The sequence below is a fragment of the Scyliorhinus torazame genome, chromosome 2 (genome assembly GCF_047496885.1).
Source record: "Scyliorhinus torazame isolate Kashiwa2021f chromosome 2, sScyTor2.1, whole genome shotgun sequence".
Taxonomy (NCBI): Eukaryota; Metazoa; Chordata; class Chondrichthyes; order Carcharhiniformes; family Scyliorhinidae; genus Scyliorhinus; species Scyliorhinus torazame.
Genome location: NC_092708.1, coordinates 93171905 through 93316083, shown reverse-complemented (window position 1 = coordinate 93316083; position 144179 = coordinate 93171905).

The window sequence follows — 144179 nt, the reverse complement described above, 5'->3', positions numbered from 1 at the left end:
GGGTATTCATCCTTCAACACTTCAGTTGTCTGATTTTCCACTGGTTTATCAACCACCGTAGGCATCACTCCCACCTGCGATCCAGGTATATCATTACCCAAGATAATCTGCATTCCTGGACAAGATAGTTTGTCGATTACTCCAACTACCACTTCACCACTCTTCTCTGGACTTTCCAACCTTACCTTATATAATTGAACACTACTCCGCTCACCCTGAATTCCACATATTACCACCTTTTCTGGCAACATTCTTCCCAAACTACATAACTCCTCATCTCTTATCATTAAAGATTGACTAGCTCCCGTATCTCTTAAAATTGTGACTTCTTTACCTGCTCCTCCTGATACACATGAGTAAACTTTACCCACACAAGTAAATTCTTTAAAGAGATCAGGCACCTTCTTATCACCTCTTGATCAGGCTGTACAATCTTTTGCACCTCCTTCGCTTCACTTGGGCTTTCCTTTACCACTTTAACAAACCCCACTGTCTTATCCTGTTTTACCATATCAGCCTTCCCAGTGCTTTTCTTCAACCACCAACACTGTGACTTTACATGGCCTAGTTTATTACAGTGAAAACATTTGAAACTTTTCATGTCTCTTCCAGCCGCCTGGATTTCTTTTTAAATCTGAGGTACATTCTCCTTATTATCTCCCATCAGATCACCTTTACCTTTACCACTTGAGTATTTCTCATGTCCCCAGTTTCTATCCCCCACAGGCTGAAACTGATGTCAGAAACCAAGCTTTGATTTATGAACTAATTCATAATCATCTGCCATTTCTGCTACCAATCTCGCAGTTTTAACCCTCTGCTCTTCCACATGAGTTCTCACTACATCAGGAATTGAATTTTTAAACTCCTCCAAAAGTATAATTTCTCTGAGCGCTTCATACATTTTGTCTATTTTCAAAACCCTTATCCTCCTATCAAAATTACTCTGTTTGATCCTTTCAAACTCCATGTATGTTTGACCAAATTCTTTCCTTACATTTCTAAACCTTTGTCTGTCGGCTTCAGGCACTAGTTCATATGCACCTAAGATGGATTTTTTCACCTCCTCATATGTCCCAGATACCGACTCCTGTCGTGATGCAAACACTTCACTAGCCCTACCTATCAGCTTTGTTTGAATCAGTAATACTCACATCTTCTGTGGCCATTTCATTTGTTTAGCCACCTTCTCAAATGAAATGAAAAAGGCTTCTACCTCCTTCTCGTCAAATCTTGACAATGCTTGGACATATTTAAATAGATTCCCACCAAGCCTTCGACTTTGACGCTCTTTCTCACTATCCTCATCACTATCATCCAACTGTACATTTCCCTTTACGTCTGCCAATGTTAACTGACTGTCATGTTTCATGGCCATTTTCTGAAGTTCAATCTCTCTCTCTTTATCTTTTTCCCTGAGCTGTATCTCCCTTTCTCTTTCTCTTTGTTCTGCCAGGGCTATTTTTTCTTTTCTCCTTTCTTCTCTCTCTCTTCCATTTTCCTCTCTCTCTCTTTCTTTTTCCTCTCTATCTCTTTCTCATGGTCCATTTGTTTAATTTGCAACTGAATTTTTGCCATTTCTAATGAGTCAAACTGTATCTCAGGCAACTTTAAATGCTTAGCCACCGCCATAATTACCTCATCTTTTCACATTTTGTCAGGTAATGTTAACTGCAATGTTTTTGCCAAATCTAACAGTCTGCTTTTAGTATCTGTCCATAAGTTACTGCGTGTGACCGTCTCCACCCCCAAAAACTTCAGAGCCTCTGAAAGAGCCATTGTCCACAACACCCCCCCCACTTAAACTAGAATACCACACCTGAAAAGCAACCACAATATGTTCACCCTTCACTGTCTTTAAGTTCACTAAGCCAATTCAACAGATAGACTTTTATCCCCCTCGAGCCCACAATTCGTTATGGGCCAGGATTTAGAGAACCCCAAAGTGTATCATGGAGTTCACATGACCCACAACTTTTAATAGATTGTGGAATGGGGAGCACACGGCCCACTCTACAAGTGTGGTACAGCAGAAATGGAAAAGTATTTTTTAAAGCAAAACAATGTTTATTCTATGAACTCAAGTTAACCTTTTTAAAACATACAGTGAACATCCTAGCAACCATTAATTCAAATACAATCCCCAAAGAATACAACATCCAGAAGTAATGCTTAATAACTTCTCAAACAACATCCAGAAGACAGAAGATACACCTTTCCATAGAAGCACATTAGGTTTACATTAGGTTCACTACTGAGAACATTTATAATTCTGAATTCACCAAATGATCAAGAGATAGTCTTTTGATGGCAGAGAGAACAGCAGTACACCTTCTTGGTCTGTCTTCAACTCCAACACTGAAAATGAAACTAAAACACACCCTGTAGCCTGCTCAAAAACAAAAGTAAAAAGCTGACAGACAGCCCAGCTCCACCCACTCTCTGACATCACTGCAGTAATAAAAACCCATTCCTTAAAGGTACTCTCACTACAGACACTTATATACACACCCATTTATAAACACCCATTTCTTAAAGGTACTCTCACATGACATTATTGAAACTTCCAGGATACTGCGTGGCCTGGATAGAGTGGATGCGGAGAGGATATTTCCACGTGTAGGAACAACTAGAAGCAGAGGACACAATCTCAGACTAAAGGGACGATCCTTTAAAACAAAGATGAGGAGGAATTTCTTCAGCCAGAGGGTGGTGAATCTGTGGAACTGTTTGCCGCAGAAGGCTGTGGAGGCCAAATCACTGAGTGTCTTTAAGAGAGAGATAGATAGGTTTTTGATCAATAAGGGGATCAGGGGTTATGGGGAGAAGGCAGGAGAATGGGGATGAGAAAAATATCGGCCATGATTGAATGGAGGTCCCGGGCCCTCGAGAGGCCATATTCGGGGTGTCGGACCAGCCAGGGTTGGAAACGGGTGCGTAGGCAGATGTTGTAGCCTTCACCTCGTTGATCGCCCGAAGGTGGATCCTGATGGGGTGGAGAGCAACCTCTCCACCCTGTGCCCTGGTGGGGGACCTGTTGGAATTCTTGACTCTTGAGTAGGTTAAGTTTGATGGGCAATATTCATTATGCAATTCATGGGCAATATTCATTATGCACTTTCAAGAACTGGATAACATCGAACATTAGTTGGGGGTGGGGTGGGTGGGAGGGTTGGGGGGAGGGGAACTGTGTGTGTTAATGGTGACTAATGGTGGAGCAGACTCGATGAGCCGAGTGGCCTAATTCTGCTCCTATGTCTTTTGGTCTTATGGTCTAACATTAAATTACAGCTGATAGTTCTCCATAAGAGCCAGCACAAACATAATGGTCAGAATGACCTCCTTCTGCACTGCATCACTCTATAATGAAATTTAAGCATTTGCAAATGGACAATTCTTCATCAACGAAACAGCCTGAAAAACCATAAACCTGCTCTAGGGACAACTAGTGGTCTGTGCCAAAATCTAGTACAGCAGTGTATCTTAGGAAAGTGGCTGCACTCCATCTGACAGAATTAAAGTACAGTGTTTCACCCAGTAGAACGTATTATTTAGTGATTGAATTTAAATGAAACATAATGTCGCAATCATGGCATCTGCTCGCCTCTCTGTAACAACCTCTCTCTGCTCAGTTCCTGTTTTGTGGAGTAGCTTGTTTCATTTCAATAGTCATTTGGGTATCATAATTTAACTTTTTATAAACATAGAACTTGATTTTATTATCACAATTAGCATAAAAATAACCTTAATGCTGAATGAAAGTTGGCAATGTGTCACAGAACTAAATATTAACTTCATTCTCTGGCTTATAATGGAGTTATTCCACAACATTTTAATACAGCCAAGTATACAACACATTAGTATATGTAAAAATAAATGATAAGACAATGGCGCAGAATTTGTGGTCAGTGGTGAAGTACCTGACCTCAAATAAAGCTGCACGCTATCAGTGTTTGTTGTGCAGTTTCCCCTCTGTTGACAGTCGTTTCAATCCGTTCTAAGTCAAGTGAATGCTTCATGTTGCAGTAAGTTTGGGTTAGGGTAAACAGCAAGCAGGTGAGGAAGCAACCACATGGAAGTACTTGGACAGAGTAAATCAAGAAATTAAAGCACTTAATATTATTTACTTTTAATATTTAAATTTCTTCGGCAGTGAAATAAATTATTGTTATTGAATTTAGATTGAAACAAAAATAAAGATGAATAAACTTTGAAACGTTTTTTAAAAAATCATTACAGAGAAATTTGACACTCCACAAATATAACGTGGGTTTCTCAGGGCCAGTGTGGGTGTTTATCAGTCATTGTGAAGTTAGCACACTATTGAAAACCCAGGTGTACCTCATGCAACAAGGTCTAACCTTTTCAAGGGTTTTTTACAGTGAGACAAGCGATGTAGAAATGGACGTTTTCACCAAACTATGGTTCGAATTTTTATGGCAACCAACATGCTCTGTGCATAGCTGAGATGCTGCTGGAGTCCCAAATCCAGTAGCTCCGCCCCCAATTTGGAGCCATCGGTGTTTTGCAGACAGCTGCAAATGTAAAAGTGTAACTTCCTTCAAGCAGATCAATTATTTGTTACTGGGATTTCCAAAACATGACTCCATGGCTTTAAACTATTGAAGAACAGATCCAAACTGCTGGAGTTATTTGGATAGATAAACTACCCTTTTGGACAGGTGCGCTGCCTTTTGGGAGAGGTCAAGTGTCCTGTGGGAGAGGTCTTGCGTTCTTTAGGATTGTTAAAAGTAGATATGAATACACATAAAGTGGAAGAGCTTTGTAAAACTGTCAAGCTATCATGTCATTTAAATCCCCAAACATTTTAAAAATTTAGAAAAAAGCGTTCAGCCTACATTTGAAAAAAATGGGTGCTGCTATTTTGCTATATAGGGCTTTGGTGAGGCCGTACCTGGAGTACTGTGTGCAATTTTGGTACCCTTATCTGAGGATGAATGCTCTTCCTATGGAGGGAGTACAACAAAGGTTTACTAGGCTCATTCCTGGGATGGCGGGACTGTCATATGTGAAGAGATTAAATCGGTTAGGATTATTTTCATTGGAGTTTAGAAGAGTGAGAATGGATCTCATAGAAACTTATAAAATTCTAACAGGATTAGAAAGGGTAGATTCAGAAATAATCTTCCCGATGGTGGGGTGTCCAGAACTAGAGGTCATAGTTTGAGGACTGAGGTGAGGAGAAATTTATTTACCCAGAGAGTGGTGAATCTGTGGAATTCGCTACCACAGAAAGTAGTTGAGGCCAAAACGTTGTGTAATTTCAAAAAGGAATTAGATATAGCTCTTGGGGCAAAAGTGATCAAGGGATATGGGGGAAGGCGGGATCAGGGTATTGAACTTGATGATCAGACATGGTCATAATGAATGATGGAGCAAATTTGAAGGGTCAAATGGCCTCCTCCTGCTTCGATTTTCTATGTTTGTTGACATAAGATTAGTGCTCCTTGACTTCTTCCATAACTTATCGCTATCACAGTAGAAGCCTATAAGTTCAGTTTGATTGCCAACTCCAAGTGATTATGAAGAGATTAGCTGTGATTTGAAGTGAGACTATCAAAGATGGGTTTTCATATTGAATGAAGTACTTGAAGAAAATGTCTGGTTTTATAGTAGATTAAGTACTTGAAGGGAATTAAATGTTATTAATTAGTGTGTTTGTTTAACTGTTGTCAAGTACAGATACATGGAACCTTATTTTATTTTATCTCATTATGGATATTGAGGTCTGCCCATAGTGGATACTCGGTGAGTTGTTTTGAGGATATAAGGGAAAGGGATTGTGTGAGTTGGCATGAAAGTGGTATTGGGGCTATAAAAGACTATGGAGTTTCAAGGGGGAATGATTTGGAATTAAATTAGTATTGGGCTACAAAGATCCAAGGGATGAGTGGGAGAGAGGCATGGGTAGGCTCGAACGATATGAGGGGATGTTGGGTGGATTGCATGAGGTAGAATGAGTTTCATGGATGGGGCATGGGGAATAGGTGCAGTGTAAGGGGATGTGGGAAGTATGGGCTGGAGGGTTTTCTTTGTTTTTCTTTACTGTAACTGGGACAAGCTCCCAAAGCCCACTTCGCATGTAACTGCTTCTGAACTCTTTCCGGGGTCAGCGGGCCCGACGTCTGTTAGGGACTGCACCCCTCTCCCACCGCCCTCCCTCACCCCGCTCCCCACAACAATGAATGAAGATTCAAAGATTCGGGGCAATTTTTCCCAAGTTGAGTCTGTGGAGTTGGACAAATTCCCAACTTGTGCTCCTCATTTGGCAGTGAAAATCCAGCCCAGTGATTGCAATAGAGATAGTTGCCTGTGGAAACAATACAACACAATCATAGAACCATAGAATCCCTACAATACAGAAGGAGGCCATTTGACCCACTGAGTCTGCACCAATCCAGAGCGGCACAGTGGTTAGCACTGCTGCCTCACAGCATCGAAGTCCCAGGTTCGATCCCGGCTCTGGGTCACTGTCCGTGTGGCGTTTGCTCATTCTCACCGTGTTTGAGTGGCTTTCGCCCCCACAACCTAAAGATGTGCAGGGTAGGTGGATTTGCCATCCTAAATTGCCCCTTAATTGGAAAAAATGAATTGGGCACTTTACATTTATTTTTAAAAAAGAATCTGCACCGTCCCTTTGAAAGAGCACCCTACCTAAGCCCAATCCCCCACTCTATCTCCGTAACCTCACCTAGGGACAATTTATAATCATAGAATCCCTACAGTGAAGAAGGAAGCCATTTGGCCCATCGAGTCTGCACAGGCCTTTGGAAAGAAAACCCTACACCTTCACCTTTTCCCCGTAGCCCAGTAACACCACCCTCAGTAAGGGGCAATTTAGCATGGCCATCCACCTAACTTGCACACCTTTGGACTGCAGGAGAAAACGGGAGCACCTGGAGGAAACCCATGCAGAGACGGGGAGAATGTACAAACTCTGCACAGACAGTGGCCTGAGGTCAGAATTGAACCTGCCGCATTCTGTGGAGAAGTTGCGACTCACTGAGAGCAACATCTGGATTTCTGCTTATTTCTGTACACGCCCAGGCTCCAGAGATTTCTGTCAGTTTCAGTGGAATAAGGATAATGAATGCAGACACTTTTGTTGCAATTGCCGCAGAAAATTCTGAGTCAATCCATGGGATTTTCTGCGCAAACCACCACATGGTTTACGGTGGCGTAGGCAGCCATCATTGGCTGCCGGTGGGATCTTCTCATTCTGCTGTTGTCACCGAGGTTTCCCAATGAATGTACCCTTCAGAGCTGGAAACCCACGGTGGTGGTGCCCCATTGGCGGGACAAGAAGATCTCACCGACGTGAACAACCAGAAAGTTCCCGCCAATATTTGAGATGCACCTATATTCACAATGATTTTGCAATTCTTAGGACTCAAGGACTGACATCAGCCATTGAGCTTCAAATTTAATACTAATATCTCCGAAATAAAGCATGACAATATTGAATACGATTATGTTAATATCTGGCATCATTATTCACTCATACTTAAAATAATTTCATCAAAAAATTATAAAAGGCAACTATTCTAGTGCAAAGTTTGAATATGTCTGTGTGGAGTTTGCATGTTCTCCCCGTGTCTGCATGGGTTTCCTCTGGGTGCTCTAGCTTCCTCCCACAGTCCAAAGATGTGCAGGTTAGGTTGATTGGCCATGCTAAGTTGACCCTTAGTGTTCAAAATGTTAGGTGGGGTGACTGGATTATGCTGATAGAGTGGGGAGCATGTGCCTAAGTGGGGTGCTCTTTCAGAGGGTCAATGCAGACTCGATAGACCGAATGGCCTTCTTCTGTACTGTACCGATTTTATGATTCTCCTATGATTCTATGTTTGGTGCTTGTCTCAGTTCCTGTGGCACTTTTTTCTGGTATTTTTAGATGTAATGTGGCACCGCATTAATACATTATTTGCTCTTACCCCTTCTAAACGAGTGTTTAAACTCCATAATCAATGATGGACAGAGAGTTGACCAAGGCCTCAATTATTAAAATTCTTCTCCCTTTTGCCCAACTTCCCCCTCTGCCCACACCTCCGGCACCCCCAGTTGCTTCAACCTCTTTCATTCTGACATCGCTTTCAGAATTCTGTCTTCCTCCAACACTGGCCTCTTCAAATCCCATCCCTCTCTTCTTTACCCCACATGGTGACTTTCTTGAGCTATCATCATTGAATCATAGAATCCCTACAGGTAGAAGGAGGCCATTCAGCCCACCGAGTCTACACCAACCCTCCAAAAGAGCAGCCTACCTACGCCCACTCTCCCACCCTGTCGCTGTAACCCTATGACCACACCTAACCTTTGGACAATAAGGGACAATTCAGAATGGCCAATCCATCTAACCTGCACATCTTTGGACTGTGGTAGGAAACCGGAGCACCCGGACGGGGACACGGGGAGAATGTGCAAACTCCACACAGACAGTCAACCAAGGTTGGAATTGAACCCGGTTCTCTGGCTCTGTGAAGCAGCAGTGCTAACCACTGAGCAACCATGCCGCCTGTCCATTAAGGTAGATATAGCTATCTATCCTAGCTTTGGAATTCCCTTCCCTGTTGCGCTCTTCATCTCTCTTCTCATGTTTAAGGCACTCCTTATATCTGACCTCTGATCCAGTTTTTGTCACCTGTTCTAACGTCCCCTTCCTCAGTTTAGTGTAAGTATTTATCACTCCTGGTGCTTTGGGGTGTTTAGCAAATTTGAAAGGATTACGTGAATGTAAGTTGTTATACTAATGTGATGTTAAAAATCAACATGATGTTAAATATTAATATTTAGTGTCGCGACTGAAATCAGCTGGATACATACCAAGTGATAATGTGAGTCGTTGATTTCTGTAACATGATTGATCTGAACTGTCTCTCAGTAAGAAGTCTTACAACACCAGGTTAAAGTCCAACATGTTTGTTTCAAACACTAGCTTTCAGAGCACTGCTCCTTCCTCAGGTGAATGAAGAGGTATGTTCCAGAAACATATATATAGACGGATTCAAAGATGCCAGACAATGCTTAGAATGTGAGCATTAGCAGGTGATTAAATCTTTACAGATCCAGAGATGGGGTAACTCCAGGTTAAAGAGTTGTGAATTGTGTCAAGCCAGGACAGTTAGTAGGATTTCGCAAGCACAGGCCAGATAGTTGGGGATGAATGTAATGGGACATGAATCCAAGGTCCCGGTTGAGGCCGCACTCATGTGTGTGGAACTTGGCTATAAGTTTCTGCTCAGCGATTCTGCGTTGTCGCGCGTCCTGAAGGCCGCTTGGAGAACACTTACCCGGAGATCAGAGGCTGAATGCCCTTGACCGCTGAAGAGTTCCCCGACTGGAAGGAAACATTCCTGCCTGGTGATTGTCACGCGATGTCCGTTCATTCGTTGTCGCAGCGTCTGCATGGTCTCGCCAATGTACCACGCTTCGGGACATCCTTTCCTGCAGCGTATGAGGTAGACAACGTTGGCCGAGTCGCACGAGTATGTACCGCATACCTGGTGGGTGGTGTTCTCATGTGTAATGGTGGTATCCATGTCGATGATCTGGAATGTCTTGCAGAGATTGCCATGGCAGGGTTGTGTGGTGTCGTGGTCGCTGTTCTGAAGGCTGGGTAGTTTGCTGCAAACAATGGTTTGTTTGAGGTTGCGCGGTTGTTTGAAGGCAAGTAGTGGCATACAGACCACTAGAGGGTGTGTGCACCACTGCTTTGTATTTTATTGTATTGTATGTCCCTGACCTCTGGTTCAAAGGTCACTAAAATTGTCATTTCAAACAAATCCATTGACAATTATTGTCTATGTAGAACACCAGATCAAAGACTGCAACTTGTACTCTTCTTACAAATAATTTTGCTCTTAAAAATAATGCAGTTCCCAAAAAGGACTAGCTAATTGGAATCCAGAGAATGGTCACATGCAGAGGACCAGATTGCTAATTATTAAGTCATGGTTGAGACTGAAATATAAGTAAATATTTTTCAGAATTAGAAATACCTACAGACATAGTTGGAATATTTTCTTTCATCCTGACCATCCCAAATAAGTATTTATGTGACGGGACCTCTGAGGTAAGAAAATGTGGTTTATTATTAAAGGCCGATTCCCCATTCTGATGCACTCAGTGGGAAATATAGCTTACAGCAAGCGCATCTTGGAACTCAGAGGTATGAGCCCATGACTTTCAGCCATTCATTTAAATGGACTGCAAGTCAGTGACCGCTCACCCACAGTTCCCCACAGTGCACTTACTAGGATTGTCGGATCATGGAATCATCCCTGCAGTGCTAACAGACCTTTGTGAATATGCAAAATAACGAATTGCACTAAATTGAATCACATAAAGCAGAAGTTTCCATTAATTGTGTGCAACCATATAAAAGTCACATATCAGTGATTTCAATTACACTTTCAAAATCTGACTTTAGCCTAACTGAAATGGACAAGATGTGAAACGGTGTGAAGGCTCTGAACGACATATGTGTTGTAGACCAGACAAACCAAATGAACCTCCACGATATTAATGGATGTTCTTCTTGACTCCACAATAAAACTGCGAGCCACTGCCAGCCACCACTCCCTGGGCGAGATTCTCCACTCCCGCGCCGGTTGGGAGAATCGCCTGGGCCGCCAAAATTTCCCGGGACGCCGGTCCGACGCCCTCCCGCGATTCTCCCAAGCGGCGGGAACGGCCCCGTCGAGTTCCGCGGGACGCAGGCCGGAGACACCCAAAATGGCGATTCTCCAGCACCCCCACTATTCTCAGGCCCGGATGGGCCGAGCGGCCAGGCCAAAACGGTGGGTGCCCCCTGGTGCCGTCCACACCTGGTCGCTGCCATCGTGAACGGTGCGTGAACGCTGGGGGGGGCAGCCTGCGGGGTGGGGGGGGATCCTGCACCGGGGGGTACCTTAAATGTGGCATGGCCCGCGATCGGTGCCCACCGATCGTCGGGCCGTCCTCTCTGAAGGAGGACCTCCTTCCTTCCACGGCCCCGCAAGATCCGTCCGCCATCTTCTTGCGGGGCGGACTTAGAGAGGACGGCAACCACGCATGCACGGGTTGGCGCCGGCCAACCTGCGCATGCGTGGGTGACGCCAGTTATGCGGCGCCGGCCGCGTCATCTATGCGGCGCCGCCTTTACGCGGGTGACAAGGCCTGACGCGTGTAGATGACGCGGCCCCGATCCTAGCCCATTGTCAGGGCCTGAATCGGTCGTGATCGGGGCCGTTTCGCGCCGTCGTGAACCTCGACGGCGCGGCCACTTCGGCGCGTGAGTGGAGAATCCCGCCCCCTATTCCCCGATTTCTCTCCGAAGCTCTCGCCTCGTGTCGCTAACTCTAGTCTCATATTGTGGGGCTCATTCCCATTGAAGTGGCCTAACAAGTCACGCGCTCGTATAAAATTGCTGGTGCAGTTGTTCATTTTGATTGTGTTGCCAGTATTGGTGGGGGTTCTGATATTGACTTTGGCCCTTGAGACCTCGTCAGTGAATAATTGGACCGGAATGATGCTTTCTAACCTCTTGTTCTTGAATTGTTTCACGGTGATTTCTTAATCATGGTTTGTTTACACTTGCATACTTTGATATTCCGAATATTTAACATTTATTTATTTATTTTTTGATAAATTTAGAATACTCAATTATTATTTTTACAATTAAGGGGCAATTTAGCGTGTCCAATCCAACGACCCTGCACATCTTTTGGGTTGTGGAGGTGAAACCCACGCAAACACTGGGAGACTGTGCAAACTAGACACGGACTGCGACCCAGGGCCACGATTCGAACCCGGGTCCTCTGTGCCGCAGTCCCAGTGCTAACCATATTTAACATTTATGGGGCGAAATTCTCCGACCCGGCGGGGGGTCGGAGAATCGCCGGGGGCTGGCGCGAATCCCACCCCCGCCGGTTGCCGAAGTCTCCGGCACCGGATATTCGGCGGGGGTGGGAATCACCTCGCGCCGGTTGGCGGGCCCCCCCCCCGCTCGATTCTCCGGCCCGGATGGGCCGAAGTCCCACAGCTAAAATGCCTGTCCCGCCGGCGTAAATTAAACCACCTACCTTACCGGCGGGACAAGGCGGCGCGGGCGGGCTCCGGGGTCCTGGGGGGGGCGTGGAGCGATCTGGCCCCGGGGGGTGCCACAACGGTGGCCTGGCCCACATTCGGGGCCCACCGATCCGCGGGCGGGCCTGTGCCGTGGGGGCACTCTTTCCCTTCCGCCTCCGCCACGCTCTCCACCATGGCGGAAGCGGAAGAGACTCCCTCCACTGCGCATGCGCGGGAATGCCGCCAGCGGCCGCTGACGCTCCCGCGCATGCGTCGCCCGGAGATGTCATTTCCGCGCCAGCTGGCGGAGCACCAAAGGCCTTTTCCGCCAGCTGGCGGGGCGGAAATTCGTCCGGCGCCGACCTAGCCCCTCAATGTTGGGGCTCGGCCCCCAAAGATGCGCAGCATTCCACACCTTTGGGGCGGTGCGATGCCCGTCTGATTTGCGCCGTTTTGGGCGCCAGTCGGCAGACATCGCGCCGTTTCCGGAGAATTTCGCCCATGACATTTCTGTTATATAATTATATTTTAAACACTGAACAAAATGTTGCAAAACAGAAATGCTGCAGGAAAATAAAATCTGCGCAGAATCCATAGGGTTTGCATTCATTTTATCATTCATAGGTTAAAAGAAATTGCCTATTTTTAAACCATTGAAGGAATGAAAGCTGACATTTGAAAGTTTTATCCACACTTTAGTTCATTTATAATTGATATACAATCTGCATTTCACTCTTGATTCAGAGCTTTTGACAATTTGATAGATGGAACGAAGTGTAAACTGGCATTTAGCAACTAGTGCAAAATATCACCCAGAAGATAAGGGGTCATGCCAGCTGATGTACAGGTTGCATTATTCCTTCATGACTTCCAGGTAATTGTTGTAGAGAAAGTATGGGCTGGATTCACCGTTCCTGCATCGAAGTGCTGATGCTGATGGGGGATCCATGGTGTTTCATACAGAAAAATTGATATGAAACCCACACCGATTCTGCTACCGGTGAGGGGCTAGCACCGTCGCCATGTGAAAAACCCGTGGAATGTGCGGAAAATGGTTGGAGAATCGCTGGGTCCGTGCTGGACATACACAGGGCTGACAAGCTGCAGTCGCGCGTAAGCCTACACCCCCCATACATGCACCTATCATGCCAGAAAAGATGGCACCGGCTGTGCTGGACTGTGTACCCGCCCACTCTGATCCCACAGCCCACCTCCTGGCCACCCTCCACTACACCCCCCAGCCCTGGCAGAAGCCCCCCAGCCAGCAGCGTGGATTTTGGCCATGTGTGGCGGTGCTGGACAATGTCCGCACACCCTCTTTCCCTCTCCGCAGCCGCCACACCAGACTCCCGACAGCTGAGGCCACAGGTGGCCCGCGTCATCGGGAAGGCGGGCCATTGGAGGCGCAGCATCGCTGGTGGGCCCGCTAACGATATTCCAACAGGGTTGTGACTGCGTGTGGAGCATGTCTCAATAACGCCAATTTGGAGAGGGCGGAGAATTACGACTCGGCGTCAAAACAGCACCTGCCGCGATTCCGGCGTCGGAAGCAATTCTCCATCCAATCGCTAATATGGTTGGCTCTTGCTCTGGTATTTAATTTTACATTGATGTTGGTTCCATTTATCATCAAAGGATTTGTCCATTCATCTGTATTCTGAACGATGGAAATTTGTTTTAAAGTTTTCCCAATTGGTAATTTTTCGATGTGCTTTTTCTATGCTTTCCACTATTTCAACAAAGAAGGAATCCTCTAAGTCAAATTCATCTTCTTTTGAGTCAAGTTTGATCCCTTGTTTTAAATTGTTTTCAATGCTTACTTCTTGCACAGCTCGTCCTTTGTTTACTGTACTAAGCTTTTTAAACTGCGCAAATTTGTTCCCGATCTACATTGAGATGTGTAATGGTTTAGTTTGTGACATTTAGCACAGGTATTTCCATATGCAGGGTATTTTAAAATCTGATGAATGTTGCCACACCTTTTACACGTAATGCCGTTCGTGAATTCATTTGTTAAATGCTGCTGCCATTTTTAAAATGGCTGCCGTCTGGAGCACTACAAAAGTAGTCAAGATATGCCAACTTCCAGGCAGAATTCCTGGTGTAGATTGGGACCTCCCACTAACAGAAGGGCAGAAACCTCCATTTTGAGACTAAGTGCAATGACAGGTGGCTCTGGTGGCACCGTTCCTGCTGGCCAGAACAGCTGGATCCCGCATCAGATTCTGTGCTTGGAAACTTATTAAATATACACAAGTGAGTTCCCCTCTGAGTCACCTGGCTGGCCGGCAGCTGATTCATCCAGCCGCCATCATATCACTCTCTACAGATTACCGGTTGTTTCCAGCTGCCATGGAACTCCAACGAGTTCCATCGAATCAGTTAGTCATCGAGGATCAATATGCTGCGACATCTTCCACAGTCAAATATCCGGTTTGAATTTTCTTCGCTTTTTGCTAACCTAATCTAACTAGTTCTTTTAAAGCCACCACCCCTGGTAGCATCTTTTATTACGCTCCTGTATTATCTTTTATTACACTTCTCTGCGTGTTTTGGTATACTACGGAGTGTTACTCAAACCTTGGTTACTGATGAGGTCTTCTGAATCTCGATGAAGAAGACTCAAATTATCCAGTAGTAACAAAAGGTTTATTGAGTAACTATAACAATAATTGTGTGAGTTCTTTACTTTAACATTGATACAAGTGATAAGGTTAACAAGATCTAACTACAGTAACTATGCATGACTACACTAACCATGTGAGCCAATCTGATACTCCTATCCTGGTCACAGTACATCCAAAAGAGAGGGAGAGAGACCCAATGTGGTTTCTTTTATACTCCTGTTGGTCTGGCCCTCTAGTGATCATCTGGTGCTACTGATTACACATTAACTCCTCATGTACATGCACATACAGAGATCACTACAGGACCCAGAGGCAAATGACTAGCAGACTCCAGAAGGAGTCTGTTCCTCGATTCAAGCACCCTACCCGCAAGCCCGTCACATGCCCATTCCCACATTTTCCTCTACCCATCACATCTGTATTCTTTGTTTATTCCCTTCCAGTAAACAATGTAGTATCCCTTTGACCCCCTGGTTTGTGAGGTTTTCAAACAGCTTTGTTGGGGTCCAGGGTGTGGGGCTGAATATAACCCGTGAGTGGTGAGAGACATTGCTCCTTGGCACTGCAGCCTGCACTGCCAGAGTGCCAGGGCACAGTGTCATGTTGGCATTGTCAGGGGCGGGCCCTCTGGGTAGTCGCATTTGGGGGTTTGTCTTATGTGTGTGGGGAGGACAATGGTTGTTGGGGGGGAGGGGAGTGGTTGTGCATGCATTGGAGTGAAGGAAGCCAGATATGGCGGGGGATGGGCAGTGCCAGTGATGGGGAGGGGGGGGGGGGCAGTACCAATGAGGGGGGGGGTCATAATATGCACCCATGCACATCATGAGGTAAAAGCAGGCAGTGACAGACACCCAGGTGAGCCAATCAACAAACAGAACAGAACACGGCCAATCACCAGACAGAACACCAGAGGGGGGGCTTCCAACTATAAAACACACAAGGCATCAGCACTCTGCCTCTTTCCACTGGTGACAACTGTAGTGACAGTCAGGGTGTACAAATCATTCAACACCTTCTACACGTGGATCAGAGCTAGCCTGGTCTAGATAGTTAATGTTAGTTTACTTAGAGTAGTAGAGAGTCAACCCACAGGCAGCTGTGTGCTTCGTTACTGAAGTTCAATAAATCTTATTGAACCACGCCTACGTTTGGTATATGCTTGATCATTTAACTGCATCGTGTTGCTGTCCGTGTTACCCAGGGTGAACAACACAACAGGGGGATGCCCCGATGCTGGCAGGGCAGAGTGTGTTGGGTCACCCCTTTGTTTGTGTGGGAGTGTGTTGTGGGGTCCTGATCATTGCATGGTTGGGGGGGGGGGGGGGGGGGGCACGGGTGGTGGGGTTGGGGTGGCTGCTCTTCTGCATGTGGGGCTTTAGAAGTGTTCCCCTTGTCTGCCGAGGATCTTGATTTCTGTGGGGCAGAATCATGACGGAACCAGTAGACTGCCCAGCAATGTGCTGTGTTTCTACTCAAGTTTGGATTTGAAGTTTAGACCCCAAGGGCAAAAAGGGTCAAATTAAAGAACTAAAGGAAAGGTGGTCTCTTGAGAAATTACAAAGAATTTTGATTCAAATTCATCAGCTATTTAAAAGCAGTCAAATAGATTGTGTAAAATGGTTATAGTGAAGGGATCCCTTATTTACTTTAATAACCCATACAAAGTAGTCACGTTCATGGAATAAATCTGAAATCATTCAGTTTAATTCAGTAAAACCAGGGGAGGAACTTTTCCCTTTTCACAAAAGGAGAATCCCTCATGTATACAAAACCACTCAAATGGTTTCAAATGGTAATTATCAACTGGAGCATTAACAGAGGCTTTGTACAGCTTCTAATCCTCGTACAGATAAGCCCTTCAGTGTCACTCTCCGGTGAAATTATCTTTGGGGGCTATTTCTGTCAGAAATCAGTACAGAGTCTCATGGTGTGAGCATGTGCAGAGTGAGATAGCAAAGCTTGTCATGACCAGATAGCCTGAATTCTGGTGTATACTGATAGCTTTGCTCTTTATTGCCGTCAAAAGCAACATAACAAGCTGCAACTTCACTACTCATCGCAGTGACAACCTGACTAGGATGGTTTTTATCATTTGCATTAATAGATCTTGTTGTTCAGAGCTGGATCGAAATGCAGGCTCGGGCTAAGTAAAATAACGAAACGTCTGCACAGTGAATAATTCTACCGATTGACCACTAAGTTTCACAGTTTATATTGGGCCGTTCAAAATACACATTTAAAATTTGGTAGAATCTAACAAACCATTAAATGGATGGCAATACTGAGAGTAATGGATTTTATTCCAGTTGCAGATAGTGTGTGATTTAAGAAAAAAAGGATCTCATGTTAATTTGATTATAAGTATTAAGTGACTAATGGCATTCTTCGATCTTTCCTGTCTGAAAAGCAGATACGGCAATGCAGGCAGCAAGGGGCATGCAGGAGCTTAAACAGGAGACTTTACATTGTCTCCAAAAGTGGCTTTTAATTTTCAACACTGCAGATGGTCTGGTCTGGCAGATACATAGGTTCAGGTTTAAGGAAATTATACAAAGTCAGAGTTGAAGATCACGCGATAAACATGATTCTTAGACCGCTAAATAACACAGATTAATCTCTCGCCATACTCTGGGGAATACCATCACATAGTCACCACTGCATCAACAACAATCAGATTCAGATGACACTGACATCATTAGACAGATTGTATGGTTCATTCAGCCCACTAACAACATAAAAATCTCCTCGCCCATTAAGCTGTCAAAGAAAAGGATGACATGGAGAACACTGTCAGACAGGGTATAGGGGGTGGTGATGATGAAAGGCATATATCAGCAAATTTTTAAAGAAAAAATTGCTGGCAGTTAGGTGAGTAAGTAGTACGCGTTGTCGTGTGTGTCAGGGTTACCAAGCCGAGTGCCAGTTGCAGCAGGTAGATGGTATAATTGAATTGATTACTGGTTAGGCTACAAAACTAGGTGGATCCACTTAGAGTCATAGAGGTTTCCAGCATGAAAACTGTCCCTTGGGTCCAACCTGTCTATGCTGACCAGTTTGTACAACTAAGCTCTTGGCCCATATCCCTCTATACCCATTTTTACCATAAAACTGTCGAAATGTTTTTTAAAAGAAAATTGTACCCGCCTCTACTAGTGCCGCTGACAGCTCGTTCCAGACACTCACCACCCTCTGTGTGAAAACAATTTCCCCTCTGGATCCTTTTGTATCTCTCCCCCCTCACCTTAAACCATTGCCCTCTAGTTTTAGATTCCCCTACCTTTGGGAAAAGATGTTGACTATCTACCTTATCTATGCTCCTCATTATTTTATAGACCTCTATAAGTTCACCCCTAAGCCTCCTACGCTCCAGGGAAAAAAGTCCCACTCTATCCAGCCTCTCCTGGAAACGGGAAACTCCCCAGTCTGGAAACCTATTGTTGGGGAACACCAGTTGCCCTGAAATGTTTTGAGCAGACCCCAAGCATTCTCTTGACATCATCAGCATAATTTTAGTACAGTACTTTGACAGTAGAAACATGGAAAATGCAATAAAAACATCAAGTGCTGGAAAATCTCAGCAGGTCTGGCAGCATCTGTGGAGAGAGAAACAGAGTTATTGGTTGGGATTTTCCGGTCGCTCCTGCCCCAAGGCCGGAAATTCTCACCCGAGGTCAATGGACCTTTGAATAGTCCGTCAAATCTTCCGTCCCGCCTGTGACTGTAGCACTGACAATCGTCCCACTATTCAATGGTACTTTGCCATTTCTTTCAGCCTCAGGGAGGTTCTCCCCCTCGAGGCCGCACTTGGAGAGATTTTGCTCGCTACCCGGAATGGCTGCTCGCATATTGGGGCACCATTTTGATTAGCAGCCTGAACTTCACCCCCCTTTCAGCCCCCACCCTATGCTTTCTGGACACCCCCTCCTCACCCCCAATCTTTCCGAGGCCCCTGGGAAGACCCCCTCCCATGGACAAGCAGGTCCGACTACTGGCAGTGCCAACCTGGCACCCAGGCACGCTGGCAGTGCCCCTCACACCCTGGCAGTACAAATGTAGCGAGGATGAGATCCAAGTCGTGCCAGGCACAGTGAGTTGGGTGACTCACAATAGGACCGTTGCCCATCACTCGGCTAGGAGCTCGATTTGGGGCTCTCCCGGGATTCACCTGTTGCACCCAGATTTGTGCTGAGTGCAACGGGTTCGCTGAATCATGCCCATTAACTCTGTTTCTCACTCCACAGATGCTACCAGACCTGCTGAGCTGTTCCATCACTTTCAGTTTGTTTCAAATTTTCAGCATCTGCTTTATTTTGCTTTTATTATTGTGGAAGTGGCAATATTTTGAGGGTAAAACAACTGTCATTACTATTTTCTAATGTTTTATCACTGTTTTATGTTTCAGATCAATATTTATAATTACCATGTTTTCGGATTCAGATGTTTCTAGATAGGCAATCTAATGTCATTATATAATCCAGAAAATTCCACAATCCAGAAATGACTTGGTCAAAGAATCCCTACAGTTCAGAAGGAGGCCATTCGGCCCATTGAGTCTGCACTGACCCTTGGAAAGAACATATTACCTAGGCCCATGCCCCACCTTATCCCCTTAACCCTAGCTAACCTTTTGGATTCTAAGGGGCAATTTAGCGTGGCCAATCCACCCAACCTGCACATCTTTGGGAGGAAACCGAAGGACCAGAGGAATCCCTGAGCATTTGGGACAGGAGAGGATACAGCATACCTTTAAGTTTAACAAATTCATTCCTCTTTGCCTCCCTCGTTACTTCTGCCTGCTTTTCAATAATGGTGAAAAAGACTTGCCTTCATATATTGCCGTTAATATTTTAAAATATTCCGGAGTGTTTCACGGAATAGGTGGTGGAGTAATGAAACAATGAACAGAAGTTACAATGGACCAGATTTTCCGTTCTCCAGAGCTCTTCATTTCCCCTGACACTCCTACCTATACTACGCCAAAGGAGCAGCGAGGCTTCACATTTCTCAGCAGGCCCTGGTCGAAGTCAACGCTTGAGACGTGGAGCTCGGGTCTAAGATAGAAATATTTGACGGTAATTTCCACTTCATGGAAAATTTAGCCCAATGTTAAGTTTAATATTTTCCATTCTATCAAGAGTGTTGAAAAACCCATATGATTCATAAGGCCTCATCTCCCGGTAATTCTGAAAAGTGCTTTACTTTATCAAAAATAAGACGGGACTAGGTGAAATTTTGCCTCTGCCTTCATCAATTGCAACTGAGTATTAGTAATCAATTTACTTCAAAAGTAATTACGTTGAATCCATCCATTTCCTGTTTTTGATAGTTAGTCCAGTACATCGTCAGAAGCCAAAAGGAAGGTATTGCAAACAAAGTGCAAATATCTTTGAGGCTCACTTCAGAAGAAAAGAACAAATTTAATAATAAACCTACATTGGTATTTTTATAACAGCTTAACACATCAAAGTATCTCATGCAAAGTATCTTAATGTAATGAATTAGTTTTGGGAAAGTGGCTTTTGTCACACAGGCAGATGCGGCAGCTATTGTGTGTCAGCAAGGTCCCATACATAGCAATGAGATAAAGTGATCTGTTCATCTGTTTTTGGTGGTATTTGTTGGCCAGGGTAGTAGTTCTTCAAATAGTACCGGGAGATCGTTAATATATATCTGAAAAGATTGGCTTGGTCTTGGTTTAAAGCCAGATCTAAAGTATAGAATGCATCAATTCCTCAGCAGAGCATTGAAGTGTCAGCCGAGATTATGTGTGCATGTCCTATTCTTGTGTTGAAGCTGTTCGGACTGCCATATCCGACTAGTGAAGAAGTTACTACTTTGGTTTTCACTGAATCTATATAAAGGCTGATTACATTTGCGATCTTTTCTATCAGTGCTTATTGATTTTCTACTGCCAGATACTCCTTGCTTGTTGTAGGATTTATCTGCTTTTGTTTACCTGTGAAAGTTATTCAGTATTTACAGCATTTCTTGAACCGGGTAGGGGAGGCTTGAGAATTAATTGTTTACAAATCCTGTTCAATCTTATTCTGCACTTCCATTCATCTTTCCATATAATCCTTTTTCTGGAACACTTCTCCAAACAGTTCCTCGCTCTCAGACGAGGCAATTTGCCTTTTTGAGACCCTGGGCGTCATTCTCCGACCCCCCGCCGGGTCGGAGAATGGCCGTTGGCCGCCGTGAATCCCGCCCCCGCCCCCGCCGAAGTCTCCGAAGGGAGAAAAGTCGGCGGGGCGTTAATGGCGCCGCTGCCGCGGAGAATGTCACGGGTCTGCGCAAGGCAGCCGATTTTCGGCCTGCCGATATTCTCCCTTCCGGATGGGCCGAAGTCCCGTCGACGTGATGACCGTTCACGTCGACGTGAATCAAACCTCCTTTTCATCGGCGTGACCCGGTGCTCCAGGCTCACGCCGACCAGCGAGGAGGTGAGTGACGGCCTGGGGGGTTGGCTCTGGGCAGGAAATGGCGTGGCCGCAGACTGATTGCGTGAGGAGAGGTGTGTCTCGGCTTGTGTGTGTGTGTGTGCGGCCGGGGGGGGGGGGGGGGGGGGGGGGGGGAGGGGGGGGGTGGTTAGAGTAGGTTGGGCTCCGGGGGAGTGCCGGGAGGGGGACCGTGCCGGGGTGGAGGTTGGGGGGGGGGGGGGTCCGTGCCGGGGTGGAGGTTGGGGAGGGGGTCCGTGCCGGGATGGAGGTTGGGGGTTGGGGGGGGGTCCGTGCTGGGGTGGAGGTTGGGGAGGGGGTCCGTGCCGGGGTGGAGGTTGGGGAGGGGGGGTCCGTGCCGGGGTGGAGGTTGGGGGGGGGGTTCCGTGCCGGGGTGGAGGTTGGGGGTTGGGGAGGGGGTCCGTGCTGGGGTGGAGGTTGGGGAGGGGGTCCGTGCCGGGGTGGAGGTTGGGGAGGGGGGGTCCGTGCCGGGGTGGAGGTTGGGGGGGGGGGGGTCCGTGCCGGGGTGGAGGTTGGGGGTTGGGGAGAGGGTCCGTGCCGGGGTGGAGGTTGGGGGGGGGGGGTCCGTGCCGGGGTGGAGGTTGGTGGTTGGGGGGGGGTCCGTGCTGGGGTGGAGGTTGGGGAGGGGGTCCGTGCCGGGGTGGGGGTTGGGGAGGGGGTCCGTGCCGGGGTGGAGGTTGGGGAGGGGGTCCGTGCCGGGATGGAGGTTGGGGGTTGGGGGGGGGGTCCGTGCTGGGGTGGAGGTTGGGGAGGGGGTCCGTGCCGGGGTGGAGGTTGGGGAGGGGGTCCGTGCCGGGGTGGAGGTTGGGGAGAGGGTCCGTGCCGGGGTGGAGGTTGGGGAGGGGGTCCGTGCCGGGGTGGAGGTTGGGGGGGGGGGTCCGTGCCGGGGTGGAGGTTGGGGGGGGGGTCCGTGCCGGGGTGGAGGTTGGGGGGGGGGGTCCGTGCCGGGGTGGAGTTTGGGGGTTGGGGGGGGGTCCGTGCTGGGGTGGAGGTTGGGGAGGGGGTCCGTGCCGGGGTGGAGGTTGGGGAGGGGGGGTCCGTGCCGGGGTGGAGGTTGGGGGGGGGGTCCGTGCCGGGGTGGAGGTTGGGGGTTGGGGAGGGGGTCCGTGCCGGGGTGGAGGTTGGGGGGGGGGGTCCGTGCTGGGGTGGAGGTTGGGGAGGGGGTCCGTGCCGGGGTGGAGGTTGGGGAGGGGGTCCGTGCCGGGGTGGAGGTTGGGGAGGGGGTCCGTGCCGGGGTGGAGGTTGGGGAGGGGGTCCGTGCCGGGGTGGAGGTTGGGGAGGGGGTCCGTGCCGGGGTGGAGGTTGGGGGGGGGTCCGTGCCGGGGTGGAGGTTGGGGGGGGGGTCCGTGCCGGGGTGGAGGTTGGGGGGGGGGGTCCGTGCCGGGGTGGAGGTTGGGGGTTGGGGGGGGGTCCGTGCTGGGGTGGAGGTTGGAGAGGGGGTCCGTGCCGGGGTGGAGGTTGGGGAGGGGGGGTCCGTGCCGGGGTGGAGGTTGGGGGGGGGGGTCCGTGCCGGGGTGGAGGTTGGGGGTTGGGGAGGGGGTCCGTGCCGGGGTGGAGGTTGGGGGGGGGGTCCGTGCGGGGGTGGAGGTTGGGGAGGGGGTCCGTGCCGGGGTGGAGGTTGGGGGTTGGGGGGGGTCCGTGCTGGGGTGGGTGATGGGAGGGCAAATGAGTTGGTCCACCTGGCCAGGTGCCAGCCTCCAACAGTTGGACCCATGCGGTCCATGCCACCTGGCTGGGGGGAGGAGGGGATATGGGCAATGATGACATGTCGTCGTTCCCCTCCCCCCCCACCAGGCCGTCATGTTTTCAGACCATCCAGCGATGTTGGCCGCCGTGGTGGCAGCCGCTCATGTCTATGTTGCCCTGGATGAGGAGGAGGAGGAGGAGGAGCGTGCCAGAGAGGCGGCGCAGGCTGCCGCAGAGGGGCAGGCGGCAGCCGCCCAGGCTGGAGGGACACCTGACCGACAGGACGAGGAGGGGGAGGAGGACGTCGCGGCCCCACGGCAACGGAGGCACCCGAGGGCGCCCCGTGTGTACCGGCCCCGGCAGTCATACCAGGACCTCACGGACCGGGAATGCAGGAGGAGACTCCGGATGAGCCGGGAAACCGTGTCACACATCTGCCACCTGCTGGCACACCTGTCACCGCGTGGCACTGGCGGGGGACACCCTCTCCCCGTGTCCGTCAAGGTTACGGTGGTCCTGAACTTTTATGCAACGGGGTCATTCCAGGCACCGAGTGGGGACCTGTCCGGCATTTCGCAGACATCGGTGCACCGGTGCATCCGGGCAGTGACAGATGCCCTTTATGCCATGGCGCACCGCTACATCCGCTTCCCCGTGGACCGGGCCAGCCAAGATGCCCGGGCCGTGGGCTTCTCTGCCGTTGCCGGGTTCCCCATGGTCCAGGGCGCGATTGATGGGATGCACGTCGCCGTGCGGCCACCTGCAGATAACAGGGCCGTGTTCACTAATAGGAAGGGGACCTATTCAATGAACGTACAGGTGGTCTGCGACCACCGCATGATGATCCTGCACGTCTGCGCCCGTCACCCAGGCAGTGTACACGACTCATTCGTGTTGTTGCGGTCATCCATCCCCGGCATGTACGAGGGACGCCAGCCCCGGCTGAGGGGCTGGTTGCTGGGCGACAGGGGCTACCCATTGTGATCGTGGCTGATGACGCCTATACGGAGGCCACGCAATGAGGCGGAGAACCGCTACAATGATGCCCATGTAGCGACAAGGGAAGTGATCGAGAGGTGCTTTGGCGTGCTGAAGATGCGTTTCAGGTGCCTGGACCTCTCTGGGGGTGCCCTCCAGTATCGGTCAGATAGGGTCGGCCGCATCATTGTGGTGTGCTGCGTCCTGCACAACATAGCCCAGCAGAGGGGCGATGTGCCGCAGGCAGAGGAGGGCGGAGTGGAGGAGCAGCAGGAAGAGGCCCAGTCCTCCCCAGATGAGGGGGATGGGGGCAATGGTCAGGGCAGACGGGGTAGACACAGATGGGTGGCTGTCCACCGTTACCGGCTGGCCCAGCGGGCACGGGACAGACTGATAGACGCCCGCTTCACTGACTAGATGGGCGTGGGAATCGGGTACTATGGCCACAGACCGCACACCATGACAACAGCCGACCACCCACACCCCCCACCCATCCACCCAGCACCCTCACCCCCCTCCCTAACCCCACACACCCCACCCGCATGCACACCACCCCCCCACCCCCAATTGCCGATCCACCGGCGGCACAACGGGCCGGGCTCACCCAGTTGCGGGTGGACGCGTGTCTATCGCAGGCCATGGAGAATGATGACAACCCGCCCTGCGATGAGCTCCTGGCTCTACATCGTTGGACTATGTCTGACCCATGGCCACAGTACCACCATCCACCCGGACCATCCCTGCATGCGGCTGTGACACTGCAGCGCACGGTCCCGTCCTCTGCCCGGGGGATGTTGATGGCGGCCCAGGGGGAAGGGGGCAGACTCACCTGGGGCTGAGGTAAGACCACCCCTCACACACACACTTGCGCTCAACGTACATGACACCCCCGCACACTTTGGACAGAGCACAAAGGCAGCTTCGGTAGGTGTAACATTGACTTTAATAACCAAAGGAGTTCATGCACGTGCCCTAGCGCCTAAAGCTCATCTGTGCCCTGCACCCGTGCCAACTTACTCAGTGTCTAATTGTTTGGCCTCACGGGCCCTTTGACTACGTCTACGTGGTTCCCCAGACGGTACAGCAGAACTGGAGGTGGACTCCTGTGATTCCTGCCCTCTGACACTGGATCCCTTTGGCGGCCGTTTCCTGGGGCGTCCTGGCCTAGATGGACCAGGCTGCGGCCCGGGCGACTGGGATGGCGAGCTGCCAGCCTGTCCTGCCCGTTGCCCACCCGATGCACCTGGGACGGAAGGGGGGGAGTCCGAAGTGTCGCGGTGTACCGGGACCTCCCCTACAGAGGGAGCCGGGACGGACCACACCACCTCCTCCTCCCTCGGGGTGCCCGATGGCCCCCAGGCCTCTACATGGGTGGGGGATGCGAACGGACTGGCCATCCGACGCGCCCCCGACATCTGGCGCTGCCAGTCCTGGAGGCCCGTGCTGGTATCGACAGGGGTCTGCAGGTTTGCAGCCATGGAGCCCAGGGGGTTGTCGAACCCTGTCTGCGACAGTGCGACGCCAGCTCGCACATGGCCACTGGCGCCGATGCCCTCAGCGATGGCCTGCTGAGACTGGGCCATGGCCTGCAGAGACTGGGCCATGGCCTGCAGAGACTGGGCTATGGCCTGCTGAGACTGGGCCATGGCCTGCTGAGACTGGGCCATGGCCTGCTGAGACTGGGCTATGGCGTGCTGAGACTGGGCTATGGCGTTGAGCGCCTCTGCCATCTGGCGCTGGCACTGGCTCATGGCCTCCTGTGAGAGGGCAGCCATTTCCTGGGCCACAGACGCCGCCTGCACGGAAGGCCCCAGGCCTCGCAAACCGTTCCCCATGTCTGACACCGTCGCACCCATTGCCTCCACCGCGGACGCCACCCGTGCGGTGTCAGCCTGGGTGGCACGCATGACCGGGACCACTCCCAGCTCCTGGACGCGGGTGGACTCCTCCACCTGCGACCGCAGCCGCCGCAAGCCACCCGTCACCCTATTCGCTCGTCTCCGTGTCAGTGGTTCCATCGGATCTATGTGTGGGTGTGGTAACTGCAGGAACCCGGGATCCATCTGGGCGGCAGATGTTCGCTTGGCCTGGGCGGCCCTCCGACCGCCCGGTCCCTCTGCTGCTCCTACCTCCACCTGCTGTACCGGGACGGCTGTGTTGTGCGCACCAGTGAGTGTACCAGACGCCTCATCACTAAAGTGCCCAACCGTGGTGAGTGTTTCTGCGATGGTGGAGGGTGTTGGTGACAGCAGTGGCGTTGGTCGTGCTCTTCGTCCCACTCTGAGTCCATGGCACTTTGGGGTGGGGGTTCGTCTCCACCCATCCACTCTGAGTCACTGTCCGGTATTTCGTCTTCCCGGGTAGGGGTGTCCTGGGTAGTGTTGTCCCGGGTAGTGCTGTCCCGGGTAGTGCTGTCCCGGGTAGTGCTGTCCCGGGTAGGGGTATCCTGGGTAGTGGTGTCCCGGGTAGGGGTGTCCTGGCTCGGATGTGACCGGGGCCTGTGGCTGCCCCCCTCATCGCTGGGTGGTCGCTCCCGCACGTGACGGGGGTGTCGTCTCCCTGTTGCTCCAGGTCTCTCCGTCTCCCGTGGTGTGCGAGGGGCATCCTGCGGGCGTCGCATGCTGGAGGGTCCGGGTCTCTCCGTCTCCCGTGGTCTCCGAGGGGCATCCTGCGGGCGTCGCATGCTGGAGGGTTCGGGTCTCTCCGTCTCCTGTGGTCTCCGAGGGGCATCCTGCGGGCGTCGCATGCTGGAGGGTTCGGGTCTCTCCGTCTCCTGTGGTCTCCGAGGGGCATCCTGCGGGCGGTCTGCATCTGCGGGGATGGGTGCCTGGACGTTTGGTCCTGCGATACACAATGAAGCATGCATGGTTAGACATCAGGCAGTGACCAGGTGATACGGGGAGGGGGATATAGGGGAGGGGGGATATGGGGACGGGCTGTTGGTGGCTCACTTGCTCGTGGGGCCCCGACCTCTGCATCAGCAACCTCCTGGTCCTCAGGTCCGCCAGCCAGTTCCAGGGCCCTTTCCTCGTGTACGGTCAGTGGCCTCTCATCAGCGGGCCCTCCTCCAGTCCTCACATGCTCCCTATTGTTGTGTGCGCGCTTCTCCTGGGGGGGGGGGTGGTGGCAGGGGTAAAAGGCAGCAGTGTTAGGCAGGTATATGAATGCACGCCATCGGTTGCGCGTGCATTGCAGAGGTTAAGGTTAGGGCTGGATTCACTTGGGGATATGGGGGATATGGGGGAGGGGGGATATGGGGGAGGGGGGGATATGGGGGATATGGGGGAGGGGGGATATGGGGGAGGGGGGAATATGGGGGATATGGGGGATGGGGGGGATATGGGGGAGGGGGGGATATGGGGGAGGGGGGAATATGGGGGATATGGGGGAGGGGGGATATGGGGGATATGGGGGGGATATGGGGGAGGGGGGATATGGGGGAGGGGGGATATGGGGGAATATGGGGGATATGGGGGAGGGGGGAATATGGGGGAGGGGGGGATATGGGGGAGGGGGATATGGGGGAGGGGGGATATGGGGGAGGGGGGAATATGGGGGATATGGGGAGGGGGGATATGGGGGATATGGGGGAGGGGGGAATACGGGGGCTATGGGGGAGGGGGGATATGGGGGATATGGGGGAGGGGGGATATGGGGGATATGGGGGAGGGGGGGATATGGGGGATATGGGGGAGGGGGGATATGGGGGAGGGGGGATATGGGGGAGGGGGGAATATGGGGGATATGGGGGAGGGGGGATATGGGGGATATGTGGGGGGGATATGGGGGAGGGGGGATATGGGGGAGGGGGGATATGGGGGATATGGGGGAGGGGGGAATATGGGGGTATGGGGGAGGGGGGAATATGGGGGATATGGGGGAGGGGGGGATATGGGGGAGGGGGGATATGGGGGAGGGGGGATATGGGGGATATGGGGGAGGGGGGAATATGGGGGATATGGGGGAGGGGGGATATGGGGAGGGGGGAATACGGGGGATATGGGGGAGGGGGGATATGGGGGAGGGGGAATATGGGGGATATGGGGGAGGGGGGATATGGGGGATATGGGGAGGGGGGGATATGGGGGAGGGGGGATATGGGGGAGGGGGGATATGGGGAGGGGGGATATGGGGGATATGGGGAGGGGGGAATATGGGGGATATGGGGGAGGGGGGATATGGGGGAGGGGGGGATATGGGGGAGGGGGGGGATATGGGGGATATGGGGGAGGGGGGAATATGGGGGATATGGGGGGGGATATGGGGGATATGGGGGAGGGGGGATATGGGGGTGGGGGGAATATGGGGGATATGGGGGAGGGGGGATATGGGGGAGGGGGGTATTTGGGGGAGGGGGGATATGGGGGATATGGGGGAGGCTCACCCTGCCTGCTCTGACGAGGTCGTTCACCTTCTTGTGGCACTGGGTGCCTGTCCGTGGTGTTAGGGCCACAACGGTGACGGCCTCTGCCACCTCCCTCCACAGACGCCGGCTGTGGCGTGGGGCAACTCTGCGGCCGTGCCCGGGATACAGGGCGTCCCTCCTCTGCTCCACCGCATCCAGGAGCGCCTCCACATCGCGTGACTTGAACCTCGGGGCTGAGCGACGGCCAGCCATCAAGTCGGGTGTTGCGGTCGGCTGTTCCGGTCGGGTGGGGGGGAGCTGCGCGGCCTTATGAGCCGTCACGCCGTGCAGCGCGTATGACGCTGCACGGCGTGAACCACTGCGCAAGCGCGGATCCCGTTACGTCGCTGCTAGCCCATTTCGGGCCGCAGAATATCGGCCCATTTTTATGACGTGACGCAAGTGGGATTTGCGCCGTTTTTTGCGCCGATCGGCGGACTTTCCGCCGATAATGGAGAATTTCGCCCCCTATATTCAAAATGTTAACCCTAAAATTTCAGTTCTAATCCCAACGTGTATTTATTTAATTTCAGATTTCCAATATGCATGGTTTTCTTTCTAAGACTGCTTTGCACGGTCCCAAAGTTATCTCTAATCCAGTCTGTGGGGCGGAACGGTGGCTCAGTGGTTAGCATTGCTGCCTCACAGCACCAGGGACCCGGGGTCAATTACAGCCTTGGGTAACTGTCTGAGTGGAGTTTGCACCTTCTCCCCGTGCTTGCATGGGTTTGCTCCAGATGCTCCAATTTCTTCCCACAGTCCAAAGGTGTACAGGTTAGGTGGATTGGCCATGCTAAATTGTCCCTTAGTATCCAAAATGTTAGGTGGGGTTACTGGGTTATTGGGATTGGGTGGGGGCGTGGACCAAGATAGGATGCTCTTTTGGAGGGCCGGTACAGATCCGATGGGCCAAATGGCCTTCTTCTGCACTATAATTCTATGATGGACAAGAACCTTGAGGATGTCACACAAAGCTCTATCCTATTGCTGTCTGCCTGAGAATCTGAGCATTAAGCTGCTGCAAGAATGGTGTGAAGATGACCTGCCACTTGGATTGATTTCATGTCAGGAGGACCTTTAATTAGGTCATTTTTATTTTGGAACATATCTGCCTGCATGCAGAATTATAGGAAATGGTTTTACCCTTTGTCTGTTAGCTACGTATGGAATTATATTGGCATGGATCTGCACCACTAAATTGCCCCTAGTTTGCAGTCGCATTCAGAGGCAACATGATGGCAGGTGTATGACATGAAAAAATGTCATCCTTGTAGTGATTTGTATATCTGCTGGTATGTAGGGGGTTAACACCTGTATTATAGTGCTAGACAACCATCAGATGGCAGCGCCAGATCCATGTATATAAACTGCACTCAGAGGAGATTCCCGCCTCTTCATATCAGGAGTGACTAGTGAGCAGTGTTAGATATATAGCGTAGTTGGCACGTGTAGTTAAACATTATTTATACTTCTTCTTATTTACTTCATCATCAGTTATAGTTGTAGAAGAGTGAACAAACTCATAGATATTTATATTCGTTATTCAATAAATGTTATTTATTATTTCAAATGTTATTTGAAGACTGATCATTTTACTGAACTACAAACATCAGCCCATTCTGGAAGGAAGCAAAAGAGTAACGACGTATTACAATCATGTAATATAACAGTCCTGGCACTCTTGGAGGTGCTCTACTGAGGCAGGTTATTGGAGAGAATTGGAAGGAAATTTCCACTGCATGTAGCTGTGGTAAATCTGATCTAAGAGTGGCTAAAATACAAAAAGTTAAATTCTACAGAAGAAATATATTCTTACTTAAATAGTCCAGACAAAAAAAAACTTCAAACAAGGAAATGGGGCATGCCATCAACTTATTCAATACAGTAAAATGCAAAATCATTTCTCACCATCCTTTTTTTCACTTCCTGATGTACCTGTAACTTATTCAACAAGCTATGCCTTTGATTCCGAAAATTAATAATCTCCAATCATGAAAATCTTCTGACACTTTCCTTGGAGATTTACAGACTTGCCAATATCTTGGAAAAGTTAACCTTTAATCATTTTCATATGCTAACCAGCATTCTGTGCACTTCCAACTTTAAAAAAAAATTCTGTTTCAGCAATCTTTCCCAGATTTTGTTTATATTTTTCAGCCTTATCCAGGGGTAACTGTTCTCCATGAAAATGACACACAACAATCCAATGTTTTACCTTGGCTCCCAGCTCCACTCTGGTTGCTATATTGGGTTTGAACTTTTGTTGACAGGATGATGGATCCTTAATTCTGGTATTGTTCCAGACTACATTATTAAATGATGCCCTTAATTCTGAATTTGGCGATTTTACTGTCATTATAATTCAAGCTGCTCAGTCATTTGTGTGCCAATACATGGATAAAAGTTATTTCTCAAACCACGATTACGATACCTCCTTTATGATTGTTAACGCATGGATTTCCACGTTTACTATTATTCTTAGTGAGTGATTTTTGTATTGAGCAGACAATTTCCATACACAGTACCTGAAGGGAATAAACGTTTACATTTACTTTCAAAAATATTTTTTCACTATTTGGAAAGAAATAGCCAATTTTAATACTGTACTATCTTCATTAACATTATCAAAAACGTTTCTAAAAATATATATTTTTATCAGAATTTTATAATCTTTACAGATAACAAAACAAATATCAACACAAACTGGCACAGTACAGAACAATTGTTTCTGAAAATATAAGAACAGAGAAAGACAGGACAATTTCAGAACTATGGTCCTCAAGAACTAGTGCCTCTAAATGCACAATGGATCAGAGAGTGGAGGGGAAGTGGATAAAGCCATACAATTGTGGTAGAATGACATAACAAGGTGCACACCTTTATGTATAGTGAAATCAAGACTTGCAATATGGCACACGGAAAACCTTCCAGGAGCATGTCAGACAGAGCAGAACCCAGAAAGTTGGGATGGGGGTCCCACACTTCACTGAATGTATCTGACTTAGAACAAAATACAGGAGTTAGGAATTTCATATGAATACAATCCATAACTATTTGATGTCAATTTTGAATCAAAGGATACGTGTCACTAATCCAGGAGTAGAAGATATTTTCCCGAACTGCAAAAGTTAGGATGGGTTATACAGCCTGTTTTTCTCAATAATTCTCCCATCTGGAAGGCCCGGAATTAGGAATAAAGGAACAAATTCCAAGGCCGTGCCAAATAGCCTCTCAAGCTCCTTTTCGACACCAGACCAATAATATTGAATCTTGCCGCAGGATCATGCTCAATGTGTGTAATCACCCTTAACTTCCATGCACTTTAGGCACATCGGGGAAGTAGTAAGATCAAACCTGTGTCTCAAACTCAGTGTAATGTGTAAATGGTGCAGTATCTTGAACTGAGTCTCCTTCATTCTGTTACATAGCAAAATATTATTGACAGAATTCCATATACTACCCCATGACTCCTCATCGATGTTGGTTGCCAAGTCACTTTCCCAAAACTGAAAAGTACCCAATATATTCACACAGGATCTAGAATACAAGGAATCATATAACCTGCTAATTAACTGTTTAGTCGCCACAGAAGTCAGGATTTTTCCACCGGGGATGATACGTAGAATATCATTTGTGTTTAATTTAATAACCGAACTGTGAGTAAAGATAGATGCCAAATGCATAGCCTGAGATTCCAGCATCCAACCACAGGTGGCGTGGTGACAGGAGTAGGTCACTGGAAGAAAGGCCGCATGGAGATAGGTGATAATCTCCTGGACAGCACACAGAGATAGGGGGCAGGATTCTCCCCTACCCTGGCGGGATGGAGTGGCATGAACCACGCCAGCATTGGGCCACCCCAAAGGTGTGGATTTCTCAGCACCTTTAGGGGCCAAGCCCTCACCTTTAGGGGATAGGCCCACGCCGGAGTGGATGCCGTCCTGCCGACTGGCGTGGAAGGCCTTTGGTGCCACGCCAGCCGGGGCAGAAGAGACTCCGCCGGTAGGCGGAAGTCCGCGCATGCGCGGGAGCATCAGTGGCTGCTGATGTCATCCCCGTGCATGCGCAGGGGGGTCACCTCCGCGTCGGCCATCGCAGAGACCTACACGGCCGACGCATAGTAAAAGAGTGCCCCCACAGCCCAGGCCCGCCGGTGGATCGGTGGGCCCCGATCGCGGGCCAGGCCACCGTGGGGGCACCCCCTGGGTCTAGATCGCCCCACGCACCCCCCCAGGACCCTTGAGCCCGCTCACGCCGCCTGGTCCCGCCAGTAAGGGAGGTGGTATAATTCACGCCGGCGGGACCGGCATTGCATCAGCGGGACTTCGGCCCATCGTGGGCCGAAGAATCGGCGGGGGTTGCCCACTGTCCGGCGTGACGCGATTCCCGCCCCCGCCGAATCTCCGGTGCCGGAGAATTCGGCGGCCAGCGGGGTCGGGATTCACGCTGCCCCCGGCGATTCTCCGACCCAGCGGGGGAGAAACAGAGCCGGATTCGCCAGTTTTGTGATTGACACTCAGGAGGCTGACAAGCTGCAGCCACATATACACACTTCACTCCCCACACACACCATCCCAGCCAACAAGATGGCAGCAAGACATGCTGCCCCTCGCTTCATGGATGCTGAGTTGGAGGCCCTCCTGGATGCGGTGGGGAAGAGGTAGATGACCCTGTACCCTGGCCCGGGAAGGAGGCTGCCAGCCGCGCCATTCGCCATACCTGAGCACAGGTGGCAGAGGCGATGAGCATCATGGGCAACAAAGTCCGAACCTTTCAGCAGTGCCAGAAAAAAACTGCACAACCTCCTCAAGGCGGCCAGGGTGAGCAGGCAACAATGTGCCCCTGGCAGAAACCCCAATCCTACACACCCATAACCCTAAACACCCAACCCAAAGGGCGGCAGAACCCCTACCCTGCACCACATTCCGGAACCCATACCGGCCTCCATGGCCGGGAGCCCTGGCCACTGAGGCCACAAGCTATCCACCCGCTGAAGTGCATGCATCAGACTGTCTAACACTGTCGTTTTCTGTTTGCTACCATCCCCCAACAACCGCTGGGAGCGGGAGAAGACTGGAGGTGGACCGCCAGACTTGTGGCCCATCACCATGGCCAAGCAGAGGGCCCTGGACATGGCCTGCGGCCCAAGGAAAGGGAGATCACTGGGGTGGAGTTCATGTATGTGAGATCCTGCTGAGCTGTCAACACTCCCCAACATCACCCTCCACCACCCTCAGCCCCACACCAACCTCACCATAATCCCCACCCTCACGCCCACACCACCCTCACCCCCACCACTCATACTCCCCCCCCGGCCAGCGGTCTAATGTTGTTTCACAGCGCCAGGGTCCCGGGTTCGATTCCCGGCTTGAGTCACTGTCTGTGCAAAGTCTGCACGTTCTCCCCGTGTCTGCGTGGGTTTCCTCCGGGTGCTCCGGTTTCCTCCCACAAGTCCCGAAAGAAATGCTTGTTAGGTGAATTAGACATTCTGAATTCTCCCTCTGTGAAGCCGAACAGGCGCCGGAGTGTGCCGACTAGGGGCTTTCCACAGTCCCTTCATTTCGGTGTTAATGTAAGCCTACTTGTGACAATAAAGATTATTATTATTATAATCATGCGTAGTGTCTTGTGTCTTGCAGGACCTGCTGGGGATGGGGCGGGCCCATCTGCTGTCCCCCATCCCCAGCCAGTGCCACAGCCTGAACCCCACCATAAGCCGAGCACCGACGCCGAGAGCAGCTTGGACACCGGCCCTCCACCCAAGACGGAGGACACCCTGGAGCTTGAGTTTGAGGATGACACTGACTTCTCGTCACAGCCGTCTCCAACACCCTCCACCTTCCGAGAGGCATTCACCTCGGCACTTTAGTGAAGAGGCTCCTGGGAGGCTACCTGGTGCGCACACCACAGTTGATCCGGTACAGCAGGTGGAGGTAGGAGTATCCGAGGGGATGGACAGTGGGACAGCAGGCTAACCCCAGGGACTAGTTGTTCAGATGGGTTTTGGACTTCTGGAACGGACCATCCCATCGATTGTGGAGATGCAGATGGAGAGCCAGGGACTATATGAGGGGTTGTTGGCGAGTATCTAGTACCTGCAGGTGCAGTTGGAGGAGTCCAACCGCCTGTAGGAGCAGGAGGTAGTGCTAAGTGTGCCACCCAGACCAACACCACATGGGTGGTGTCCACAGTGGAGGCATTGGGAGTGACGGTTTTGGCTATGGATCAGCATGTCCAAGGCCTGCGGCATTCTGTGCAGGTGCTGACTGAGGCCCAGGACAGGATTGCCGTCTCACAGGCAGCCATGTGCCAGAGCCACCTAGAAATTGCAGCGACGCTCCTTAGCATGGCCCTGTCACAGCAGGCCATGGCTGGGAACGTCAGCGGCTTTGCCCAGGCGCTGGCCAACGTGGCGCAGACACAGAGGGAGGTGGCTCAAACCAGAGGGAGATGGCATAAATGTGGCGACGAGGGGCTTTTCACAGTAACTTCATTGCAGTGTTAATGTAAGCCGACTTGTGAAAATAAAGATTATTATTGTTATTAGTCTGGCTGCTGTGAAATAAACCCAGAAGGTGGTGGCACAGTCGCAGCGTAATGCGGTGCAGTCCCAGATGGAGATGGTCCATTCCCTGTGCTCCATGGCCATGAGCATGGGGACCCAGATCGAGACCAGAGCGGGCCTCCAGGACCTGATCAACCAGGATGCGGATAGCTCCGCTCGCATCCCTGTCCCATGGAGTAGCCCGGGGGCCATCAGCACCCCGAGGGAGGAGTAGGTGATGGGGCCCATGCCGGCCATTCTCGCAGAGGAGTTACTGGAACACCGCAACACCTTGAACCTATTCCCTCGGACCTACCCCTGTTGCATCTGTTGGGCAGTGGGCAGAACAGGGCAACACAACGCCACCTGGGATGGCTGAGCATCCAGGCACAGGCACCCCAGAAGACGGGCACCAATAGGGACCAGGTCACAGGATGGAAATCACAACAGGCCCGCCGCCACTCCTGCTGGGGATCTGTCTGGGGATCCACCACGATGTAGCATTGGGGTCCGTAAGGACAGAAAGTTAGACACTAGTTAAATTGGCATGGGTACAAGGCACAGTTTAATTTTAGGGGCTAAGGCACAAATATGTATATACGCTGTCACATGGGCCAGCTCACAGGCAGAGAGCACCCAGGTGGAAGGTGAAAATTGCTACCATGGACAGGAGTCAGATGTTGTCAAATGATGTGGAGCACCAGAGCTCTTCGCAGAGCAGGTTGTCATCACCCTCCATCCCACCAACCAGACCCGGTTGTCATGTTCTGTAGACTGGCCGAAGTAAATGATAAATTTACAGAACATCTAATTTAAATAATTTATTATTTAACAACTATTTGATTAAAATAGCTCTGACAACTAAACTACTGAACAATTAACTAATGTAGAGCTACTGTCATTAACTAATGTAGAGCTACTGTCATTAACTAATGTAGAGCTACTGTCATTAACTAATGTAGAGCTACTGTCAAACACGGCTGTCTCCTAGCACAATCTACTCCCAGCCCCACAGAACCAGAGCCCCGTGGTGTGTTAACACTGCCACCCAGTGGTTGGAGGTTGTGCATTAAAATTATGCACATAACTGCATTATACGTATCATCACACCGGTATTACTGCCAACCCAGGGCCCACACCCCATAGTGTGGTGGGTATTTCACAGAGATGGTTGCAGGTGAGGGGGTTGCCAGGAGGGGGGCGCATGGTTTGTGGGTGTGGGATGCAGTGACAATGCCCCTGCTGAGTTTCCTCGCACCCCCTCCCAGTTGGTGAACCTGGAGGTGAGCAGAGCATCCTTTGCCTGCCTGGGCTCCATGCCTGCCCATCCTCATCCTCCCCCACATCCTCCTTGTCAGACGAGGCCTGGCGTTCCTCCTCCTCCTCGAGAACATCGGCCCTCTGCTGCGCGATGTTGTTGAGGACGCAGCAGGCCACCACGAGGCGGGGCAACCCTCTAAGCGTCAATCTGGAGGGCCCCTCCAAAGTGGACCACGCACCTGAACTGCACCTTCAGTAGGCTGAAGCACCGCTCGCTCATGGATCTGGTCGCTGTAGTGGTTCTTCTCGTCGGTCTGTGGCCTCCGGATAGATGTCATCAGCCATGACCGCAGAGGATAGCCCCTGTCGCCCAGAAGCCAACCACCAGCTGGCGGGGGCGTCTCGAACACGTCAGCAATCGTCGAGTGTGCCAGGATGAAGGTATCATGCACACTGCCCAGGTATCGGGCATAGACGTGTATGATGCGCATCTGATGGTCACATATTAGCTGCACGTTCATCGTGTGGAACCCCTTTCGGTTTGTGTAGAGCAGCATGTGCTCGTTGGGCAGTCCATCAATCACCCCCTGGCCCGGGGCATGTTGGCATTAGCGGCAAACCCTGCTGCCCAGGCATCCTGGTCCACGTTGAAATGAGCGTAATTTTACCGACTGGGCATATAGGGCCTCCGTGACAGCGAGGATGCACCTGTGCACCGAGTGAAACCCCTTTCGGTTCGTGTAGAGTGGCCTGTCATCTGCTTTTGCTTGTAGGGGGACATGCAACACGTCGATCACCTCCTGGACCCAGGGCACCCCGTCAATGGCGGCGAACCCCACTGCTTGGGCATCCTGGGGGGCTCGGTCCACGTCGTGATGGGCGTATTGACTCGCCTGGGCATATACGGCCTCCGTGATGGCACGGATACACCTGTGCACCGAGGTGTGTGAGATCTCAGGCATGTACCCACTCAGTTCCTGGAAGGAGCCCATGGCGTAGATGTTCAGGGCGACAATCACCTTGGCGGCCACCAGGAGCAGGTGTCGTCCTCCATAACCCACAGTTCCAGGTGCACCATGATCTGGCAGATATGTCGCACTGTCTCCATGCTCAGCCAGAGTCTTCAATGGCATGCTCAGTCTGGCAGGTCCTCGAATGACAGACGCTGCCAATACACACAAAACCTCATGCAGTGCCTCATTGACTCCTCCTCCTCCTCCTCGGCCTGTTGAGCGGCTCCCTCTCCATCCTGGGCGGCTGCCCCCTGTTCCTCTGTGGTAGGCTCCACAGCTGCATGTTCCGGTGCTGCAGCCTCCTTCTCGAGCAGCTCCAGCTTGTACAGCCACAGGGCATCCCCAAATGCTGCAGTGACAAGCAGGAAGGCTACAATTGCTGGTTGAATTCCAATATCCATTGTCTTCAGGAGGTGTATGACCGACATGTTAGCATGGGGTGTAGCCCCCGTGGCTAACCAAGACCAATGGGCTACATGGGGGCCCTGGTTGGCACTGCGGGCTTTGCCTCTGCATGTCCTCCCTTCCCAAACTCCGCACCCCTGGCCCCGTCATTGCCCAGCACCGTGGGAGTCTCTGGTCCTGGCACCTGCCAATGATGCCAGAGGTACCAGTGGCTAGCACTGCCCTTGCCAGCAGTATGCTCCGTGGCCCCCCATCCGGCGCCCCCATAGGGGCTACAGCGGGCGTAGCCCTGGTAGGGACACCGGTGGGTGGTAGGGATGAGGTGGGTGGGGGCACCCATATGGCCGGTGTTATTCTGCAGAACTGAGGGACAAGGTGGGTGGTCAGTGGAATGCGCAGCAAGGTGGCTGCCTTGCAGATCGCGGCAATGACAATCCATGACTGGACACTGCTCCAGTCCCGTGGGGGTCACACCAGACACTCAGCCTGTTCCCCCATCAGCCCACTCCCCTCCTCTAGGCCCTGGCAGCCCCCCCCCACTCCACACCATAGCCAGCCGAGACAGTGTCCAGCCCGGCAGCCCACTGACACACCTCTCCATGTCCTACCTCCTCTCTCTCCCTGATGAGCCAGAACACCGGTTTCATGATTTTTAAAAGCACAAGTGAACCACGCTGTCGGGAACTTGGCCCATCAGAGGCGGAGAATTGCGGCGATCCCGGAGAATACCGGGTCGGGCCTGCTAATGACATGCAAACAGCGTTTACTGTACATGTGTTCCGTTAGACATTGATGCCGCTGTCAAGATGACAGAGAATTGTGATTTGGCGTCAAATCGTCGCCCGCTGTGATTTTGGTGTCTGAACCTATTCTCTGCCCAATCACGTTTTGCGATTTTGACATTAGCCAATGGAGAATCTTGCTCTGTGTCTCAAATGTAACTTCCATGGTGCTTAAGCCTTTCATGTGCTAACCACCATGATGTACACTTGCAACTTATAAAACTATTTTGACGTGGTTCTATAGTCTCCCTTTGGCGTGTTTCTTGGTGGTGGGAGGTGGTCACCCATTGTCCAGTGGTTGGACCAGAAGATTCCCCCGCTGTCAATGGGATATCCCATCGAATCCACCCCAAGACGCCAGGAAGCCCGTGCCGGGAGTGCACCGCCGGCAGGACCAGAAGATCCCGCCGCATGAATAGCCGGAAGATAACTTGCCATTATTTCATGCCCCAGCAACTTTTTACCTTGGCTCCGGGGTAGAAACAGTAGAAACTGGTTGATAGCTTGCTGACATGAAAATGGGAAGCCCTGCAGTGATAACACTTTGGCGGGCGGCCTTAACAAGCTGATGGGCACTGGACACCCCTAAAGGAGGATCCCCTTTGCCTTCTGTCTGAGATGGCAAACCTTGTACGCTGACCTCCTTTGTTCCACCTTCCCAGCAGACATGTTACTGAAGAGGAGGAGGAAGTTCTTAACTGGCTGTTAATTGGCCATTTAAGGGGCTTGATAGACCTAAAGGCAAGCAAGTTGCTTGATGCCTTACCCACCCACCATAATATGAAGAAAGCGGAGGAGTGGGCTGGAAGATGGTGAGTTGTGAGTCTTTTATTTTACGTGACCCCTGCCTTCAAATAGGGGAAGCTATAAATTCCACCCCTTACAATGTTGAATAATTGACAGCCATATGAGAGGTGCCTGTAGATTGGAGGGTAGCAAATGTTGTACCCTTGTTTAAGAAGGGCTGACTGGATATGCCTGGGAACTACAGACTGGTTAGCCTTACTTCTGTGGTGGATAAATTGTTAGAAAGTATTCTGAGGGACAGGATCTACAGGCATTTAGACAGAGAAGGGCTAATTAGAGAAAGTCAGCATGGCTTTGAAAGGGGAAAGTCATGCCTCACGAATTTGATTGAATTTTTGAAGGGGTAACCAAGAAGGTAGATAAGGGCAATGCGGTCGACATTGTCTACATGGACTTTAGCAAGGCCTTTGACATGGTACCGCATGGTAGGTTGTTGCAAAAGGTTAAATCTCACGGAATCCAGTGTGAGGTAGTCAATTGGATTCAAAATTAGCTTGGCGACCCAAGCCAAAGGGTGATTGTGGAGGATCGTTTCTCAAACTGGAGGCCTGTGACCAGCTGTGTGCCTCAGGGATGGGTGCTGGGTCCACTGTTACTTGTTATATATATTAATGATTTGGATGAGAATATAGGAGGCATGGTTAGTAAGTTTGCAGATGACACCAAGATTGGCGGCACAGTGGATAGTGAAGTAGGTTATATAAGATTGAAACAGGATCCTGACCAATTGGGCCAGTGGGCTGATGAATGGCAGATACAGTTCAATTTGGATAAATATGAGGTGATACATTTTGGTCGATCAAATCAGGGCAGGATCTACTCAGTTAATGTTAGGGAGTTGGGGAATGTTACAGAACAAAGAGATCTAGGGCTACAGGTTCATAGCTCCTTGAAGGTGGAGTTGCAGGTGGACAGGGTGGTGAAGAAGGCATTCAGCATGCTAGGTTTTATTGGTCAGAGTATTGAATACACGAGTTGGGACATCTTGCTGATGTTGTACAAGATATTGGTAAGACCACACATGGAATACTGTGTTCAGTTCTGGTCACCCTATTATAGGAAGGATATTGTTAAACTAGAAAGAATGCAGAAGAGATTTAGGAGGATGCTACCAAGTCTTGATGGTCTGCGTCATAAGGAGAGACTGGATAGAGTGGAATTTTTTTCCCTGGAGCGTAGAAGGCTTAGGGGTGAACTTAAAGAGATCTATAAAATAATGAGGTGCATAGATAAGGCAGATAGTCAACATACTTTCCCAAAGATGGAGGAGTCTAGAACTGGGGGGCATGGTGAGAGGGGAGAGATACAAAAGAGACCAGAGGGGAAATTTTTCTCACAGAGTGTGGTGAGCATCTGGAATGAACTGTCAAAGGCAGTGGTAGAGGCGGGTACAATGTGTTCCTTTAAGAAACAGTTAGACAGTTACATGGGCAAGGTGGCTATAGAGGGATATGGGCCAAAAGCAGGCAGGTGGGACTAGCTTAGTGATAGAAACTGTGCGGCATGGACAAACTGGGCCGATGGGCCTGTTTCCATGCTGTAAACATCTATGACTCTATGGATCTCAGGAAGGTCTTGGTGCTTGAGCTAATGCCAATGTCAGTAACGTTAAGATAAAATAGAGGCAAGACATGCACAAAAATGGACCTGCCCAGGATTTTTAATAAATTCTCTCAAATGATGACAAATCCTTTCAATTAAAAATTTGCAAATGATGAATTAATATTGGAACATAAATCTATTTTAGATGGACACAGTGGGGCAGATTTCCGATTAAATGTCTCATAATTGAACATTATTGTTTTAGCTACAATACAATGTGCTGTCCCACTTGTTTAGAGGAGGTCAGCTTCATTACATAGAATTGGTAAGCTTGCCAGTGTTGCATTTGAGAATAAAAATGCTGGTGTGCTTTTGTTACGGTCACCAGAGAGAACAATAACTTTAAAAAATGAAATGATTTCCCAGTGACCAACTTAAAGGAATCAAACAACAAGATTTCAAGACTTAAGACTTTAACTGCAAAGAATAAACTAAAATCAACATTGACTAAACATTACTTCGCAGGCAACTAATGCTGTGATTTGTAGAACAGATAACCCTTATTAGTTTCTTAACATGACTGACAACCCCATGCTGCATATACATGTTACAGCATGCTCTCTGTCTCTCCTGACAAACACAAATTTCTGCCTCAGAGTCTCTAAATCATGACAAAGCCAGATGCTCTGACCTTTGATTACATGTGTTAAAGCTGGCACGTCGATTTCAGTAACATTTGACCTCCAACTTCTCTCCATGGTAACCGGATTACATTGGCATATTGCCAAGCAGAACTAGGAGAAAGTCACATGTCCCTTTTCATTACGTCATTACACCATGAAATAAATAGGCAGGCCACAACATGCACTTGTGACACTTTACAAAATCTGCTTTTATTAATGGTAAAAGGTTTCAGGGCCCTTAATTATTAGAACAGGTTTAGGATACCTGGGTTCCTCATAAAATGATGGGGAAAATGATTTGAGACTTTAAATTAGCTCTGGCCCAAGTGAAAAGTTATTTGAGTTTGCTGGGTTGCAGGGAGATAGGAGCCTCAGTATGAAGTTGCATCTGTGAGTTAGGTTAGACCTTTGCCTTTGTAAAGGCTGCTTGAATAACATAAATGGCGTAAAACTCAGTGGTTGCAGTTTAAAAAAATGTAGAGGCAGAAGTCATGGCTATGGCCGACTGATGAGGGTGCAGAATTTTCCCCAACTTCCTATTTGGCTGTTATTGAGGTAGAGCTGGTATAGAACAATGTGACTGTGAGGAGACTGGCCCTGCTTTCCATACTGTCACCCCAGGATATCATTGCAAAATTCCTTGGAGAAAGCAGGGAAAAGGGACTTGAAGGTGTAACTAACTGTTACTGCCAGTTGTAGTGTCAAACTTAAAGTAGTTAACTATAAATGTCCATGAAACAGATGGCTAACTGCTGAACTGAAGCCTCATTAGCTAATCCTGTACAACTATTGCCAGGTCAGTGTATCACTGCTGGTTACCGTGGATGCGTGGATGGATAGGTGGATGGAAGGTTGGTTGGGTGGATGGATGGGTGGATAGATGGGTGGATGGATGGGTGGATGGGCAGACAGACGGAGTTACAGTGTGATCTGCTTTGTATCCTCCATTGCTCTTTCTCTTCCAAAAAAAACGGTGAAGGGAAATTCCTATTATGAAACAAAATGCTCCAATATTGTGGTCATATCAACCTGGTAGTGCCAACATACATGGCATAAAGGCTCTTGGAGACTAAGCAGAAATCAATAAAGAACAATCACAAATTTCAGAAGTAACCTCAAAATACTACATTTATTTAAATATCTGAGACACAGTCCGAGTGCCTTTTTTATATGGGTGGGTGAATGACTTTAGTGTTATACTGGTGTAAATGTCATAAATATTATCAATATTATGAACTGAAAATTCACAGGCAGTACTGGTGCCAATAAAAACACTTGACCTGCAAATTGTATTGTTAAATGGGCGGAAATTTGATGTAATTGATTTCTGCTAATTTTTCCATTTAGTCACATCTATTAATCAGCTGTAACTAATTTGGAAAAACTGCACTATCAAGTCTGACAAATGTCTCCAATAGCAGAGTAAGCTTTATGCAAAAATAGATAGAAAATTATAGCCTGGTATTGACTATGAGTGATGTTGTTTAACGGACATTTAACTAACTCATACCAAATCCTTTTCTCTACTATTGTCACAAATGGATTACTTAATTTACATTAAATCGATTGATGTTTCCATTAAACTGTCAGAGAGAGGAATTTACAAACATATGGAAAAGAGTGGTGGGAAAAGATTACCTGGTCCATTATGCCTGCCTCACTCCAATGTAACAGAATCTATGGACGCAATTCAGTGTCAAAGGTTTAAGTCCACTTTTAGGTGTGCTTGGCGGGGGTGTCTCAGCTACTGCACCACTGAGAATCACCCTGCTATTCAACAGCACTTGCCAGGTTATTTTGGCCTTGTGGACTTTCTCACAGAGAATCTGTGAGAGATTCATGGCTGTTCGTAGATTGGGCAGCATTTTGAATGGAAGTCCCAATCTCTCCCTCCTGCTTTCTGGACATCCCTCAACCATGTTAAGGTCCCTGGAACCCCCCTTCATCCCCCCTCCAATGGGCAAGGCTCCACAAACCCGCCCCATAGTAGTGCCAACCTAGTACCCAGGCACCCTGGCACTACTAACCTGGCATCCTGGCAGTGCCCTGGGCACTCTAACACTTCCACTTGGGTGCTGCCAGGGTTCCCAGGTGGCACTGCCAAAGTGCCCTGGTGCCAGGGGGAGTGCTGGGGTATCACCCTGCCATGTCCCTGACCACCTGGGTATCTCGACTGCCTTTTGAGACCCTCCAAAGGTCCAGATTTGGGGCTCTCCCAGGATTCACCCAGCGCCGGGTGCAACACGATCACTGAATTGTGCCCTGTATCCATCACCAATCACCACCCTCACCCAGTGATGGAATCTCATTGAAGAGGGAAAAATAGAGGGGGGAAACAAATTTCAGCTAATTTAAAGAAAATAATCTGGGAAGGCAGTGACATAGTGTTTTAGTCGCTGGACTGGAAATCCAGAGACCCATGGTGAAACCCACCATGGGAGATGGTGAAATTTGAATTCAATAAAAATTTGGAATTAAAAGACTAATGATGAAACCATTGTCGATTATCGTAAAAACCCAAAATGTTCACTAACGTCCTTTATGAAAACAAATCTGCCATCCTTACATAGTCTACATGTAACTCCAGACCCACAGCAATGTGGTTGACCCTTCACTGCCCTCAGGGATGGGCAGTAAATGCTCGCCCAGCCAGCGATGCCTACATCCTGTGAATGAATGAAAAAAATTCTTCCTCCTCTCCCAAGACAATGAAATAAGCTTCAAGCCAGCATGATGCATGATACCACTCGCCATAATTAGCACCACCTACCATAACTCAAGATGTATTACAGTCACAGGGACTTTGAAGGCCTACAGTGAATTCATAACCATGCTACTCATTCCAAAGGGCAACAATTCTACATAAAAAGAAATATTTAATAGCATCTAAATTAACTCTATGCAATGCTAACTCACTTTGAATCTTGTCTTGTCCCAGCTGAGCAAGCTCAAACAATTAATCACTTGGACAAAATTTAATTAAAAAGTCTCAAACATGTTTTCTTGAAGTCAATCCTTTTCCAGAATAAAAATCCCAGTTCCCTAAACTTAATCTGAGAATTATGGGCCTTTAAAAGAGGTGCAAATGGATGAACCATAGAACAACAGAACTCCTACAGTGCAGAAGGAGGCCATTCGGCCCATCGGGTCTGGACCGACCCTCTGAAACAGCACACTACCTAGGCCCAGTCCCCCACCCTACCCCCATAACCGCTCCTAACCTGCACATTCTTGGATACTAAGGGTCAATTTAGCATGGCTCCTGGAGCACCCGAAGGAAACCCACGCAGGCACGAGGGGAAAGTGCAAACGCCACACAGACAATTACCCAAGGCCAGAATTGAACCTGGGTCCCTGACGCTATGAGGCAGCAGTGCTAAACCCTGTGCCAGAGTGCCACCCTCTCTCGCTCTTTTCTAAGGTCTAAAGTTGATGTGTTGGGTGCTCTGCTACACAGACGAACCAACACGGTTGCGGATGGTACAACTCAGTTTTATTACTAACATATAGTTACAGTGGTAAACTGGTTACTGTGGTTCGATCATAACCCTTGAATCTGTGGACCTATTCCTAACACTATCTTGGAGTGGCACTCAGCACATGGTGGATGTCTGAGTGGCTTGCTGTGAGCTCTGTGACCTGAGCCGTCTCCTGCTGGAATGCGCGAGAAGTGTCGTGTTCCCCGTTTTATAGTGTGTATGCTCTTGCCTGTGATTGGCTGTGGTGTTGTGTATGTATTGATTGGTCCGTTGATCTGTCCATCAGTATGTATGTATGTTTGCACCATGATGTTTACCTGAATATCATGACATCCCCCCCTTTTTTACAAGAACATGTGCCTATGTGGTTATAAATAGAGATGTGTACTGAGTGCAGCTGAATGTGTGTGTGTGCAATATCTACATCATGTATGCTAGATTCAGCTGCGTTATAATTATTGTTAAGAACGGATAATAATTGTGTTTCATGTTTTAATTATTGCTGGTCTACAACAACCTGAAGGAGCTGTCCATGGGTTTACAACGTTTCCCCTACTCAGCAACCTTAAAGAAATAACCCTGCGTGATGTTAATGTGTTTACTACTATTTTGACTCAAATGTGCAATACTGCATTTTGCCTACATCTAAAGACATTTGCCACACATGTGCTCATCCTCCTACAGGCAATGAAGTCCTAATGCCTGCACATATTGCAAATGCAAAGCATTCACACAATAATATCATACAGTAATTTCTAGACTTAGAACTGAGCACCTTTCAATCTCTGTTCAGAATAATCTGATTCCTGCGTTTCTGGGTGAACAAAGCCTATATAACAGAACCTATTGCAGAGTTCATCTAAGGAAATGAAAGGAAGGCTATAAAATAAATCTGTTGGAAAATGAATACGTTTGTGACTATTTTTAACTGATCAAAATGCTGAATATAAAAATGAGAACAAATGTGAATCAGTCAGTGCCAAGTAAACCATCCAATAATTATATGTAGAACAAAATCAAAATAAGTAGAAGGTATATTGAATTGGAGTATTGTTCCCTGACCCAGGACCTGGTTTGAATCCAAAGATAAGTGTTCTTTTTTCTCCAACATCTGTTGAGTGCCTTCAAGTGAAATGTACACAAGCAGTGGTTGTCTACTTTCCAGTAGACATGAGTTAACAACACAAAATAGCCTGAAAATGAACACTAATTAGCACTAATTTAACAATCATTCTCAGATAATCCATGAGGTTACCCAGTGTAGAAAATAGAAGTGATACCACTTGTAGAGCAGAAGTACTTTTCACAAATTGGAGTTTAGTCAGAAAAATAAGGGAAATATTTCAGGAGAGAAGGACTTTATATAAATGGGGATGAACATGTCTACCAGCATTATCGTCACTGTTTAATGAAAATATACACAGACAATTTTGCTTCTGCACACATTTTAAGCCTTTCTATTATATATTTGTGACGAGTATAAGGTACCATGGCTCATGTCTGACCCATTTCTTACACCTGCCCTCACCCTTTCCCCTCCCTCCCAAAAACACAACGCTTGTCCCACCTTTCACCCCACTAGCCTTTGGGTTCAACAAGTCATCCTCTGTCATTTTAACCACCTCAAGGTGATGCCACTACTTCACATCATCCTTTCCCTACCCCTTTCAGCATTCCAAAGGGACTGTTCCCTCCACAACACCCTGGCCCACACCTCTATCATCCCCCCCAAAATCTCGTCCCCTTCCCATTGAATCTTTCTCTTCAAACGCAGGAGATGTGAAACTTGCCATTTTACCTCCTCTCTCCTCACTGTCCAAGGCCTCAAACAACTTACCAGGTGAAACAGCAATTTATATGTACTTCTTTCCGTTTAGTGTATCATATTCGCTGCTCATGATGAGGTCTTCTCTCTGCTGGGGAGAGCAAATACATATTGGGTAACTGCTTTGAGGAACACCTCCATTTAGTCTGCAAGTGTGACCCCAAGCTTCCAGTGGCCTACTATTAAATTCTCCACCTTCCCCTCAGACTGACATGTCTTCAGCCTGCTGCCATATTCCAGTGGCTCAATGCAAGCTCAAGGAATGTTCCTCATGATTCGGCACTTGACAGCCTTCTGGACTTTGAGCTCCATAATTTCAGACCATAGTCTCTGCTCTTCCATTTTGTCCCATTTGCGCCCATCTTTTGTTTCTTTACTCGCCCCATTGTTACTCCCTTTGGCTCTGTTCCACTGATGCCCTTGTTATTTAATTCCTCTCATCTTTCACCTTCCCTATTTCACCTCACTAAAAACACTTTTCCCATTTCACATGAAAGATCATGAAGTGTTAACTATGTTTTATTCTCGTAGACGGCACCGTGACACAATGGTTAGCACTGCTGCCTCACGGCGCCGGGGACCTAAGTCCGATCCCAGCCCTAGGTCACTGTTCGTGTGGAATTTGCACGTTCTCCCATGTCTGCATGGGTCTCAGCCCCACAACACAAGCTGTGCAGAATAGATGGATTGGCCACCTTAAATTGCCCCTTAATTGGAAAAAAAATTGGGTACTTTAAACAAAATTTTTAAAAACTATGTTTCATTCTGCAGAGGTACTGCCATGCCTTCTGAGTATTTCCATTATTTTCTATTTTTCTTAAACGTAACCACTCTTCATTATTTATAGCATGTGGAATGTACATAATTTTCACTTCACTATAAATCGTGGGCAGTGAAAATATTCATCTCAGTCATTATATTATTGAAAATTAAGAACGGTGTTGTTCCTGAGTTAAGTGTATTTTGTAAGAAATTATCATTTCTGATGGACTTGTGATCTGCAAAATGATGCTTTCTAATATCTGTGGTGTACTGGGTGCAATTTTCATCCCAGCTTTTGCCCCAGGTTTACAGTGAGAAGTTGAGGAGCAAAAGGAGGGAAAGTTAAAGGAGGAGCAGGAGGAAGTGAGGAGACAGCCTTCTAAATTATTTGTCCATAATCATCTAATTTAACACAGTTCCATAAGACTATAAGACCATAAGACATAGGAGCAGAATTAGGCCACTCGGCCCATCAAGTCTGCTCCGCCATTCAATCATGGCTGATATTTTCTCATCCCCATTCTCCTGCCTTCTCCCCATAACCCCGATCACAACCTGAGATCCACATTCTACAACAATCACAAACCTCAGTTACTCTCTGTTTCTGACCTTGACAGTGTGCTCTTGACCACAATGTTGAAACATGAAAACCACTTCACATGTCCACATCAGTGCAAGTGACCATTTTTAAATTTCTATATTTCTTTGAGAACTGAGAAACTCTCAGACTGTTGATTTAGAACATAAAACATAGAACATACAGTGCAGAAGGAGGCCATTTGGCTCATCGAGTCTGCACTGACCCATTTAAGCCCTCACTTCTACCCTACCCTCTCAACCCAATAACCCCTCCTAACCTTTTTGACACAAAGGGCTATTTTAGCATGTCCAATCCACCTAACCTGCATGTCTTTGGACTGTGGGAGGAAACCGGAGAACCCGGCGGAACCCCACGCAGACACGGGGAGAACGTGCAGACTCTGCACAGACAGTGACCCAGCGTGGAATCAAACCTGGGACCCTGGCGCTGTGAAGCCACAGTGCTAACCTACTGTGCTACCGTGCTGCCCCAACTGATAAGAACTCCAGCAAGCTAGTGATACCAAGCACCATCTCTTTTGTAAAAAATTTTTTAGAGTACCCAATTCATTTTTTCCAATTAATGGCAATTTAGCGTGGTCAATCCATCTACCTTGCACATCTTTGGGTTGTGGGGGCAGGGAATCTTTTATAGCCTCGACCTTTTCATCCATGGGGTGCGACTGTCAGATTAATGCAAAGTCCTAGGCACGCCATTTTTAAGGCCTGGGAAGTACATTTTTTGCATTTTAGGTGGACCTCTGCCTCCTGAAATGTCTTTAATACTTCCTCTAGGCTGGCCAGGTGTTCTTCTGGTGTAGAGCCAGTGACTGCCACGTCATCAAGGTAGACCATCATCCTTGAGAATTCCCTGAAGGAGAATTTCCATCATGCACTGGAAAATAGCGTAGTCAAAAGTGATGTTGAATGGTAATCTAGTTAGACTCATAGTCTAACTCGAGTTGCAGGTAGCATGACAAAGTTCCAGTTTTGAAGAGGTAAGGCCCCCCCACCAGCATTGTGTAGCGGTCCTCGATTCGGGGAATCGGATACCGATCGACCTAATTTATGGTCACCTTATCGTCTCCACAAATCTTTATTGAATGATCAAGTTTAATGACAGGGATATTAGCACTGCCCACTGAGAAAACTGAACCAGTTTGATTATGCCCAGCTCTTCCAATCTCTTTTGCTCTGCTTCAACCTTCCGATGCTGTGCATATGGCACTGGTTTAGCTCTGAAGAACTTGGGTGTTGAATCCAGATTGACTTTGGCTTTGACGCCCTTAATTCACCCCAGTTCCTTGTGGAAAACATCTTAATACCTTCTTCGGACATCTTGGAGGATGCCGTTGAATATTTTGAAGATTTCCAGCCAAATGAGCCTAATCTTCCATAACTATTCTCTCCCCATCAGATTGCACCTCTGCCCTTCCACAATCAAAGGCATACTGATTTCCTGCTCTTTGTAGGCCATTGGTGTATTGGTGGTTCCAAGGATCTTAAAAGTTTTGCCTGTGTATGTGGAAACCTTAGCTGTTATCGTCTTCACGTTTAAAAACTGAGTTCCTGCACAAAGCTATTAGAATGTTTGCTCCCCCACTATGGCCACTGAAGCCCCAGTGTCAACTTCTGTTCATGCCCTTTGTGGGCGTGAATCGCTTAACACTGCTGGTGAGGGTTGGGGAAAATCGGGAAACGCAATCTCTCCGGTGAAAATGTCCGCCCATATTGCTGATCTCATAGCCAGTGTGGGCGTCCTCAAGATTAAAATAAATAAAATAAATAAATATTCTGCCCAGATTCTGCCCAGTATCATTGTTCCTTCACTGTCATTGGGTCAAAATCCTGGAAGCCCCTTCCTAACAGCCCTATGGATGTAACCACAGCTGTTCAAGAGGAAGCTCACTACTATTTCCTCAAGAGCAATTAGAAATAAAGTTTAACATGGATAAGTGTGAGGTCATGCATTTTGGTAGAAAAAATGGAAAGGCAACTTATTATCTCAATGAGGAGAGACTTTGGGTGCTCCGATGCAGGGATCTGCGTGTCTTCATGCATGAGTCACAGAAAACGATCATGCAGCAGATAATGAGGCCAATGGAATGTTGGCATTGATAGCAAAAATAATTGAGTATAAAGGTAAGGAAGTGTTGTTGCAACTCTACAAGGCATCGGTAAGAATGCACCTGGAGTATTGTGCACAGTTTTGGTCCCCTTATTTGAGGAGAGATGTCGTGGCATTGGAGGCAGTTCAGAGGAGGTTCACTAGATTGATTCCAGAGATGAGGGGTTTGTCGTATGAGGAGAGATTGAACAGTTTTGGCCTATACTCTCAAGAGTTTAGAAGAATGAGGGGAGATCTAATTGAGGTATGCAGGATGCTAAAAGGTATGGATAAAGTACAAGTGGAGCTGATGCTTCCTCTTGTGGGGCATTCTAAAATGAGACGTCATAATCTTAGAATAAGAGGTGGCAAATTTAAATCAGATTTAAGGAAAAACTACTTCTCCCAAAGTGTTGTGAATCTGTGGAATTCACTACTCCAGATTGCCGTGGACAGTGAGTAAGTTTAAGGAGGAGTTAGACAGATTTTTAATTGGTAATGGGTTGAAGGGTTATGGAGAATTGGCAGGACGGTGGAATTGAGGCCAGGATGGGATCAGCCATGATTGCATTGAGGGTGATGGCTCGGGAGGCTAAATTGCCTACTTCCATTCCTCGGTCATGTATTCTAGAGAAGAGATGCTCACGCTGATTTCACAATCCAGCTCTTGGTCCGTAACATTGTAGGTAGCAGATGAGGAACATATCAGTCATGATAGAATGGTGGAGCAGACTCGATGGGCCGAATGACCTAATTTTGCTCCTCTATCCTATGAATTTATAAACTTATAAATGGGCACTAGATGTTGGCTTGACCAGTTTTGTCTAGAATAATAATCTTTACTGTTACAAGTAGGCTTACATTAACACTGCAATGAAGTTATTCTGAAAAGTCTCTAGTCGCCACATTCCGGCACCTGTTCGGGTACACAGAGGGAGAATTCAGAATGTCCAAATTACCTAACAGCATGTCTTTCTGAACTGAGGAAACTGGAGCACCCGGAGGAAACCCGCGCAGACACGGGGAGATCATGCAGGCTCTACACAGACAGTGACCCAAGGCAGGAATCAAACCTGGGACCCTGGCGCTGTGAAGCAACAGTGTACCCACTGTGCTATCGTGCCACATCCTGTGAACAAATTTTTTTAAATGTAGGTGCTCGTAGCATTGTCCTTGAATACCTTTGCATATTTTTATCAAATTACAAACTCATATTTCTTGTCCACGACATATTTTAATATTTATCAACTTCCAAAACCATTGATTTGTATTTTACAGAGCAATATGTATCAAGCATAAATTTCAATGTATTTCATGCTCTGGACAAGGTAACCCCCAATGATGCGTTTGAATGCAAATATGACCCCCTTATAATTTATGAGTGCAGCCAGATTTTTTATGAGTACAAAAATACAATTGATAATCCAAACAGGATTGCTCCTCTACTTCAAACAATGGACTGGACATGGAACGATTAGATACCAGAACAGTTCCTACTACAGGTGAACAACAAATGCAAACAGGACTTCCGGTTGCGGCTTTGCTTAGGTAGGTCGCACGTTCGGCAGCTCCCGCCGGGAACGGACTTTTGGGTTCTCCAGAGGGGCCCCAGTGTGGGAAGGTGACAGCAAGGTCACCCCGACATTATATGGATTGGACCAGGAGTGGAGCGGTGGAAAAAGTGATCTTGGAGCAGCGAAAAGTGAGAGGGAGAAAAAACAAGATGGCATGGGCGCAGTGGTTGCAGGAGCAGCAGGGGTTTCTTAAACACTGCTTTGAGGAGCTGAAAACCGAAATGCTGGCGCCAATGAAGGCAGCGATTGAGAAGCTAGTGGAGACCCAGAAGGCCCAAGGGGCGGCGATCCAGGAGGTGCGGCAAAACGCCTTGGAGAACGAGGACGAGATCTTGGGCCTGGCGGTGAAGGTGGAGGCGTACGAGGCGCTGCACAAGAGGTGGGTGGAAAGATTTGAAGACCTGGAGAATAGGTCGAGGAGGAAGAATCTTCGGATTCTGGGTCTCCCTGAAGGAGTGGAGGGGCCTGATGCCGTGGCATATGTGAGCACGATGCACAATTCGCTGATGGGCGCGGGATCCTACCCGAGGCCCCTGGAGCTAGATGGGGCTCACCGGGTCCTAGCAAAGAGACCCAAGGCCAACGAGCCACCAAGGGCTGTAGTGGTGAGGTTTCACCGCTTTATGGACAGAGAGTGTGTCCTGAGATGGGCCAAGAAAGAGCGGAGCAGCAGGTGGGAGAACACGGAGATCCAAATCTACCAGGACTGGAGTGCAGAGGTGGCTAAGAAGAGAGCTGGTTTCAATCGGGCTAAGGCGGTGCTCCATCGGAAGGGGGTGAAGTTCGATATGCTGCAGCCAGCGCGATTGTGGGTCACGTTCCAGGATAGGCACCACTATTGCGAAACGCCTGATGAGGCATGGAGCTTTATACGGACAGAAAAGTTGGACTCAAATTGAGGGTTTGTTGTGGGGGGATGTTTACTGTGTACATGGTGTTTATTACGTTTCGGGAATGTTCCTTTGGTTGGGTGCTGGATGGGGATGGGTGAAGGGATTCGATGGGGAGAGTGTGGGCGTCGGTGTTGGAGGGGCAGACCCCCACGAAGGAAGAGGGGGAGTGGAGGTCCGGGGATGGGGAATTGGGGTAAGGCCGCAAAAGGAGCTGCGCCAGAGGGTGCGGGCCGGCTCAGGAAAGCGTGGGCTTTTTCAAGCGCCAGGGAAGGACGGGGGTGGGGACCGGGGGGGATGGGCGGTGCTGGAGAGGAGCGCACACTGACTGCCAGGGAGGGGGAGGGGGGATTCTCACACTGGGGGGGGGGTCGATGGAATGGCGGGAAAGGCCGGGGTCAGCAGGAGTCAGCTGACTTACAGGAGTGTTATGGGGGAAGCAAAAGGGCTAGATGTGGATCTAGCGGGTGAGGGGGGGAAGAGAGAGGGGGGGGTACAGGGTTGCTGCTGCATTGGCCAAAGGGGAGCTGGAAGTAGGAGAGCTGGTCGAGCCGGGGGTCCGCCGTCTGGGGGACTGGAGGGTGCGGGAGGCGTGGGCACGTGGCTGGCCTAGAAAAGGAGATGGCTAGTCGGCAGGGGATGGGGGAGTGAGCAGCCCCCCAATCCGGCTGATAACCTGGAATGTGAGGGGCCTGAACGGGCCGGTCAAGAGGGCCCGGGTGTTCGCACACTTAAAGGCACTGAAGGCAGATGCGGTTATGCTCCGGGAGACACATTTGAAGGTGGCAGATCAGGTTAGGCTGAGAAAGGGATGGGTAGGACAGGTATTCCATTCAGGGCTGGATGCAGAGAACAGAGGGGTTGCAATACTGGTGGGGAAGCGGGTGTCGTTTGAAGCAATGAATATTGTAGTGGATAATGGAGGTTGATATGTGATGGTGAGCGGTAGGTTGCAGGGGGTGCGGGTGGTACTGGTAAACGTATATGCCCCGAACTGGGATGATGCCGGATTTATGAAACGTGTGCTGGGTCGGATTCTGGACCTGGAGGTAGGAAGCTTGATAATGGGGGGGGGGGGATTTCAACACGAAATGAAATGAAAATGAAAATCGCTTATTGTCACAAGTAGGCTTCAAATGAAGTTACTGTGAAAAGCCCCTAGTCGCCACATTCCGGTGCCTGTTCGGGGAGGCTGGTACGGGAATCGAACCGTGCTGCTGGCTTGCTTTGGTCTGCTTTCAAAGCCAGCGATTTAGCCCTGTGCTAAACAGCCCACGGTGCTGGACCCAGCACTGGATCGCTCTAGGTCCAAGACGGGTAAGAGGCCGGCTGCGGCCAAGGTGCTTAGGGGGTTTATGGACCAGATGGGGGGAGTGGATCCATGGAGGTTTGCCAGGCCGCTGGCCAGGGAATTTTCCTTCTTTTCTCACGTCCACAGAGCCTACTCCCGAATAGATTTTTTCATTTTGAGTAGGGCGCTAATCCCGAAAGTGGAGGGAACGGAGTATTCGGCCATAGCCATCTCAGACCACGCCCCGCACTGGGTGGAGCTGGGGTTAGGAGAGGAGAAGGACCAGCGCCCGCTGTGGCGTCTTGATGTGGGACTGTTGGCGGATGAGGAGGTGTGCGGGCGGGTGCGGGAGTGCATTGAAAGATATTTGGAGGCCAATGACAACGGGGAGGTGCAGGTGGGGGTAGTGAGGGCTTACCCCCACTGAAGGCGGTGGTCAGGGGAGAGTTAATCTCCATCAGGGCCCACAGGGAAAAGAGAGAGGGCAGGGAGAGGGAGAGGTTGGGGGGGGGGGAGATCTTAAGGGTGGACAGGAGATATGCAGAGGCCCCCGAGGAGGGACTACTCAGGGAGCGGCGGAACCTCCAGATGGAGTTCGACATGTTGACCACAGGGAAAGCAGAGGCACAGTGGAGGAAAGCGCAGGGGGCGACGTATGAGTATGGGGAGAAGGCGAGTCGGATGCTGGCACACCAGCTTCGTAAGAGGGAGGCAGCAAGGGAGATAGGTGGAGTTAAGGATAGCGGGGGGAATACGGTGCGGTGTGTGGTGAGAATAAACAAGGTATTTAGGGACTTCTATGGGGATCTGTACAGATCTGAGCCCCCAGCGGGGGAAGAGGGGATGTGACAATTTTTGGATCAGCTGAGATTCCCGAGGGTGGGGGAGCAGGAGGTGGCCGGTTTAGGGGCGCCAATTGGGCTGGAGGAGCTGGTTAAAGGATTGGGGAGCATGCAGGCGGGGAAGGCCCCGGGGCCAGATGGGTTCCCGGTCGAGTTTTACAGGAAATACGTGGACCTGCTAGGCCCGTTGCTAGTGAGGACTTTCAATAAGGCAAGGGAGGGGGGGACCTTGCCCCCGACAATGTCCGGGGTGCTGACCTCTCTGATCCTGAAGCGGGACAAGGACCCACTGCAATGTGGGTCGTAAAGACCGATCTCGCTCCTCAATGTGGATGCTAAGTTGCTGGCAAAAGTGCTGGCTATGAGAATTGAGGACTGTGTCCCGGGGGTGATTCATGAAGACCAGACGGGATTTGTAAAGGGCAGGCAGCTAAACACCAATGTGCGGAGGCTCCTCAATGTGATTATGATGCCCTCGGTGGAGGGAGAAGCGGAGGTAGTGGCAGCTATAGACGCAGGGAAGGCCTTCGACCGGGTATCTTTGGGAAGTGCTGCGGAGGTTTGGGTTCGGGGAGGGGTTCATCAGCTGGGTCAGATTGCTATATAGTGCCCCAGTGGCGAGTGTGGCTACGAATCGGCGGAGGTCGGAGTACTTTCGGCTGTACCGAGGGAGAGGCAATTGAGCCTCTGGCCATGGCACTAAGGGAGTCCAGGAAATGGAGGCGACTGGTCCGAGGGGGAGAGGAACATCGGGTGTCGCTATATGCGGATGACCTGTTGCTGTATGTGGCAGATCCAGTGGAGGGGATGGTGGAGGTCATGCGGATCCGAAGGGAGTTTGGGGATTTCTTGGGGTATAAGCTCAATGTAGGGAAAAGTGAGCTCTTTGTGGTGCATCCAGGGGACCAGGGAAAGGGGATAGACGACCTGCCGTTGAAGAGGTCGGAAAGGAGCTTTTGGTACTTGGGGATCCAGGTGGCTGGGAGTTGGGGGCCCTGCACAAGCTCAATTTGACGCAGTTGGTGGAGCAGATGGAGGAGGATTTCAAAAGATGGGATGTGCTGCCACTCTCGCTAGCGGGCAGGGTGCAGTCGGTTAAAATGATGGTCCTCCCGAGGTTTCTCTTTGTGTTCCAGTGCCTTCCCATTATGATTCCGAAGGTCTTTTTCAAACGGGTAGGTAGGAGCATCATGGGTTTTGTGTGGGCAAATAAGACCCCGAGGATAAAGAGGGTGTTTCTGGAGCGTAGTAGGGACAGGGGAGGGCTGGCTCTGCCGAATTTGTGCGGCTACTATTGGGCAGCCAACGTGGCGATGATCCGTAAGTGGGTAATGGAGGGAGAGGGGGCGGCGTGGAAGAGGTTGGAAATGGCGTCCTGTGTGGGCACGAGCCTGAGGGCACTGGCGACGGCACCGCTGCCGCTCTCGCCGACAAGGTACACCACGAGTCCGGTGGTGGCGGCGACGGTGAAGATCTGGGGGCAGTGGAGGCAACACAGGGGCGAGGTGGGAGCCTCGGTTTGGTCCCCGATTCGGGAGAACTATCGGTTCGTCCCGGGAAGGATGGATGGGGGGTTTCGGAGCTGGCATCGGGCAGGGATCAGAAGAATGGGGGACCTGTTTATAGATGGGACGTTTGCGAACCTATGGGCGCTGGAGGAGAAGTGTGGGTTACCCCCGGGAAATGCTTTCAGGTATATGCAAATGAGGGCGTTTGTGAGGTGGCAGGTGAGGGAATTCCCGCTGCTCCCGGCACAGGGGACTCCGGACAGGGTGATTTCGGGTGTATGGGTTGGAGAAGGCAGGGTGTGGTAGTATGTATTGGGGGTCATGTGGGACTGGAAGCCCTAATGTCACTGGCTGACAGATCCCGGGTCCTGGTTGGCCATTGACCTCTAGCTCCGCCCTGAAGGCAGAGTATAAGAAGCCGGAGTCCTCCCCCGCAGGCCAGTCTACTATTGAGCTGCGGGGGAACAGAGACGCTTAATAAAGCCTCATCGACTTCACTCTATTCGTCTCACGGAGTCTGTGTGCGCTACAATTTGTTAAGCGTGCCTAAAAAGGACTATGGAGCTCAGGATCATTCCAGAATGCCTGAGGATCAGCCCCCACGCAGTGAACGCGGCAGCAGCCTTCAAGCACGGGCAGACTTGCTTCGAGGCCTACCTCAGAACGACCACCGGCCGGGTCACAGAAGACCAAAAACTACAGGTCCTGCACTCGAGGGTGAGCACGGAGATCTTCTCCCTCATCGAAGACGCGGAGGATTTCCAGATGGCGTTCGCAGCACTGAAAAGTCTCTATGTCCGCCCAGTTAACCAAATCTACGCTCGCTACTAGCTCGCGACGAGACGGCAAGGTCCCGGAGAATCGATGGACGAATTCTACGCCGCGCTGCTGATTTTGGGACGAGCCTGCAGCTGCCCTTGGGTGAACGCAAATGAACACACGGACATGTTAATGCGCGATGCTTTTGTGGCAGGTATGAATTCCTCCCAAATCCGTCAAAGACTTCTAGAAAGAGAGTCGCTAGGACTCTCAGAGGCACGGGCCCCAGCAGCCTCCCTAGACGTGGCCACGCGTAATACCCGCGCCTACGGCCCCGACCGCGCGGCAGCCCATTGGGCTCCGTACGTACCCGTCGCGACAAACCCACCCCCCCCCCCGGACACCCCACAGGCTTGCGCGGTCCAAACACCGAGTCGCACCGGGGGCGCCCGCTGTTATTTCTGCGGCCAGGCGAAACACCCCCGACAGCGCTGCCCGGCCCGTGCAGCTATCTGCAAGAGCTGCGGGAAAAAGGGCCATTATGCGGTTGTGTGCCAGTCCCGCGAGGTCGCCGCTGTCCCGGGAGAACAGGGAGCCCTGCAAGCCGTTTACGCGCCCCAACCCCCCCAGCACGCCATGTACGACCCGCAGGCGCAGCCGCTCTGGGTCCCGACCACCGCGGTCCCGGGAGAACAGGGAGCCCTGCACGCCGCTCACGCTCCCCAACCCCCCTCCCCGCACCCCATGTACGACCCGCCGGCGCTACCGCTTTGGGTCCCGGCCACCACTGTCCACGGAGAAGAGGGAGTTTTGCGCGTCCCTAACGCCCCCCTAACCCCCACCCCGCGCCCCACGTCTGACCCGCCGGCGCCACCAACTAGGGTCCCGACCACCGCTGTCCCCGGTGAGGGAGCTCCGCGCAGTCCTAGCACTCCCCAGCCCCCCCAGCGCCCCATGTGCGACCCGCAGACGCCGCCATTTTGGGTCCCGGCCACCACGAGGGGAGGAAGGGCGCCGCCATCTTGGACCGCCCCAGACCTGTACGACGCGTGGGGGCGGCCATTTTGTCCACCCCCGCCGCCATCTTGTGACCTCCCAGCCACGTGCGATGTATGGGGGCGGCCATTTTGTCCAGCCCCGACGCCATCTTGGACGGCAACAACGGACCCCACTCCACTACGACAACCACGTCTCGCTTCAATTACGCTCGATCAAGCTCGGCCCCGGACACTCCAGACGACGACGACAACGGTGCTAACAAACGGCCACGAGACGCCATGCCTAGTCGACTCCGGGAGCACGGAGAGCTTTATCCACCCCGACACGGTAAGACGCTGTTCCTTGACCACCTATCCCAGCGCACAAAAGATTTCCCTAGCTGCAGGATCCCACTCCGTACAGATCCAAGGATTCTGCATAGTTACCCTAACGGTGCAGGGGAGGGAGTTCAAAAGCTACAAACTAAACGTCCTTCCCCAACTCTGTGCCCCCACCTTGCTGGGATTAGATTTCCAATGCAATCTACAGAGCCTTACGTTCAAATTCGGTGGCCCAATACCCCCAGTCACTATCTGCGGCCTCGCAACCCTCAAGGTGCAACCCCCGTCCTTGTTTGCGAACCTCACCCCGGATTGCAAACCCGTCGCCACTAGGAGCAGACGGTACAGCGCCCAGGACCGGACCTTCATTCGGTCCGAAGTCCAGCGGCTACTAAAGGAGGGCATAATCCAGGCCAGCAATAGTCCCTGGAGAGCGCAGGTGGTAGTAGTGAAGACAGGGGAGAAACAAAGGATGGTCATAGACTATAGCCAGACCATCAACAGGTACACACAACTAGACGCGTACCCTCTCCCCCGCATATCCGATATGGTCAATCGGATTGCCCAATATAAAGTCTTCTCCACCGTGGACCTCAAGTCCGCCTACCATCAGCTCTCCATCCGCCCAAGTGACCACAAGTACACAGCCTTCGAGGCAGACGGGCGATTATACCATTTCCTAAGGGTCCCTTTTGGCGTCACAAACGGGGTCTCGGTCTTCCAACGGGAGATGGACCGAATGGTTGATCAACATGGGTTGCGGGCCACGTTCCCGTATCTCGACAATGTAACCATCTGAGGCCACGATCAGCAGGACCACGACGCCAACCTCCAAAAATTCCTCCAGACCGCCAAAGCCTTGAACCTCACGTACAACGAGGACAAGTGCGTTTTTAGCACCAATCGGCTAGCCATTCTGGGCTACGTAGTGCGCAATGGGATAATAGGCCCCGACCCCGAACTTATGCGCGCCCTCATGGAATTTCCCCTCCCGCACTGCCCAAAAGCCCTGAAACGCTGCCTGGGGTTCTTTTCATACTACGCCCAGTGGGTCCCCCAGTACGCAGACAAGGCCCGCCCCCTAATACAGACCACGACCTTCCCTCTGTCGACAGAGGCTTGCCAGGCCTTCAGCCGCAGCAAAGCGGATATCGCAAAGGCCACGATGCGTGCCATCGACGAGTCCCTCCCCTTCCAGGTCGAGAGCGACGCCTCCGACGTAGCTCTAGCGGCCACCCTTAACCAAGCGGGCAGACCCGTGGCCTTTTTCTCCCGGACCCTCCACGCCTCATAAATCCGCCACACCTCAGTGGAAAAGGAAGCCCAAGCCATAGTGGAAGCTGTGCGACATTGGAGGCATTACCTGGCCGGCAAGAGATTCACTCTCCTCACGGACCAACGGTCGGTAGCCTTCATGTTCGATAATGCATAGCGGGGCAAAATCAAAAACGACAAGATCTTAAGGTGGAGGATCGATGTCTCCACCTTCAACTATGAGATTTTGTATCGTCCCGGAAAGCTGAACGAGCCGTCCGATGCCCTATCCCGCGGCACATGTGCCAACGCACAAATTGACCGCCTCCAAACCCTCCACGAGGACCTCTGCCACCCGGGGATCACTCGGTTTTTCCACTTCATCAAGTCCCGCAATCTCCCATACTCTTTAGAGGAGGTCCGTACAGTCACAAGGGACTGCCACATCTGTGCGGAATGCAAACCGCATTTTTTCAGGCCGGATGGAGCGCACCTGATTAAGGCTTCCCGCCCCTTTGAACGCCTCAGTCTCGATTTCAAAGGGCCCCTCCCCTCCACTGACCGCAACGCATATTTTTTTAATGTGGTGGACGAATACTCCCGCTTCCCTTTTGCCATTCCCTGCTCTGACATGACCGCGGCCACAGTCATTAAAGCCCTGAACAGCATCTTCACACTGTTCGGTTACCCCGCATACGTCCACAGCGACAGGGGGTCCTTTTTCATGAGTGACGAGCTGCGCCAGTTCCTGCTCAGTAAGGGCATAGCCTCAAGCAGGACCACCAGCTACAACCCCCGGGGGAACGGGCAAGTAGAGAGGGAGAACGGCACGGTCTGGAAGGCCGTCCTACTGGCCTTACGGTCCAGGGATCTCCCAGTTTCACGGTGGCAGGAGGTCCTCCCGGACGCTCTCCATTCCATCCGGTCGTTATTATGTACGAGCACTAATCAAACGTCTCATGAGCGTCTCCTTGTCTTCCCTAGGAGGTCCTCCTCTGGAACGTCGCTGCCGACCTGGCTGGCGGCCCCAGGACCCATCTTGCTCCGAAAGCATGTGCGGGCACATAAGGCGGACCCGTTGGTCGAAAGGGTTCACCTCCTCCGCGCGAACCCGCAGTAAGCTTACGTGGAGTACCCCGACGGCCGACAGGACACGGTCTCCCTGCGGGATCTGGCGCCCGCCGGCAACACACACCACCCCCCCGACACCATTCACCCAACCCCCCCCCCCCTTCCTGCCACCGCCACACCCCGCGACCGCCCCCTTCCCAGGAGGATCGGTTCCCCTCCCCTCAGGCCCGACCAAGAATAAAGCCCAAGCTGAAACCGTAAGGCTCCCGGAGACGACAACACCGATACAAGCACCACCACCACCACCGGGGCCGAGGCGATCGACACGGACGACCAGACCGCCCGACCGACTCGTGGCGTCGATCTAAATCAAAATATGGACTTTTCACAAGAACATTTTGCTTTTCTCCCTATACCCTCTGTAAATAGTTGAAACAGGACAAAATTGTACAATACTGTATTGCCATGTGAATGTTTTTTTTTCCTCCCAGGACCAGCCCTGTAAACCCTTACCACCATACGAAGCATCACCCCGCCGGGTTCATTTTTGACAAGGGGTGAATGTGGTAGTATTTATTGGGGGTCATGTGGGACTGGAAGCCCTAATGTCATTGGCTGACAGATCCCGGGTCCTGGTTGACCTCTAGCTCCGCCCTGAAGGCGGAGTATAAGAAGCCGGAGTCCTCCCCCACAGGCCAGTCTACTATTGAGCTGTGGGGGAACAGACACGCTTAATAAAGCCTCATCGACTTCACTCTATTCGTCTCACGGAGTCTTTGTGCGCTACACAGGGTTTTGGCGATCTACCAGGAGCTGAAAGAAGAGGAGGAGTTAAAGGGCAAGTGGGAGGAGCAGCTTGGGGAGGAGATAGATGAGGGTCTGTGGGCTGATGCCCTGAGTAGGGTTAATTCTTCCTCCTCTTGCGCCAGGCTCAGCCTAATACAATTCAAGGTTACTCACAGAGCGCATATGACAGGGGCAAGGTTGAGTCGGTTCTTTGGGGTGGAGGACAGATGTGGGAGGTGGTTGGGAAGCCCGGCGAATCACGTCCACATGTTCTGGTCATGCCCGGCACTGGATGGGTTTTGGAGGGGCTTCGCGAGGACTATGTCCAAGGTGGTGAAAGTCCAGGTCAAGCCGAGTTGGGGGTTGGCACTATTTGGGGTAACGGACGAGCCGGGAGTGCAGGAGGCGAAAGAGGCCGGTATCCTGGCCTTTGCGTCCCTGGTAGCCCGGCGGAGGATCTTGCTATTATGGAAGGACGCGAAGCCCCTCAGTGTGGAAGCCTGGATAAATGACGTGGCAGGGTTCATTAAGCTGGAGAGGATGAAGTTTGCCTTACGAGGGTCTGTGCAGGGATTCTTCAGGCGGTGGCAACCGTTCCTAGACTATCTCGCGGAGCGTTAGGAGGAGGTCAGCAGCAGCAGCAACCCAAGGGTGGGGGGGAGGGGGGGTCTCTTTTGGTGGGGGAATTCGGGTGGGTGGGGGGGGGCTTCCCTATGGGTACCTTTGAATGTCATATGGGGGGGTTACTGTATATGGGGGAAACCCAATGTATAAGTTTTGTATAATTTTTGACTGTTGTGTTTGTGTTTCTTTCTTTTTGTTATGGGGGGGGGGGTTTGTTAAAAATTTTGTTGGAAAATTTGAATAAACATATTTAAAAAAAAAAAAATGCAAACAGCAGTTTTGTGACTGTATCCGAGGACAGACATTCTGGCATCTAATAATATGTAGATACATAGAAGATAGGAGCAGGAGGAGGCTTTTGGCCCTTCGAGCCTGCTCCGCCATTCATCACGATCATGGCTGATCATCCAACTCAATAGCCTAATCCTGTTTTCTCCCCGTAGCCTTTGATCCCATTCTCCCCAAATGCTATATCTAGCTGCCTCTTGAATATACTCAATGTTTTAGCATCAACTACTTCCTGTGGTAATGAATTCCACAGGTTCATCGCTCTTTGGGTGAAGAAATGTCTCCTGATATCTGTTTGAAATGGTTTACCCTGAATCCTCAGACTGTGACCCCTGGTTCTGGACACAGTCACCATCGGGAACATCTTCCCTGCATCTACCCTGTCTAGTCCTGTCAGAATTTTATAATTCTCTATGATATTCCCCTCATTCTTCTGAACTCCAGCGAGAACAACTCTAACCTAGTCAATCTCTCTTCATATGACAGTCCTGCTATCCCTGGAGTCAATCTGGTAAACTTTCGCTGCACTGCCTCAAGAGCAAGAACATCCTCCCTCAGAAAAGGAGACCAAAACTGCACACAATATTCTCGATGTGGGGCTTGACACGAGGCAAGGCCTAAATCCAGGACGTGATAAAGAGGGGGAGCAGAGCACATCGGGTGGCTCCCGCTGAAAATGAATGTTTGAGAAGTTTGAAGTCTGGTCCCGGGGGAAGAGATTTGATGATTTTTGATGTTTGGAAAAAAAAAACAATTTTTTTTTTGGAAGGGGGGCGTTATTATTCATTTATTTTAGGACTGAAGAAAGAAGAGAAAAAATAATAAGTTACCAAAAACAGCTGTGAAGAAGGGAGGAAACACGGGTTCGTCGTCGAATGAGAGGACCAGTAAAAGCCTTCCTGGTAAATAGCCCGTCAAAGCTCGCCTGTAGTTCCTTCCTCTTTTCCAACTTCGCTGAGTCCCCATTTTCTGCATACTTCCTATCTACCTGCAGCATTTCATCTATTATCCTCTGACGCTCCAACCTCTCCTCTTTGTCTAGCCTAGCTTTAAACAAGATCACCTCATCCCTCACCACCGACTTTAGAGCCTCCCAGACAACTGCCTTCGACACCTCACCCGTGCAGTTGAAACCTACGTATTCCTCGATTACTTTTTCAATTTTGTCACAGAACCCTCAACAGCCCCACATCTAATTTCCACCCTGATCTCTGTGCCACCCCCTTCTCCAGTGCCATATCCACCCAATGCGGAGCATGATCTGATATTGAAATTGCCGAGTACTCCGACCCCTTAACCCCAGCCAGCAGCGCCTTCCCCACCATAAAAAAGTCCATCTGCGAGTAGACCTCATGGACTGCTGAGAAAAACGAGTACTCCCGCTCCCTCGGGTGCAGAAACCTCCAAGGGTCCACCCCTCCCATTTTCCACCATTAGCCCAGCCAGTGCCTTCGACCCCCTGACGGGACCAGTTAGGCGCGGCCGTGATCTGTCCAATCTTGGCTCCTGCACCAAGTTCCAGTCCCCCCCCCCTCTATAAGTTTGTGTAAGTCCAAGTTGGGGATGGTCCCACACACCTTCGCAAATCCCGCATCGTCCCAATTGGAACCATATACACTTACCAGCCCCACTAGCCTCCCCTCCAGTGCCCCTGACACAATCAAATATCTACCCCCCTGATCAGCAACCACCTTCTCCATCTGGAACCGTACCCTTTTGCTGAACATTACCGCTACCCCTCGAGCCCTTCCTTCAAATCCAGAGTGAAACACCTGGCTAACCCAGCCCTTTTTAAGTTTCACCTGGTCCTTCACCCTCAAGTGAGTCTCCTGCAGCATTGCTACATCGGCCTTCAAACCTTTAAGATGCACAAGCATCCTTGACCTCTTGACTGCCCCCCCCCCCTCACTTCTGTAATCTCGGGATTACTCCCTGTGCCACATGCCAGTGAGGCTAGAAATAGGAAGATAGAGCAGCTAAACACGTGGCTAAACAGCTGGTGTAGGAGGGAGGGTTTCCATTATCTGGACCACTGGGAGCTCCTCCGGGGCAGGTGTGACCTGTATAAGAAGGACGGGTTGCATCTAAACCGGAGAGGCATAAATATCCTGGCCGCGAGGTTTGCTAGTGTCACACGGGAGGGTTTAAACTAGTATGGCAGGGGGGTGGGCACGGGAGCAATAGGTCAGAAGGTGAGAGCATTGAGGGAGAACTAGGGAATAGGGACAGTGTGGCTCTGAGGCAGAGCAGACAGGGAGAAGTTGCTGAACACAGTGGGTCTGGTGGCCTGAAGTGCATATGTTTTAATGCAAGAAGTATTACGGGTAAGGCAGATGAACTTAGAGCTTGGATTAGTACTTGGAACTATGATGTTGTTGCCATTACAGAGACCTGGTTGAGGGAAGGGCAGGATTGGCAGCTAAACGTTCCAGGATTTAGATGTTTCAGGCGGGATAGAGGGGGATGTAAAAGGGGAGGCGGAGTTGCGCTACTGGTTCGGGAGAATATCACAGCTGTACTGCGAGAGGACACCTCAGAGGGCAGTGAGGCTATATGGGTAGAGATCAGGAATAAGAAGGGTGCAGTCACAATGTTGGGGGTTTACTACAGGCCTCCCAACAGCCAGCAGGAGATAGAGGAGCAGATAGGTAGACAGATTTTGGAAAAGAGTAAAAACAACAGGGTTGTGGTGATGGGAGACTTCAACTTCCCCAATATTGACTGGGACTCACTTAGTGCCAGGGGCTTAGACGGGGCGGAGTTTGTAAGGAGCATCCAGGAGGGCTTCTTAAAACAATATGTAGACAGTCCAACTAGGGAAGGGGCGCTACTGGACCTGGTATTGGGCAATGAGCCCGGCCAGGTGGTAGATGTTTCAGTAGGGGAGCATTTCGGTAACAGTGACCACAATTCAGTAAGTTTTATAGTACGGGTGGACAAGGATAAGAGTGGTCCTAGGATGAATGTGCTAAATTGGGGGAAGGCTAATTATAACAATATTAGGCGGGAACTGAAGAACATAGATTGGGGGAGGATGTTTGAGAGCAAATCAACATCTAACATGTGGGAGGCTTTCAAGTGGCAGTTGAAAGGAATTCAGGACCGGCATGTTCCTATGAGGAAGAAGGATAAATACGGCAAATTTGGGGAACCTTGGATAACGAGAGATATTGTAGGCCTCGTCAAAAAGAAAAAGGAGGCATTTGTCAGGGCTAAAAGGCTGGGAACAGACGAAGCCTGCGTGGAATATAAGGAAAGTAGGAAGGAACTTAAGCAAGGAGTCAGGAGGGCTAGAAGGGGTCACGAAAAGTCATTGGCAAATAGGGTTAAGGAAAATCCCAAGGCTTTTTACACGTACATAAAATGCAAGAGGGTAGCCAGGGAAAGTGTTGGCCCACTGAAGGATAGGCAAGGGAATCTATGTGTGGAGCCAGAGGAAATGGGAGAGGTACTAAATGAATACTTTGCATCAGTATTCACCAAAGAGAAGAAATTGGTAGATGTTGAGTCTGGAGAAGGGTGTGTAGATAGCCTGGGTCACATTGAGATCCAAAAAGACGAGGTGTTGGGTGTCTTAAAAAATATTAAGGTAGATAAGTCCCCAGGGCCTGATGGGATCTACCCCAGAATACTGAAGGAGGCTGGAGAGGAAATTGCTGAGGCCTTGACAGAAATCTTTGGATCCTCGCTGTCTTCAGGGGATGTCCCGGAGGACTGGAGAATAGCCAATGTTGTTCCTCTGTTTAAGAAGGGTAGCAAGGATAATCCCGGGAACTACAGGCCGGTGAGCCTTACTTCAGTGGTAGGGAAATTACTGGAGAGAATTCTTCGAGACAGGATCTACTCCCATTTGGAAGCAAATGGACGTATTAGTGAGAGGCAGCATGGTTTTGTGAAGGGGAGGTCGTGTCTCACTAACTTGATAGAGTTTTTCGAGGAGGTCACTAAGATGATTGGTGCAGGTAGGACAGTGGATGTTGTCTATATGGACTTCAATAAGGCCTTTGACAAGGTCCCTCATGGTAGACTAGTCCAAAAGGTGAAGTCACACAGGATCAGGGGTGAGCTGGCAAGGTGGATACAGAACTGGCTAGGCCATAGAAGGCAGAGAGTAGCAATGGAAGGATGCTTTTCTCATTGGAGGGCTGTGACCAGTGGTGTACCACAGGGATCAGTGCTGGGACCTTTGCTCTTTGTAGTATATATAAATGATTTGGAGGAAAATGTAACTGGTCTGATTAGTAAGTTTGCAGACGACACAAAGGTTGGTGGAATTGTGGATAGCGATGAGGACTGTCGGAGGATACAGCAGGATTTAGATTGTTTGGAGACTTGGGCGGAGAGATGGCAGATGGAGTTTAATCCGGACAAATGTGAGGTAATGCATTTTGGAAGGTCTAATGCAGGTAGGGAATATACAGTGAATGGTAGAACCCTCAAGAGTATTGAAAGTCAAAGAGATCTAGGAGTACAGGTCCACAGGTCATTGAAAGGGGCAACACAGGTGCAGAAGGTAGTCAAGAAGGCATACGGCATGCTTGCCTTCATTGGCCGGGGCATTGAGTATAAGAATTGGCAAGTCATGTTGCAGCTGTATAGAACCTTAGTTAGGCCACACTTGGAGTATAGTGTTCAATTCTGGTCGCCACACTACCAGAAGGATGTGGAGGCTTTAGAGAGGGTGCAGAAGAGATTTACCAGAATGTTGCCTGGTATGGAGGGCATTAGCTATGAGGAGCGGTTGAATAAACTCGGTTTGTTCTCATTGGAACAAAGGAGGTTGAGGGGAGACCTGATAGAGGTATACAAAATTATGAGGGGCATAGACAGAGTGGATAGTCAGAGGCTTTTCCCCAGGGTAGAGGGGTCAATTACTAGGGGGCATAGGTTTAAGGTGAGAGGGGCAAGGTTTAGAGTAGATGTACGAGGCAAGTTTTGTACGCAGAGGGTAGTGGGTGCCTGGAACTCGCTACCGGAGGAGGTGGTGGAAGCAGGAACGATAGTGACATTTAAGGGGCATCTTGACAAATACATGAATAGGATGGGAATAGAGGGATACGGACCCAGGAAGTGTAGAAGATTGTAGTTTAGTTGGGCAGCATGGTCGGCACGGGCTTGGAGGGCTGAAGGGCCTGTTCCTGTGCTGTACATTTCTTTGTTCTTTGTTCTATCCACCATCATCATACCACAGGGCCCTGCCCCATGAGCCTGGCCCGCCCCTGTCCATTAGTAACATCGAACCCCCCTACCCATCCTCCCAGAATCCCCCGTGCACTTCTCCTTGAAAAAAATCTCACCCAGTGTCGATCCTCTCCACCCCACCCCACCCCCCCCCCCCCACCCCGCCCCCGCTCGCCTCGTAGGCCCATCAAAACCTGCTAACCAGGCTCCAATGTCTGCAGCCCTCCTCTCACCTCACCTCCGTTCACGAGCCGACTTTAGTTAGCTAGCGCAGGTGCCCCCCCCACGAGGCATACCGCCCCCTCCCACCCAGTCCCAGAAGAAAAAGAAAAACATTCTAACCCATACAATTCAATAAAATAACCAGAGAGAGGAATGCAAGCAGGGGGTTTGGGGCTTCCGAACCTGATGTATTACTATTGGACGGCGAATGTGGAGAAGGTGGGAGCTGGGTCAGAGGGATTGATTCACAATGTGTCACAATGGAGGAGAGTTTGTGTAGGGGGTCGGGATTGAAGGCACTAGAAACAGCACCGCTCCAGATGGCCCCGGGGAAATACTCAGGGAGTCTGGTAGTGATAGCTTCATTGAGAATCTGGAGGCAGTTTCGCCAGCACTTCAGTTTTTGGGAAGGGTCATGCAACTTGCCGATTCGGGGGAACTATAGATTTGAGCCAGGGCAGTGGGATGGACATTTTTGGAGATGGGAGGAGAAAGGAATTAGGACACTAAAAGATTTGTTTATTGGGGACCGGTTTCCAGGATTGAAGGAGCTGGGAGCGAAGTATGGGCTGGAGCAGGGGGAAATATTTAGATACATGTAGGTTCGAGACTTTGCCAGAAAGGAGATACAGAGCTTCCCGGTACAGCCAGCTTCCACATTGCTGGAGGAGATGCTGTCGACAGGGGGACTGGAGAAGGGGGTAGTATCGGCGGTTTACGGGGCTATTTTGGAAGGAGAGAAGGTGCCTCTGGATGGGATCAAGGCAAAGTGGGAGGAAGAGTTGGGAGAGGGTATGGAGGAGGGGTTCTGGTGTGAGGTGCTCTGGAGGGTGAATGCCTCCACCTCATGTGTGAGGTTGGGGCTGATACAACTGAAGGTGGTATGTAGAGCACATCTCACAAGGGCGAGGATGAGCCAGCTCTTTGAGGGGGTAGAAGATGTGTGTGAGCGTTTCGGGGGGGGGGCCCTGCAAACCACGTCCATATGATTTGGTCCTGTCCAAAGCTGGAGGATTACTAGAAGGAGGTTTTAGGGTAATCTCTAAAGTGGTGCACGTAAAACTGGATCCGGGCCCTCGGGAGACCATATTCGGGGTGTTGGACCAGCGGGGTTGGAAACGGACGCAGAGGCAGATGTGTACCCTTCGCCTCGTTGATTGCCCGAAGGTGGATCCTGTTGGGATGGAGATCAACCTCTTCACCCTGTGCCCTGGCGTGGGGGGGGGGGGGGGGGGGGGCTGCTGGAATTCTTGACTCTTGAGAAGGTCAAATTTGAACTGAGGGGAAGGATGAGGGGTTTCTACAATTCAAGGGCATTATTCATTCTGCACTTTCCAAAATTGGATTACATTGAACATTAGGGTGGGAGGTTGGGAGGGTTGGGGGGAAGACTGATTGTATGTGTTAATGGTGACTATGGGTGATTCCTGATTCCTTTTTGTTATTTGTTTATGTTAACATGAGGGATGCTGTTTCCGGGTTTGGTGGGAGGATTCGATTGTTGTTATTGATATGGGGATTGACATTGCATTCGTCACTGATTATTGTTTATTAACACCATAAGACCATAAGACAAAGGAGCAGAATTAGGCCACTTGGTCCATCGAGTCTGCTCCGCCATTCAATCATGGCTGATATTTTCTCATCTCCATTCTCCTGCCTTCTCTCCATAACCCCTTATCCCCTTATTAATCAAGAACCTATCTATCTCTGTCTTAAAGACACTCAGTGAATTGGCCTCCACAGCCATCTGCAGCAAAGAGTTCCACAGATTCACCACACTCTGGCTGAAAAAATTCCTCCTCATCTTTGTTTTAAAGGATAGTCCCTTTAATCTGAGATGGTGTCCTCTGGTTCTAGTTGTTCCTACAAGTGGAAACATCCTCTCCACGTCCACTCTATCCAGGCCTTGCAATATCTGGTTTAGCACACTAAATCGCTGGCTTTGAAAGCAGACTAGGCAGGCCAGCAGCACGGTTCAATTCCCGTACCAGCGTCCCCGAACAGGCGCCAGAATGTGGCGACTAGGGGCTTTTCACAGTAACTTCATTGAAGGCTACTTGTGACAATAAGCAATTTTCATTTCATTTCATTTTTCATCTTGTACATTTCAATAAGATCCCCTCTCATCCTTCTAAACTCCAATGAGTACAGACCCAGAGTCCTCAAACGTTCCTCATACGACAAGTTCGTCATTCCAGGGATCATTCTTGTGAACCTCCTCTGGACCCTTTCCAAGGCCAGCACATCCTTCCTTAGATATGGGGCCCAAAACTGCTCACAATACTCCAAATGGGGTCTGACCAGGGCCTTATACTGCCTCAGAAGTACATCCCTGGCCTTGTATTATAGCCCTCTTCACATGAATGCTAACATTGCATTTGCCTTCTTAACTTGCCGACTAAACCTGCACATTAGCCTTAAGAGAATCGTGAACAAGGACTCCCAAGTCCCTTTGTGCTTCTGCTTTCCGAAGCATTTACCCATTCAGAAAATAATCTATGCCTAGATCCCTCCTTCCAAAGTGCATAACCTCACACTTTTCCATATTGTATTTCATTTGCCACTTCATTGCCCACTCTCCTAGCTTGTCCAAGTCCTTCTGCAGCCCCCTTGCTTCCTCAATACTACCAGTCCCTCTACAGATCTTTGTATCATCTGCAAACTTAGCAACAGGGGCAGCACGATAGCATGGTGGTTAGCACAATTGCTTCACAGCTCCAGGGTCCCAGGTTCGATTCCGGCTTGGGTCACTGTCTGTGCGGAGTTTGCACGTTCTCCCCGTGTGTGCGTGGGTTTCCTCCGGGTTCTCCGGTTTCCTCCCACAGTCCAAAGATGTGCGGGTTAGGTGGATTGGCCATGCTAAATTGCCCATAGTGTCCAAAATTGCCCGTAGGGTGGGGTTACTGGGTTATGGGGATTAGGTGGGGTTACTGGGTTATGGGGATAGGGTGGAGGTTTGGACCTTCGGTAGGGTGCTCTTTCCAAGAGCCGGTGCAGACTCGATGGGCCGAATGGACTCCTTCTGCACTGTAAATTCTATGTCTAACAGTGCCTTCAGTTCATTCTTCCAGATCATTAATGTATATTGTGAAAAGTCGTGGGCCCAGCACAGACCCCTGAGGCACACCATTAGTCACTGGCTGCCATCCTGAAAAATACCCCTTTATCCCCACTCTTTGCCTTCTGCCTGTCAGCCAATCCTCTATCCATGCCAGGATCGTACCCTTAACACCATGGGCTTTTAACTTATTTAATAGTCTCTTCACTCTCCTTCTTGATAAAAAATTCCAACATGTTATGGTCGCTCATCCCCAAGGGGTCTCGTACAGCCAATTGGCAATGATTCCCTTCTCATTACACAGTACCAAGTCTAAGATGGCCTGCTCTCAAGTTGGTTCCTCCATACATTGGTCAAGAAAACCATCCCGTATACACTCCAGGAATTCCTCCTCTACGGCATTGTGGATAATTTGATTTGCCCAATCTATGTGAAGATTAAAATTGCCCTGGGCAGCATGGTGGCACAGTGGGTTAGCACTGCTGACTCACGGGGCCGAGGTCCCAGGTTCGATCCCGGCTCTGGGTCACTGTCTGTGTGAAGTTTGCACATTCTCCCCGTATTTGCGTGGGTTTCGCCCTCACAACCCAAAGATGTGCAGGGTAAGAGGTTGGCTATGCTAAATTGCCCCTTAATTGGAAAAAATGAATTGGGTTCTCTAAATTTAAAAGAAAAGATTAAAATCACCCATGATCACCGATATTCCCTTATTACATGCATCTCTAATTTCCTGTTTAATGCCATTCCCACTGCAGTTTGGGGGTCTATATATGACATCCACTAATGCTTTTTCCCCCTTCGTATTTCTCAACTCTACCCATGCAGATTCCACATTGTCAGAGCTAATATCCTTTCACACTATTGTGTTAATTTCCTCTTTAACCAGCAGTGCCATGCCACCACCTTTTCTTTTATGCTTGTCTGTCATTTTTTAAATACAAATTGGTACGAATTTGGAACGAAATGGAAACTGAAGAACTGGATGAAAAATAAACTGAGAGAGATTCAGCTGTATTAAGGACGTGCAAGATGCATATTGGCTTCGTAGCAGGGTGGCCAATACTTTGTTAAGCAAACTGTAGAGAAGCAATATAAAGACCTAGATGGTAGCCATTCCCAGTTGCATAGCAGTGACTCAGCCGCAGAAAGAAAGCAGAAGAGGTCTATGTGAGACCCCATAAGCTCTACTCTAAACTAGAAAAAATGTGCCCAAAAGAAAGGTACAGGTCCTGTGTGGTAATTATTTGCTTGGTTTGGCTCATAGTGTTAAAACCCAAGGGATATTGTTTTGGGGGAAGGTGCATTCTTGGAGTTTCGGAAAGTGGATAGATTTAATTTGGGGGATGATTCAAGTATACAGTTTGGGTAACCATTATTGTAGTTAATTGGAAATGTTATTCTTTACTCTTGCCTTTCTCATTGTATGTTTTAAAGTTTAATAAACATTTTGTTATTTGAATAATTTACAATAATACTGACCCTTTTCTCACTAGGTTTTATATATTTTCTCATATTTATTTCCAAATCGCAACTCTAAATAGTTAAGAACTGGTGTTCCAAGTATCCCTTATGGGATTTAGGATTCCCTCACATTGAACGTCGCAAGATTCATAACAAGGTATAGTGCCTCAAACTATCCAAAAACCGGACATTTTTATAAACTGCCATGCACGAATTTTGATTCTTATTAAATAAGCAAAATAACTTACTAGTTTGCTCGACTGGGAGCTGTATTGGAGCGGTGGTGCACCAGACTAGTTACTGGCTTCATGCGCCTGTCTTTTACCACACTCTGAGCCGGTCTAGCAACCCTTGGCCCCATCGAACCCCTCTCAGCCTGATCCGGTCAAGCCTGAACTATCCGACCCAAACTGGCCCAAATCATCCCACTTAAAAATTGGAGATTATCCTAAATCCAGCATGGACTCAGGGGATTGCTGGTTTTGGGACCCTGTACCTGTATAATATCTCTGGAAAGATATTAAAGTGATGTCAACCCTGGAGGTTTCATTTTGTAGAATTTGCACTACTAAGTGTCGCCCATAAAAGACCAGTATGAACTTTGCGTTATAAATATGGTCAACAATTTGCTGCCAAAAACAGAAATGCACTTTTCTTCCTGAGGTGATTTTAGCAGTGGACCAGCCAAGAACTCACAAAATGGCAAACCTAAATGTGAAGCAACTAAAAAGTGTGAAGACACAAATGTTACATTTTGGGTCCACTTGACATTCTTACGATAGATTATTTGGCTTCTCCATTTTAAATTATTCTGAGTCCCAATTTCCTAAAATCTCAAAATTATCTTCAACCTGAATATGAAGCAAAGCTTTTGGAAATGTGCCCAAGACAACAGACAGGAAAAATCCTTGTTAATTATTTTAGCAACTGGAGATGCAATTTCTCCACAAGATATTTCCCCCACCAAGGGAAAACAGAGAGCATCTCAATATCAGTTGTTTCAAAGTATTACAATTAAGCAGTTTAATTTACCAACAGAAGAACAAGCAAAGACATGGTTTATATAACACGTCGATAATCCCCATAATGGGCTTGTTGGCGTTAAGTGATTTGCCCAAGATGCATAGTGGATGCTAAAACTGTAACAGTTTGTCGTAATGAAACTGCATATCTTCATGGAGCATAACAAAACTGTATGTCCGCACACATACCTCATGAATCTCATCACCAAGGCAATCACACATTAATGAGGAGCAAACAGCTAACTGAAACTGCTTGAAGATCTGACTGCCTGAAATCAATGGACCTTTAAAATCATTAAGCACAGGAGATTAACAAGGTGCAAACAATTTACTAAGTTGCCCCAAATACCCACATGCTGAACACATTATAAGCGGCACTTTGTAAGTGAATCCTGGCAAATGATCAGCGCCACTTGCCCGACATGGTCAGCTGCCCATGATAAATGTGCAGGCGAAAAGTGGTGGGGATTTTACTCTGTAACTGAAAAAAAAACATAAACTTGCAAACTCAATGTTAGGCTATTAGTCTTTTGTTAATGAACATTCATATGTACAATGATTTTTTTTTTGTTTCTAAATTTTCTGCTCAGTTCTGGTGACCAATAATAAAGATTTAGAAAATTGCTCCCTTACAACACAAATGATGTGAGTGATGACTGCAAGGACAGGGTGGAGATTTTAATTGACAAATGCTTTTGGATGGATGGGAGAGAGGGCCGCGCACCTGCTTGATGTTATTTGTGTGAGGGCTGGACCATTTTAACTGTCTGGTCTAAGTTGAATATGACATTGGCAGGCTTTCCATAGGGTCATGTCAGTAACTTGTTGACTGGAAATTCCTGTGGGCCACCAGCTTCTGATTTTAATGGATCATAAAATTATTGACAGCAATAGTGCAGAAACTCTGGTAAAAGAAGATTTGCTACCTTATTCAATATTTCTTGCATGCATAGATGCCAGCAAGTAAGCCATTTCAGCTATGTCCTGAATGCATTGCAACTTTGAATAACAAATATTAACAAAGCAGTTAAGAGTCAATTTTACAGGCCTGACTTGCAAACCTCCCAGTAGATTGCAGAACAATCCACTGCTTGTAAAACCTACAAAGGCCTGTATCCACTTTCCTGCTGCACAGGTACTTTTCCACATGGTTACATTAAGAATAGTTTTCCTCATCCTTCTGGTTTAGGAAGTATAATACCAAATACTTTCCATCTGCATTTAAAACTTCTAATTGTTAAAATTCACACCAGCTATCTGTCTTGCATCCAAGGATGACATTCATTATTAATGACTTATATAAAATAAGGAATTATTGCGAATATGTGCAATTTTTCATGTCTGCAATGCAATGTCAAATCAATATATATATATAACCATTGTGCATGTTAGGTGATGATAATTAAACCTGAAGACTTTTATATGAGTATCTCTTGTATACATCTGCGCATCACATATGGTCGCTGTAGAAAATGGGATGGTTGCCATCCATCTGATAAATGAATTTAGCTCTGATTACTCAGTCAGATAAGGAATGATGTCACTGTCCTACTCAGAAGTTTGTTTCAACCACAATATAAATTTTGAACAGATTTAGTAAGGGGGTCTTTTTAAGTAAAACCAAAAGCTTCAGCAGTGGTTAATGACAAAAGAACGTATGTAGAACAAATGAATTTAGCCTCGTATTAATGTCTTTAAACAATCTAATTGTAATATGATACATAATCTTCAAAATTGTGCTAAACCTGCCACATGTAATAATTGGATTAGGGCCAATTTTAACTGTTGGCAATGGCCAGAAATAGATGGTGTCAGAAAGCGGTCTGCTCATATAAATGGGAAAAAAAATCAGACAGGATTTATAATGTGGCAGAGTGGGATGTGCAGAGGAACTTTAATCCTTCACCGTTCCTGCTTTCTGCCACGCTTTAAAATCAGCATGGTTTAGGCAGCCACCAGCATTTGGAATTACCCAGGTGGATGGGAAGGGTGGTGGGAAAGTGTGGAGTGGGAGTGTGGAGGGGAGTTGTGTTGTGGGGCGGTTGGGGAACCCGAGACCCGGGTACAATTCTGGGCTTGGGTCACTATCTGTGCAGAGTCTGCATGTTCTCCTTTGTCTGCGTGGGTTTCCTCTGGGTGCTCCGATTTCCTACCACAAGTCTCAAATGACATGCTGTTAGATGAATTGGACATTCTGAATTCTCCCTCAGTGTACCCGAACAGGAGAGTGGCGACTAGGGGATTTTTACAGTAACTTCATTGCAGTGTTAATGTAAGCCTACTTGTGACACTGATAAAGATTATTATTATTATAGTGGGGTGGAGAGTTGTGTTGTGCAGTGGGTGGGGGGTTGTTTGTTGGGTGGGTGGGGAGTTGTGTTGCGGGGTGGGTGGGGAGTTGTGTTGCGGGGTGGGTGGGGAGTAGTGTTGTGGGGTGGGTGGGTGGGGAGTTGCGGGGTGGGTGGGGAGTAGTGTTGTGGGGTGGGTGGGTGGGGAGTTGCGTTGTGGGGTGGGTGGGGAGTTGCGTTGTGGGGTGGGTGGGGAGTTGCGTTGTGGGGTGGGTGGGGAGTTGCGTTGTGGGGTGGGTGGGGAGTTGCGTTGTGGGGTGGGTGGGGAGTTGCGTTGTGGGGTGGGTGGGGAGTTGTTTGTTGGGTGGGTGTGGGGTTGTGTTGCGGGGTGGGTGGGGAGATGGTTGTGGAATGGGTGGGGAGTTGTGTTGCGGGGTGGGTGGGGAGTTGTTTGTTGGGTGGGTGGGGAGTTGTGTTGTGGGGTCAGTGGGGAGTTGTGTTGAGGGGTGGGTGGGGAGTTGTGTTGTGGGGTGGGTGGGTGGGGAGATGGTTGTGGAATGGGTGGGGAGTTGTGTTGTGGGGTGAGTGGGGAGTTGTGTTGTGGGGTGAGTGGGGAGTTGTGTTGCGGGGTGGCTGGGGAGTTGTGTTGTGGGGTCAGTGGGGAGTTGTGTTGTGGGGTGGGTGGTTGTGTTGTGGGATGGGTGGTTGTGTTGTGGGATGGATGGGGAGTGGTGTTGTGGGGTGGGTGGGGAGTTGTTTGTTGGGTGGGTGGGGAGTTGTGTTGTGGGGTGGGTGGGGTGTTTTGTCGTGAGGTGGGTGGGAGGTTGTTTGTGGGGTGGGTGGGTAGTTGTGTTGTGGGGTCAGTGGGGAGTTGTGTTGCGGGGTGGGTGGGGAGTTGTGTTGTGGGGTGGGTGGGGAGTTGTGTTGTGAAGTGGGTGGTGGGTTGTGTTGTGAGGTGGGTGGGGGGTTGTGTTGTGAGGTGGGTGGGGGGTTGTGTTGTGGGGTGGGTGGGTGGGGAGTTGTGTTGCGGGGTGGGTGGGGAGTTGTTTGTGGGGTGGGTGGGGAGTTGTGTTGCGGGGTGGGTGGGGAGTTGTTTGTTGGGTGGGTGGGGAGTTGTGTTGCGGGGTGGGTGGGGAGTTGTCTTGTGAGGCGGATGGGGAGTTGTGTTGCGGGGTGGGACGGGAGTTGTTTGTGAGGTGGGTGGGGGTTTGTTTGTGGGGAGGGTGGGGGGTTTGTTTGTGGGGAGGGTGGGGGGTTGTGTTGTAGGGTGGGTGGGGATTTGTGTTGTGGGGTGGGTGGGGAGTTGTGTTGTGAGGCGGGTGGGGATTTGTGTTGTGGGGTGGGTGGGGACTTGTGTTGTGGGGTGGGTGGGGGTTTGTTTGTGGGGTGGGTGGGGGTTTGTTTGTGGGGTGGGTGGGGAGTTGTGTTGTGCGGTGGTTGGGGAGTTGTTTTGTGACGTGGGTGGGGAGTTGTGTTGAGGGGTGGGTGGGGAGCTGTGCTGCGGGGTGGGTGGGGAGTTGTGTTGTGGGGTGGATGGGGTGTTGTGTTGTGGGGTGGGTGGGGAGTTGTGTTGTGAGGTGGGTGGGGAGTTGTGTCGTGAGGTGGGTGGGTGGTTGTGTCTGGGGTGGGTGGGGAGTTGCGTTGTGGGGTGGGTGGGGAGTTGCGTTGTGGGGTGGGTGGGGACTTGTGTTGTGGGGTGGGTGGGGACTTGTGTTGTGGGGTGGGTGGGGACTTGTGTTGTGGGGTGGGTGGGGACTTGTGTTGTGGGGTGAGTGGGGAGTTGTGTTGTGGGATGAGTGGTGAGTTGTGTTGTAAGGTGGGTGGGAAGTTGTGTTATGGGGTGTGTGGGGAGTTGTGTTGTGGGGTGGGTGGGGGTTTGTTTGTGGGGTGGGTGGGGAGTTGTGTTGTGCGGTGGGTGGGGAGTTGTGTTGTGGGGTGGGTGGGGGTTTGTTTGTGGGGTGGGTGGGGAGTTGTCTTGTGAGGTGGTTGGGGAGTTGTTTTTTGAGGTGGGTGGGGAGTTGTGTTGAGGGGTGGGTGGGGAGCTGTGCTGCGGGGTGGGTGGGGAGTTGTGTTGTGGGGTGGGTGGGGAGTTGTGTTGTGAGGTGGGTGGGGAGTTGTGTTGTGAGGTGGGTGGGAGGTTGTGTCTGGGGTGGGTGGGGAGTTGCGTTGTGGGGTGGGTGGGGAGTTGCGTTGTGGGGTGGGTGGGGAGTTGTGTTGTGGGGTGGGTGGGGAGTTGTTTGTTGGGTGGGTGGGTGGGGAGTTGTGTTGCGGGGTTGGACGGGAGTTGTTTGTGAGGTGGGTGGGGAGTTGTGTTGCGGGGTGGGTGGGGAGTTGTTTGTTGGGTGGGTGGGGAGTTGTGTTGCGGGGTGGGTGCGGAATTTTGTTGTGGGGTGGGTGGGGAGTTTTTTGTGGGGTGTGTGCGGAGTTGTGTTGTGGGGTGGGTGGGGAGTTGTTTGTTGGGTGGGTGAGGAGTTGTGTTGCGGGGTGGGACGGGAGTTGTTTGTGAGGTGGGTGGGGAGTTTGTTGTGGGGTGGGTGCGGAGTTGTGTTGTGGGGTGGGTGGGGAGTTGTGTTGTGGGGTGGGTGCGGAGTTGTGTTGTGGGCTGTGTGGGGAGTGGTGTTGTGGGGTGCGTGGGGAGTTGTGTTGTGGGGTGGGTGGGGAGTTGTGTTGTGGGGTCAGTGGGGAGTTGTGTTGCGAGGTGGGTGGGGAGTTGTGTTGCGGGGTGGGTGGGGAGTTGTGTTGCGGGGTTGGTGGGGAGTTGTGTTGTATGGTGGGTGAGGGTTTGTTTGTGGGATGGGTGGGGGTGTTGTGTTGTGGGTTAGGTGGGGGATTGTTTGTGGGGTGGGTGGGGAATGGTGTTGTGGGGTGGGTGGGGGTTTGTTTGTGGGGTGGGTGGGGAGTTGTGTTGTGCGGTGGTTGGGGAGTTGTTTTGTGACGTGGGTGGGGAGTTGTGTTGAGGGGTGGGTGGGGAGCTGTGCTGCGGGGTGGGTGGGGAGTTGTGTTGTGGGGTGGATGGGGTGTTGTGTTGTGGGGTGGGTGGGGAGTTGTGTTGTGAGGTGGGTGGGGAGTTGTGTCGTGAGGTGGGTGGGTGGTTGTGTCTGGGGTGGGTGGGGAGTTGCGTTGTGGGGTGGGTGGGGAGTTGCGTTGTGGGGTGGGTGGGGACTTGTGTTGTGGGGTGGGTGGGGACTTGTGTTGTGGGGTGGGTGGGGACTTGTGTTGTGGGGTGGGTGGGGACTTGTGTTGTGGGGTGAGTGGGGAGTTGTGTTGTGGGATGAGTGGTGAGTTGTGTTGTAAGGTGGGTGGGAAGTTGTGTTATGGGGTGTGTGGGGAGTTGTGTTGTGGCGTGGGTGGGGGTTTGTTTGTGGGGTGGGTGGGGAGTTGTGTTGTGCGGTGGGTGGGGAGTTGTGTTGTGGGGTGGGTGGGGGTTTGTTTGTGGGGTGGGTGGGGAGTTGTCTTGTGAGGTGGTTGGGGAGTTGTTTTTTGAGGTGGGTGGGGAGTTGTGTTGAGGGGTGGGTGGGGAGCTGTGCTGCGGGGTGGGTGGGGAGTTGTGTTGTGGGGTGGGTGGGGAGTTGTGTTGTGAGGTGGGTGGGGAGTTGTGTTGTGAGGTGGGTGGGAGGTTATGTCTGGGGTGGGTGGGGAGTTGCGTTGTGGGGTGGGTGGGGAGTTGCGTTGTGGGGTGGGTGGGGAGTTGTATTGTGGGGTGGGTGGGGAGTTGTTTGTTGGGTGGGTGGGTGGGGAGTTGTGTTGCGGGGTGGGACGGGAGTTGTTTGTGAGGTGGGTGGGGAGTTGTGTTGCGGGGTGGGTGGGGAGTTGTTTGTTGGGTGGGTGGGGAGTTGTGTTGCGGGGTGGGTGCGGAATTTTGTTGTGGGGTGGGTGGGGAGTTTTTTGTGGGGTGTGTGCGCAGTTGTGTTGTGGGGTGGGTGGGGAGTTGTTTGTTGGGTGGGTGAGGAGTTGTGTTGCGGGGTGGGACGGGAGTTGTTTGTGAGGTGGGTGGGGAGTTTGTTGTGGGGTGGGTGCGGAGTTGTGTTGTGGGGTGGGTGGGGAGTTGTGTTGTGGGGTGGGTGCGGAGTTGTGTTGTGGGCTGTGTGGGGAGTGGTGTTGTGGGGTGCGTGGGGAGTTGTGTTGTGGGGTGGGTGGGGAGTTGTGTTGTGGGGTCAGTGGGGAGTTGTGTTGCGAGGTGGGTGGGGAGTTGTGTTGCGGGGTGAGTGGGGGGTGGTGTTGCGGGGTGGGTTGGGAGTTGTGTTGCGGGGTGGGTGGGGAGTTGTCTTGTGGGGTGGGAGGGGAGTTGTCTTGTGGGTGGGTGGGGAGTTGTGTTGCAGGGTGGGTGGGGAGTTGTGTTGCGAGGTGGGTGTGGAGTTGTGTTGCAGGGTGGGTGGGAGTGGTGTTTGTGGGGTGGGTGGGGGTTTGTTTGTGGGGTGGGTGGGGAGTTATGTTGCGGGGTGGGTGGGAGTGGTGTTTGTGGGGTGGGTGGGGGTTTGTTTGTGGGGTGGGTGGGGAGTTGTGTTGCGGGGTGGGTGGGGAGTAGTGTTGCGGGATGGGTGGGGAGTATTGTTGTGGGGTGGGTGGAGAGTTGTGTTGCGGGGTGGGTGGGGAGTTGTGTTGCGGGGTGGGTGGGGAGTTGCGTTGTGGGGTGGGTGGGGAGTTGCGTTGTGTGGTGGGTGGGGAGTTGCATTGTGGGGTGGGTGGGGAGTTGCGTTGTGGAGTGGGTGGGGAGATAGTTGTGGAATGGGTGGGGAGTTGTGTTGTGGGGTTGGTGGGGAGTTGTGTTGTGAGGTGGGTGGGGAGTTGTGTTGTGGGTTGGGTGGGGGGTTGTGTTGTGGGGTGGGTGGGGGGTTGTGTTGTGGGGTGGGTGGGTGGGGAGTTGTGTTGCGGGGTGGGAGGAGAGTTGTGTTGCGGAGTGGGTGGGGAGTTATGTTGTGGGGTAGGTGGGGGGTTGTGTTTGTGGGGTGGGTGGGGAATTGTGTTGCGGGGTGGGTGGGGAATTTTGTTTGTGGGGTGGGTGCGGGGTTCTGTTGTGAGGTGGGTGGGGGAGTTTTTTGTGGGGTGGGTGGGATGTTGTGTTGTGGGGTGAGCGGGGAGTTGTATTGCGGGGTGGGTGGGGAGTTGTGTTGCGGGGTGGGTGGGGAATTGTGTTGTGGGGTGGGTGGGGGGTTGTGTTTGTGGGGTGGGTGGGGGGTTCTGTTGTGGGGTGAGCGGGGAGTTGTATTGCGGGGTGGGTGGGGAGTTGTGTTGCGGGGTGGGTGGGGGGTTGTTTGTGGGGTGTGTGGGGAGTTGTTTGTGGGGTGGGTGGGGAGTTGTGTTGCGGGGTGAGTGGGGGGTTGTTTGTGGGGTGGGTGGGGGGTTGTTTGTGAGGTGGGTGGGGAGTTGTGTTGCGGGGTTGGTGGGGAGTTGTGTTGTATGGTGGGTGAGGGTTTGTTTGTGGGATGGGTGGGGGTGTTGTGCTGTGGGTTGGGTGGGGAATTGTTTGTGGGGTGGGTGGGGATATGTGTTGCGGGGTGGGTGGGGATTGGTGTTTGGTGGGTGGGGAATGGTGTTGTGGGGTGGGTGGGGGGTTGTTTGTGGGGTTGGTTGGGGGTTGTTTTTGGGATGAGTGGGGATTTGTGTTGTAGGGTGGGTGTGGATTTGTGTAGTGGGGCGGGTGGGGAGTTGTGTTGTGAGGCGGGTGGGGAGTTGTGTTGTGGGGCGAGTGGGGAGTTGTGTTGTGAGGCGGGTGGGGAGTTGTTTGTTGGGTGGGTGTGGGGTTGTGTTGCGGGGTGGTTGGGGAGATGTTTGTGGAATGGGTGGGGAGTTGTGTTGTGGGGTGGGTGGGGAGTGGTGTTGTGGGGTGGGTGGAGGGTTGTTTGTGGGGTGGGTGGGGATTTGTGTTGCGGGGTGGGTGGGGAGTAGTGTTGAGGGGTGGGTGGGGAGTAGTGTTGTGGGGTGGGTGGGGAGTAGTGTTGTGAGGTGGATGGGGAGTTGTGTTACGGATTGGGTGGGGTGTTGTGTTGCGAGGTGGGTGGAAAGTTGTGTCGCGGGGTGGGTGGGGAGGTGTCTTGTGGGGTGGGAGGGGAGTTGTCTTGTGGGGTGGGAGTTGAGTTGTCTTGTGGGGTGGGTGGGGAGTTGTTTGTTGGCTGGGTGGGGAGTTGTGTTGTGAGGTGAGTGGGGAGTTGTCTTGTGGGGTGAGTGGGGAGTTGTCTTGTGGGGTGAGTGGGGAGTTATGTTGCGGGGTGGGTGGGAGTGGTGTTTGTGGGGTGGGTGGGGGTTTGTTTGTGGTGTGGGTGGGGAGTTGTGTTGCGGGGTGGGTGGGGAGTTGTGTTGCGGGGTGGGTGGGGAGTAGTGTTGTGGGGTGGGTGGGGAGTTGTGTCGCGGGGTGGGTGGGGAGTTGTGTTGCGGGGTGGTTGGGGATTTGCGTTGTGGGGTGGGTGGGGAGTTGCATTGTGGGGTGAGTGGGCAGTTGCATTGTGGGATGGGTGGGGAGTTGTGTTGTGGGGTGGGTGGGGAGTGATTTGTTTGGTGGGTGTGGGGTTGTGTTGCGGGGTGGGTGGGGAGATGGTTGTGGAATGGGTGGGGAGTTGTGTTGTGGGGATGGTGGGGAGCTGTGTTGCGGAGTGGCTGGGGAGTTGTTTGTTGGGTGGGTGGTGAGTTGTGTTATGGGGTCAGTGGGGAGTTGTGTTGTGGGCTGGGTGGGAGGTTGTTTGTGGGGTGGATGGGGAGTTGTGTTGTGAGGTGGGTGGGGAGTTGTGTTGTGGGTTGGGTGGGGGGTTGTGTTGTGGGGTGGGTGGGGGGTTCTGTTGTGAGGTGGGTGGGGGAGTTTTTTGTGGGGTGGGTGGGGTGTTGTGTTGTGAGGTAGGTGGGGAATTAAGTTCGTAGAGTGGGTGGGGGGTTCTGTTGTGGGGTGAGCGGGGAGTTGTATTGCGGGGTGGGTGAGGAGTTGTGTTGCGGGGTGGGTGGGGGGTTGTTTGTGGGGTGGGTGGGGAGTTGTTTGTGGGGTGGGTGGGGGTTTGTGTTGCGGGGTGGGTGGGGGGTTGTTTGTGGGGTGGGTGGGGGGTTGTTTGTGGGGTGGGTGGGGAGTTGTGTTGCGGGGTTGGTGGGGAGTTGTGTTGTATGGTGGGTGAGGGGTTGTTTGTGGGATGGGTGGGCGGGTTGTGTTGTGGGGTGGGTGGGGGATTGTTTGTGGGGTGGGTGGGGATTTGTGTTGCGGGGTGGGTGGGGAATGGTGTTTAGTGGGTGGGGAATGGTGTTGTGGGGTGGGTGGGGGGTTGTTTGTGGGGTGGGTGGGGAGTTGTGTTGCGGGGTGGGCGGGGAGTTGTGCTGTGGGGTGGGTGGGGAGTTGTGTTGCGGGGTGGGTGGGGAGTTGTGTTGCGGGGTGGGTGGGGAGTTGTGTTTTGGGGTGGGTGGGGAGTTGTCTTGTGGATTGGGTTGGGGGTTGTTTTTGGGGTGAGTGGGGAGTTGTGTTGCGGGGTGGGTGGGTAGTTGTGTTGTGGGGCGGGTGGGGAGTTTTGTTGTGAGGCGGGTGGGGAGTTGTGTTGTAGGGTGGGTGTTAATTTGTGTAGTGGGCCGAGTGGGGAGTTGTGTTGTGAGGCGGGTGGGGAGTTGTGTTGTGGGGTGGGTGGGGACTTGTGTTGTGAGGCGGGTGGGGAGTTGTTTGTTGGGTGGATGGGGGGTTGTGTTGTGCGGTGGGTAGGGAATTGTTTGTGGGGTGGGTGGGGAGACGTGTTGCGGCGTGGGTGGGGAGTGGTGTATGTGGGGTGGGTGGGAGTGGTGTTGTGGGGTGGGTGGAGGGTTGTTTGTGGGATGGGTGGGGATTTGTGTTGCGGGGTGGGTGGGGAGTAGTGTTGTGGGGTGGGTGGGGAATTGTGTTGCGGGGTGGGTGAGGAGTTGTGTTGCGGGGTGGGTCGGGTGGAGTGTTGTGAGGTGGGTGGTTAGTTGTCTTGTTGGGTGGGTGGGGAGTTGTGTGGCGGTGTGGGTGGGGAGTTGTGTTGTGGGGTGGGTGGGGAGTTGTGTTGTGGGGTGGGTGGGGAGCTGTGTTACGGAGTGGGTGGGGAGTTGTGTTGCAGCGTGGGTGGGGAGTTGTGTTGCGGAGTGGGTGGGGAGTTGTGTTGCAGCGTGGGTGGGGAGTTGTGTTGCGGGGTGGGTGGGGAGTTGCATTGTGCGGTGGGTGGGGAGTTGTGTTGTGGGATGTGTGGGGAGTTGTTTGTTGGGTGGGTTTGGGGTTGTGTTGCGGGGTGGCTGGGGAGATGGTTGTGGAATGGGTGGGGAGTTGTGTTGTGGGGTGGGTGGGGAGTTGTGTTGCGGGGTGGGTGGGGAGTTGTGTTGCGGGGTGGGTGGGGAGTTGTGTTGTGGGGTGTGTGGGGAGTTGTTTGTTGGGTGGGTTTGGGGTTGTGTTGCGGGGTGGCTGGGGAGATGGTTGTGGAATGGGTGGGGAGTTGTGTTGTGGGGTGGGTGGGGAGTTATGTGGTGTGGTGGGGTGGGTGGGGGGTTGTGTTTGTGGGGTGGGTGGGGGGTTGTGTTGTGAGGTGGGTGGGAAGGATGTGTTGTGAGGTGGGTGGGGGGGATGTGTTGTGAGGTGGGTGGGGGGGATGTGTTGTGAGGTGGGTGGGGAGTTGTGTTGTGGGGTGGGTGGTGAGTTGTGTTGTTATGTGGGTGGGGAATTATGTTGTGGGGTGGGTGTGGGATTGTGTTTGTGGGGTGGGTGGGGGGTTGTGTTGTGAGGTGGGTAGGGGAGTTTTTTGTGGGGTGGGTGGGGTGTTGTGTTGTGGGGTGAGTGGGGAGTTGTGTTGCGGGGTGTGTGGGGGGTTGTTTGTGGGGTGGGTGGAGAGTTGTGTTGCGGGGTTGGTGGGGAGTTGTGTTGTTGGTGGGTGAGGGGTTGTTTGTGGGATGGGTCGGGATTGTGTTGTGGGGTGGGTGGGGGATTGTTTGTGGGATGGGTGGGGAGTTGTGCTTTGGGGTGGGTGGGGCGTTGTTTGTGGGGTGGGTGGGGAGTTGTGTTGTGGGGTGGGTGGGGAGTTGTGTTGTGAGGTGAGTGGGGAGTTGTCTTGTGGGGTGGGTGGGGAGTTGTCTTGTGGGGTGGGTGGGGAGTTGTCTTGTTGGGTGGGTGGGGAGTTATGTTGCGGGGTGGGTTGGGAGTGGTTTTTGTGGGGTGGGTGGGGAGTTGTGTTGTAGGGTGGGTGGGGAGTTATTTGTTGGGTGAGTGTGTGGTTGTGTTGCGGGGTGGGTGGGGAGATGGTTGTGGACTGGGTGGGGAGTTGTGTTGTGGGGTGGGTGAGGAGTTGTGTTGCGGGGTGGCTGGAGAGTTGTTTGTTGGGTGGGTGGGGAGTTGTGTTATGGGGTCAGTGGGGAGTTGTGTTGTGGGGTGGGTGGGAGCTTGTTTGTGGGGTGGGTGGGGAGTTGTGTTGTGCGGTGGTTGGGGAGTTGTGTTGTGGGTTGGGTGGGGGTTTGTGTTGTGGGGTGTTTGGGGGGTTGTGTTGTGGGGTTGGTGGGTGGGGAGTTGTGTTGCGGGGTAGGGTGGGGAGTTGTGTTGCGGGGTGGGTGGGTAGCTGTGTTGCAGGTTGGGTGGGGAGTTGTGTTGCGGGGTGGGTGGGGAGTTGTGTTGCGGGGTGGGTGGGTAGATGTGTTGCAGGTTGGGTGGGGAGTTGTGTTGCGGGGTGGGTGGGGAGTTGTGTTGCGGGGTGGGTGGGGAATTGTGTTGCGGGGTGGGTGGGGAATTGTGTTTGTGGGGTGGGTGGGGGGTTCTGTTGTGAGGTGGGTGGGGGAGTTTTTTGTGGGGTGGGTGGGGTGTTGTGTTGTGAGGTCGGTGGGGAATTGTGTTGTATGGTGGGTGAGGGGTTGTTTGTGGGATGGGTGGGGGGGTTGTGTTGTGGGGTGGGTGGGGGATTGTTTGTGGGGTGGGTGGGGATTTGTGTTGCGGGGTGGGTGGGGATTGGTGTTTGGTGGGTGGGGAATGGTGTTGTGGGGTGGGTGGGGGGTTGTTTGTGGGGTGGGTGGGGAGTTGTGTTGCGGGGTGGGTGGGAAGTTGTGTTGTGGGGTGGGTGGGGAGTTTTGTTGTGAGGCGGGTGGGGAGTTGTCTTGTGGGGTGGGTGAGGAGTTGTGTTGCGGGGTGGGTGAGGAGTTGTGTTGCGGGGTGGGTGGGGAGTAGCGTTGTGGGGTGGGTGGGGATTTGTTTGTGGGGTAGGTGAGGGGTTGTTTTTGGGGTGGGTGGGGGATTTTGTTGTAGGGTGGGTGTGGATTTGTGTTGTGTGGCGGGTGGGGAGTTGTGTTGTGAGGCGGGTGGGGAGTTGTTTGTTGGGTGGGTGTGGGGTTGTGTTGCGGGCTGGTTGGGGAGATGTTTTTGGAATGGGTGGGGAGTTGTGTTGTGGGGTAGGTGGGGAGTTGTTTGTTGGGTGGATGGGGGGTTGTGTTGTGGGGTGGGTAAGGGATTGTTTGTGGGGTGGGTGGGGAGACGTGTTGCGGGGTGGGTGGGGAGTGGTGTATGAGGGGTGGGTGGGGAGTGGTGTTGTGGGGTGGGTGGAGGGTTGTTTGTGGGGTGGGTGGGGATTTGTGTTGCGGGGTGGGTGGGGAGAAGTGTTGAGGGGTGGGTGGGGAGTAGTGTTGTGGGGTGGGTGGGGAGTTGTGTTGCGAGGTGGGTGGAAAGTTGTGTCGCGGGGTGGGTGAGGAGTTGTGTTGCGGGATGGGTGGGGAGTTGTGTTGCGGGGTGGGTGGGGAGTTGTGTTGCGGGGTGGGTAGGGTGTTGTGTTGCGGGGTGGGTGGGGAGTTGTGTTGCGGGGAGGGTGGGGAGTTGTGTTGCGGGGTGGGTGGGGAGTTGTGTTGCGGGGTGGGTGGGGAGTTGTGTTGCGGGGTGGGTGGGGAGTTGTGTTGCGGGGTGGGAGGGGAGTTGTGTTGCGGGGTGGGTGAGGAGTTCTGCTGCGGGTCGGGTCGGGTGGTGTGTTGTGAGGTGGGTGGTTAGTTGTCTTGTTGGGTGGGTGGGGAGTTGTGTGTCGGTGTGGGTGGGGAGTTGTGTTGTGGGGTGGGTGGGGAGCCGTGTTACGGAGTGGGTGGGGAGTTGTGTTGCGGGGTGGGTGGGGAGTTGCATTGTGCGGTGGGTGGGGAGTTGTGTTGTGGGATGTGTGGGGAGTTGTTTGTTGGGTGGGTTTGGGGTTGTGTTGCGGGGTGGGTGGGGAGATGGTTGTGGAATGTGTGGGGAGTTGTGTTGTAGGGTGGGTGGGGAGTTGTGTTGAGGAGTGGCTGGGGGTTTGTATGTTGGGTGGGTGGGGAATTGTGTTGTGGGGTGGGTGGGGAGTTGTGTTGTGGGGTGGGGTGGTTTGAGGATTGTGTTTGTGGGGTGGGTGGGGGGTTGTGTTGCGAGGTGGGTGGGAGGGATGTGTTGTGAGGTGGGTGGGGGGGATGTGTTGTGAGGTGGGTGGGGAGTTGTGTTGTGGGGTGGGTGGTGAGTTGTGTTGTTAGGTGGGTGGGGAATTGTGTTGTGGGGAGGGTGGGGGGTTGTGTTGTGGGGAGGGTGGGGGGTTGTGTTTGTGGGGTGGGTGGGGGGTTGTGTTGTGAGGTGGGTCGGGGAGTTTTTTGTGGGGTGGGTGGGGTGTTGAGTTGTGGGGTGAGTGGGGAGTTGTGTTGCGGGGTGGATGGGGGGTTGTTTGTGGGGTGGGTGGGGAGTTGTGTTGCGGGGTTGGTGGGGAGTTGTGTTGTTGGTGGGTGAGGGGTTGTTTGTGGGATGGGTGGGGATTGTGTTGTGGGGTGGGTGGGGGATTGTTTGTGGGATGGGTGGGGAGTTGTGTTGTGGGGTGGGTGGGGGGTTGTTTGTGGGGTGGGTGGTGAGTTGTGTTGTGGGGTGGGTGGGGAGTTGTGTTGTGAGGTGAGTGGGGAGTTGTCTTGTGGGGTGGGTGGGGAGTTATGTTGCGGGGTGGGTTGGGAGTGGTGTTTGTGGGGTGGTTGGGGGTTTGTTTGTGGGGTGGTTGGGGAGTTGTGTTGCGGGGTGGGTGGGGCGTTGTGTTGCAGGGCGGGTGGGGAGTAGTGTTGTGGGCTGGGTGGGGAGTTGTGTTGCGGGGTGGGTGGGGAGTTGTGTTGCGGGGTGGGTGGGGAGTTGCATTGTGGGGTGGGTGGGGAGTTGCATTGTGGGGTGGGTGGGGAGTTGTGTTGTGGGGTGGGTGGGGAGATGGTTGTGGAATGGGTGGGGAGTTGTGTTGTGGGGTGGGTGGGGAGTTGTGTTGCAGGGTGGCTGGGGAGTTGTTTGTTGGGTGGGTGGGAATTGTGTTATGGGGTCAGTGGGGAGTTGTGTTGTGGGGTGGGTGGGAGGCTGTTTGTGGGGTGGGTGGGGAGTTGTCTTGTGGGGTGGGTGGGGAGTTATGTTGCGGGGTGGGTTGGGAGTGGTTTTTGTGGGGTGGGTGGGGAGTTGTGTTGTAGGGTGGGTGGGGAGTTATTTGTTGGGTGAGTGTGTGGTTGTGTTGCGGGGTGGGTGGGGAGATGGTTGTGGAATGTGTGGGGAGTTGTGTTGTGGGGTGGGTGAGGAGTTGTGTTGCGGGGTGGCTGGAGAGTTGTTTGTTGGGTGGGTGGGGAGTTGTGTTATGGGGTCAGTGGGGAGTTGTGTTGTGGGGTGGGTGGGAGCATGTTTGTGGGGTGGGTGGGGAGTTGTGTTGTGCGGTGGTTGGGGAGTTGTGTTGTGGGTTGGGTGGGGGTTTGTGTTGTGGGGTGGGTGGGGGGTTGTGTTGTGGGGTTGGTGGGTGGGGAGTTGTGTTGCGGGGTAGGGTGGGGAGTTGTGTTGCGGGGTGGGTGGGTAGATGTGTTGCGGGTTGGGTGGGGAGTTGTGTTGCGGGGTGGGTGGGGAGTTGTGTTGCGGGGTGGGTGGGGAATTGTGTTGCGGGGTGGGTGGGGAATTGTGTTTGTGGGGTGGGTGGGGGGTTCTGTTGTGAGGTGGGTGGGGGAGTTTTTTGTGGGGTGGGTGGGGTGTTGTGTTGTGAGGTGGGTGGGGAATTGTGTTGTATGGTGGGTGAGGGGTTGTTTGTGGGATGGGTGGGGGGGTTGTGTTGTGGGGTGGGTGGGGGATTGTTTGTGGGGTGGGTGGGGATTTGTGTTGCGGGGTGGGTGGGGATTGGTGTTTGGTGGGTGGGGAATGGTGTTGTGGGGTGGGTGGGGAGTTGTGTTGCGGGGTGGGTGGGAAGTTGTGTTGTGGGGTGGGTGGGGAGTTGTGTTGTGGGGTGGGGTGGTTTGAGGATTGTGTTTGTGGGGTGGGTGGGGGGTTGTGTTGCGAGGTGGGTGGGAGAGATGTGTTGTGAGGTGGGTGGGGGGGATGTGTTGTGAGGTGGGTGGGGAGTTGTGTTGTGGGGTGGGTGGTGAGTTGTGTTGTTAGGTGGGTGGGGAATTGTGTTGTGGGGAGGGTGGGGGGTTGTGTTGTGGGGAGGGTGGGGGGTTGTGTTTGTGGGGTGGGTGGGGGGTTGTGTTGTGAGGTGGGTCGGGGAGTTTTTTGTGGGGTGGGTGGGGTGTTGAGTTGTGGGGTGAGTGGGGAGTTGTGTTGCGGGGTGGATGGGGGGTTGTTTGTGGGGTGGGTGGGGAGTTGTGTTGCGGGGTTGGTGGGGAGTTGTGTTGTTGGTGGGTGAGGGGTTGTTTGTGGGATGGGTGGGGATTGTGTTGTGGGGTGGGTGGGGGATTGTTTGTGGGATGGGTGGGGAGTTGTGTTGTGGGGTGGGTGGGGGGTTGTTTGTGGGGTGGGTGGTGAGTTGTGTTGTGGGGTGGGTGGGGAGTTGTGTTGTGAGGTGAGTGGGGAGTTGTCTTGTGGGGTGGGTGGGGAGTTATGTTGCGGGGTGGGTTGGGAGTGGTGTTTGTGGGGTGGGTGGGGGTTTGTTTGTGGGGTGGTTGGGGAGTTGTGTTGCGGGGTGGGTGGGGCGTTGTGTTGCAGGGCGGGTGGGGAGTAGTGTTGTGGGGTGGGTGGGGAGTTGTGTTGCGGGGTGGGTGGGGAGTTGTGTTGCGGGGTGGGTGGGGAGTTGCATTGTGGGGTGGGTGGGGAGTTGCATTGTGGGGTGGGTGGGGAGTTGTGTTGTGGGGTGGGTGGGGAGATGGTTGTGGAATGGGTGGGGAGTTGTGTTGTGGGGTGGGTGGGGAGTTGTGTTGCAGGGTGGCTGGGGAGTTGTTTGTTGGGTGGGTGGGAATTGTGTTATGGGGTCAGTGGGGAGTTGTGTTGTGGGGTGGGTGGGAGGTTGTTTGTGGGGTGGGTGGGGAGTTGTCTTGTGGGGTGGGTGGGGAGTTATGTTGCGGGGTGGGTTGGGAGTGGTTTTTGTGGGGTGGGTGGGGAGTTGTGTTGTAGGGTGGGTGGGGAGTTATTTGTTGGGTGAGTGTGTGGTTGTGTTGCGGGGTGGGTGGGGAGATGGTTGTGGAATGTGTGGGGAGTTGTGTTGTGGGGTGGGTGAGGAGTTGTGTTGCGGGGTGGCTGGAGAGTTGTTTGTTGGGTGGGTGGGGAGTTGTGTTATGGGGTCAGTGGGGAGTTGTGTTGTGGGGTGGGTGGGAGCATGTTTGTGGGGTGGGTGGGGAGTTGTGTTGTGCGGTGGTTGGGGAGTTGTGTTGTGGTTTGTGTTGTGGGGTGGGTGGGGGGTTGTGTTGTGGGGTTGGTGGGTGGGGAGTTGTGTTGCGGGGTAGGGTGGGGAGTTGTGTTGCGGGGTGGGTGGGTAGATGTGTTGCGGGTTGGGTGGGGAGTTGTGTTGCGGGGTGGGTGGGGAGTTGTGTTGCGGGGTGGGTGGGGAATTGTGTTGCGGGGTGGGTGGGGAATTGTGTTTGTGGGGTGGGTGGGGGGTTCTGTTGTGAGGTGGGTGGGGGAGTTTTTTGTGGGGTGGGTGGGGTGTTGTGTTGTGAGGTCGGTGGGGAATTGTGTTGTATGGTGGGTGAGGGGTTGTTTGTGGGATGGGTGGGGGGGTTGTGTTGTGGGGTGGGTGGGGGATTGTTTGTGGGGTGGGTGGGGATTTGTGTTGCGGGGTGGGTGGGGATTGGTGTTTGGTGGGTGGGGAATGGTGTTGTGGGGTGGGTGGGGAGTTGTGTTGCGGGGTGGGTGGGAAGTTGTGTTGTGGGGTGGGTGGGGAGTTTTGTTGTGAGGCGGGTGGGGAGTTGTGTTGTGGGGTGGGTGGGGAGTTGTGTTGCGGGGTGGTGGGGAGTTGTGTTGTAGGTTCGGTGGGGAGTTGTCTTGTGGGGTGGGTGAGGAGTTGTGTTGCGGGGTGGGTGAGGAGTTGTGTTGCGGGGTGGGTGGGGAGTTGTCTTGTGGGGTGGGTGAGGAGTTGTGTTGCGGGGTGGGTGAGGAGTTGTCTTGTGGGGTGGGTGAGGAGTTGTGTTGTGGGGTGGGTGGGGGTTTGTTTGTGGAGTGGGTGAGGGGTTGTTTTTGGGGTGGGTGGGGGATTTTGTTGTAGGGTGGGTGTGGATTTGTGTTGTGAGGCGGGTGGGGAGTTGTGTTGTAGGGTGGGTGTGGATTTGTGTAGTGGGGCGAGTGGGGAGTTGTGTTGTGTGGCGGGCGGGGACTTGTGTTGTGGGGTGAGTGGGGAGTTGTGTTGTGAGGTGGGTGGGGAGTTGTGTTGTGGGGTGGGTGGGGAGTTGTCTTGTGGGGTGGGTGAGGAGTTGTGTTGTGGGGTGGGTGGGGGTTTGTTTGTGGAGTGGGTGAGGGGTTGTTTTTGGGGTGGGTGGGGGATTTTGTTGTAGGGTGGGTGTGGATTTGTGTTGTGAGGCGGGTGGGGAGTTGTGTTGTAGGGTGGGTGTGGATTTGTGTAGTGGGGCGAGTGGGGAGTTGTGTTGTGTGGCGGGCGGGGACTTGTGTTGTGGGGTGAGTGGGGAGTTGTGTTGTGAGGCGGGTGGGGAGTTGTGTTGTGGGGTGGGTGGGGACTTGTGTTGTGAGGCGGGTGGGGAGTTGTGTTGTGGGGTGAGTGGGGAGTTGTGTTGTGAGGCGGGTGGGGAGTTGAGTTGTGGGGTGGGAGGGGACTTGTGTTGTGAGGCGGGTGGGGAGTTGTTTGTTGGATGGGTGTGGGGTTGTGTTGCGGGCTGGTTGGGGAGATGTTTTTGGAATGGGTGGGGAGTTGTGTTGTGGGGTAGGTGGGGAGTTGTTTGTTGCGTGGATGGGGGGTTGTGTTGTGGGGTGGGTAGGGGATTGTTTGTGGGGTGGGTGGGGAGACGTGTTGCGGGGTGGGTGGGGAGTGGTGTATGTGGGGTGGGTGGGGAGTGGTGTATGTGGGGTGGGTGGGGAGTGGTGTTGTGGGGTGGGTGGAGGGTTGTTTGTGGGGTGGGTGGGGATTTGTGTTGCGGGGTGGGTGGGGAGTTGTGTTGCGAGGTGGTTGGAAAGTTGTGTCGCGGGGTGGGTGGGGAGTTGTGTTGTGGGGTGGGTGGGGAGTTGTGTTGCGGGGTGGGTGGGGAGTTGTGTTGCGGGGTGGGTGGCGAGTTGTGTTGCGGGGTGGGTGGGGAGTTGTGTTGTGGGGTGGGTGGGGAGTTGTGTTGCGGGGTGGGTGGGGAGTTGTGTTGTGGGGTGGGTGGGGAGTTGTGTTGCGGGGTGGGTGGGGAGTTGTGTTGCGGGGTGGGTGGGGAGTTGTGTTGCGGGTTGGGTAGGGAGTTGTGTTGCGGGGTGGGTGGGGAGTTGTGTTGCGGGGTGGGTGGGGAGTTGTGTTGCGGGGTGGGTGGGGAGTTGTGTTGCGGGGTGGGTGGGGAGTTGTGTTGCGGGGTGGGTGGGGAGTTGTGTTGCGGGGTGGGAGGGGAGTTGTGTTGCGGGGTGGGTGAGGAGTTGTGCTGCGGGTTGGGTCGGGTGGTGTGTTGTGAGGTGGGTGGTTAGTTGTCTTGTTGGGTGGGTGGGGAGTTGTGTGTCGGTGTGGGTGGGGAGTTGTGTTGTGGGGTGGGTGGGGAGCTGTGTTACGGAGTGGGTGGGGAGTTGTGTTGCGGGGTGGGTGGAGAGTTGTGTTGTGGGATGTGTGGGGAGTTGTTTGTTGGGTGGGTTTGGGGTTGTGTTGCGGGGTGGGTGGGGAGATGGTTGTGGAATGGGTGGGGAGTTGTGTTGTGGGGTGGGTGGGGAGTTGTGTTGAGGAGTGGCTGGGGGTTTGTATGTTGGGTGGGTGGGGTATTGTGTTGTGGGGTGGGTGGGGAGTTGTGTTGTGGGGTGGGGTGGTTTGAGGATTATGTTTGTGGGGTGGGTGGGGGGTTGTGTTGCGAGGTGGGTGGGAGGGATGTGTTGTGAGGTGGGTGGGGGGGATGTGTTGTGAGGTGGGTGGGGAGTTGTTTTGTGGGGTGGGTGGTGAGTTGTGTTGTTAGGTGGGTGGGGAATTGTGTTGTAGGGAGGGTGGGGGGTTGTGTTGTGGGGAGGGTGGGGGGTTGTGTTTGTGGGGTGGGTGGGGGGTTGTGTTGTTTTGTGGGTAGGGGAGTTTTTTGTGGGGTGGGTGGGGTGTTGTGTTGTGGGGTGAGCGGGGAGTTGTGTTGCGGGGTGGATGGGGGGTTGTTTGTGGGGTGGGTGGGGAGTTGTGTTGCGGGGTTGGTGGGGAGTTGTGTTGTTGGTGGGTGAGGGGTTGTTTGTGGGATGGGTGGGGATTGTGTTGTGGGGTGGGTGGGGGATTGTTTGTGGGATGGGTGGGGAGTTGTGTTGTGGGGTGGGTGTGGGGTTGTTTGTGGGGTGGGTGGTGAGTTGTGTTGTGGGGTGGGTGGGGAGTTGTGTTGTGGGGTGGGTGGGGAGTTATGTTGCGGGGTGGGTTGGGAGTGGTGTTTGTGGGGTGGGTGGGGGTTTGTTTGTGGGGTGGTTGGGGAGTTGTGTTGCGGGGTGGGTGGGGCGTTGTGTTGCGGGGCGGGTGGGGAGTAGTGTTGTGGGGTGGGTGGAGAGTTGTGTTGCGGGGTGGGTGGGGAATTGTGTTGCGGGGTGGGTGGGGAGTTGTGTTGCGGGGTGGGTGGGGAGTTGCATTGTGGGGTGGGTGGGGAGTTGCATGGTGGGGTGGGTGGGGAGTTGTGTTGTGGGGTGGGTGGGGAGATGGTTGTGGAATGGGTGGGGAGTTGTGTTGTGGGGTGGGTGGGGAGTTGTGTTGCGGGGTGGCTGGGGAGTTGTTTGTTGGGTGGGTGGGAATTGTGTTATGGGTCAGTGGGGAGTTGTGTTGTGGGGTGGGTGGGAGGTTGTTTGTGGGGTGGGTGGGGAGTTGTATTGTGAGGTGGGTGGGGAGTTGTGTTGTGGGTTGGGTGGGGGGTTGTGTTGTGGGGTGGGTGGGGGATTTTGTTGTAGGGTGGGTGTGGATTTGTGTTGTGGGGCGAGTGGGGAGTTGTGTTGTGAGGCGGGTGGGGAGTTATGTTGTGGGGTGGGTGGGGATTTGTGTTGCGGGGTGGGTGGGGATTGGTGTTTGGTGGGTGGGGAATGGTGTTGTGGGGTGGGTGGGGGGTTGTTTGTGGGGTGGGTGGGGAGTTGTGTTGCGGGGTGGGTGGGAAGTTGTGTTGTGGGGCGGGTGGGGAGTTGTGTTGTGGGGCGGGTGGGGAGTTGTGTTGCGGGGTGGGTGGGGAGTTGTGTTGTGGGGTGGGTGGGGAGTTGTGTTGCGGGGTGGGTGGGGAGTTGTCTTGTGGGGTGGGTGAGGAGATGTGTTGCGGGGTGGGTGTGGAGTTGTGTTGTGGGGTGGGTGGGGGTTTGTTTGTGGTGTGTGTGGGGGGTTGTTTTTGGGTTGGGTGGGGGATTTTGTTGTAGGGTGGGTGAGGAGTTGTGTTGCGGGGTGGGTCGGGTGGTGTGTTGTGAGGTGGGTGGTTAGTTGTCTTGTTGGGTGGGTGGGGTGTTGTGTGGCGGTGTGGGTGGGGAGTTGTGTTGTGGGGTGGGTGGGGAGCTGTGTTACAGAGTTGGTGGGGAGTTGTGTTGCGGGGTGGGTGGGGAGTTGCATTGTGCGGTGGGTGGGAGTTGTGTTGTGGAATGTGTGGGGAGTTGTTTGTTGGGTGGGTTTGGGGTTGTGTTGCGGGGTGGGTGGGGAGATGGTTGTGGAATGGGTGGGGAGTTGTGTTGTGGGGTGGGTGGGGAGTTGTTTTGAGGAGTGGCTGGGGGTTTGTTTGTTGGGTGGGTGGGGAATTGTGTTATGGGGTGGGTGGGGAGTTGTGTTGTGGGGTGGGGTGGTTGCGGGGTTGTGTTTATGGGGTGGGTGGGGGGTTGTGTTGCGAGGTGGGTGGGAGGGATGTGTTGTGAGGTGGGTGGGGGGGATGTGTTGTGAGGTGGGTGGGGAGTTGTGTTGTGGGGTGGGTGGTGAGTTGTGTTGTTAGATGGGTGGGGAATTGTGTTGTGGGGTGGGTGGGGGGTTGTGTTTGTGGGGTGGGTGGAGGGTTGTGTTGTGAGGTGGGTAGGGGAGTTTTTTGTGGGGTGTTGTGTTGTGGGGTGAGCGGGGAGTTGTGTTGCGGTTGGGTGGGGGGTTGTTTGTGGGGTGGGTGGGGAGTTGTGTTGCGGGGTTGGTGGGGAGTTGTTTTGTTGGTGGGTGAGGGGTTGTTTGTGGGATGGGTGGGAATTGTGTTGTGGGGTGGGTGGGGGATTGTTTGTGGGATGGGTGGGGAGTTGTGTTGTGGGGTGGGTGGGGAGTTGTGTTGTGGGGTAGGTGGGGAGTTGTGTTGTGAGGTGGGTGGGGTGTTGTGTTGTGGGGTGGGTGGGGAGTTGTGTTGTGGGGTGGGTGGGGAGTTGTGTTGTGGGGTGGGTGGGGAGTTGTCTTTTGGGGTGGGTGGGTAGTTGTCTTGTGGGGTGGGTGGGGAGTTGTGTTGTGGGGTGTGTGGGGAGTTGATTGTTGGGTGGGTGGGGAGTTGTGTTGTGGGGTGGGTGGGGAGTTGTGTTGCGGGGTGGGTGGGAAGTTGTGTTGTGCGGCGGGTGGGGAGTTGTGTTGCGGGGTGGGTGGGGAGTTGTGTTGTGGGGTGGGTGGGGAGTTGTGTTGTGGGGTGGGTGGGGACTTGTGTTGTGGGGTGGGTGGGGAGTTGTGTTCTGTGATGGGTGGGGAATTGTGTTGTGGGGTGGGTGGGGAGTTGTGTTGCGGGGTGAGCGGGGAGTCGTTTTTGTGGGGTGGGTGGGGAGTGGTGTTGTGGGGTGGGTGGGGGTTTGTTTGTGGGGAGGGTGGGGGCTGTTTTTGGGGTGGGTGGGGGGTTGTGTTGTGGGGCGAGTGGGGAGTTGTGTTGTGGGGTGTGTGGGGAGTTGTGTTGTGAGGCGGGTGAGGATTTGTGTTGTGGGGTGGGTGGGTACTTGTGTTGTGGGGTGAGTGGGGAGTTGTGTTGTGGGGTGAGTGGGAAGTTGTGTTATGGGGTGTGTGGGGAGTTGGGTTGTGGGGTGGGTGGGGGTTTGTTTGTGGGGTGGCTGGGGAGTTGTTTTGTGACGTGGGTGGGGAGTTGTGTTGTGGGGTGGGTGGGGTGTTGTGTTGTGGGGTGGGTGGGGAGTTGTATTTTGGGGTGGGTGGGGAGTTGTGTTGTGAGGTGTGTCGGGAGTTGAGTTGTGGGGTGGGTGGGGAGTTGTCTTCTGGGGTGGGTGGGGAGTTTTGTTGCGGGGTGGGTAGGGTGTTTGTTGTGAGGTGGGTGGAGAGTTGTGTTGTGGGGTTGGTGGGGTGTTGTGTTGTGAGGTGGGTGGGGGGTTGTGTCTGGGGTGGGTGGGGAGTTGTGTTGTGGGGTGGGTAGGGAGTTGTGTTGTGAGGTGGGTGGGGAGTTGTGTGTGGGGTGGGTGGGCGGTTGTTTGTGGGCTGGGTGGGGTTTGTGTTTGTGGGGTGGGTGGGGGGGTTGTTTGTGGGGTGGGTGAGGAGTTGTGTTGTGGGGTGGGTGGGGGGTTGTTTGTGGGGTGGTTGGGGGGTTGTGTTGTTGGGTGGGCGGGGGGTTGTTTAAGGTGGTGGGTGGGTTTTTTTTGTGGGGTGGGTGGGGGGTTGTTTGTGGGGTGGGTGGGGAGTTGTGTTGTGGGGTGGGTGGGGGGTTGTTTGTGGGGTGGGTGGGGGGTTGTGTTGTGGAGTGGGTGGGGAGTTGTGTTGTGACGTGGGTGGGGAGTTGTGTTGTGGGGTGGGTGGGGGGTTGTGTTTGTAAGTTGTTTGGGGGGTTGTGTTGTGAGATGGGTGCGGGAGTTGTTTGTTGGGTAGGTGGGGTGTTGTTTTGTGGGGTGGGTGGGGAATTGTGTTGCGGGGTGGGTGGGGAGTTATGTTGCGGGGTGGGTGGGGAGACGTGTTTGTGGGGTGTGTGGGGGGTTGTGTTGTGGGTTGGGTGGGGGGTTGTTTGTGGGGTGGGTGGGGGCTTGTTTGTGGGGTGGGTGGGTGGTTGTGTTGTGGGGTGGGTGGGGAATTGTGTTGCGGGGTGGGTGGGGAGTTATGTTGCGGGGTGGGTGGGGAGTCGTGTTTGTGGGGTGTGTGGGGGGTTGTGTTGTGGGTTGGGTGGGGGGTTGTTTGTGGGGTGGGTGGGGGCTTGTTTGTGGGGTGGGTGGGTGGTTGTGTTGTGGGGTGGGTGGGGAATTGTGTTGCGGGGTGGGTGGGGAGTTATGTTGCGGGGTGGGTGGGGAGTCGTGTTTGTGGGGTGTGTGGGGGGTTGTGTTGTGGGTTGGGTGGGGGGTTGTTTGTGGGGTGGGTGGGGAGTTGTGTTGTGGGGTGGGTGGGGGATTGTGTTGTTGGGTGGGTGGGGAGTTGTGTTTGTGGGGTGGGTGGTGAGTGGTTTTGATGGGGTGGGTGGGGGCTTGTTTGTTGGGTGGGTGTGTAGTTGTTTTGCGGGCTGGGTGGGGAGTTGTGTTGCGGGGTGGATGGGGAAATGTGTTGTGGTGTGGGTGGGGGCTTGTTTGTGGGGTGGGTGGGGGGTTGTTTGTGGGGTGGGTGGGGAATTATGGAGTTCGAAGGGCAGCTGGGGCAAGTGGAGTTTTTTTCACTGTTGATAGTGAAACTTTAAATGCATGCTTTACACTTAATTGTGCTTATAATTCTTACACAAACTGTGAAGTGTACCTTTCCTTGTTTATAGCAAGCTGTTTATTTAAATATTTAGAATACTTATTGCAAGAAGGTGCAAAAATATTTTACAATACATTTCCTACATCACAAACTTTGAAATAAATGGGTTTAATTCTTGTTCATGTGTTAGAGACATATGACAAATTTCTGAAAAGGTGTAAGAAGCTGAAAATCCCAAATTGGTGACTTGGTCCAGAGAAGATGAGGGTGAATTTCCCTCCGAGTTCTTCTCTTGTCTCCTGGAACTTTTTTAGAGACAAAAGACGGGCAATATCTTCCGGCTGGGCTCGCCGGCAGGAACTTCCCGTTACGCCAAAGGCGCACCCCCGCCATGGGTTTCACGGCAGCATGGGGTGGATTAATTGGGAAATCCCTTGGGAGCAGTGGTACCAGAAGATCCCACCACTGGCCACTGGCAGGCCGCCATTGATAATATCAAAATAAACCTTGGCGGACTGGACAGAGCAAAGGGTGTGGGTTCCAATAAAATCATGGCTGTGGTGTCAAGCTGAAGACTTGTGCTGCAGAACAAGTTGGGCTTCGAGATAAGCTATTCCAGTCTGGCTACAGCACTAACATCTCCTCAATACAGTGAAAAATTGCTCAGGCTTGTCCAGTCCAAAAAAAAACCAAGACAAATTGAACCCAAGCAATCTCTTGCCTATCACTTTTCCTTGGTCATCAGGAAAATGATGGAGTATGTTGCCAATAGTGCTTTCGAGGCAACACATTCTGACAAATAACCTGCTCACAAATGCTGAGTTTGGGTTTGTTGCTAACTTGCTGTTGGCTCTTAATTTGTCTCTGTTTAATTACGTTTGCTCAAGAGTCGCCAGGTATCTTTCGATACCGCCACAAGGTTCAGAACCGAATACTGATCAATGACTCGATACACCAGTTAGTAAGTTCAAAAGCAATGCTCATTTATTTACACACAGTCAAATCTACTCATGCATAAATCTATCCAACCTAAACTATCACTATCACTAAAAGCCTATACTTAGCTTCGGGTGCCCACTCAGTCAGAGGAACAATGGCCGTTGCTCGGTTCTGAGGCTGCTGGGTTGAGCTGTTTACAGGGTAGCAACTAGGAGCGTCTATCTTGTCGCGTGCGTTGACTTGGAACTTACTTGGTCTGGCGTAGCTTTGGCAGGTCTCTCCTCGCTGAGAGCCAAGGCCAAGAGAGCGATTCTCTCTTGGGGAATCCTTTTTATACCCAAAAGGGTTTGTGTGCTTTTGGGCGGGCCTTGAACTTGGCCCCAATTAATTGGGCCGTTTCCCAATCGTTCCTATTGATTTTCCTCCAATAGAGGGGTGGGTTCCCTGGTTGCTGGGCGTGTCCTAGGTGGCCGTTGGTTTGCTTTGTTTTAGTCTCCTCTTCCACCGGGGTGCCTGTCTTAGCATTGTTTACCTAACTGTTGCCTTTTGTTCCTGGGGATGGCTCATTAGTATGTAGATGGTTCTGCAGTACCGGTCTTGTATGAGAGCTACAGCTCTAATCAATAGACAGACCTTGCACCTGCTTGCTTTTTCGGTATTGTCCAATTTTCCCTGCATTCTTTGCAAAGTGTCCATTTTGTAATTGGGACGTGGCCATCCCAGATGGCTACAGGTTATGCCAAGGCCGCTCAGATCCAGCCATCCTGACAGCATTAGTCTGAACATAGACAAAAGAGCTGAATTCCAAAACTGAGGTGAGTGTGTGACTGGCCTTAATGTCAAGGTAAAATTGACCAAGTGTGGCATCAAGGAGTCCTATCAAAGTGAACTCACCAATTGGAGCCATACTAGTACGAATAAAAATTATTGTGGTTGGTGGAGAGCAGTCATCTCAATGCCGGGACATCGCTGCAGGAGTATGTCAGGGTAGCGTCCTCGACTAAACCGTCTTCAGCTGCTTCCTCAATGGCCTTCACTCCATCGTGAGATCAGAAATAGAGGCTGGTCACTGATGATTGTACTGTGTTCAGCTACATTCACATTTCCTCAGCTAGTAAAACAATAGATGTCCACATTCAGCAAACCTGGACAATATCTATTCTTGAGCTGGAAAATTAAAAAATAACACACATGTCACACAAGAGCCAGGTGATAACCATCTCCAAAAAGAGAGAGCAAAATCACCTTCCCTTGACATGCATGTGGAATTTTGTTGCTGAGATGGGGGTCATGTCCACCGGTCATCGAACTGCTGTGCGACTCTCTTCACATTTCCATCACAGTGTAATCAGGCACTCGGGCCTCCTGCTGGAGTAAGGCCCCTGTAGGATGGAGATCCTGTCCTTAAGAGCTGCCTGCCAATTAGTGGCCAGCAACTGTTCAGTACTAACAGGGCTACTGGGAGTGGTGGCTACTGCTGTTCGTACAGCGAGGCTTCACCTAGGGATGAAGAGGTAGTTGCTGAGCTGTGTGAGTCCAGCGAAATTCCTGAGCCACCAATAAATCCTGGTGAGCTCAGGGATAATTGATTTTGTGTGGCTTGTTAACAGGCTCACTGGTCTTCCTGCTACCGGCGAGCGAGTTTCCCACATCAGGCTGTAAGGATCAAGAGGAAGGCTCGAGGGCAGGTAGAAGTAGAAAGTTGAACCGTGAAGTCACAGCCTGCAGGTAAGGGATTGGCTGGTGACTGGTCAGTAGATTTTATTTATTTTCCCTCAGGTGTTATCGTGCGGGACGCAGAGGTTGCTGAGTGAGTGCTTGCTGAGAAGGGGAGTGAATAACAGGTAAGCTCTTTCCTTCTTTCTATTTTTATCTAGAAGGGATGACAGGGAAGGTAGTGCAATGTTCCTCCTGCAGAATGTTTGAGGTGAGGGACGCCGTCAGTGTCCCTGCTGATTTCATCTGTGGGAAGTGCACCCATCTCCAGCTCCTCAGAAACCGCGGTAGGGAACTGGAGCTGGAGTTGGATGAACTTCGGATCATTCGGGAGGCAGAGGTGGTCATAGATAGAAGCTTCAGGGATGTAGTTACTCCGAAGAATAAAGATAGATGGGTGACGGTGAGAGGGGCTGGGATGAAGCAGTCAGTATAGGGATCCCCTGTGGCCGTTCCCCTTAGTAACAAGTATACCGCTTTGGATACTGTTGGGGGGGACGACTTACCAGGGTTAAGCCATTGGGTACAGGTCTCTGGCACAGAGTCTGTCCCTGTTGCTCAGAAGGCAAGGGGGGAGAGGAGTAGAGCATTAGTCATTGGAGACTCCATAGTTAGGGGGTTAGATAGGAGATTCTGTGGGAATGAGAGAGACTCACGGTTGGTGTCTTGCCTCCCAGGTGCCAGGGTGCGTGATGTCTCGGATTGTGTTTTCGGGATCCTTAAGGGGGAGGGGGAGCAGCCCCAAGTCGTGGTCCACATAGGTACCAACGACATAGGTAGGAAAAGGGATGGGGATGTAAGGCAGGAATTCAGGGAGCTAGGGTGGAAACTTAGATCTAGGACAAACAGAGTTATTATCTCTGGGTTGTTACCCGTGCCACGTGATAGCGAGACGAGGAATAGGGTGAGAGAGGAGTTGAACACGTGGCTACAGGGATGGTGCAAGAGGGAGGGTTTCAGATTTCTGGATAATTGGGGCTCATTCTGGGGTCGGTGGGACCTCTACAAACGGGATGGTCTACACATGGACCAGAGGGGTACCAATATCCTGGGGGGAAATTTGCTAATGCTCTTCGGGAGGGTTTAAACTAGTTCAGCAGGGGCTTGGGAACCTGAATTGTAGCTCCAGTATACAGGAGGTTGAGAGTAGTGACGTCATGAGTAAGGTTTGAAAGTTGCAGGAGTGTACCGGCAGGCAGGAAGGTGGTTTAAAGTGTGTCTTCTTCAATGCCAGGAGCATCCGGAATAAGGTGGGTGAACTTGCGGCATGGGTTGGTACCTGGAACTTCGATGTTGTGGCCATTTCGGAGACATGGATAGAGCAGGGAGAGGAATGGTTGTTGCAGGTGCCGGGATTTAGATATTTCAGTAAGCTCAGGGAAGGTGGTAAAAGAGGGGGAGGGGTGGCATTGTTAGTCAAGGACAGTATTACGGTGGCAGAAAGGACGTTTGATGAGGACTCGTCTACTGAGGTAGTATGGGCTGAGGTTAGAAACAGGAAGGAGTGGTCACCCTGTTAGGCGTTTTCTGTAGGCCTCCGAAAAGTTCCAGAGATGTATAGGAGAGAATTGCAAAGATGATTCTGGATAGGAGCGAAAGCAACAGGGTAGTTGTTATGGGGGACTTTAACTTTCCAAATATTGACTGGAAACGGTATAGTTCGAGTACATTAGATGGGTCCGTTTTTGTCCAATGTGTGCAGGAGGGTTTCCTGACACAGTATGTAGATAGGCCAACGAGAGGCGAGGCCATATTGGATTTGGTACTGGGTAATGAACCAGGAGAGGTGTTAGATTTGGAGGTAAGTGTGCACTTTGGTGATAGTGACCACAATTCGATTACGTTTACTTTAGTGATGGAAAAGGATAGGTATATACCACAGGGCAAGTGTTATATCTGGGGGAAAGGCAATTATGATGCGATGAGGCAAGACTTAGGATACATCGGATGGAGGGGAAAACTGCAGCGGATGGGCACGATAAGTATGTACCTGTCAGGCAGGAAGTGGTCGAGTGAGGGAACCGTGGTTTAGTAAAGCAGTCGAAACACTTGTCAAGAGGAAGAAGGAGACTTATGTAAAGATGAGACATGAAGGTTCAGTTAGGGCGCTTGAGAGTTACAAGTTAGCTAGGAAGGACCTAAAGGGAGAGCTAAGAAGAGCCAGGAGGGGACATGAGTTGTCTTTGGCAGGTAGGATCAAGGATAACCCTAAAGCTTTCTATAGATATGTCAGGAATAAAAGAATGACTAGGGTAAGAGTAGGGCCAGTCAAGGACAGTAGTGGGAAGTTGTGCTTGGAGTCTGAGGAGAGAGGAGAGGTGCTAAATGAATATTTTTTGTCAGTATTCACACAGGAAAAAGACAATGTTGTCGAGGAGAATACTGAGATTCAGGCTACTAGACTAGAAGGGCTTGAGGTTCATAAGGAGGAGGTGTTAGCAATTCTGGAAAGTGTGAAAATAGATAAGTCACCTGGGCTGGATGGGATTAATCCTAGGATTCTCTGGGAAGCTAGGGAGGAGATTGCTGAGCCTTTGGCCTTGATCTTTAAGTCATCTTTGTCTACAGGAATAGTGCCAGAAGACTGGTGGATAGCAAATGTTGTCCCCTTCTTCAAGAAGGGGAGTAGAGATAACCCCGGTAACTATAGACCAGTGAGCCTTACTTCTGTTGTGGGAAAAATCTTGGAAAGATTTATAAGAGATAGGATGTATAATCATCTGGAAAGGAATTATTTGATTAGAGATAGTCAACACGGTTTTGTGAAGGGTAGGTCGTGCCTCACAAACCTCATAGAGTTCTTTGAGAAGGTGACCAAACAGGTGGATGAGGGTAAAGCAGTTGATGTGGTGTATATGGATTTCAGTAAAGCGTTTGATAAGGTTCCCCATGGTAGGCTACTGCAGAAAATACGGAGGCATGAGATTCAGGGTGATTTAGCAGTTTGGATCAGAAATTGGCTAGCTGGAAGAAGACAAAGGGTGGTGGTTGATGGGAAATGTTCAGACTGGAGTCCAGTTACTAGTGGTGTACCACAAGGATCTGTTTTGGGGCCACTGCTGTTTGTCATTTTTATAAATGACCGGGAGGAGGGCGTAGAAGAATGGGTGAGTAAATTTGCCGATGACACTAAAGTCGGTGGAGTTGTGGACAGTGCGGAAGGATGTTACAAGTTACAGAGGGACATAGATCAGCTGCAGCGCTGGGCTGAGAGGTGGCAAATGGAGTTTAATGCAGAAAAGTGTGAGGTGATTCATTTTGGAAGGAATAACAGGAAGACTGAGTACTGGGCTAATGGTAAGATTCTTGGCAGTGTGGATGAGCAGAGAGATATCGGTGTCCATGTACATAGATCCCTGAAAGTTGCCACCCAGGTTGAGAGGGTTGTTAAGAAGGCGTACGGTGTGTTAGCTTTTATTGGTAGAGGGATTGAGTTTCGGAGCCATGAGGTCATGTTGCAGCTATACAACACTCTGTTGCGGCCGCATTTGGAGTATTGCGTGCAATTCTGGTCGCCGCATTATAGGAAGGATGTGGAGGCATTGGAAAGGGTGCAGAGGAGATTTACCAGAATGTTGCCTGGTATGGAGGGAAGATCTTATGAGGAAAGGCTGAGGGACTTGAGGCTGTTTTTGTTAGAGAGAAGAAGGTTAAGAGGTGACTTAATTGAGGCATACAAGATGATCAGAGGTTTGTACAGGGTGGACAGTGAGAGCCTTTTTCCTCGGATGGTGATGTCTAGCACGAGGGGACATACCTTTAAATTGAGGGGAGATAGGTATAGGACAGATGTCAGAGGTAGGTTCTTTACTCAGAGAGTAGTAAGGGCGTGGAATGCCCTGCCTGCAACAGTAGTGGACTCGCCAACACTAAGGACATTCAAATGGTCATTGGATAGACATATGGACAATAAGGGAATAGTGTAGATGGGCTTTAGAGTGGTTTCACAGGTCGGCGCAACATCGAGGGCCGAAGGGCCTGTACTGCGCTGTAATGTTCTATGTTCTATACCTGGTCTGAGTTACATTATTTTTGAACAATCTTTATTGTCACAAGTAGGCTTGCATTAACACTACAATGAAGTTACTTTGAAAATTCCCTAGTCCCACACTCCGGCACCTGTTCGGGTACACAGAGGGAGAATCCAGAAAGTCCAATTCACCTAACAAGCACGTCTTTCGGGGTTTGTGGGAGGAAACCAGAGAACCCGGATGAAACCCATGCAGACTCCGCACGAACAGTGACCCAAGCCGGGAATCGAACCTGGGACCCTGGCGCTGTGAAGCAACAGTGCTAGCCACTGTGCTGCTGTGCTGTCCCATTGCACTCAGAGCCTGCGCGGATCAGCTGGCAGACACTTTTTAAAAATAAATTTCGAGTACCCAATTCATTTTTTCCAATTAAGGAGCAATTTAGCGTGGCCTATCCACCTAGCCTGCACATCTTTGGGTTGTGGGGGTGAAACTCATGCAAACACGGGGAGAATGTGCAAACTCCACACGGACAGTGACCCAGAGCCGGGATCAAACCTGGGACCTCGGCGCAGTGAGGCTGCTAACCCACTGCGCCACCCTGCTGCCCTCGCGGACATCTTTAACCTGTCCCTACTCTGTTACGAGGTCCGCTCCGAGGTCCCCACCTGCTTCAAGTAGACCACCGGTGCCAAAGAAGAACCAAGCAATGTGCCTCAATGACTACCGTCCGGTGGCCCTGACTTCAGTCGCAATGGAGTGCTTCGAGAGGTTGGTCATGAAGCGCATCAACTCCATACCCCCAGAATGCCTTGATCCACTGTAATTCGCATAACGCCGCAACGGTCCACAGCAGACGCCATCTCCCTGGCCATACACTCATCTCTAGAGCACCTCAACAACAAGTCTTCTATGTATTGACCACAGCTCCGTCTTCAACACCATAATCCCAGCCAAGCTCATATCAAAGCTCCAAATCCTAGGACTTGACTCCTCTCTCTGCAACTGGATCCTTGACTTTCTGACCCACAGACCACAATCCGTAAGAATAAACAACAACACCTTCTCCACAATAGTCCTCAATACCGGGGCCCCGTAAGGCTGCGTACTTAGTCCCTTACTGCTCGGCCCAAGACTGCAAGAAACTTCAGAAAGTCATGAACATCGCCCAGTCCATCACACGAACCTGCCTCCCATCCATTGACTCCATCTACACCTCCCGCTGCCTGGGGAAAGCGGGCAGCATAATCAAAGATCCCTCCCACCCGACTTACTCACTCTTTCAACTTCTTCCATCAGGCAGGAGGTACAAAAGTCTGAGAACAGGCACGAACAGGCTCAAAAATAGCTTCTTCCCCGCTCTTACCAGACTCCTAAATGACCCTCTTATGGACTGACCTGATTAACACTACACCCTGTATGCTTCATCCGATGCCGGTATTTATGTCGTTACATTGTGCACCTTGTGTTGCCTTATTATGTATTTTCTTTTCTTTTCATGTACTTAATGATCTGTTGAGCTGCTCGCAGAAAAATACTTTTCACTGTACCTCGGTACACGTGACCATAAACAAATCCAATCCAATCCAACACCCATATTCCAAAAAGTAATTAATTGAAAATGCAGAAGTTGGAATTGAATGTTTTTTTCATGATCAAAATGAAAAATCCATGAGGAGGAATATTCAAACTGTGAAGTAGTTAATATGAATAATTTGCAGTTATCTGTATGGAGTCAATGAATTTACTGATTATTATGGGTGAATTAACATAACTAAAGAAGCAGATATCAAAATGTAGAGCAGACGTTGAGTTTGGTGAAAGCATGTTGAGCTAGAGATCAGAACTGACTCCAGCAGAAGAAAGAAACTGCTTGAGGTCCAGATTAATTCAATCTCTTGTAGACAACTCTGCTCAGGTCAACTTTATGGATTCATCATGTTGATTACTGTGAGATCCTTAGGACTTTCTGTTTTATGGTTCTGTGATTAGTGATCTTCTCCTCACTGTGAAATTAAATGCCTTCCACAATGCTTCTGCCCAGCCTTGTACTTCGGACTTTTCATGTGTTAGGCAATCAAGGTAACCACTACACCGCAGGAACGCTGCAGTTCTGTGTTTATTAGTACTCAGACAGAAAATAAACAGCTGCTTACATAGCTATTTGCCAAAAGGATTTAAAAGATGAGCAGCTTGTACTGCAGTGGATCTGAGTGCCATCAATGTTGTCACTATTGTGATATGAAATCATGACAAATCCACGATTGAACAAATAGATCTGTAACTGAGGGAATTCTCACAACCTTACTGACATAATCCAATACATTTGATGACTCCATGAACAGATAATCAATTGCAAATTTTTCATTGTTCAGATTCAAACAAGAACTAAGGGTAGTGGTGAATATGGCTATAGTCAATAGAAAATGTCTGGCAGGAATTCTGCCTGTCGTGCAAAATCTGTAGTATTTCACACACATGGGCAGCACGGTAGCACAGGTGATTAGCACTGTGGCTTCACAGTGCCAGGGTCCCAGGTTCAATCCCATGCTGGGTCACTGTCTGTGCAGAGTCTGCATGTTCTCCCCTTGTCTCCATAGGTTTCCTCCGGGTGCTCCGGTTTCATTCCACACTCCAAAGACGTACAGGTTAGGTGGATTTGACATGATAAATTGCCCTTAGTGACCAAAAAAGGTTAAGAGAGGTTAATGAGTTACGGGGACGAGTGGAAGTGAGGGCTTAAGTGGGTCGGTGCAGACTCGATGGGCCGAATGGCCTCCTTTTGCACTGTATGTTCTATGTTCTATGAATTTTTAGAGGTCCCCGCTGAGTCCAGCAGGCCCGATATCATTTCACACTGTAACGAGTGATTGGCAAAAGGCAGGGCTTCCATGTGTCACTGGGAGAACGTCCAACCTTGGAGAGCTGATGGCTAATCAGGCAGCTCTTACCGGGAACAGTGCGTCAGTGGCCATAAGAGGCAATGCAGCTAGCTGTATGCAACTAAGTGCTGGGAACCGGAGGAAAGGTAAGTGACAGGGAATGGGGAGTGAGGGGGGAGGGTGGAGTTGGTTAGGAAGGGGGTCATGAGGGGGCAGATCAGGGTTGTCAGGGATAGGTCAGTGTCAGGGGGGCAGGGATGTTCACAGGCCTCCAAGATCTAAGTGGGGTGTCCTCTTTATTTGGGCAAGCGTGGGCTTTCCGTCCAAGGTCCTGCTTGCCTCAGTGTAAAATCGGGACCAGGTCGGGACAGGTGGGATCCTGGAGACAATCTCATCCATGCAATTACAAAATCTCTCCACTACCACCCCCTACCCTCTTACCCCACCCGCCCATTGCCTCCGAACTCAATTCTAGCCATAAAGAATACAAATTTAGCATAAACATTCTGGTTAATATTCTTAAATTTAATCAATTAATTTTGTTTCCTGCTTATATTTTTGCTGTGTTCTCAAAAAAGCTTACAGTGGGAATTTCACAATTTTTGTGCAAGAACAACGGTTACATTTACAATCATTACACCTTTAATAAGAACGTCCTTGTTTTCTTCAATTTAACTGAACTTTGACGTGCAATCTTTTTACAGATATAGGAAGTGTATATAATTTTATTCAATGCAATCTGTTGTACAAATGCACGTCTGTCACAGCAATGATTTGATGTCTAACGGAGGTACTGAAATTAAACAGAAATACTGAAATTTAATTTTACATTCATTGTGTATGTAGATGAGCTTATCGAATTCATACCCAGGATAATGGTTTAACACAGAACTACATTCCATTAATTGAGAAGTTCTTGCTTCTACTCCCTCCCTCATCTGATGGTCTGATAATCATAGACCCTGAATGGTCACAGTGAAGTAGGAGGTCATGCAGCATTTCACATCTGGACTGCCTCTCTGTGAGAGCAATTCACTTGGTGCTACTCCCCTGCCTTTACCTGTAACCCTGCAAAGTTTTCTTCTTCAGATACTGATCCAATCATTTTTGAAAGCCACAATTGAACCTACCTCTACCACAGTGCCTTCCAGATCCTAGCCACTCGCTGCATAAAAGTTTTTCCTCAGGTTACCGTTGTTTCTTTTGCAAGTCACCTTAATTCGGCCTCCTCTAGTTATCGACCCTTCAACCAATGGGAATAATTTTTCTTCGTCTTCTCTGTCCATACCTGTCTTGATTTTGAATACATTTATCAAATCACCTCTCAACTTCCTCAACTCCACGGCAAGCCCCAGCTTCTCCATTCTATTTGTGTAACAGTGGCCTGGTGGTTAGCACTACTGCATCACAAGGCCAACGACTCTGGTTGAATTCTAGTCTTGGGTGTCTGTCTGTGTGGAGTTAATATATCCTCCCTGTGTCTGCACGGGTTTCCTCCGGTGCTCCAGTTTCCTCCCAATGTCCAAAGATTTTCAGGGTAGATGGATTGACCATGCTAAATTGTCCCTCAGTGTCCAAAGATGTGTAGGCTGGGTAAGGTTGTGAGGTTACAGGGAGAGAGCAGCAGAATGGGCCTAAGTAGGGTCTCCTGCGCTACAGGGATTCTACGGATCCTCTGGAAGTTCATCATCCCTGGAACCATCCTTGTGAATCTTCACCCTCCCTAATATCTTCATATACTTCCTAAATTCTGGTGCCCACAACTCGAAACTAGTTGAGGTCCTAAATTCTGATGCCCACAACTCGAAACTAGTTGAGGCCCAACCAATGTTTTATACAGGTTTCATTGATTGTGAACCTGTACTTTAGAGATAAACATTTTTGGGGCGGTTTTATGGCCACGTTGCGCCCGGTGTAAATCCTGCTGTGTCGGGACAATTCTGGGAGAGGCCTGAAATTGGATTTGCAGCAGTCGTCAAGCAGTTTACATTGTTCCCAGGCCCTCCCAGCAGACATAATAAGGTTCATGCCCAACGAGGGCATGAACATGATTTTCATTCATTTGAATAGATTTAAATATTCAGAATTGGCTTAACGGCGAATCTTCCGGGTATGTACAATATTCTCACCCACCGGTGAGACATGGCGCTAGCAGGGATACTCCTGGTCTCCACAAATAGAGACCAGATGTGATAACCACGCCTGGGCCTCAGAGGCCATTGTATCCCCCAGGTAATCGTGGACATGGCAGGGCAATGCCCTGGAATTGAACCCCTGGTGATTGCTCTTTGAGACACAAGAGGCTGGAAGAGCATCTGAAGAGGAGGCAGAGAGGACAGAGTCTCACTCTATTTGGATGACCTGCTCCTCTGTATCTCAAACCCACAGAATAGCTTGAAGAAAATCATGAAGCTCCTGGAAAAGTTTGGGGCCTTCTCGGGCTAGAAACCTAACCTGGCCAAAAGTGAGGCATTCCCAGTGAACCCGAATGGGAAAGGGACAGAGCTGGAAGGTCTACCATTCAAAATTGCCCAAAACAAATTGTACTACATGGGGATCCAGATAGCCCACGACTGACACGGATCCACAAGTGGAATCTGACTAGTCTGGTGGAGGAAGTTAAAAAGGACCGACAGAGTTGCCAGATGCACCCCCGCTTTGCCTGGCAGGGAGGGTGCAGATGATCAAGATTAACATAGTGCCTAGGTTCCTCTTCCTGTTTAGATCCATACTAATCTTCATCCCCAAAGCCTTTTTCCAAAGAATAGATAAAATGATTATTGCGTTTGTATGGAGGGGGACGGGGGGGAAGAATCCAATAATCCCTAAGGCAACACTGCAGAAGAGAAGAAGCATGGGTGGCATGGTCCTCCCGAACTTGCAATTCTATCACTGGGCAGCCACAACCGAGAGGATGAGGGGATTTGTAAGGGAACTGTGCATGGAATATGTGAGGTTGGAAGAGTCCTCCTGCATGGGAACGACGATCCGAGCCCTCGCCACGACAGCGCCCTCATCCCCGGCAGCAAAGCACATCCAGCCCGGTGGCGGTGGCAACGCTAAAAATTTGGAGCCAGATGAAACAACACTTAGGCTTAACCGAGATGTCCACCATGGCATTCAACTGCGGTAACCACAGGTTCCCACCAGCAAAGCTAAATGCCACCTTTAAGAGGTGGAGACAGGGCAGGGGGATACTAATGATTAGAGACTTCTACACGGGGGACATGTGGTGGTATGCATATGAATATTAATGTGTATTGTTAGATATACGACCTCCGACCAGCTGGGGACAGAGATCCACCATGTGACTCGGGCAGTTGGTAGTAAGTCGTACTAGAGTATAGTCGCATTTGAAGTAGCTCCAGGAGAATTCACTTATCGTTACCGTTTGTCTCATAGTTCATTAGGTATCTTTCCACATGTTCATTTTGTCAATAAACTATTTTACTGGTGAAGAACTAAATGTTCTGTGTGCATCTATATAATGGCCACAACACAGAACATAACATGGTGCCAAGAGTGTTGAACAATTGAAGATAACTATGGCGAAGATGGGACAAACCAGACCGAAGAAAGTCAAAAGAAAATTCTTCCACCTACCTGGTAAATTATGGGCAACTGGAACTCAACGTACGGAAAGATTGTGAAGTTAGAGATGGAAGGTCTGAAGGCACCTCACCAGCTTCAAGTTACCGGTAATGTAGATGAGAATTGGCGTGTTTTTAAGCAGCAGTTCAAGTTCTATGTTACTGCCCTTGGCCTGCAGGCACAGCCTGACGAGGGGCGTGTTGCGTTGCTGCTCACGGTAGCAGGTCTTCAAGTGATCAATATTTATAATTCGCGTTACCTTCACGTACCTTCGTGTTCGACAGCGAAGCAGAAAGCAAGATCTTCGACAAAGTAATACCATACTTTGATTGACATTGCTCCCGGAAAGAAAAAAGAAACGTTTGAGCATTACATCTTTCACACACGTACTCAGAAGGCTGGCGAACCATTCAATAGTTTTCTAACCAACTAGCGGTTGAAGGTGCAGTCGTGCAGTTTTAGTATGTTAAAGTTGTCAATGATTCACGATCAGATAGTTTTCGGGATATTTAACAATATGGTACACGAGAGGTTATGGATGGAAGAAGAGCTTCAATTAGAAAACACTATCAAGATTTGTCATGCAAGAGAGCCAGCTGCACAGCATATTAGTATGCTCAACCTGAACAATTTTGGCACCAATGTGGAAGAAGACACCAGTGCCATAAGCTTAGTGGCGCATTCCAATAAGAAACGTGGTCCCAGTATGGGCGTCCAATTGAAATGGCCGACTGGATCCTCCAAGTTGTGCAGGCCATGCGGCAATTGGCATGGGCCATGACAATGGCCAACATTTGGGAAGGTGTGTTCCAAGTGTGGCAGAACAAGTCACTTTGCAAGGCAATGTTTTTCACGTCCACCAGTGGACCAAACCGGATCAGTCAACGTGATTGATGAGATGAGCATTGAAGACCTGTTTTTCATTGATCTGATTTGGACTGAGGACATGATGGGTCCGTACGCAGAGTCATAGATGTTTACAACATGGAAACAGGCCCTTCGGCCCCGCTTGTCCATTCTGCCCAGTTTCTATCACTAAGCTAGTCCCACTTGCCCGCATTTGCCCGTACGTCTCTATACTCACCCTTCCCATGTAACGTTCTAACTGCTTTTTAAAAGACAAAATCATACCCATCTCTACCACTGCCTCTGGCAGCCCATTCCCGATCCTCACCACCCTCTGTGCGAAGAAATTTCCCCTCTTGTCTCTTTTGCCTCTCTCCCCTCTCTCACCTTAAACCTCTGCCCCCTTGTTCTAGACTCCTCTACCTTTGGGAAAAAATGTTGACGATCTACTTTATCTTTGCTCTTCATTATTTTATCGACTTCTATAAGTTCACCCCTAAGCCTCCTACGCTCCAGGGAAAAAAGTCCCAGCCTATCCAGTCTCTCCTTATAACTCAGACCATCAAGACCTGGGAGCATCCTCGTAAATCTCTTCTGCACTCGTTCTAGTTTCACAATATCCTTCCTATAATCGGGTGGCCAGAACTGAACACAGTATTCCATGTGTGGTCTTACTGATGTCTTGTACAACTTCAACACGATGTCCCAACTCCTGTATTCAATATCTGACCAATAAAACCTAGCATGCTGTCTGCCTTCTTCACCACCCTGTCCACCTGCGACTCCACCTTCAAGGAGCTGTGAACCTGTACCCCTAGATCTCTTTGTTCTGTAACTCTCTCCAACCCCCTACCTTTAACTGAATAGTTCCTGCCCTGATTTGATCTACCAGAATGCATCATCTCACATTTATCCAAATTGAACGCCATTTGCCATTCATCGGCACACTGGCCCAATTGGTCAAGATCCTGTTGCAATCTTACATAATCTTCTCAACTATCCACTATGCCACCAATCTTGGTGTCATCTGAAAGCTTACTAACCGTGCCTCTTACATTCTCATCCAAATCATTTATTTATAGAACAAATGACAGTGGACCCAGCACCAATCGCTGAGGCACACTGCTGGTCACAAGCCTCTCGCTTGAAAAACAACCCTCCACAACCACCTTCGGTCACCAAGCCAATTTTCGAATTCAATTGGCTACCTCATCCTGGATTCCGTGAGATTTAACCTTTTGCAACAATGCGGTACCTTGTCAAAAGCCTTGCAAAGTAAACAAGTCTCACTTACCAGTTGCGGCAATAATGATGGTGATGCTCATACCACGGAAGACAGATGGACAATTTCATTGAAGCTGGATGGCACATTGGTCAAATGTAAGATCGACATGAGAGCGAGGGCCAATCTTATCAGTTTGACCGGTCTGTGAGTTAAACCTAAAGTCGTCAATCAAACAAGACTACTGAAAGACTACAATGGGAATGAGATTGCGATGTTGGGAGCATGTGAGCTCGAAGCATGAGTACACAACATAATCACATTATACCATTTTCCATTGTGGACACGGATTGCGAGCCTATCCTAGGAGCACAAGCGTTTGAGGCACTGGAGCTAGTTGAGCATCTGTACATTCTAGATAGCACTGCAACAGAGGATGAATGCAAATGACAACGTGATGAAGAACAGGAAGAGCCAAAAGGAATTCCAGAATTCTGGTTGACAGTCATCAAAAATGTGGATTTCCTCAGAGACATGGTACAAAAACATGATGAGCCTATCTTAAAAGATTTACAAGATTTAAAGGTGAAATTTTCAGATCCTGGACAGCCAATGTTTTTACTCGGGAGTTTAAGTTGAGCCAAATGAGTATTTCACAAATGAAGCAGTGACAAAAACATACCAGATGGAGTCGCTGTCTGATGAGTCAGACAATTTATTCTTTGATGAACCAGAAATTGCGGGATGCACAGGGTGCCAGATCGACAAGGAGAAAGAAAAAATCATCACATTGTAAAATGAAGCAGAAGCGTAAGGGGTGGTGCACTGGTAGAACAGTTAAGAAAACTGTACCAAATGACTCTTTCTTTAATTTCTTTAGTCCTCCTGAGTTCTGAAGTTCCAGAGAATGGAAAGCTGGATGAAGGTTCTGCAGCCAGACTCGCTGCTGACTTTGAAATTAGTCATGTCTTGCCTGAACACATAATTCCACAAGCAGTGCTATACTTCACAGGAGAAGCTATTACAGACGATGATGATAATTATCATGATGATGATGATGATTACGGTGATGATGATTATGATGAGACAAGTGAGGAAACAGATGATGAGCCAGAAGAGGAAGACTATGAAAGCTTATTTAGTTTATTTGACATTATTGACAAGGTGATAACAAGTAGCATCCTATCTGTGCAGGACAACGATGAGTGTGAAAGTTCCACGATGCAGTGTGCAGAGGCTGAAAATGAGATTGCAATGGCAGACAAAATTGGCTTGGCGACCGAAGCCAAAGGGTGGTTGTAGAGGGTTGTTTTTCAAACTGGAGGCCTGTGACCAGCGGTGTGCCTCAGGGATCGGTGCTGGGTCCACTGTTATTTGTTCTGTATATTAATGATTTTGATGAGAACGTAGGAGGCATAGTTAATAAGTTTTCAGATGACACCAAGATTGGTGGCATAGTGAACAGTGAAGAAGGTTATATAAGATTGCAACAGGATCTTGACCAATTAGGCCAGTGGTCTGATGAATGGCAGCTGGAGTTTAATCTGGATAAATATGAGGTGATGCATTTTGCTCAGGGCAGGATCTACACAGTTAATGGTAGGTAGTTGGGGAGAGTTACAGAACAAAGAGATCTACGGATACAGGTTCATAGCTCCTTGAAGGCGGAGTCACAGGTGGACAGGGTGGTGAAGAAGGCATTCAGCATGCTGGGTTTTATTGGTCAGAATACTGAATACAGGAGTTGGGACGTCTTGTCGAAATTGTACAAGACATTAGTAAGACCACACATGGAATACTGTGTTCAGTTCTAATCACCCTATTATAGGAAATATATTGTTAAACTAGAAAGAGTGCAGAAGAGATTTACGAGGATGCTACCAAAACTTGATGGTCTGAGTTATAAGGAGAGGCTGGATAAACTGGGACTTTTTTCCTTGGAGCGTAGGAGGCTTAGGGATGAACTTATAGAGGTCTCTAAAATAATGAGGAGCATAGATAACGTAAATAGTCAACATCTTTTCCCAAAGGTAGAGGAGTCTAGAAGTAGATGGCATAGGTTTATGGTGGGAGGGAAGAGATACAATAGAGACCTGTTGCCAATTGTGTTTGTCTTTATTTGGCTCTGAAAATGGCGGCCAATATGGTCGCCTTCCTTAATTCTAATTACGTTTTGCTCTAGAGTCGCCAGGTATCTTTCGATACCTCCACAAGGTTCAAAACCGAATACTGATCAAAGACTCGATACACCAGTTAGTAAGTTCAATCTCAATGCTCATTTATTTACACACAGTCAAATATACTCATGCGCAAAACTCTACAGACTAAACTATCACTACTGCTAAAAGCCTATACTTAGCTACAGGTGCCCACTCAGTTCTGAGGCTGCTGGGGTTGAACTGGTATGGAATAACAGCTAAGAGCGTCTGTCTGGTAGCGTGCGTTGACCTTGGACTTACTTGTTCTGCTGCAGCTTTGGCAGGTCTCTCCTTGGTGAGAGCCGGAGCCAAGAGTGTGATTCTCTCTTGGGGATTCCTCCTTATACCCAAAGGGGCTTTGCGCACTTTTGGGTGGCCTTGAACTTGGCCCCAATTAATTGGGCCGTTTCTTAATCGTACCTATCGATTTCCTCCAATAAAAGGGTGGGTGCCCTGATGGCTGGGCGTGTCCTAGGTGGCCGTTGGCCTGCTTTGTTCTAGTCTCCTCTGGTGCCAGGGTGTCTGCCTTGGTATTGTTTACTTAAATGTTACTCTTTTGTCAATAGAGATGGCTCATTAGTATGGTAATGGCTTTGCAGTTTCGGTCTTGTCTGGGAGCTGCGGCCCCAATCAACAGACAAACCCTGCACCTGCTTACTTTCTCAGTATTGTCCATTTTCCCTGCAATCTTTGCAAAGTGTCCATTCTGTAATCGGGAAGTGGCCATCCCAGATGGCTACAGACCAGAGGGAAAATGTCTTCACACAGAGGGTGGTGAGCATTGGGAATGAGCTGCCAGAGGCAGTGGTAGAGGCGGGTACAATTTTCTCCTTTAAAAAACAGTTAGACAGTTACATGGGCAGGGTGGGTATAGAGGAATATTGGCCATATGCGGGCAAGTGGGACTAGCTTAGTGATAGAAACTGAGCGTCATGGAGAAGTTGGGCCAAAGGACCTGTTTCCATGTTGTAAACATCTATGACTCTATGACAAACTAGCTGAGAGCAAATCAACTGGGGCAGCCAACTGGTAATTGAAGAACTAACCCCCATTTTGGAGAAATTGGCTCCAGAGAAGTATGATGAATTAACCTATGCTCACGGAACAGTTCCTGCAGTGGATCCCAAGTACTTGAGGCCAGCCCATCAAAAAGCCTGCAGCAAGAACACATGGATATTGGCATAGGGAGGCAAGAATAAGGGAAGTTAACACGTGGATGAAAGAGTGGTGTGGGAAAGAGGGGTTCCTTTTCATGGGACACTGGCATCAGTTTTGGCATACCATTGGGATGGTCTCCACCTGAACCGAGCTGGGACCAGTGTTCTGGCGAAAAGAGTAAATAGGGTGGTCATTAGGACTTTAAACTAGAGATTGGGGGGGAAGGGAAAGTCAGGGAACTAAGAGGTGAAGTAATCAGTGGGAAGCGTAGCTGCTTAGGAATACAAAAAAGCACGAAAAGACAGAACTTAGGAGAGGTTACGATAGTCCCCATCCCAGAGTATGGAAAGGCTCAGTAAACCAAGGTCCACCACACTAAGAAAACAAAAAGGGACGGTCAATAGAGAATTAAAGGTGCTATATTTAAATGCGCGCAGTGTACGGAACAAGGTAGATGAGCTTGTGGCCCAGATTATGACTGGCAGGTATGATGTGATAGGCATCACAGAGACGTGGTTGCAGGGGGTTCAGGACTGGCATTTAAACATCCAGGGATTCACAACCTATCGAAAAGGCAGAGAGGTGGGCAGAGGGGGCGGGGTTGCCTTGTTAATTAGGAATGAAATTAAATCAATAGCACTAAACGACATAGGGTCAGATGATGCGGAGTCTGTGTGGGTAGAGTTGAGGAACCACAAAGGCAAAAAAACCATAATGGGAGTTATGTACAGGCCTCCTAACAGTGGTCACGACTAGGGGCACAAAATGCACCACGAAATAGAAAGTGCATGTCAGAAAGGCAAGGTCACAGTGATCATGGGGGACTTCAATATGCAGGTGGACTGGGTAAATAATGCTGCCAGTGGACCCAAGGAAAGGGAATTCATTAAATGTTTACAGGAGGGCTTTTTGGAACAGCTTGTGACGGAGCCCACGAGGGGACAGGCCATTCTGGACTTAGTGTTATGTAATGAGCCAGACTTGATTAAAGATCTTAAAGTAAGGGAACACTTAGGAGGCAGTGATCATAATATGGTAGAATTTAATCTCCAATTTGAAAGAAAGAAGGTAGAATCAGATGTAAAGGTGTTACAGTTAAATAAAGATAACTACAGGGGCATGAGGGAGGAACTGACGAAAATCGACTGGGAGCAGAGCCTAGTGGGAAAAACAGTAGAACAGCAATGGCAGGAGTTTCTGGGAGTAATTGAGGACACAGTCCAGAGGTTCATCCCAAAGAATAGAAAGGTTATCAGAGGGGGGGATTAGGTAGCCATGGCTGACAAAGGAAGTTAGGGAATGCATCAAAGCAAAAGAGAAAGCCTATAATGTGGCAAAGAGTAGTGGGAAGTCAGAAGATTGGGAAGGTTACAAAAACAAACAGAGGATAACAAAGAGAGAAATAAGGAAAGAGAGGATCAATTATGAAGGTAGGCTAGCCAGTAACATTAAGACTGATAGTAAAAGTTTCTTTAAATACATTAAAAACAAACGGGAGGCAAAAGTAGACATTGGGCCGCTCCAAAATGACGCTGGTAATCGAGTGATGGGAGACAAGGAAATAGCTGAGGGACTAAATAAGTACTTTGCGTCAGTCTTCACAGTAGAAGACATGAGTAATATCCCAACAATTCAGGAGAGTCAGGGGGCAGAGTTGAATATGGTAACCATCACAAAGGAGAAGGTGCTAGAGAAACTAAGAGGTCTAAAAATTGATAAATCTCCGGGCCCAGATGGGCTACATCCTAGAGTTCTAACGGAGATAGCTGAAAAAATAATGGAGGCGTTAGTTATGATCTTTCAAAATTGAGAATAAAACACAAAGTGTGGAAGTAATGCCTAACATTGAGGCCATTGATCTAGCTAAGGTACTGGAATGCAAGTGGTGGCAGATGATTTCTGAAGTCAGAAATTTGCCTGCAACTTCGAAAGCGTCCAAAGATATGCAGCCTTTAGATACCCACCAGTTGATGGGCATGCAGTACAGGTTTTGTGCGTAAGCACTATGGATCAGCCAAAATTCCTCAATCCAGCAAAGACTCCAGAAGCAGTCATTGTAGCAGAACAGCCAGTAACAGCTGTCACAGCCTAAGATCCAGTAACAGCTGTCACAGCCCAAGATCCAGAAACAGCTATTACTGCAAGGGATCCAGAAACATCTAATCCCTTGGCTGAGACCAGGAGCAAGAATGATGCTCTAGGTGCATAGGTTGAGGTGAGTGTGGACCGCACCAACTTCACGGGTGATGCCACTAAAGCTAAGAAGAAACGGAAAAGGTAAGAGCTGATTATAAAAAAAGGACGGTTAAGAGAAGAGTCGAGGACAGTCTGTCAGCTGGGTAGCAGCCGCGACAGTAAAGACATGAGCATCGGCAAGAAGGTCAATGTACAAAAACACACATGGAGTAGGAAGCATCATTTCAAAACACTGAAAGAGTTGGTGTCTCAAAGACCAGCCATAAAACCAGTCTTTCGAAAAATGAAACAAGATCACTTATTCGGTCAATGCTTAGGAGACCAACAAGAACATGGCGTTAACCTGAAAGACTGAATGTATAATGCACTGTGAACAGGGACACGTTTGAAATTATTATGCATATCATGTTTTGTGGAGCACAGTTATATTTGTGTATTTTACATGTTTGAAATTGATATGCATATCATGTTTGGTAGGGCACAGTTATAATTGTTAAACATTCACATTTCCAAAGGAAGGGGGATGTGGTGATAAGCATTTGCATAGTAATGTATACAGTTAAATATATGACCTCCGACCAGCAGGTGGGGATAGAGATCCACCATGTGACTCCAGAGGTCGGGCAGTTGGTGGTAAGTCGTACTAGAGGACAGTCGCATTAGAAGTAGCTCCAGGAGAATTCACTTATCATTACCGTTTGTATCATAGTGCTGCACAGAGCGCACCTAACCTGAACCCGAATGAATAGGTTTTTCCAGGAGGTAGAGGACAAATGTACCAGGGCAGACTGGCCAACCACGGCCACATATTCTGGGCATGCCCCAGGTTTGTCGGGTTCTGGACAGCCTTCTTCAAGACGATGTCCAAGGTTGTGGGGGTGAGGGTGGAGGCATGCCAAAAGTGATAGTCTTCAGGGGATCGGACCAGCCAGAACCTAATATGGGGAAGAGGGTCGACGCCCTTGTTTTTGCTTCCTTAATTGCCCGCCTGAGAATCCTGCTTGGCTGTCGATCAGCAGCGCCACCCACAGCTGCCATCTGGAGAAGATCAAGTACACCTTCCGAGGGTTGGACAAGGGCTTCCACAAAGCGTGGGGAATATTCATCAGCCTGTTCCAAGAACTGTTTGAAGCCAGAGGGCCCCCACAAAGCCCAACAGCAAAGGCAAGATGAACGATAGATAATAACTTCTCCGGGAGAAGAAAGAGCCTAAGACGGAGCCAAAATAGCAGAAAAAGAGAGTGGGAAATGGGGGGGGGAGGGGGCAGTGGGGGGGGGGGGGGGGGGCGTGCAGGGAGACAAGTTGGGGGGAAGAGAGGGAGTGCCAAAAAAAGATAAACATGTAAATTGTAAATAATATCCCTTTCAATCATCTCCCAGCGCAGTAGGTGAGTTTTGGTTCAACCCCACCACGCTTAGCACGGACAAGCAGGTTAGGGCAGTCCTGCAAAAGAACAGGGCAGCATTCGCGACCCACAAGCACAACTGTGGACGGATGACTGGCTCCGTACAAGTAACAGGACCGGACCCTAGACCCCCAAAACAGTACAGATTCCCCCTAGAAGCAGAGGGAGAAATCCTAAAAGTTATAGAGAGCTTATTAGAGCAGGGCGTACTAAGATCGCTAGCCTCTACTAATAATGCCCTGATTTGGCCAGTAAGAAAGCCCGACAGATCATGGTGCCTGACCATTGATTACCGGGAACTCAATAAAGTCACCCCCGCAGCAGCCCCCACCGTAGCAACAAGTCCCGAGACCATGCTCAAGCAGGGACTCAATTCCCGATATTTCACGGTTTTGGACATCAGTAATGGATTCTGGTCCATTCCATTCGCAAAGACGTGCCAGTACAAATTTGCCTTCACTTTTAAAGCGCAGCAGTACACATGGACATGCCTGCCACAAGGCTTCCACAACACCCCCTCCATTTTCCACCGACAGCTGGCAAATGGACTAGCGAAGTTTTCTCGTCCCGAATGTCTGGTACAGTATGTAGATGATCTACTACTGCAAACAGACACTAAGGAAGAGCACATTGAGCTTCTGTCCGAACTCCTGGAATTATTACATTCCATTGGCTGTAAAGTCAACCCCAAAAAGGCCCAGATATTGGAAGAAAAAGTGGTATATTTGGGTACAATTATCACACACGGCAAATGCGAGATCGAGCATAAAAGAATTGACTCGATTGCTAAATTGCCCCTTCCCCAAAACGTTTCAGCCCTCCGGTTGTTTTTAGGACTGGCTGGCTATTGCCGAAACCACATTGACGATTTCGCCAGCAAGGCAGCGCCCCTCTCAGACCTCCTAAAGAAAGGAGCCCCCTGGGAGTGACTTCCGCAGCATACGGATGCTATGGAATCGTTAAAACAGGCACTCATAGCCGCCCCCGCACTACAAGTTCCAGACCCGCTTTCCCCTTACGCCATAGAGGTAGCGACCACAGGCCGCACCCTTTCAGCTGAGCTCCTGCAGGAACGGCATGGCCAGTTAAGACCCGTAGCATATGCTTCCCGACTTTTAGATGCTGTGTAAGCAGGGATTTTCAGCCTGTGAGAGGCACCTGCTCGCAGTTTTCTGGGCAGTCCAGTACTTTTCATACATTACCGGACTGAACCCCATCACCATTTTGACCGAGCACACCCCCACCCAACTTTTACTAGACGGACGACTTAAGGACGGTACCGTCAGCCAAATACACGCAGCTAGGTGGACTCTTCTCTTACAAGGACGGGACATCACAGTAAAACGGACCAAGACACACACCTACTTAGCGGACAATTTGCAGTACCCCGGAACCCCCCATGAATGTGAAATCATCTCTCCACATCATAACACAGGCCCCTTTATAGCAAACCCCGCCCCCAGTAAAATAGGAAATTCATCTCAGAGCCCCCCTCACCCGGACACATGTGAACCCATTAGGATTTATGTGGATGGATCTTCCACAGTCTTAGATGGGCAACGCATAACAGGTTGCAGGATTTATGTTGAGGAGGCACAGGGATGCGCCCTCGAGGAAATAGCATTAAAACTCCCTGGACATTTAGGCGTGCAGGCAGCAGAGCTTGCGGCCATCGCATACATAGTAGACCACCCCAATTCCTTCCCCAGCCCAGCAGACATATACTCAGACAACCTCTATGTCTGTAACAGCCTTACAGAATTTCTGCCCCTGTAGGAAACGAGGATTTGTTTCCGCGGACGGGAAACCCATCCGCTCAGCCCCATTACTCCGCTATATTTTACAAAAAGCCCAGAACAGGACTTTTGGCATCATAAATGTCCGCAGCCACCATCGTTCCTCCCCCCTGGAAATGTAAAGGCTGACGCACTGGCTAAAGCAAGTTCCAGACATGGGTATTTCTGGAAACTCCCCGAAAGCGCACCAGTGAGTGCGCCAGTGAGTGCAGTTCAGGTCACACAGACTAGGATCGAGGATCTAGTAGAGGCCCAGAAGCAGGATAGCGCTCTCACTGAGATTGTGAAAGGTATGAAAGATATGCCAAAAAGGCCCAACTCAGCCACACCCGACCCGTTAACGGCCCCTGGACTAACCTCCAGATTGATTTTATAGGTCCATCGCCCCCTTGCAGGAATGGCTATAAATATGTTCTGGTGGTCATGGACACTTTTACAAAGTGGGTGGAAGCATTTCCAGCCCGCACCAACACCGCGAAAACCACAGCCAAGATCCTAACCCACCACATCTTTACAAGATGGGGACTCCCCCGCAGTATTGAATCGGACCAAGGTTCTCACTTTACGGGACGGGTCATGCAGAACGTCCTCACGATATTTGGCATCACCCAAAAATTCCACATTGCGTACCACCCACAGTCGAGTGGTATAGTGGAGCGCATGAATCGGACCCTAAAAACCACCCTCAGAAAAATGGTCCAGCAGAACAACACCACTTGGGACTCAGTCCTCCCTGTTGCGCTGATGTTTTTGGGTTAAACTGTTTCCACCTCCACAGGTTACACCCCACACGCTCTTATGACCGGACGCCCCATGAAAGGGACAAAATACTTGTTAGGTTTATACCTGACCAGCCCTGAAGTAACGGCCCTCACCCACGAGAAAGCCGTGGAGCAATTAGTTGCTAATGTAAAAACGGCTCAGTTAGCAGCCGCTGTAAAACTGGGCACCAAAAAGAAACAGAGCAAGGCCTGTTTCGATAAGGCAGTGCATGCAATGGATTATGATATCGGACAGCAAGTGATGTTGTCTGTATATAACCCCAGCACATTCCTGTCTCCAAAATACTCGGGTCCGTACTCCATTTCGGATAAAGTAAGCCAATCAGTTTACAAAATAAAATACCCAAATGGTAAGACTGCGTGGTTTCATATAAACCAGTTAAAGGCTTATGGAACACAGTCAAACCACACACACCACGTCATGCTTGACGCAGCAGACCACACCCCGCCCACAGCCAATGTAACCCGACCAACCCCCACCACGTCCAGCCCAGCCACGGACTCGACCTCGACTCCACCCCCAAAATATACACTCTGCCCCGGAACGCCCACAGACTGCAGCAGCAGAGACATCGACTGTGACTCGGACGATAGCCACAGCACGCCTCCCTACTATCCCCTTGCAACCGGACCCACACCCAGCGACTCCGACTACGATCCCAGTGATCACTTTTCTAAATAAATCCCACCACCGACCACCGAACCACACGGACGACCCCGACTTTGTCCCCACACAACTTAACACAACTCATTGGCACCGTGACAACTCCTACAGACTCATCCGCAACGACGAGAGCGACCCCAACTCACACCAAGCAGCCCTTTCAGCCCTAATTCACTCCAGAGTTTGGCATCCGGGAGAAGGGGACGACCTTGAGTCTGACTCCCAAGCCGCCAACCCCTTTGCGACCCTGTTCGCAACTGAGAACTGAGGTGTCCACATGATGTTTAAAGGAAACGCTTGAGAAAAGTGTTGTCCTTCCTGATGGAACCTGCAGGATGTTGTATGTTGTTCGTACGTTTGTTTTGTGTTGTTCGTCCGACAGGAGAATTTTTTTTCCAGCCGCTTGTTCCGCGGTACCAACTTATCTACAGATACCTGGTCAACAGACCACATGCTTGTTCAGCGGAACTAGCTTTTCAGCTGATACTCGTTCCGGTATCAGATGCCCGATCGTAACTGCTCTTCTGATTCAAGGATAGAATCACTATGGCAGCCTGTAGCGCACAAAGACACCCGAGAGATGAATAGAGGTGAAGTCGATGAGGCTTTATTAAGCGTGACTCGTTCCCCGCAGTTCAGCAACAGACTGGAGCTGCGGGGAGAATTCCTGGTTCTTATACTCCGCCTTCAGGGCGGAGCTAGAGATCAACAGCCAACCAGGACCCGGGATCTGTCAGCCAATGACATCACGGCTTCACAGTCCCACATGACCCCTAATGCATACTACCACACAGCCCCACCACAATGACTACATTTTTGCCTGTTCTTGTCGGTTGCTCAGGCAGTGGAGAAACGGCGTGAGACCCGCCCTGCCTGGGGACCCCCCCGCTGGTCAAACACACTTGGGTAGGGGAGATACGGCATTGGTAGCCGTCCTACCCGGGGACTCTTACCCGTCACGGCCCATACGCACCTCATTTGACATTTTTCATTTCAAAAAGTTTTTATTTGTTTAGGCGACCTTTAGGTTGCTGCCATCTGCTATTTACATCCTGGAACATTTGGATGGTAAATCAGCACTGGTCCGTCATTGGGAAGTGTGCCGTGTCCTAAAATTTGTTTTTGAAAAAAAAAATGAGGGAGTCACACGTAGTGACCAATTATAAGGGAATAACTGGCCCCAAAGGACAGACACACTAGCATACCGGATATTGAACAGAGGTAGTTACAGATACTATGCTTGTTTTTACAGAACTCCAGAAGCTCCATAACCGGAGAAAATACAAGAGAACACACAGAAAGAAAAGGAAAGAAGACAGCCATGAGGACCCCCTTCATCGTGCTCAACATGATTTTTGTGGACATTTGGTTGCATGGGAACGCGAACCCCATTACTTCAAACCTCCCTGCCATTAATGTTTCACTGCCCCGCAGTACCCAGAGCCCAGTCACCAGCGACACTGCATCTTCCTGGTGTGCCAGGTTCATAACCTGGTACTCCCTGTCCTACGTGATCGAAGCACTGTTAGCGTTGGCGATATTCTGCTGTGCAGTCCAGACTATGCGCCTCCATAAATGGAGGAGAGCGTACCGCGCTCGAACCCCGGTATATCAGATCAGATTCCCTATATTCGGTTACGACCAGACCCCCCACCCCCTCGATCTATAATATAAACAATAAAGAGCATTCACTTGCGTTATTACTGTAAATAAAGAGATGTACAAAACTTTTCATGAACAAAAAAAAAATGTATGATCCTGAGCTTGACTGCCAAGTCAGGAAAGAGTATATGAAATGTTATGATTGTTGTTGTATGTTTAAGGAAGATAGGATAATGCAATGTTTAGCGAGTATAGTGTAATAAGGATAAATTAGAGGTTCCACGTTTGTTATTTTGTAATGCATGTCCCTGTCTGACATAGCGCCCTTAGAATTGTTAGGTAAAATTTTTTCGTGCATAGCTAGGGTCAGAGCAGAGGCCATGTAGGAGGTGCCCCCCCCCCCCCCCCGGTCAGGGAATGGAAAGAACAAAATTTATGTGATCCTTCACCCTTCGCGTTAGGATCACAAGGAGGGAATGTAGCCACCTAAAATGGCTGATTCCCGATTAGAATGGTCAAACCGCGATCTAAAATGGCGAACGGAAGAGGCTGATGGGAAAATCAGCCAACAGGACTCAAACGGACAGCTGCAGGTAAAACAGTGTATTCGCTTCTGGGGAAGTCAGCCCAGACCGATACCTGCAGCCATCAACATCACAACAACCCAGCCATCTGCATAGTAATCAGCCATCCACGGGAACAATTGCTGCCAATTAGCAATTGAAAGCCGACCCAGACCTTTCGGCGCCAGCAGGGGCTGACACAAAGGAAGGTAAATGACCACCCCCCGATCAAGGAATCGCCCCATTATTGGAGCATATTGAACCAAGTAATTGGGACCAAGTCCAATCACTTGGAACCAGGTACGAGGTCCGCCCCGAGAGGCGGGAAGCCCCTGGGGACTATAAGAATAGGGGCCAAGTTCAAATCGACCCTTCTCTTCCTGCTCGCAACCTTCGAGACCCTTCGACAAAGAAAACCGTAAGTCTTACTCCAGCGATCGCTACCAGATAGGCGCGCCTGACTATCGACTTGTACCAGTCTTTGAATCCCGCAGGCTCAGAACCAATTCGAAAGACCATTCGTTTCCCTGACCTGGTGGGCCATTTCCAAATTAAGTATTGACCTTTAGTGGTAGGTAGTAGTCTAGAAGTAGGATTATTGTATAAGTATATAATAAATGAGCGTTGATTTAACTCTTACTAAGCGGTGTGTTGCATTATTAATCATTACTTGGACATGAACCACGTAGCGGTATCAGAAAGATACCTGGCGACTCATGAGCAAAGGTGACAGAATAAGAATAAAGTAAACTAAGGCTAAAATGAGCAACACCATGAGGACTCCAATCCCGCCCCCCACAACCACACCCCAATCTCCATGCACCCAGCTGGCCTTGATCTTTCCCACCCTGATTCCCCCATCTTCAAAGGTCCCTGGTCTACCCATCCTTCAGATCCTTGACCTCCCTGAGATCGGCACCCCACATTATCTATCTCACAAAGATGTTCTGGCCAGCAATGTCCACATTTTGTGAAAGAATAAGCATGGAAAAAAATCTATGATTGATCACCAGCAATCAATTCCCTTGGACCTCGTCCACATCTTCTTATCGTCCAGCCCCTCCAGCCAAACTGTTCTTTCTGGCATGGATTTACTGACTGTTGTGGCTGTGACTGGGCAACTCTCCCCTCAGCTGGAGGCCCAGACTGTCAATCAGAATGGCTCTGGGTAGGGAACGGATCAGTCATTTTACTGACAGCTGTGGAGTAAAAGCTCCATGTCATGCGGGGAATCCTGAGTTGTGGATTCTCCACACCTTTCTGATGGACCCCCTCGCTGTAGGTCAGGCCACTCTTCTTTCTCTAGCTGATCTGAAATTTTGAATGTAGTCACAGAACATAGAACATACAGGGCAGAAGAAGGCCATTCGGCCCATCGAGCCTGCACCGACCCACTTAAGCCCTCACTTCCACCCTATCCTTGTAACCCAATACCACGTCCTAACCTTTTTGGTCACTAACAGCAATTTAGCATGGCCAATCCACCTAAACTGCATGACTTTGGACTGTGGGAGGAAACCGGAGTACCTGGAGGAAACCCACGCAGACACGGGGAGAACGTGCAGACTCTGCAAAGACAGTGACTGCCAACACAGTGACCCAGCACGGAATCAAACCTGGGACCCTAGCGCTGTGAAGCCACAGTGCTAATCACTTGTGCTACCGTGCTGCCCAGTTTATACTTGCAATCCTCCAGTTTGACTGATTAATGACATGAGCATTTGTTTGCTCTGTTCACTGAGGTCCTAGGTGCCCTGTTTCCCTCAATGTGCTGTTATTAGCTCATACTGTTGGCAACTTTACACACAACAAAACTTAAAAATCAAACTGTGCAAGAGCATATAAAACTAATTCCAGATACAGTGTGATGCCCTGCTACAGCAAGATCTGAACCATTGGGCAGCATCTTGTGGACTTGGTTCCTATTGGCGGCTAAATGGGTGGCACCTATGGGCGGCACGGTAGCACAGTGGTTAGCACCATTGCTTCACAGCGCCAGGAATCCGGGTTCGATTCCCGGCTTGGGACACTGTCTGTGCGGAGTCTGCATGTTCTCCTCGTGTCTGCGTGGGTTTCCTCCGGGTGCTCTGGTTTCCTCCCACAACTTCCAAAAGACGTGCTAGTTAGGTGAATTGGATATTCTGAATTCTCCCTCAGTGTACCCGATGAGGCGCCGGACTGTGGCGACTAGGGGATTTTCACAGTAACTTCATTGGGCTGTTAATGTAAACCTACTTGTGACAAGAATAAAGATTATTATTAAAGAACAATGTTGGGTCAGGAAGCTGATTTTCTCATGGTCAAGCTTACCCTTGCCTCTTTGGCCTTGGCATTGCTATCTCACCTCCAAGTTCCCCAAAAACTAAGGGAGAGTGAGAGGGTGCATCTATTCTATCAAAAGGCAGTTTCCTAATTAAAGGAGCTGTGGCTACAAGTCCTTGGAGTGTTGAGGCTTCAGTGGCAACAAGAATGGAAAGAAGATCTTGGAGGCTGCTCCCTGGGTGTCTCATTCTTACCTGGATGTCCTGCTGCAGGAGCTGACGGGCTGTACTGAAGTGAGCTCTACCAATGATGGGAGAAAGTGGACCACCCGTCCAACCAGAGAGACATGCATGGAAGTGGAAAAGAAAGTCAGCAGCGGAAATGTTGCCCCTCAATAAGGGGACGTGCATTAAGCGGAAGGTGTGGAAGTCAATGGCAAGAACACATACAGATGCCAAGTCCCACACTCTGACATTCATATCGTTCTCTTGAATAGCACTCCTCAGGACAACTCATCTTATAGTGCCACATATTTCTCTCTTTGCAGGTACCTCGCATCCCTATATGTGCAGCTGACATTCACAATCATCCTCAGCCTATTGCTCTCTCACACCCATCCCTCAGAATCATCCTCCACAAAAGATGTTTTTCCCTCCTGTCCACACAAGCTATTACAAACATTCAGACTCCTCTGTTTTCTCTCCTTGCAAGGGAAGAGAGCACACTGTTTTGTCTTTTATTGAGCACACTGTTTGATGAGAGGCAGAGACCAAGGTGCATGTGGGCCTCCAGTGATAAGTTCCTTATTGATCACTGGTAATGCCTACACAAAATGTAGCATGGTAACTTCTATTGGCTAACAAAAAATGTATGGTTTTTGCTGGATAGAAAACTATGTAATAGCTAACATGTTCAAAATATTATAACCAAATTGAATGATTCTGATTGTGGAAACTCTCTTTCTAACTGCTATAATCCACTTGTTTCTTTAATGATTGATGAGTATAGAATCCCATTTCTAAATTGAGTTGATCATGATTCATGGCCAGTAACCAGCAACTGACCAAAGTGCAACCAATGATGCAACATCCTAAAATTTAAGCTGCCAAATTTAAATTATTAAAAAGGTTAGAGCTCATTAAAAAGTTAATGATGGAAAAATTGCTGTTGTGATACTTTGACGCATATCATGTTTGCAGTTTCCCTTTTCTTTGCACAAACAGAGAACAGATTTTGGAATCAGATGTCAATCAAATGATTAAGTTGATCTTGCACTTGGGCTCAAACATAATCAAATATAGTCGGGCACATTACCTGGAAGACACTTACTCACATTCGAAGCACCTAATCTAAGTGCATTTCTTGATAAAATGAAATTTAAGTCTCCACTGTGTACATGGTAGACTTTGAGTGCCGTAAACTATTCAAGTAGCTATTTCAACTAACTAATTACATTTACTCTCATTGTTTCACAATGCGAATGCTACAGCTGTACTTCACTTATATTCTGATTCAAATACCTTTGTTTCGAACAAGAATGCTACTTTAGTTCAGTTCCCTTTCTAATCCTGCATCACTATTTTGAAGGTGTCAGAATTGAAAACAAAGCCCATTGTTTTTTTCCAAAGCATAGTCAAGAATTAAATTTGTTTTTCATATTTAGAACTTAAATCTGTTAGTGAGGCCAGTATGAACTAGTTTTTAAAAGAAACACAAAACAAACTTGTGAGAGCCAAAATTACAGGGATCACATATACCGTGGTGCTATCATTAACATTTATTTTGGGGTTAGTTTTTTATTTCAGCATTTTTATTACTAAATGAAGTTAAGCAGCAGGATTGTAATATAAGCTTGGTAACAGTGAAATAGTAGCTTTCAGCTTGACTGTTTTATACATAGCTGCACACTGACATGCAGATGATTCTGATCTGATAAGAAGCTGAAAATCCTGAACATTTTTTTCTTTTAGCTAAGATATTGCTACTGGGGCCAAACTCAGTTCAGATGCTACCAATGTCACCATTTCAATATTCTGATATTACGTATCGTGCAAATTCAAAAGTTCTGGAAAATAAGGAAGAGGTAATAATATCCGAACCTTCCATTTGTACATTTTGGCTATATCAGAAATTCCCAAATTAATATTCAAACTGAACAAAAGTAAAAACAAGTATAATCATAGCATACTGACAATATGAATAAATGTGAATTTGAACATTGCTTGAAAAAAATTAAATCACATGCAGCGTAATTTAAAAAAAATATGGTTAAATTATACCAGCTTTCTAACAAATCTAGAAATGGTGTCAATATTTAAATAAAAAATAAATAAATCAATATTTATCTTTATACAATTGATACTTATGTTACATTCTTATTGCACTGTCAACTGGCATTGGATTAAAAATAAATAAAACTCTGAATTTTGATAGCAAAAACATGCAGTTGTCTGTATGCCACCATGTAGCATTATTTAACAATCTGATTGTTTAATATTTTTGCTCATATGATGGCACGGTGGTGCAGTGGTTAGCACTGCGGCCTCACGTTCCTGAGGACCCGGTTCGATATCAGCCCTGGGTCACTGTCCATGTCGAGTTTGCACATTCTCCCCGTGTTTGAATGGGTCTCACCCCCAAAACCCAAAGATATGCAGGCTAGGTGGATTGGTCACACTAAAATTGCCCCTTAATTGGAAAAGAAAAGGGCTGGGTACTCTAAAATTAAAAAAATATATATTTTTGACGATCATTATCTCGCCACAGTTTCACTACTAATAAGAATACATATTTATTAAGTCATTTAATACATGGAAAGTTAAACACTGTACGGTAATGGAAATGCACAAATAGGCAATATAACAACTCAGTCTAATAATATTTTTTTAAGTAAACTTAAACATAGATTGAACCAGCAGATAAACATAGTCAAACAGTACTTCATAGAATCTGTTCTAAAACTCACACAATGACTTGAGAAACATGGATGCTAGATTGGTTTCACTTTGTTTTGATGTCCAAAGCAACATCAAAATAAAATCAGAAAATACTGGAATTACTCCGTCGGCAGGCAGCAGCTGTGGAGAGAAAAACAGAGGATGGAATTTCCAATCATCAGAGCAGTGGATGCTTGCAGGGTTTGCTGCTATTCACTAATGCAAATTTTAAGTTGTGAAAATTTCTGAAAGGCTTCCCATGCTCATGATGCTGCCATTCCCATTCTGAAACCAGGAGGGGTCATTAGTTCAAAATATTTGCCTGTTTTCCCTCAACATGTGCGGGCGCTTCTATACAGAATGTCAGGCTGATGATCACTGACATAAATTAGGAGTCAGCCCTCCAAGTGCTAATGTCCCCATCCATAAAATGAACAGATAGATGCTAATCATGAATAAAAACAATTTCATGATTCCTTCCTGACACCACTGTTTCCTCTCCATCGCACCACTAACTCCTCTCCCTAACTGGGCTAACACCATCCCCACAGATCCCTGGCTCCTCTCATCACATGCACTCCCGCCATCTCTGCCTGGCATCTCCAGCTCTCTCAGACTTCTCTGGCTAACAATTCTCCAGCTCCCTTCCTCACCAGCTCATCCCCATGGGCAGATCTGATGAGTGGGGCGATCAGAAAATTCCAGATAGGAGCTGGGAGAGCCAGAGATGGTGGGGCGGTGAGGGGGGACCCAGAAAACTGGGGGTTGAGTGGAAGGTGCAGGGGGTCCAGGGGTAATGATGCTGGGGCTGGCTGCAGGGAGAAAGGATCCCAGTATGGGGCAGAAAGGAGCCAGGGAAGTGGGTCAGATAGAAGTGAGAGTTCTGGGGGAGCAGATGGAGAAAGCAGCCAGGGGTGCGTTGGGGTGAGGAGTACCATAAGAACATAAACAATAGGAGAAGGAGAAGACCGTACAGTGTGTCAAGCTTGTTCCATCACCATTCAATATGATCATGTGTTATTTTGGGCTTCAACACCACTTTCCTACCCGTTCCCCATCTCTCAGATTCCTTGGGAGAACAAAATCTGTCTATATGAGCCTTAAAGATATTCAATGATGGCATCTAAACAACTTAAACCAGCCCAGAGTCTCGTCAAACAAGAGTTAACGGAATTAGATTAGAGAACTGTAGTACACGGGTAAGGTTACCGGACAAGTAACCCAGAACCTCTGGCTAATTGCAGCAGAGAAGTTAGGGGGATTTGAATACAATTAATTAATAGACCTGGAATAAAATGCTCTTCTCATTAATAATAGTCATAAAACTACTAGGTTAAAATCCAATCTGGTCAACTAATGTTATTCAAGGGTGAAAATCTGCCATCTGGTCAGGCCTGCATGTAACTCCAAGTCTGCAGCAATTTGGTGAGTCTTAATTACCTGCCCTTTGAAATTCCTACCAAGACATTTAGCTCAAGGGCAATTACGAATGGGCAGGACTGCTGGCCCTGCCTGCAATGCTCACATCCCAAGGATGAATAATAAAAAAGGAGTTCCAAAAGATTGAGTCATATGCGACTTGTAATGTTAACCTGGTTTCTCTCGCCACAGGTCCTGTCAGACCAGCACTCTGTCAGAGTGATCATCCATCCCTTAATTTGATTGTTATTTATTTCTAGAACAGCCTATGATCCTGGAATCCCCAAAGTGAGTCTGAGTGATTTGTGTAGGACTGCAAGCGAGTGAGTCAGCCAACAGAGAGATGATAATATTGTGACTGGACAAGTTAATCTGCAAAGTTTTAGTTGATTTCACACATCTCTCTGCCATTATGGTCTGAAGGCCTACCGCTCCAACCACTGCGCAAGTTGAACACCACCCCCATCCTCACGTTTACTGTCATAAAAGACACACAGGTATATGATGGTGCACAGACAGGCAGTGATTGACACACAGGATGACCAGTGAACACACAGAACACAGCAGCCAATCACCAGACAGGACACGACCATTATAAAGCCAGAGGGCACTAGTTTTCCCGCTCTCTTGGGATCCAGCCTCTGAGACAGTCAGAGCCCGTGAGCAGCAACTAGGGCATACACCATATGGTAGTAAGATAGTCTGGTCAGGTTAGCCTCAGGTCTCCAGTCAAGTCAGCATAGTGTCAACCCACAGTTAAATGATAGTTAAGAGTTCAATAAAATCGAGTTGCATTTCTTCAAGTGTTGGAAGCCTGTCTCTCTCACTGCTGCAGTAAACGCAGTCCTCACAGACCCGGCATACCCAACACATCATGGTACCAGTAAGTCATGCTCGAGTTTGACAGACCTACCTTGAGATAGTCTGCCTTTGACCAGCGATCAGCCATCCGGTAACATGGACAGCGTCTGTCCTCCCTCGCAGCTCCGCATCGCCGGCAACCTCAGTGCTAACTGGAAGATTTTCAAGCAGAAGTTCCAGCTGTATCTTGACGCCACAGACCTCGAAACTGCAGAGGATGCCAGGAAGATCGCTCTCTTCCTCTCTACAGCCGGGGACCACGCATCAACATCTTCAACTCCCTCATCTTTGCTGAAGGCGAGGACAAGACAAAGTTTAAAACAGTCCTGCTGAGGTTCGACAGCCACTGTGACATCGAAGTCAATGAGAATTGGTAAGAATGAATACGTGGCTTGAGAGATGGTACAGGAGGGAGGGGTTCGGATTTTTGGGACATTGGAACCGGTTCTGGGGGCGGTGGGACCATTACAAATCAGATGGTCTATACCTGGGCAGGACTGGAACCAATGTTCCAGGGGGTGCTTTTACTAACACTGTTGGGGAGGTTTTAAACTAATGTGGCAGGGGGATGGGAACCAGATTAGGAAGTTAGAGGTCAGTAAAGAGGCAGCAACTAAAGCCAGTAAGGTACTAGATAATAAACTCAATGGGACTAAGGGGAAGCGTAGACAGGGAAGAGATGATGAACGCAAAGGGACAGGTGGTCTGAGGTGCATTTGTTTTAATGCAAGAAGTGTAGCAGGTAAGGCAGATTAATTTAGGGCTTAGATTAGTACCTGGGAATATGATGTTATTGGTATTACGGAGACTTGGTTGAGGGAAGGGCAAGACTGGCAACTAAATACCCCAGGGTATATATGCTTCAGGAGGGATAGAGAGGGAGGTAAAAGGGGTGGAGGAGTTGCATTACTGGTCAGAGATGATATCACAGCTGTGATTAAGGAGGGCACGATGAAGGATTCGAGCACTGAGGCAATATAGATAGAGCTAAGAAATAGGAAGGGTGCACTAACATTGTTGAGACTTTACTACAGGCCTCCCAAAAGCGAGTGTGAAGTAGAGATACAAATATGTAGACAGATTATGGAAAAATGTAGGAGCAATAGGGTGGTCATGATGGGAGATTTTAACTTCCCCAACATTGAATGGGACTCATGTAGTGTTGGAGGCGTAGATGGAGCAGAATTTGTAAGGAGCATCCAGGAGAGTTTTTTTAGGGCAGCATGTAAATAGTCCAACTCGGGAAGGGGCCATACTGGACCTGGTATTGGGGAATGATCCCGGCCAGGTGGTTGAAGTTTCAGTCGGTGATGACTTTGGGAATAGCGATCGCAATTCCTTAAGTTTTAGAATACTCATGGACAAAGTCGAGAGTGGTCCGAAAGGAAGAGTGCTAAATTGGGGAAAAGCCTAGTATAACAAAATTCGGCAGGAGCTAGGGAATGTGGATTGGGAGCAGCTGTTTAAGGGTAAATCCAGATTTGAAATGTGGGAGTCTTTTAAGGAAAAGTTGATTAGAGTGCAGGACAGACATGTCCCTGTGAAAATGAGGGATAGAAATGGCAAGATTAGGGAACCATGGATGACGGGTGGAATTGTGAGACTAGCTAAAATGAAAAAGGAAGCATACATAAGATCTAGGCAACCTAAATCTGATGAAACTTTGGAGGAATATCGGGAAAGTAGGACAAATCTCAAACGCGCAATAAAGAGGGCTAAAAGGGGGTCATGAAATATCTTTGGCTAACAGGGTTAAGGAAAATCCCAAAGTCTTTTATTCGTATATAAGGAGCAAGAGGGTAACTAGAGAAAGGATTGGCCCACTCAAAGACAAAAGAGGGAATTTATGCGTGGAGTCAGAGGAAATGGGTGAGATTCTTAATGAGTACTTTGCATCGGTATTCACCAAGGAGAGGGAAATGACGGATGTTGAGGCTAAGGATGGATGTTTAAATACTCTAGGTCAAGTCGGCATAAGGAAGGGGGAAGTCTGGGGTATTCTAAAAGGCATTAAGGTGGACAAGTCCCCAGGTCCGGATGGGATCTATCCCAGGTTACTGAGGGAAGCGAGGGAAGAAATAGCTGGGGCCTTAACAGATATCTTTGCAGCATCCTTGAGCACGGGTGAGGTCTCGGAGGACTGAAGAATTGCTAATGTTGTCCCTTTGTTTAAGAAGGGTAGCAGGGATAATCCAGGGAGTTATAGACCTGTGAGCTTGACGTCAGTGGTAGGCAAGCTGTTGGAGAAGATACTGAGGGATAGGATCTATTCACATTTGGAAGAAAATAGACTTATCAGTGAGAGGCAGCATAGTTTTGTGCAGGGAAGGTCATGTCTTACAAACCTAATAGAATTCTTTGAGGAAGTGACAAAGTTAATTGATGAGGGAAGGGCTGTAGATGTCATATACATGGACTTCAGTAAGGCGTTTGATAAAGTTTCCCATGGCGGGTTGATGGAAAAAGTGAAGTCTTATGGGGTTCAGGGTGTACTAGCTAGATGGATAAAGAACTGGCTGGGCAACAGGAGGCAGAGAGTAGTGGTGGAAGGGAGTGTCTCAAAATGGAGAAAGGTGACTAGTAGTGTTCCACAGGGATCCGTGCTCGCACCACTGTTGTTTGTAATATGCATAAATGATCTGGACGAAAATATAGGTGGTCTGATTAGCAAGTTTGCAGATGATACTAAGATTGGTGGAATTGCAGATAGCAAGGAGGACTGTCAGAGAATGCAGCAAAATATAGATAGATTGGAGAGTTGGGCAGAGAAATGGCAGATGGAGTTCAATCCAGGCAAATGCGAGGTGATGCATTTTGGAAGATCTAATTCAAGAGCCGACTGTACGGTCAATGGAAGAGTCCTGGGGTAAATTGATGTACAGAGAGATCTGGGAGTTCGGGTCCATTGTACCCTGAAGGTGGCAACGCAGGTCGATAGAGTTGTCAAGAAGGCATACAGCATGCTTGCCTTCATCGGACGGGGTATTGAGTACAAGAGTCGGCAGGTCATGTTACAGTTGTATAGGATTTTGGTTAGGCCACATTTGGAATACTGCGTGCAGTTCTGGTCGCCACATTATCAGAAGGATGTGAATGCTTTAGCGAGGGTACAGAGGAGGTTCACCAGGATGTTGCCTAATATGGAGGGTGCGACCTATGAGGAAAGGTTGTGTAGAATACGATTGTTTTCTTTGGAAAGACGGAGGTTGAGGGGGGACCTGATTGAGGTCTATAAAATTATGAGAGGTATGGACAGGGTGCACCCCGATCCCCTACCCCGACCCAGACCAAGTCTCCGACCACCGTGCTCCCGGACGTACCCTCAACTAAGACGTCCGTGTCCGCCGCACCACCGCCCGAGTTGAGGAGGTCGATAAGGACGTTCAGGCCATCGAGACGAATGGACTTATGATGGCACTTCACCCCCGCCGGACTTTTTTTAAAAACAGAGGGTGAATGTGATGAACGGTTACTGTACTACTGTACCCTTGTCATCATGTAAGGTGATGTCCCCTTTAAGACCGGGCTCGGAACCCTGGGGGACTCCGCCTCTGGCTCCACCCACCTGGGAGCCGTATACATGGGGCCGCCTGTTAGCACCCGTCTCGGCACCAGGCTAGTTCTTAGCTTATTAAAGCCTTCTTTACCGTTTTACTCTCTAAGCATCGTTATTGAGGGTACAACACCCACCCTTGAGGCAGTCAACCAGAACTGAGTCGCCTGCCACAGAGACTGAATTTATAGACTGAATGTTGCATTACCTTGTGATCCGTTTACACATCTGTACATATTGTTTCTTCCTAATTTGTTATCTGCCCTCTATCTGCACTAGACACCTTCCCATGTGAATACGTTAACATACTTTGTATATAGTCAGGCTCCTGTACACACACACACTCACTATTTATTGACCTACACATGTTTTTTTTAATAAGTAAAAGAAAAAGGTGGGGAGATGTCATAATATACACACAGGTATATGATGGTGCAATAGTTGGTCATCCTACTGCTTTCTGTTTTTATTTAATATTCAGAGATTTGCTTTTATTCTATATACTAAAAGTATTCTGGATAATTTGTGCATTTCTGGCATATCTTGCTGTTGGAGGGCCGCAGGTATTACTTTTGATACTGTGCCTCTGTTGTTTGCAGTTATGATATACTCCCTTCCCTCCCCAAACTCCTCTCCCACAAGACACATCAGTGGATCGGTTGTGTGCTTTTCCTGTCACTTCAGGCAGGAGATAAAAGTGGAAAAGTTGCAAGGAAGCAATATTGACCCTCAAGACATTTTCCTCTTCAATCTGTAATGCCAGCGAAATAGCAGCACCCAACTGTAAAATCGGCCTTCTGCTTGTGCTTGTGCCTCTGAGGACTCCCAAATTGATCAGTTTTTAACAATGCAGCTGCTATGGCAAATTTCAATTTGTCGTGATTATGCAACGTTCATGAAAAGAGGTGCATGTCATGCTGCACCTGATGTCTACAAGCTAATTACAATAACCAAAAAGCTCCATTAAACATTTCAGGGCCGCAGCTAAGCTATAAATTTATACAAAAGGATGAAATGCAGAAATTCTTCCGGATTGTAATTGGATGAGTCTTAGAAGCTATCATTTATGCTACTCTACAATAATCACTAGTTTGATAAAATAATAAATATACTCACCTTCCTGTATTACTGTCCAATTATGCTCATTGATTATGTAAAATTTTTAGATTATTGTTAAATTATACTTCCATTTGCAATCCAAATCATATTAATTAAATGTATTTAAAATGGATGATACAGAACCTGATATATCTTTACATGCCTTGATTCTATAAATACCAATTCATGCAATTTTCTGATTATTAAGTTTTAAAGATCCTTCTAGAAGTGATGTACTGGAAGCCTGAAGCAAAATAATGTGGATGCTGAAAATCTGAAATAAAAACGGTAAATGTTGAAAATATTCAGTGGATCTGGCAACATTTACAGAGAGTTCAAAACAAAGGGATGGATTTTACAAAGCCGGCAAGATTGGGAAATATGGCATGCTGGGGAACTTCATTAGGCGAGAGGTGAAATCTCGATTTCCTGATCGTTGTCAGTGGCGTGTTTGTGACATGTCAAGCCTCACACCATCCTGTGGTGGGTTCTTAACTGTAATACATTTGCATTCATGAATATTCATCACCGTAACACTTTATTAAATTATGTCCTTTTTGAGATAAGGCCAGAGAGGCATGAGAATCTCACATTACCTGGTTCACTATTTTTAAAGGTGGTGGCATTACACAGTCGTGTGTAAGGTCAGCGGTGTTGCTTGTTAAATGCTGCAACACAAGGGAGTGGAACAGGAGAATGGTAGCTTGTATGGAGGTTCGGGACTGGCATGGCCAAGTCAGTGGTGAGAGGGAGTGCTGTTGCATGAGTTGGGGTGTGTGGGAGTGGAAGAGGGGTTCAGGGAAGGTCAGGGGGTGAGGTTGGGGGCAGGGAGTGGTGAAGTGGGAAAGGCCTGGTTTCCTGGGTGTGACAGTGTGGTGGTAATGGTCATTCAAGGAAAGGAAACGAGGGGCCTAAAGGGTGGCATTGTCCATCAGCTGTTGATAAGAGGGAGGAGGAGAGACAGAGCGAGAAGAGGGCCGGCAAATTCTCTTCAGTGCAGGCAGAACATCAGAAGAGCGGGGCAGCGGCCCCGGAGGAGTGTGCTGCGCTGGACAATGTCTCTTACAACTTGAACTTTGTGGTAGGATAGTGGCAGACGGTCCCTGTGTGCCCGGTTCCCCACTGGACATCCCAGTAGGCTTGGTCTCCATATCGGAATCTAAAGAGGCCATCGCCAGCGGGTGGTCGGTGAGCAGGCACACGGTGGTCCTACAGGCCTGCTGGCCCATGGGCTCGGATCTTCTGGAATGGGGCATGCCACCAGTTGCGGACACAAAGGCTGTTGGCATGCCCATAGATGATGTAAATGCCGCCGTAACTGCTGGGTCCCTACCTGAACCCATTAGGACACTGGAGCAACCTGAGAGCCAACGGGTATCATGGGCAAAACTCAGAACAAAGACGTCGTCTACCGGGGCAAAACGACAGGGCAGACAATGCGGAGCAGGGCCGCATGCCTGCTGATACTGGGCACAGTGCACGTTTGCCCCAATATCAGTTTCCATAGTGGTCTAGTGGTTAGGATTCGGCGCTTTCACCGCCGCGGCCTGGGTTCGATTCCCAGTCAGGGAATGATAAATTATTGTTGTCCACCAAACATTTCAACGAAGCTGAATTGCAGTTTCACAGAAAAGAGCTCTACCTGAAACGGTTAAGTGACATTTGTCGTTTCACATCAGAGCTGAAAACGTCATCAGTACATCAGGTCGAGAACAAATAAAGAGGCAGGAAGAAACAGACAGTGATTGGCTGCAGTGATTGGAGAGATGGTGATGCAAGCGCAAATCCGCGTGGTATTGGGCCAGATTTTGCAGGGCAGCACGGTAGCGTTGTGGATAGCACAATTGCTTCACAGCACCAGGGTCCCAGGTTCATTCCGGCCTGGGTCACTGTCTGTGCGGAGTCTGCACATCCTCCCCGTGTGTGCGTGGGTTTCCTCCGGGTGCTCTGGTTTCCTCCCACTGTCCAAAGATGTGCAGGTTAGGTGGATTGGCCATGATAAATTGCCCTTCGTGTCCAAAATTGCCTTTAGTGTTGGGTGGGGTTACTGGGATTTGGGGATAGGGTGGTGTGGGCCTCGGTAGGGTGCTCTTTCCAAGAGCCGGTGCAGACTCGATGGGCTGAATGGCCTCCTTCTGCACTGTAAATTCTATGATAAAATCTATGATAAATATCCGGGAGTAACAACCCCGAGCCGGTGCAGAGCTGTTGGCCCATGTGTAGTTCCACCGGAGCCACTCCGGTCACGGTATGTGGTTTGGTCCTGTATGTAAACAAGAATCTGGCCAAGCCCGAATCCTAGGAGCCTGTTGTCTGCTTGCGGACGCCCTCCTTGAAGGTTTGGATGGCTGTCTCAACCAACCTGTTGGACGCTGGGTGATATGGGGCCATATTTACATGCCGGATGCCATTAGTCTGAAGAAATGTCAAAACGTCCGCACTCGTGAAGTACGGCCCATTGACCGTTACGAGGACCTCCGAGATGCCATGTGTGGAGAAAGCAAGACACATCTTCTCCACCATTGCATTGGAGGTTATGGTCATCGTCTGATGAACCCCTAACCATTTGGAATGCGTGTCCACTTATAGTTGAAACATCGAGCCCGAAGTCCTCGTGGACCCGGGCCCATGAGTGGCCCAGCCACTCCCAACGGTGGAGAGGAGCGGCAGCGGGGAGCCGCTGGTGTTCCTGGCAGACGGGACATTGCTGTGCTAACTTCTCAATATCGGCATCCAGCCCCAGCCACCATATGTAGCTCCGAGCCAGCATTTCCTCCTTGCTCACCCCTGGGTGCCCAATGTGCAGCTCCCATTGCATGAGCACCTGACCGTTAGCTGAGATCACAACCTGCGTGCCCCGCAGCAAGACCCCGACTTCGATACTAAGCTCGGACATCCAGGTGGAAAAAGCTTGCGTCTCCCCGGCAAACTGTTGATGCTGACCACCGATGAGGACGAGGTGCCGTACCTAGGCAGGGATGGGATTCATCCAGGTCCACTCATGGATACGAGATGCGGTGATTGGTAGGGTGTCCATAAAATTCACCATGGGCACTATCTTGTCCACTGGATGGTATAGGAGCGTTTCCAAGGACTGAGTATTGAATTATTTTACGTGGGGTTCCTCCCTCTTAGTTACAGTTCAGCTGAACACACAGATCTTCAGACACATCAACTCCGGTTAAGACGGCTTTATTTTTCCAAGCTTGGTCCATGTATACAGGAGAGAGATCTGGATAAATGCCAAAATCACTCTGTCTGGTACAAACACACAAATTATACAGTTTTCCAAAAATCAATAGCCCACCCCAATTGGACTTGATCCAATCCTTGGAGCTGTCAATTTTATATTGGCCAGTGAAATATACTGTAAGCAAAATGATGACTGTGATCAGCTCGTGATTTAACCCCATCCTTCCACCTGTTATTTACGAGGATAATGTGTCACGGTGTCCATTATAAAATTGTTTTTCTGACATTCCCATCTTAGTTATCGCAGTCAGTTCCTGCCTACCTCACTGTTCATCCAGGGGCAGGATGCCAAAGTTGGTTCGTCCTTATACCATGGATTGTCTGAGACAGAATATTGGGGGCATTGATAAGAACTGTTTACTGAGCTGACTGTGTTATTGCTGACCACACTACTTCTGTCTAATCCTCATTGTCAGTTAGCTTAAATCCCATCATGCATTGTGACCACTGCTTATAGCAAGTGGTTGAATGCTTATTACTGCTATGCCCTAAAAATACATATTTAATGGTTAATAATGATTACTACATGCCCACGGTAGCACTGACCATTCAGAGAGCTGACCATTCCATCACACAGTCCCATCGAATCTCTGGGGTGGCAGAGGTGGGGACGGGACGCCGGAGCGGTGAGTGCTGGCTGCTCTTCCAAGCCCACCCATAACGTCCGCCCAGCCCAGCCCAGCCCTCACACCCTTCTGATAGAGCACCGAGACAGATTGTAACATTGTGCAGAGGTGTTTAATGTGAACAAATATATACAGTTTTGTGGTTTGTGCCCAAACCCCTAATGCTATATTGTGTTCTACATGCGTGCCAACTTATGTCTAATGTTATGGCCTTACGGGCTCTAATGCTATGCCTACGCGAATCGTCAGCCGATACATCAAGAGTGGAGGTGGCCTGCTGCGGTTCCTGCCCTGTAACCTGGGTCCCCTGTGGCGGCTGTATTCTGGGGCGATCGGGCCTGGATGGGTGTCCCAGGTGGCATGGTGCCACCCTGTTTTGCCCGCTGCCCATGTGATGCATCGCGGGGGGGGGGGGGCTAGCGGTGAGGGGGTGGGGTCTGAGGCACTGTGATGTTCCAGCACCTCCCCTGTGGAAGTCACCGGCAGGGGCCTTATCATCTCCTCCTCCATTGGGGTGTCCGATGGCCTCCGGGCTACTCCATGGGACAAGGGTGCGAGCAGAACTAACCCCTGAGGCTCCCAGCCACCAGGCTATGGCCAAGTGCTGGCAAATGGGATTAGGTGGACAGGTCAGGGCCATTAATGTCTGTCCATGGCCTGCTGCAATGTTCCAGTGACGCTCAACGCAAACTGGTGGAACAACATCTCATCTTCCAGTTAGCCACGCTACAGCCTTCCGGTCTCAACATCGAGTTCAACAATTTAAGATGATTAGCTCTACCCCACCTCCACTCATTTGTTTTCATCCCATTTCATTTCAACTGTCTCTTACCGTTTCTTTCTTTCTTGTCTTTCTTCATATATTTAACCCCCCCCCCCCCATCTTATCCATCTTTCCTTACCCCTTCTCCCCTTTGCTTTCCCCCCCCCAACCCCCCCCCCCCCCCACATCTCCATCTGTCACAGTTTAGCCTCTGATAGTTTCTCTGCTGTTTGGCCTCTCACACCTTTTGCTGTCTCTGGGGACTGCCATTAGCACTCTTTTTCCTTGGTTTCTGTGGCTATCAGCACCCCGATTCCCTGGGTTTCTGAGGCCCATTCTCACTCCACAGTATCAATATTTCCCACTTTCTCTGTCTGTTAGCTTTGACAAAGAGTCATTGGACTCGAAACGTTATCTCTTTTCTCTCCCTACAGATGCTGCCAGACCTGCTGAGATTTTCCAGCCTTCTTAATAAGTCTCCCATGTGGGAACTTGTCAAAGGCTTGCTGAAATCCATGTAAACTATATCAACTACACTACCCTCATCTATACACTTGGTTACATGCTCAAATATTTCAATCAAATTTGTTAGGCATGGCCTCCATCTGACAAAGCCATGCTGACTCTCCCTGATCGAACCTTTCTTCTCCAAGTGGAGAGAGATTCTCTCTTTCAGAATCTTCTCAAGTAGTTTCTCAACCACTGATGTGAAACTCACTGGTCTGTAGTTCCCTGACTTGTGCTACAATCTTTCTGAAATAGTGGGACCACATTAGTTGTTCTCCAGTCCTCTGGCAGCTCATCGTGGCCTGAGAGAAATAAAAAATGTGGGTCAGAGCCCTGGGAATCTCCTCCCCCGCCTCCCACAGCAGCCTGAGGCATGATTTATTTTAATAATAATATTTATTGTCACAAGTAGGCTTACATTAACACTGCAATGAAGTTACTGTGAAAAGCCCCTAGTCGCCACATTCCGCCGCCTGTTTAGGTACACAGAGGGAGAATTTAGAATGTCCAAATTACCTAACTTTTGGGACTTGTGGGAGGAAACTGGAGCACCCGGAGGAAATGCACGCAGACACAGGGAGAACGTGCAGACTCACACAGACAGTGACCCAAGCCGGGAATCGAAGCTGGGACACTGAAGCTGTGAAGCAACAGTGCTAGCCACTGTGCTACTATGCCACCCATATTCATCTGGATCTGGAAATTTGTCCACTTTTAGACCTGTCATTCCCTCCAATACCTTGTGACACCCTATGACAATTTTCTCAAGAACCTCACAATCTCTCTCTCCGAGTTCCATACCTACCTCCTCATTCTTTTGGGTGAAGACAGATGTGAAATATCCGTTAATATCCTAAAAATGTTCTCTGGCTCCACCCACAGATTTCCCCCTTGGTCCTTAACGGGCCCTACTCTTTCCCTGGTTATCTACAGTTATCTAGATATCACATATCTACAGTTATTACTGGGCCTGGACTCCCACCGTTTCATCACCATGAACACGCACAGGGGTTTCTACGAATATACCGGGTTACCTTTAGGGGTCTCATCTGCTTGCGCTATTGTCTAGCATGTGATGGTGAACATCCTGTGGGAATTACCCAGGGTGGACGTTTACTTGGACGATGACCTCATCACTGGGGCATCCGACCAGGAACATCTGGTGAACCTGATCGAGGTCCTCCTGGGTTTTGAAAAGGCGAGCGCCCACCACTGGCAGGAATGTGTTTTTCATGCTTCCAAGGTCATTTATTTGGGGTACCAAGTGGACCAGAACAGGTTGCACCCTAAAGAGACAAGGTGCGGGCGATAAAACAGGCTCACCTCGGGTTAATGAATTATTCCGGGAAATTCATCCTGAACCTGGCAACCCTCCTCAGTTCCCTCCACCTCTTGCTAAAATAGAGTCAATCATGGGATTGGACACCGTCTCATCTACGGGCATTCGACGCAGTAAAATGGCAGGTGTCATCCTCAAAACTACTAATGCACTTTGATGCCGTCAAGCCGTCGCTGTTGACATGTGATGCATCCCCTGCTGGGGTAGGGGCGGCCCTCAACAACTGCATGGCCGATGGATCAGAATTACCGAGCTCATTTGCATCCCGTCTGCTCACCAACTCTGAGCGCAATTATGTGCAGATCGAAAAGGAAGAGTTGGTGGTCATCTTTGGTGTCGGCAAGTTCCATCGATATGTTTACAGACACACTTTCACGGTTGAGATGGATGGTAAAAAGTATTTTTCTGAAAGCAGCTCAAACAGATCATTTAGTACATGAAAAGGAAAGAAAATAAAAAGAAAATACATAATAGGGCAACACAAGGTACACAATGTAAATACATAGACATGGGCATCGTGTGAAGCATACAGGAGTGTAGTATTAATCAGGTCAGTCCATAAGAGGGTCGTTTAGGAGTCTGGTAACAGCGGGGAAGAAGCTGTTTTTGAATCTGTTTGTGCGTGTTCTCAGACTTTTGTATCTCCTGCCCGATGGAAGAAATTGGAAGAGTGAGTAAGTCGGGTGTGAGGGGTCTTTGATTATGCTACCCGCTTTCCCCAGGCAGCGGGAGGAATGGATGGAGTCAATGAATGAGAGGTGGGTTTGTGTGATGGGCTGGCCATG